Source organism: Athene noctua, chromosome 1 (assembly GCF_965140245.1).
Source record: "Athene noctua chromosome 1, bAthNoc1.hap1.1, whole genome shotgun sequence".
Classification (NCBI taxonomy): Eukaryota; Metazoa; Chordata; class Aves; order Strigiformes; family Strigidae; genus Athene; species Athene noctua.
The window spans coordinates 168,749,471-168,893,649 of record NC_134037.1 but is presented as its reverse complement, the minus strand read 5'-3'; the positions used below and the strand labels follow the sequence as shown (position 1 = coordinate 168,893,649).

The 144,179-nt window shown below is 41.7% G+C and overlaps 1 protein-coding gene across 2 annotated transcripts; it reads right to left on the bottom strand.

Annotated features, from left to right (window-relative positions):
- Nucleotides 1-59,285: 59,285 nt before the first annotated feature.
- Nucleotides 59,286-122,406, bottom strand: EFHC2 (EF-hand domain containing 2). Of its 2 annotated transcripts, XM_074904855.1 has the most exons (15): nucleotides 122,247-122,406; nucleotides 112,967-113,155; nucleotides 108,465-108,615; nucleotides 100,504-100,727; nucleotides 97,473-97,724; nucleotides 95,783-95,881; nucleotides 95,320-95,458; nucleotides 86,960-87,125; nucleotides 85,818-85,960; nucleotides 79,434-79,630; nucleotides 74,867-75,000; nucleotides 69,664-69,861; nucleotides 68,958-69,050; nucleotides 62,043-62,148; nucleotides 59,286-59,612 (listed from the first exon to the last, which is right to left on the bottom strand). In XM_074904855.1, the coding sequence occupies exons 1-15, from the start codon at nucleotides 122,286-122,288 to the stop codon at nucleotides 59,517-59,519; spliced, it is 2,229 nt and encodes a 742-aa protein (XP_074760956.1). In that variant the 5' UTR covers nucleotides 122,289-122,406; the 3' UTR covers nucleotides 59,286-59,516. The 2 variants fall into 2 exon arrangements, with proteins under 2 accessions (XP_074760956.1, XP_074760965.1); XM_074904864.1 differs by lacking the exon at nucleotides 68,958-69,050.
- Between the last annotated feature and the right edge of the window lie 21,773 nt (nucleotides 122,407-144,179).

The following is a 144,179-nucleotide window of genomic DNA, read 5'->3' as shown; positions in this document are numbered from 1 at the left end:
GTACTGAAACAGTGTGCATTTGGCATCCTCATTTCAGAGATGTCTGCCTCACTGGCTGATGAGGCCAGATGGAGGTGTTTCTCAGGAAAAGAAGCCTCTCAAGAAATCCACCTTTTGACTACATAAAGCCTCCTGGTCTCCATACATAATCTTGTTATCTAAAGGGAAGAAAATCTGCAGACCTGAGCTCAAGAAATGGCCCACCCTCCCGGGACTGCAGCAAAGCTAGCAACAACTGCCAACTCCATGCAACAGAAGTCCCATGCTTGGCAGGGGGAAGCGCACAGTGAGGGTGCAGGCAGATCCTAGTAGGGCTGAAATCATTACAGATTAATCTATCCCAACAGACAAGGAAAGGATGCAAAGTATCCTTGGTATGGTGACCTGTATGGGGAACCTACCCACAGCACCAGCAAGCTGACAAGGCTTGTGGGCAGCTCTAGCCAGAGCTCATGGTGTGTATTTTTTAATAAAGACTTTGTGAAAGAGGAAGAGACCTTTAAAGAACCCTTGACCCTGCACCACTGTGAGAGTAAGCTTAAAATTAAATTTCTCACAGACAGCTCCAAGCAGAGGATGAGTGAGTCCTCTGCCTGGAGACCAACATTTTGTACGCTGTGCGCAAGGTGCCTGTCAGCAGCCCCGAGAGCAAAGGAAAAGGCAAACGTGGATGCCATCTTACAGAATGGACTGTGATTGCCAAGGACTCTGTCCACACTCTCGCTCCACAGTTCAAGCTGTTGGCCAGGATGAACGGACCAGGTTTTCCCACTACTTAGTAAGCATTAAAGGGATAATTTTCAGTCCTCAAAGAAATCTTTGAAGGTTGAAGGACACAGGAAGGGCAGTATGGGTCTGGGCATGTTGTTAAGTAGAAGAGGCTGATGCAGCAACCTCAGGTGTGGTTTTCCGCTGGTCCGTGGCTCTCTTCTGGACCACCTTGGCTGGCTGCTGGTCACAACCCAGACTGGAAGCCCAGAGAATTGCAATGGTTCTGTGATCCCCTCAGGTTAATTTAAGGTGAAATGACACCAGATGACCACTTAAAATGCTTTACTTGCAGTAGAGAACAATTCAAACTGGGAAAAGGATAATAAGCAATGTGGTCTCTTATGAATCTGTAAGGAAGGAAAGGAAAGGAAAGGAAAGGAAAGGAAAGGAAAGGAAAGGAAAGGAAAGGAAAGGAAAGGAAAGGAAAGGAAAGGAAAGGAAAGGAAAGGAAAGGAAAGGAAAGGAAAGGAAAGGAAAGGAAAGGAAAGGAAAGGAAAGGAAAGGAAAGGAAAGGAAAGGAAAGGAAAGGAAAGGAAAGGAAAGGAAAGGAAAGGAAAGGAAGGCAAGGCAAGGCAAGGCAAAAGGAAGGAAAGGAAGGAAAGGAAGGAAAGGAAAAAGGAAGGAAAGGAAGGAAAGGAAGGAAAGGAAGGAAAGGAAAGAGAGTCAAAGAAATCTGGATCACCACCCCTGGATCCAGCGTTGTCTCAGGTTCCATAATCCTGGATGGCAGGTGCACACACAGCAAAGTTTCTGTTGCCCTTTTAAGTTCATGTTATTAGCTGATTAGCATACTAGATGATGAGGGGCAGGTATTCCACAAATTCATTTCCAGGACAGATGAGGAAAAAGGTGTAGCATGGGTTCCAGTTGAGTCGGTGGTAGTTGCCCAGCTTTGATTTTTCCTCTGTTCCCAGAGATCTTATCAGTCATCCCAGAAATGATCACCTCTTACCAGTTCTTGTTACTACTTCAATGTCAAAGGGCCGTTAGTCATTAGCAAGTCATTAGGCAAAGCAAGCATGGTGTCTGGCTTGCACAGTAGAGTCACAAATGGCTATGTGATGGAGCCAGTCATCCTATGAGGTTTATCTAAGGAGTTTGACAGTGCAGCTGCAAGGGAGTGGGGGATGCGTCCTTCAGTACACTCCCGCTTCCTTGGGTGACATTCCTTACACTAATCCAAAGGCCGCAGCTTGTCCTTGAGGTTTTCTGTGTTGATGAATGTTTGAGGCATTTCTTCCTTCAGTTCCTTACACTGCGTCCAAGACAAACCTCACAGAGATGGAAACAGGACTTAGGATGTTGCTGTGAGCCTGTGAACTTGCAGCTGGGACTCAGATACAGTAACTGAAAACCCTTGGAAAATAGGTGGAAAGATTTTGGGTTTTTGTCAGATATTCTTACCTGATGTAAGAATATCTGACAAGGGCACAGACTCATGGAGACAAGTCAGACCCAGAGGTATGGGTTTGGAAATGCACCCAGTCATCCTTGTAAGCCCCTACCAGTTTCTCCCATTGCAGCAGGCTGGGGCTGAGCTCCAGAGCTCAGGACAGCCAGTGAGTTTGCTGCTTCCTAACAGCACTGGTGCAGACATCTCAGGTAAAACCAGCATCTTCACTCGGCAGTGAAAGGCCCTTCAGAGGCTCAGCAAGAACCACTAATTAGTACATTGCCTATATAGCATTAACTTCTGTTTTGTTGATTCTTCCTTGTTATGTTTATTGTTTAACCTGGTAGGAAAGAAACAGGAAACTTGTTTGAGATGCTCTTCTAAGAGCTAGCAGAAATTATGGTTGTGAGTTGCATATTTCCTTGCTGGGCTATGCCAATCACTTACAACTCAGCTACTGTATGAAAAATTAAATGAATGAATGAACAAATTAATTACACAGGTCTTTGTCAAATTCCCTGGTTTCTGAGCTGCACAGACTTGGCTGTGACTGCTTAGAACTGGTCCAAAAATTGTAAAGGCTCCTGTTATTCACCCTCTCCTCAACTCTGCCTTCACAGTTCCCTTGGCTGCGCTGAGACCCTGGGTAGCTACCATCTCTGTAAGATTAGGTTGGGGTTGCAATATTCTACCAGCCTGTAACATCTATTTACAATGACTGTAAGAGATGCTTTGGAACTGGAGTGCCTCATGCGGCTAAGCTCACACCTTTAGTTTCAAAAGACTACTCTGAAAAGCAAAGTGGCAAGGCTGTAGCCCTAGTTTGCAAAATATGAGGGCTTGCATTAATTCCATCAGTGAGACTCCTAAATTTACACCAGCACTAAATTTACCCTTCCAATTACACAGAGATAGTATCTAATTTGGTATTCTCATACTTATTGATCTAATAAATCCAACAAATGGGATGGTGAAGTGGTATTGTTTCAATGCTTAAAGCATACTATTGTATGATGCTGATTTCTCATAATAAGTATGGGAAGGAATCATGGTTGTGCTCTAGGCTTTCTAAAAAACCTCTGGAGTTTGGGGACATCGTACTTGCAGTTTATTGCACTGTTGTTCAAAATAGAAAAGGGATGGTCGGTCTGTAGGAACTGTTGCCATTTTGTTCTTTTGTTGTTGTTGTTCAGGCTTAAAAAAGGAGGCCTTCAAAATTAGTTATCGAAAGAGAGATACACTCGTAACCAGCAAGACTGATCGTTTTAGTGATACTTAACACTGTATGACACAGTTTGATATCGATGCAGCAGTCACAGAACAGAGCGTTAATGCAATGAAGGCACTGTGAACTACAGACAGGGTAAGTGCACCTCAGCCTCTGCTACCACCGCTGCACTCCCTGTGTGTGCCCAGGCTGCCCAGCCCTGGATTTGTCATCTGCAAATAGTCAGGCAAACTCACCCTTCTGGTGTATCTGAGATGTCAGTTAATGCTGTAGGGCCACACTGGAAGTAGGTCAAGCCCATTCAACTATCTGGAGGACTAGGAGCTGTAGTGTAGATAAGACATCTGCATTTTTGGTACTATGTCTTCTAAAGCTGCTTAAAGCACAGTTAGATAACATGGCAGGAGAAATACCCATCCTCCTTTCTTCATCCAAGTCTCTACTCTGTTGACACTGGGGGCAAATTCCAGCTTCCATATTTCCCACAGGAGTGAAAAATCATGCTGACAATCCATCCAGGAAGTGCTGTAGTGCCAGAGCCCTTGGGCAGGAGGGCTTTACCACCACAGCAGGGAAACATGGACACCAGCCCCAGCTATGGAGGGCTCCAAACCACAAAACTGCTCCCAGGAACAGTCCTCCCAAGTTTGGCTGCTCCTCACCACCAGTGTCCACTGCTGGCCACTGTTGGAGAGAGGATGCTGACTGGGTGGACCTCTGCCTGGTGCAGCACAGCCATGCTTAGGGTTCTATGATTGCTGTAGTAAGATATGTGACACGGCATGGCATGATAATATACTAAATACTTGAATCAATTGATGAAGTCCAAATGAAATGGTTTTGCTTATTCAGAACAGAACTTCTCAAAATTATTAAAATCAAGCCTTCTGATAAAGGAAAGTAATATCATGGTTTGTTGATTTTGTTTGTCTGGGGATTTTGGTTGTGGGTTTTTTGTGAGGTTGTTACATTTTCACAGAACATTTAATTTCCACTTATGCTGTACTTTTCTGGAGAAAATTACGCTGTTAGAAAACACAAGTTATCTCTTCTGGAGCTTTATAATAACAAAATTACAATTCAGATTCTCTGTAGTAAATCAAATCCATTTATTTTAATGGCCTAGTCTACAGGGCTCAAGAGGCCAGCTCTATCTATCCAGTTTGTAATGGATTGAAGAACATCTTTGTTCAGCACAGCAGTCTCGGACTGCTTGTAACACTCAAGCATTGATGTCTCTATACAATAAGCAGTTTCTTTAATTACCATTGCCAATTCTGATTTTCCAGGTGAAAGCAGCCACCTTGCTGAAGTGCTGAAATCATTTATCACCTGTCATGAAGGAGGGAGTTTGTTGGCATCTTCCTGTGCAGGGAGATATGCTTTGATCCCAGAGTATTCCATCTATAGCATAGTAAGACAAAGCACCACCTGCTATGAAGTTTGAAAGACTATATAAAATTTAATTTATGTACATTACCATCTGACACAGAAGCATCACAGAAGAGAATAAGAAGCAAAAACATTTGTAACTTTTGTGGCAGACACAAATATATCTAATTTATGACAGAGAGCTAATAAGATAGTTTCTCTTCCAAATAAACAACTCCTCTCAGGAGCTGTGCAGTGATTTCATTTATATGTCCTTAAAATTAAAAGATTGTCTATAATTAAAAAGTCAACATAATGACACCAAATCAAAAATACAAAGATCCAGAAGATCTGATAAACCTGTCTGGTAATTCTGATGTGTGCAAAGGACCAGAAATATAAAAATAAGAACTAAACCCACTAGTCAACAGCTAAATTATTTGCAGATTTTCAGCTGGTAGAACTCCATCAGCAGCAATACCCCACGACCCGAGACACACAGGAACGAGAAGCGAGCATCATCTGGAGAGACAAGCTCTAGTGCTCGCTAACACATATCACCATGCCCAAGTCCCTCTGATACCTCCAGAGCTGCCATCCAACTGGTGGTGGGTGACAAAAGCAAACTGAAATCCTGCTGTTCATTAGCAGTTTCTAGATGGGCAGGGGTCATCTTAAAAAAGGGGCAAATAAAAAAAAAAGAGGTAGCTGGTGCCAGAGAAAGACCGTGAAATGGGCTTGGGTTTTGGAGCTGTGGTGGCAGGGATGGGGCCAGTCCCAGCACCACTTTGCAGCCATTGTGCTGTGTTGGTCCAGGTACAACCCTCATGGTACTCAGAGCATCAGGGTTCTGCACTTCCACTACTTTATATATGCAGTACTTCTGTAGAGCAGTGTTTTTCAGGCACAGCCAAAGACATATTAATTTCAATGACTTGGGGTGTTCCCTTGTCATCCTTGCTGTGTCCCTCAAATTGTTTGGCTATATATCTGGGGTTAGGGGGTGAAGATCTCTTATAAACAATATATCCCTGCTTGGCATATGCACACTGCAACACTCAAAGCTAAGATATAGCAGGGGCTTGTGAATCTCATTTGAAAGTTTTCGTTCTTGTCTTCACTCAGAGATGGGGGGATGAACAATGCCTCCCTTCAGCCTTCATGTGGGAAAATCTGGCTGAAGCACAGTCTGGCATCAGGCTTCACCTGTATGAAGAAGTGGGGGTCTGGCAGAGTCAGTTGGGAGCACCGGTCCCCCAAAACTTAACTCCCAGTTTCAGCCTTTGTGCCCAGTGCCCTCCCCAGGGTCATGCAGTGGTGCACTGCCACCCACAAAGCAATGGGACAATTTTGGCGTCTGGGAACTGAAACCATGTGTGAGAGAGGAAAACACAATAAAGTGGTTGGAGCAGCTCTGACTTCTGTTAGGCAGCAAGGGGCTTTCTTAGGGGGGCACTTGCCCTATATCCCAGGAAGGGAGGTGAGAAAAGGGCTTATGCCACCTCCCAACGTATCCGTGGGATGCTTGCACTGCCCAGCCAGCTGCCAGGCACCAAATGCCAGGGAGCAGAAAGTGACTGCCTCCGGGGAGCTATGTGGTCTTGCCATTTTGAAACAGCAGGTCATTTATATATATAAATCTGGAAAGGTGGGTGCAGGGTTGGAAGTTTTTGGGAGTCATTGCATGATATTTTTTTAATTTGGTCCATCTGTACTACCATATCAATCCTTTTCCCAAAACAAGCTAGAGCCTTTAGATCAAATACAGAGACGGCGTAACTTCTTTTTTTCCCTTCTTTCCAGCGTAACTGCAGAGGCTGTACACACAGATCAATGCAATGTACAGTTCTCCTTTAGCTTCAAGTACAGTGCCAGTAACTGTTAGCAAGGGTTACTCAACACTGCAAAGTCTACTTTTTTGTTTGCTTTCCAAATGAAGACTACGTTTCCATCCCTTTTTTGATAGGGAAAACCAACCTATCTATTGCTTTTTTCTCATTTTTTTCCTCCCCTCAATAGCGAACCCCAGACTTAATGCAAGGATTTCAAAGAAACCCAAAGTAATTTTTTCATGTTAAGAATTTGCCCAGACACCTAACATGTTTAATGTCATCTTCCATTTTCTGTTATGTCCTTATAAATTAAATTATTCAAATACTGTCCTGCAAATTTGCTCTCAAGGAAAAAAATTCCAACCTGGTGCATTCCCTTTACCCCATTTATTGCTTTCTATTAAAGCTTGAAATCTGTTGTTAGAACTTTCTGGAACAGGAACAAAAATGATCCAAGTTATTGCTGGGTCAGAGACCGAAGTGTTTGGTGGGAAAAGGGCAGAGAGATAGTAAGAGCAAACAAAGGAAAAAAGGCTTGTATTTACTGAATTTCTAACTTTCAAGTGTCCAACCTACAACTGGTATTGCCAGCCGAGCCCAACATTTCTACATTTTCTTTTGACATTTGAAGATTAAGTAAATCATGTTTACGTGCGATAGTACCAGCAGACACTCGACTCCAGTCTCTCCCCAGTTCTTCATGACTTGTCGCCAAAGTGATACCATGGAAACAGCATCACAGAGATGGCAGGGAATATGCACCCATACAGGAGACCACCGCTATTAACTAATCTCCTGATTTAAGGGGGCATTGACATAATCTCCAGCCCTGCTTCCCTTCTATATTGAGTGGTTGCTATAGGTCCGCATGCATGTGCAAACCTGCCTGATACACGTGTGCTTGTTATCTCTAGATTGTATTTTATTTGCCCCTTAAAATTTTAGTAAGGATACAATTAAGGATACCAGTTAATGGATGCTGTTTGTTTTATAAAGTAAACATGAAGCAATTGAGTGTAAGTATCAAGTCCACAGTAGTGCTTTATTGAGGTGTGATTAGGAAAACACTAAAAGTCTACTTAAAGGTACTCCACTTTCTAAAGGTTTCTGAAATTTATCTGTGATTGGCTTGCAAAAGCAGCGTATTGACATTGCCTTTATTTATCATTTACCTTTTGATCCTGCTTCTTGTGGCTAAAAGTCCATTTCAGCAACTTTGCTTGATGGTAGGTGAGAACAATCTCAAGGCTTTCTTTTTCCTGAGGATTCCCACTCTATACGGCAAATGAAAACAGATACATGTCAGACATGGGTGAAGGGAGGAACAGGAGGGAGGTAGTGATGCAGGGAGGAAGCAAAGAAGAAAGAGAAGGCAGAAAGAAAGGAAGAAAAAGAAGGAAAGAAGGAAAAGGAAGGAAGCAGAGGAATGGAAAGAAAGAAAATGAAGAAAAGAAAGCGCTAGCTTTTTTATAACCTTGATTTAACATCCAGTCTGAGCCAAACCTGTTTTACAGAATATGTTTCCTTGGGGGCTTATAATGCAACTACTACAGAGAAACCAGCATGATCTGACACAGCATGAACTATTCAGCAGCCTGCTAAAAATACAAATAGCTGCAGTGACAGGAGAATCAAACTATAAATGTCTGGAATGTGAGATTATAAAATGTGAGATTATAAAATATCACGATCCAGATTGAAATCCAATATATTTGTTGAAGTTGTCAGCAAAGGCACACAGACTATTGGAAAACAGTGCATTCCCTACAGTTGCTAACAGTGGCCTTTGGACAAGGCAAGAAATTGCAAGTTTAAAATGAAAATAAACAAAAAAAAGGGATTCTGATATTGATCCAGAGTATTCAAAAATGGAAAATGTCGTGGGAAGCCAGTAGTGCTGGAAGGGTGAACAAATGCGACTGCAGCCTGTAACCCTGATGTCTCAAAGGCAAAACACACATTACCCTTACCCAGGGGTCTTCAGAAGGTACTTTGCTGTAAGGCAATGCCCTTGCAAAGTCTGTGCTGCCTAAAGATTGCAGTATTTAAAGAAGTTTGCTATCAGAAACTCTCAGATTAGGTAATTTTACATGCACCAAGTTAAGTATCAAAGATACAGCTAGCCAGCCTGCCAGGCTAGCCACTAGGGTTATTGAAGGTAAGTAACAGCACTGAAGTATCCCTATTTGGGTAAGCAGTTAAACAAATGTTTAGACCGAGCACATGACTTAAGCATTTACTTAAGCAATATAATACACTGGGGCTAGATTAATGAAATTCAACTGCTATTCATCCCAACACACAAGAGTGTCCTCCATACCACAGATATAAAAGCGAATAAGATTAAAGGAAAGATGAAATAAGAAAAGAGGTGCTATTTACCTGTGCTATGCATTGTGTCTTTTTTATGGAGCCATTTGTAACCATTCCTAAGTATGGTTTGTATTAAGGCTGGATCACAAATGACACCTACCATGCAGCTGTTTACATCTGGCTCACAGGTGTTTGACTTGTGTTTGCCAGGAGCAGATGGATGCCTTAGAGGGACCTTTCAGGACTGAGATGCAGAGCCAGAGAGGAGGAAAGGGAGAGAGTCTTTACTTTCCCTACCTCTGTAACCTCCCTATTAAGCCTCCTGTTGTGAAATACAGGTCAACTTGAACAGAAATACTGGCTGGAAAACTCTCCTGATTTTCCTCTAAGGTAGTGAAAAGTGCAGTAGTGAATACACGCAAGAGTACATGGCAAGTTGACTAGAAAAAACAGTGAGCGTTAACAATATTGCATGGCAATTCAGGTGAAACCTCCAGCAACAAAAACTCAAGGTAAGGCCTTTGACTGTGCTGGGATTGCAGAGTCCCTTGTCCTGACGATGTGTCTTGCCCCAGGAGCCAGAAATGGGTCCATTAGACCAAAAAGCTGTCAAATGCTCCCAGGTGCCTGGCAGTGTAGTTTGTACAGATGCCAAGGAGCACTCCACACAGGTGCTAAAAACCCTCCTGTATGATGAGGAGTTTAGCACTTCCGCTCCCCACAGGCTGAGCAGCCAGGCCCATTCAACACCATTTGCTCAGAGACCTGATGCTGGGTCTGACACCAGGCAAACTTACCCAAACCTGTCTGGACAGCAGGACTTTTGCCCACCTGATAATGTGAAACCAGTGAAAAACATGGGCTGCGAGGAGGATGCAACCACCACTTCTTGCCTGCATTCTCTCACCCGTCCTAGCAGGAGAGAGAGGAATGTGTCAGAAGGATGCAGGAGGCAGTACGGAGGAACAAGCAGGAATTTGCCCCTTGCACTATCAGCCTGGCACTTTTCAGAGCCAAGTACACCCGGGCTTTGGCAGAGGAGTTTTGTTTGAGAGGAACAATGCAACAAAGAGACCTTTGTGAGCACGACTGGCCTGTAGCACAGGATGACTTCTTTTCAGGCTGGCTGCCTGGAATACTGAAGGAGGACAAACAGCTTCCCAAGTCAGGACAACATGACTGAAAATCCCAGTATATTCCTCCCAGCTCCCTGCCTGTGCAGCTCCTCAGCTGTGCAGCAACTTCTTTCTCCGTGGGAGGATTTGAGGAAAAAAAAGAGGGGGAGCTGTGGGAGGTCAGGCAGCAGAGGCAGAACACAGGCAGCTCTTTGCATGCGTGCACACGTAGCGCTGGCAGGCGGCAGCCGGGCCGCTGGCGGAGGCTGGTCAGCTGCCTGGCTGCAGAGTTTGGGAAGCCCTGCGGTGCACAAAGGTTGTACCGAGACAACAATTCTGAATTCAGTGCTTTTGCTCTCCTGAGCCAACAACACACAAAAAAACCCCCAACTTTGGCAGATCAACTGCTTCCAACTTTCCCAAAGAATTATCACAAGGCAGAGAAATGATCCTCAGCCCCTCCTTACATAGAAAGCTGAGGATTTTTTCCATGGGCTGGGTAAAATAAAGCACCCCAAATTAGCACCATTCATGCTACCACAGCCAAGCACCGCCTGCACAACAATATCCACAGTGAGAGCATTGCAGCCTCTCTTAAGAACCTATAAAATAAAATGTAGTCACAGATTCCCGACCCCAACACAGCACCAAACTCACCCTCTTCAATCCCTGACATCACCAATTATTTTTTTCAATAAATTCAGGTCATAAGCGCCCAAAATACACCAACTTCTTTCTAATCAACTTCACAGAAGATTTTTCTTTTTAAATAACTATGTCACCAAGCCTATGCCTTAACCAACATTGAGAAATCACATGTTCACCATCTGGATTGGAAGCTTGTACTTTGTTTTCAGTTCCCATCGCAAATTCAGTAATCAGCAATGCCATCAAGCTGTCTCTGAAATATTCTTACACCTCTACCAGCTGCATGGGCACTATCATTAGAGAAGTCTCACACTAAATCTTCCATGCACAAGCATGCCTGCAGATCAACACATGTACCTCCACTGAGCTTGCAACCATTCAAAACATATTACATTACTGTGCCTTAGAGCAGACTCTCAAGGACCATTAGTCATTTGGAGGCAAGCAATGATGGCACCTACTTCATTGGTGTAAGACTGTGTGTTGCTAATCAGAGAAAATACTCTTAACCTTACAGTGAATGAGGAACCAGAAACTTACTTCAACGCAGAAACCCAAATCAACCAACTGACTCTACCCCTCGGTTTTCACATACTAAACCCTAATGGGATCCACATGGAAAATCAGCAAGCAGCCACAACCAGCATTAGAAGACCATATGTTTTGAAAGAAATTTTCCCCAGTATCTAACTTCCTAACTTTTAAATAAACCGCCCTCTCAACAAACTCATAATCAGAAGCAAAACAAACTGAACCTGCCCTTGACAAAACAACAGCAACAAGCAGGAGAAAAATCTGTAAGCCCATCTCCACAGCCACTGACATGACTGCCCTCCGAGCAGCCCCACTGCAATCCAGGGAGCCTTCACATGCTCACCATGAAACGTGACACATGCTACACCCATGCACTGCAGGATTTATGGAAACTATGCAGCTGGACAACACATATGTGCTGGAGTGAACTCTGCTAGACAATTAATACAGGACCATAGCATCCACTTACCATACAGAGAATATTTTTCACTAAACATTCCCTCCCTCTAACCTCTCAGAGGGTCATCCTGAAGTGTGGCTTCTGATACAGCTCCAAAAGACAACCCTGAAAAGGAAAATGCTTAATTCTACTGGACTAAAAAAAAAGTTATGGACTCAACAAAGTATTTAAGGCACACTTTGATCTTCCTTCTGTCTAGCTGAATGATGCTCATTCCACATGGGCTGCCTGCTGGCCTGTTTCCCCATGCTTTGCTCTGAAGGAGTAAACTTGTTACCTCCTTCCCCTTGTTCAAACCCTATCTTGACCCCACAGGCTGTAACCGCCCTTTTCCTCTCAAGTTGACTGGTCAGCTAGCACAACTGAGTTGAACAAGTAGTTATTGTCTCTAACCTGTGTTTTGTCTGGAAGATAATGCTGCTGCTTTTTCAGTCCTGAGGAAAGAGCGGTGTGTCCACCAATTTCCCTGTTTTTTTCAAATGTCAGCTGGTCTAATGAAAGATATCGCGTCTGACCATAAGCCTGGTGAAACACATGTTATTGCACTAACATTGCACGCACTTCAGCCCTACATCCCACAACAGAATGTCCAGGGCTGCTGTGGGAAGAACATGCCACGTGTGTGCCATAGACCTGGTTCATTGGGCCACAGGAGACAAAGCTTAGGTGCTTCTCATACCCACAGGCCTGCGCTGAATGAGAAATGGAAAATATGCATAAGTCAGAAGGGGCTAGACATCCTGCTGAAAAAAATTCGGGATGGAAAGCAAACTGTGACTCAGAGAGATGGGGCAAAGTCCCTGCTCCCACCTCTTAGTTCTTAGGGAAGCTCTGCTCTTCTCCAGGAGCTTGGCTGCACTGACTGCGCTTTGTGGCACCCACAGTGGTGGCTGCTCTGCCACCGTGCCCATCTCCGTGTCAATGCTTCTCGTGCAGCGCTGAGCCCTGCCCACTCAACGGGCCAGCCATGGCCCTGAGCTTGCGCCAGGAGCGTGGCAACCTCAGGCGGCTGAGGCTGTGCACCCCGTTGGCATGGTCTGGGCTGCAGAACAGTTTCCATGAAATGCACATGAGAAGCAGTGCTCTAATTACTTTCAGAAGTGCGCCTCTACTAAGGAATAAATAAAACAAATGTTATCTGGTTTTGTATCTTTTTTCATGTTTGCATATGCATATCCACCTCTAGTCCTGTCCAATGCTTAGACCTCCCAACTGCTCCTAGTTATTAGAGAGTCTCGGTTTCACAGGGTCACCTTTCAAGAGCCTTTTCTTCAGAGGATGGCTACATCTGTCTGCTTGCATTCCCTCCCTAGACTCACAGATACCACATATAGAGTTACAGTTCCCTGCAGAGGAAATTCAGGCACCATCCTTGCATTGCAAAGAAGTAGCGCTAAAAAAAAGGAGGTCATATCTAAAGAGTAATAACTCCTGCAAGACTTCCTTGGGTCTGCTGTTGAGCTAAGGATGTCCAAACATTTTTCATGTGGGACTTAGATGAACTGTCCTCTTAGCCATTTCATTCATACTTTCTTTCAGCATATTTTCTCTCAGTCATAATAGCAAAGCTTCATTAAATATTGCTTTTCCAAGTCATTTGTGCTTCATTTCCAAGCTACTGCTTCATAAACTGGTCCAAATTTTCTGCTAATTCTCTCTGATGCTGCCAGTGGCACCTACAGAAAGGTACTGCCCCAGAGTTCAACTGTGATCTTTAGTGAGCCCAAGAGTCCTGATTTTTAGTGGACCATATTCTTCCTCTTCCTCCACCCAAAACTTGCAGCCATGACATTTCCTTGACTTCTTCATATGAGAAAATTACTGTTGGCCCTAAGGGAAGAGACCAGTTCTCACACTTGGGGGGATGGGGACCTGCAACATGGCTTCCTTGCCAGCCCATTTTGGCATGCTGCGTGGGAAGCACAGGGGGCTTGTGGGTCTAAAATGAGCAATCTTCCTCTTCAGTCTTGTCAGCAGAAAACCCTGAGCAGGTGGTGATACATACAACAGACTTCTCCTTACAACCAAGAGCAAAGATACACTTTAAGCTTGAAGGGGACAGCAGCATCCAGGAGAACAAAGTAAAATTAAATTTTGTCCAACTTTTACTGTGCAAAAGCAAGCTCATAACTGTCCTCAGTGGTACAGGTCCTTCCACCCACACAACTGGTTTTTGTTAACTGTGTCCTCGACACTCTCTTGGTTTATGCCAACAGAGAGTTTGGCCCAAAAAGTGCACATTATTGTAAAAGTCACAGGCAGTTCTTAAAAATGGCTGTGGATATGTTGTGTACCTCGGGCATTTCTGAGAAGGGTTCAGAGGCAGCTCCTCTGCAGTCACTGAAAGCTTCAGGGTGGCTGTACCACACAGGCAAGTAGACAAATTTGCACATCACAGTGTGTAGCTATGAGAAAGATCCCCAGATGCTTTTTGCACAGGAGGTGTTTGACAGTGCCTGGGGGAGGATGTTGTAGGCGATGAATGAAATTGTCTGCCATTGTTTCCCATGGAAAAAGGAGGCAGGGAGACACAAACTACCTCAGTTTGCAGTCTGGAGTAGCATCTACAGTTCATTACTGCCCAGACAACTTACTCATGCAAAAATGACTGTCACCTTTTGAATATTTATAAACTCTGGGTGTCAGGATCCAGATGAGAGCTATGTGGGGAGCTCTGCAAATACGAGACCTAGTGAGTGTGCAAAAGCATTTGCTGGCCCCATCACTCAGCTAGTAATCTTGCCAGCAGCCCAAGCAACTGTGCTTCAGGGTAGATTATTAACAAAACTGGTCCTGAACCTTTCAGCTGCACCTGCAGTATGGCACTTTCCAAATGAGTTGCAGGTGCAAATAAGACTGTTCGAGTTTCTCTTTGACTGCCTTGCATGAAATTCAGCAAGGTGGGCAGCCCTCAGAGATGCATGTGGCAGTTGCAGAGGGTGAGCAGTCCTCAGGGTCAGAGCAGAGTGTTTGCTCCCCTTTCCTTGCACTCCCTCCACCAGGATGTCTTCATTTCTGGGTCATGTATGTCAAGATCAGAACAAAACCCTTCCTTGCAAAAAAAGCTTGCTTAATGTGCTGTGAGTAGATTTGTACTTGCAAGGATTGCAAGGTGGGAAAAATATAAAATTAAAAAAAAAAAAAAGATATGTCATCCAGTGGATCTTGAGAGCTGTCACCACACCAGCAACATGTCACCAGAGCCGTGAGAAATATTTTCAACCCCAGGACATTGCAGGACATTGCCAGGCTGGGCCAGGCACACTGCTCTTCGGCCACACACTCAGAAAAGAAAGGATGCCAGTTTCTGACAAACAAGCCATGGGCAGGGTGCCAGCTGCCTGGTTTTTGAGCACTGAGAAGGGGGACATGCTGCTCCTCAGAGAAAGGCTGGACCCAGGGGTATGAGTTGGTCACTGGCGATGGAAAGATTTAATCCTTCCAGGGTTGCTCTTGCAGAGAGTCACAGGAACAGCGAGTGTGCCCAGGCAGGTACCAAAACTCACCAGAGTGACAAAACCTGGCTTGAATGAGCTGATGAAGCTCACTTTTGTCAGTCTTTGTCATCAAAGGCCTTTACACAGTAACTTCAGAGCAGACAGCCATCTATTTAAAAATTTGCAGTATGGTGCCAAATCAAAGACAACAGCAATTGTACTATCCCCAGACATTTGGACAAAGGCACTTACCAGATTTCACATGGTGGTGTTGCAGTCTCCATAACTCTTATGCAACAGTGCGGGCAATACTGCCCAACAGTGCTTTTTAACATTCCTTATTCCAAAAGCTATGCATCATACTGAAAAAAATTCAAAAGCCAGCTTGTGTAGTGCTGCCAATTTGCTTTTCCTCTGCAGCCAAATGCAATTGATGCTAAACTTCAAATGTTAATTTTTAAGTCTGTTCCCCCCCCCCCCAGTTTGTTTGTTTCTCAGATGTGTATGGGCGTGCTTTGATTTTCTTACTTCTTTTATCCATCCACAGACCACCCGTCTGCCGCCTTACAGACCGGCACTATGTGTGTACCACAGACCGAAAAGCACTTTCCCTTCAGAACCTTAGTATTACAAAATGCTAAAACTACAGCTTTTTTATTAAGAAAGAGTAACTGTAAAATCCTAGCAGGACACCTCTGACTGGTTATAAAGAAAAAATATTGCCTACTTCTTAAAATATGCAAAAGAAACTTTTTCTCAAGTTACACACACTTTGTAGCAATTTGCACACGCAGAATGGTACTGATGCAGTCTCATCATAAAAAGGGTATGGAAGGAAATGCGTAAGAAACAAGGAAAAACTGGTCAGTTTGTCGGGTCCTGCTAAGGGACACAAGTCAATGCTTGATCCCTTGTCGCATCCTACAATGAACATAGTCCCCTCAGGCTTGCCCAGGTTCCTGACCTTCATCTCTGCTGTTCCCTGATGCACTCACACCATCTTTTCAGCCTACAGAAAGTCTGATCAGGAGTAGTCCATACATTACAGATGATACATGCCTTCCTGCACTGTGTTTAAGAGTCTCAGTGTTCACCTGTCAGGAAAGCTCGCTACATGACACTGTGCCCTTCTGCAACTGCCCATTAAAACTCTTATCCTTCATGTGAAATTATAAACTTATGTGTCTCCAGAATAGGCAGTGTCATCTGGTTGAGAGCTGCAAACCTTAAAGCACTGGCTGAGTGAGCAGGGAAAAGACTGTGCTGCTCCATTAATATGAAAAAATAATTTCCAGGGTGGAAGCCTATGCAGAGTAACTTGATCTAGAGATGCCCATGCTCTACTTTTCTTCTAAAAGCAGATCACTCTGATTTGAGTGATTCCAATAAAGCAAATTGGGGAATAATTAAATACCAATGTGTCGTTTCACCCCCTTTTTAAGTATTTGATAGAACAAAATTTCAAATTACTATAGCAACAGGATTAAACAATACTCTGGAACTTGTCGATATTTAGCCCATGATCTAATAGTGCTTTGTTGACTGTGCTACTCTGCAAGGCTACAGCATTAAGTCAGAGCTTTATTCTTTTAACATATGGTCCCCAGGAAAGAAATTTTCTCTTGCACTTTGTACTCTGCACTACAGTTAAGTGCACCAACAGTAAGATTCATAAAGAAAGGTATTAGTGACCTGTGATTAAATCCCACAGTCTAGGTATGGATTTAAAATTTATGGAAATGAAATTATAGACATAAAAATGAGGTTGCATAGATCCAGATGAGTGTTAACAAGTGTGAAGGCCTGTGAGAGTAATGTGTTATTTTACTATTATTATAACATATGTTTATCTTTAAAGAAGGCATCTGTAAAAGGTATTGCACAGGGATTTAAGTCATGTGGGTAGGTGCAAGTAGCACAGGATTAGGTGGCTGGGGGACCAGGCTAAAATCAAGGAAATTATGTCATTCCCAAATTCAGAAAATACAGCATCTCAAGGGAACATGGGAGAACTCCACCAGAAAACATTTTAGGAGAGGTGAATGCAAGGATGTTGCACCTTTATTTTTTTTTTTTTTTTTTTTTTTTACTTTGGAGGACCTAACTCCCTGTGACACTTTCCAAAATACAGCAAAGGACAGCTGTTCTGTTGGTCAGCTCAGGTGTTACTCACAGACCTGTGTATGGAGACCTATCTCTCATGGGACAAATTCAGCTCCCAGAATTACACAGCAGATTTTGACTTGACTTATTTACATCAGACTTTCTTCCTATGGCACAATTTTTGCTATTAGAAAGCAGCAAACTGCTTTTTGGGAACACATGGCTCATTGAAAGCTGGCCAGTAAGTGTGTGTAGATCTACCTATGGGACTGGACTGGCCACGTACTCATTGCATACTACTGGTACTCCTGGCAATCCCAGGGAGAGTGCTCCCAATAAGCCAGGTGTGAATGAATTTTGAGATGTGGGATTCACTAACTGAGGGCAAAGCATGGTACCTGGCTTTAGAAAGGAAGAGAAAGGCCACCTGGGGAATGATAGAGCGGTCAGCCCAAATTTGACACCCTGAAAAATACTCAGCCAAACTATTAGATGATCAGTCTATGACTCTCAGAGGATAACAAGGGGAAGGGAAAGAGCCAACATTGATTTGTGAAGAGAAAATTATGTGAAACCAATCAAACTTCCTTCTCTGTCAGGGTCACAAGGCTGGTGGGTAGGGGCTTGTTGTGGATGTGGTGTATCTTGGCTTCAATAAGATTTTCAGCAGTGTGAGACTGGAGATGCCTGAGAAGCACTTTCACAGACAAAACTGGAATTCAAAGCAGTCTGAATAAAATAAAATAAAACGAATCTGAAATCAGCAGGGTGAAACTCAGCAAGATGGACGTGGAGGGTGGCGTTCAGGAAGGAAAACTTGGGTGCCCAGAAGAAGGACAAGCTGGTGAGATAGACTGGGCTGCTGTACAAAATGGTCTGGGCATCAGAGCAAAGTGGGGAATGAGCATGAATTGACAATGTGATACTGTTGGAAAAAAGGCAAATGTCATTCTGGGACATGCCAGCAAGCACTGTAAACAATTACTCTGCTCTGCTCTGCATTGAGGAGCCCTGAGCAGCAGCCCTGCACCCAGACCTTGGCACCAGGCTCTGCAGAGGATGCAGGCGGATGGGAGCCCATAGGAAAGAGGAGCCAGAGAAGCTGCAAGGGACTGAAATTCATGATTTATGAGGAAAAGATGAAGGATTAATTCATTTAGGCTAGAAAAAGGGTTCCACTGTAAATAATATTCAGAACAATATTAAATGCTGAAATTCACAGGCTTGCTGGCATGGGGTGGCTACACTGGGGATCTCTGAGACACTTCAGGCACAGAAGTGGGAAGCGGGTCCAAAATGCTTGGAAATGAGCAAGCTGCCAGGGCTAATGGGGCTTGCTTCAGAGCCGGGAATGGTCCCACTGACCTCTCTGGCCACCCACCTGCCCTCCCTGTCTACAGCTTCACAGTCCCACTCTCTTCTTGACCAAGATCCAAACCCACCAGAGCTACCAGCTTCCATGAAACCCCTGCTCTGAGCTGACATCGCTGGTGAAAGGAGCAAAGGGGACAGAGTCCTGTGCCCTACATTTCAACGTATGACTTTCTCAGGCAATGCTGAGTCCCAGAGGGTGCCATGATGGGCTTTGGGCACACAAGGTGGGAAGGACAGGACCTAGCTGACAGTCTGTCTGCCACACAGCACTTCAGGTGTTCTGGGCCTGCTTGGAGTAAGACTACTCTACTGAAAAAAAAAAAAAAAAAAAAAAAAGACAACATCAAATTCTTTCTGGCTGTGGAGCAAAAGACATCTGCGGATGGGTTAGCTCCATAAAAAGAGTGAATCGGTCAGCTAAGAAATGTTGAGTGTGGGGTTACTGCTGCTGCTTCAGGACTCTCTTCCTATGAACAGATGCCTGTCTGGAGGGTGAAGATGAGGTACCTTCCCCCCAGATTCACTGTCTGGGGTTGTCTCTGGCAAGTACCACTCATTTTGAGGTAGGAGGATGAGGAAGAGATCACTTGTCTTGCCATTGCTAAAATCATGCTTGTTTGCTTACCTTTGGAAAACCAAAAGCCCAATTACTTTCTTTGTGCTTCGCATAACATGCCTCTCTGCCTGGATCGTTTCTGAAAAATTGCAAAGCAACCATGAATTTTGCTTTGTTGTTCATGATAAAAAGTACATGGTATCACAGTTTGGCTGGGTGCTGCACTGTACAGACCGTGTCTGCTGATTTTCTTAATTGCACACTACACCTTGTCAGCTTTTATACTGTCCTTTGGTCTTCCCTCACCCATAGATTTCTTTCCCTTATTCTTCTTGTGGAAGAAGGTTTTTGATAAAGAATCCAAGGCTTCAGCCACCCTAAGTAGTGAGAGGCCCTGGTCCCCAGAGATCTCCAGTATAGCCATTGCAGTGCCATAGGAAGCCCAGCAGGGCTGTGTGGACTGTCAAAGTCCTGGTGACAGGCTCAGGTCCTCATCTTGCCCAATGGTACCCATGGGAGAAAAACCCAATCTTCACATGTCACATTGTCAGGCAGAGTCTTCCTCAGCCAGGGTGAAGACTGGAATATGACATGACAAATTTGTACCTTGAGCAATTTTATACTGTAGTATGTTATAGTGAAACAGCAAGAGCTTACCCTGCTAGCAACTGCCTTTAGCAGTGGTACCTTCTGCATGTTTTCTGTACGCTCTGCTCAACTGCTGGTCAGAAGGTCACTGAAACTAGTTCTACCACCAATGTGCTACGTTGGGCTTCTGGCATTTCAGTAAGACCTGCAGGCAGCAACACAATGCAAGTAAATAACAGGAACTGAGCTCCCTCAGGAACCTAGACTTCTCTGGAACTGAAAGATTATTTCTTTTTTTATATTAATCACTTTCTGTATTTTTCATCCACCTGCTGTTTCCAGGCCCATTTTCTGAGTAGCTGTCCTATATAGTCTCCAGAATTGGATCATGTCAGAGAGTTACAGTGCCCTCTGACACTGGTCCAGCCTGAGAAAGGTGTGAATCTTCCCCACCACTGCAACACAGCTCATACCAGAATACTCATGACTTTCCATGAGCCCCCCACGGCTGAGCAGTCAGTCTGCAGAACCATGATCTTACCCAGGGTAGAAATATCTTTTGCATCAATGGACATAATTTAATGCATGTCTGCTACATTTCTTAAGTAGTGCAAAGTGTTGTATTTTACCCATAGCACATACTTCTGGGACTGTGCATCCCTTCGGATTCCCTTAGAGGGTTCCCATTCCTATGTGGAGAAGGACAGAGAGAAGTCATTGCCTCAGTGAATTGAAAGATACTCCCCCCCTGAACTCCCCCCTACCAATTCTTCCTCATAGAAAACAAGCACAGTATACTACTACCAGGGTTTCTGAGAATGGAAGAGAAGCATGTGATAGTGCTTTTAATGTCTGCTGCTTTTCCATGCCCTCCTCTGTGTTTGTTTCCTGGGGCTGTACACAATCTCCAGCCAAGAAAAGATTTTGAATAACCCTCTGAAAAATCCTCCTCCACTGTGTCCAGGGAGCTAGTCCTGTGGGACAATACCAAGAAACAAAAAGCACTGTGGGCTTCCTAGTCAAAGGAATACTCCTCAGCTTGAGCACACGTATCCATGGACAATATAGGAATCAAAAGAAAAAAACAGACAAGCATCTCAGTTATTCTAATTAATACAAATGCTGACTCTCACAAAGTCCTTATCTCCATTGATTGAGGTGTAACGTCAAACTCGCCGGGGGTCAGGAATCTACACAGCTGCTTTGACAGTCCTGGCAACACCACTGTGTTCCTGTTCTGGGTTATGAAACACTGTGGTTGCTTCAGGCTTAGTGGGTTTGCTTTGTTGTTGCATTACAACCATGGGACTTCACAGTACGCTATACAGAGGAAACACAGGGGCCCAATATTCAGCAACTGAGGATCTCACCCTGTGATGTGCATTAATATGCCAGAAAGAAATATGAAGTTGACAGATATATTCATTCCCCATTATATGAGTCTTCTGTTCCCATATTGGCTCTCAAATACAAGGCTGACACAGATAGCAAAGCGCTGGCTCTTCAACAACCATCTATATTGTAAATAATAAAAAAAAAAAAAGGAAATATTACAAAGGTCAACATATGTTTTACCACAGGTCTTTGCAGAGAAAATAATTTAGAATATGTGCTGCACATAAAACATTATTATGTAAAATAATATGTCTTATGCATTTTCAATAGCTTTCTGCATAACCTCAGGATTGGAAGGTAAAAGTCTGTAAAAGTCTTGCATAATGTATTTTAGGTAACAGCCCATTGAGAAATGGAATATTTACCACCATTAAACATGCTAGTTGATTAAAACACTCAAGAACTTGCTCACTTGGGATCTACAAAACTATTCATGCCAAGCAGTTCTAGCAGATTCCACGATTCATGTACCTGCATGGGATGTAGAGTTGAAGCTTCAGAGAAAAGCCTTCCCCCAAAGAGGTAGCAGAGACCAATGTCATCTTTCTCTTTTTCAGTACAATATTTCCCTAAAAGGATGAAAAACTAGAATTTGCTGTAAGACTGAGAGTTCATGATAATTTCCTAACAGTTGCATGTCATTAGTGAGTCACTTGTACAAATTAGAAGCAGGTAACATCATAGTTTCTGGCTGGACAGATGGATGGCCTTTACGGCTATAGATTTTTCCTGGAAAATGCTGACACAGATTGACAAAAATAAGTTCTAATTTATGTCCGATGTTGCCTAGTTGGACTGGTCAGAAAAATAAGACCTTAAAAGACCCTGGCAAAGTGAAAAAACAACTGAATAGTCATATTTTTAGGATGAAATGCTATGCTTTCATGACTGAAAACAGGGTTACAGCTTCACTTTAATAATTGTAATGTTTGATTTAAGGCACAATAAGCCATTTTGTTCAGTCACAAATTATTTTTTTCACTCTTCTGCTCATCCAAAACACTTTGAATATTCTCATTTTGGGGCAACCTGAAACAAACTGAATTTTACTTCTTTCAATACTTCCAATGAACTGAAAAAAAACCCCAACGCCTTATTAGACAAGCTTTATTTGCAGGTCCCATGCTCTGTTTTAATCCTTCAAAGCCTCTCTGTGTTTTCGAGTAATTGTGGGTATTTAGGGCAGAGCATATGCGTACATTTGTCTTTAAAATAAATTCTGGCAAAAAGCTTTAGTATGATGGGAAAAGCTTTTTGATTTATGAGACTGAAAATCTGCTTTGCTTTGTTTTGCTTCTTCAGTACCTGACTGAAGAGGACTTAGGAAGGATATTTTATTTTAATTTAGGATTGTAGTCACTTTAGCTAATGACATATAAGAAGATCAAAGTTTAAAGATGCATTTTTTGTGTCTGTCTGAAATACAAAAAAAAAAAAAATTAAAATCTCTTCCTTGTTCTAGAAGTTTTACTGATGTTAGTGATTCTTTATTTGTCATTTCTTACACCTGCATGTGGAATGTCAGACAGTTTGAGTCTTTAATAGTTACTTCTATAAAGAAGCAGTCATTGGGTTATGTGGGTATTGACAGAAGCCAAAACCAAAACTGTCTGCCACCATAACAGGAGACACATTGAATTAATGCTGGGATAGCTCTTCAGGTGAGGAGAAATTCTGGCCCAGAGAAGAGCAAACCATTTGACTAAGCATCTCTTCCCTTCCAGCTGCCCCATGGTCACTCTCTGGTTTTTGTAATGTCACTACTTTCACAGCTGTCCCATGACTGAAGTATCTTCCAAAAAAGCAAAACATAGGTAATTTAATTCATCAACCCCAGAAGCCACATGAGAACTGAGATAGCACCAAAGCTTTAGGTCTGAAGAAGCTAATAAGCAGCAGGCCAAGGCTTTGCTCACCCAGGGGTTGCACACAGATAGGCTAAAGCTTGTCTTTGCATCTATGGTTGAGTGAAATAACAGCCCGTGTGTGCCCTGGCCTCCCCCTGTACACCAGCAGTATCACACTGTAGCTCTGAGGTTCAGCCTCTCTCAGTCACCCACATCTGAGCTGATGCTGCAAGGAGCAGAGAAGGAACAGAGCAATGTCAGTGCAGCGTGCTGTAAAACTTGGCCATGCCAAAAAAACACCTCTTATAAACCAGAGCAAGGCTGAGGTTAAAAGTAGAGACTTGGAGGATGGTTTTTGAGAGACAGGGAGGATAAAAGAGAAATTAGGTATGGTTATGTCTCACCCCTCCAGAGCGTGTACTTTTTGCAGAGTACACAAAAATGGAAGGTGAAAGATAAGCAGTTTTAAAGCACTGGTGTCTGGCAGTATCTGTGAGAAGGCTGTCTCTACGAGACGTCCATTCCACCCAGGCATCTCTGCTGGGAACATGGATTCATTCACTTATCTCTCTCACTAACAGATAAAAACAAATGCTGAAAATATCATTATCTGCTAAATGGTGATTCTGACATGGCAAATACCTGATGTGTGTGTCAGGTATTCCCAAACAGCTCCTATTCCCTGAAATAGCCAACAGAAATAAAGAAGCAGATTAAAATGTACGGCTGAACAAAAAAGCCACATATACCTTTTTTCTTTATCTTTTTACAAAGCTGCTTTCATAGAAGTTATTTCCTCTAACACCTTGCAAACTCATGTTTGTATGGATGCACATTGTGGACAAGCATTTTCCTTTCTCTCCATCATGTCTTCAGTGACTGTAAGGGAAGCGAGAGTGTATTTTCTTTAAATCTGGTTCTTCCTCCAGTTTGACTCCAAGGTTTACAGAGCTAAAACGTCTGCATTTGTCTTCCACATACTTCTGTCTTGGCAACATCAGCCGAGGTATGAGAGAGTAGGTTCCCCAGTGAAATAGGGCTGTGGCTCCGAGTTTATTATCTTTCAAACCCAAGATCCCATTTCAGCTACTAGTAAATTCAATGGGAAATATGTCAGATGCATTGGGTGCAAAATTTGCTTTGTGTTAGAAGTGGGTGAGTTTAATCCTGGTTTTATGAAGGTCTGTAGCAAAGCTCTTGCTGTCTTCTGAAGGGCCAAGTTTTCACTCACTGTGGTTTTTCCAATGAGCAGACAGGTAGTGTCACTCAAACAGGAATCTTTCTGTCCTTACTAACTCCCCTCCTAGGAAAAGTCCTACAAGCACCCTGAAGAGCCACACAGCTGGCCACAGAAAGGGAATTTATCTGTCATTTCTTTTGATGAGGCACAAAATAAAATAATCATTCATTTTACTGCCTCAAAATTATGCTGGCTGCTCAGGGGCGGCAGAAGAAAAAGCCATATTGCCACCCAACTCAGAAAGCCCGGCTTTGAACTGACACAGCAAGCAGCAAGCACATAGTAACTTCTTGGAGCAAAGCTGCACATTATCATTTAGCTGGATGAATGCATGAGACGGAAAAGTTGTTCTTGATTAAAAACAAATATCGAGCATGGCAAGAAAATGAGTAAGGATAAACAGATTAAGTGTGATATGTCTGAAGGCTTCCCACAGTATAAAAGCCATATGTGGGAGGCATGAGCCTAAAATTAAACTCCTAACAGTGTGAGTTAAGGTTTTTGAAAGAGGCACCTGACACAATCAGAGGGGGAAAGTCTGAGTAAGTGACTCATTGAGGGAGGTTCTCACCACTTTCCCATGATCTGCACCTTCTTTCTTCTGCTGTGCTCATCCAAGCAGGAAAACGCCATTCAGGGGTCAGACCAGACAAGCTGACTTACTCGTCCCTCCAGCCCCGCCCATCTGAAGGAGTCCCTGTGCAGAGCCCAAGCAAGGAAGCAGCTGTGAGCAGCCCCAGCTAAGCCACGGCCCATTCAACACTAACATAAGCCCAGGCAGGCTGTAACTGGTATGAATGCTAAAGTCAAGTCAAGCTAGTAGCGGCCTCTCCTTCCTATGCTCAGACAGCTAAAGACCCACACCACAAGCTCAGGTACGAGAGAAAGAGTTTATTTTAAAAACAGGCAAGAGATTTTTTTAATGATCAGTCACAGGCTAATTGCAACAAGCAGTTGCTTGGGACAACAAACAATTAACACAGGGCCTTTCTCGCAAACAATGAGCTACTGGTTGCTGTCTCTGTGGTCGTCATTGTGGGCTATAACCTCAACGCCTTCACAAGCAGAAAGGCAGAGTGGTATGTTTCTAAGCAACATAAGTCTATGACCAATTTCATTCAATCCACCAAATTGTTTTCATTTGAGGCTGCCACTTTTTGTTCACTCGGTGATGCTGCAGCCTTGGCTTCCACAGAGAGCCTGCATTTCCGAGAGGAATGCCGGCTGGCTTTCCCATCACCGAGCAGCCAGTGGGGCAGCCAGCATCCTCGGGGTCTACGTCATTTGCCACCCTTTGCCATGCAGCTGGCATTCCCGCACTTCCCCCCTGAGGCTCCCTGCTTGTCAGTGGATGCGAGGGAGCCTATGGCTTGCAGGAACCCAGCGTCTCTCAAGGCTTTATAACAAACCGCTTGCACTGCCACTCAGACCACATTTTCCAGTAACTGCACAATCAAGCAATCATTCACCCAGACCAAACTCAATAGCTCTGTGTTGCTTTAGCTTGCAAGCCACTCAGCTCTGCTGATTTCTTCCCCATTAGCCTTCTGTATAGTCCCAAATAACAACATCTTCTCTTTTCTTCATTGAGTAAGAAATAAACCAGATCCAGGCAAGGTACTTTTGTCAGTGATTAGGAAATTCTGAAGTTTCGGGCTCTCCCCATAACTCTGACAGCCCACCACCTCATCTCACCACCAAGGCCTTTGCAGAAGGAGCCCTGCACAGCAGGCCAGAGGTTTTTCCACTCCCTTTGGGCACATGCAAGGAATGAGACTACAGATTCTTTCGTGGCCACCCTTGCTCCTGCAGCCATCCTTGCTCTGGCAAAGACCTGTTGCGACCGCAGAAGAAATTCTGGCTCAAGTGGAGCATGCAGGGCCTGCACATAACATTTTTTGCAAAACGAAGGTCTAAATTAACTCCACTGAGAGAAAAACAGTGGGGAGACCAACACCAAGGGGCTACTTTTTTACACCGATTTTGGCTTCTTGTGTTTTAGCTATTTAAGATAACAGACTGAAATTTCTTAGTCATCCAAAGGCAAAACTGTCTTTAGCTCTTTGCTGGTGTTATGGCTTCTTTTTTTGCTTTAATTCATGCTCTGGGTGCAAGCATGTGGGTCAGCAAGACACAGTAGCTCCCAGAATACAAGCAAAACTTGCCAGCCTTCTGTCACTGAACGCTTTACCAGTTATACAGTTTTTCTCTTTTTGCGGAGAGACTCTCTACTTAGGTGGGATGCAGGATGCTTAGCCCATGCCTGGCTGCTGTTTTGGTAGCTCCAGGGTCCAAGCTGTGGTGCTTGGAAGGATGCTTGGATGGGATAGGCACGCAGCACCTTGGTCTATGCGCTGTGGCAAGATCAGCCACTGCAGTCAGCTCCCATAAGCAAATGCAATGAATGGATTTGTTATTTAAAGCTATCAGCCACCCCATGTCAGGCATGAAATTAATAAATGATTGGGAGGGAGAACTTTTCTTCTTCTCCCTCTGTGGAGGAGCTGTCTTCATCCAACTCTGCACCAGTCCAAGATGAAGTAATTTTGGCTGCCTGTGTTTTAGCTATTTGAGATAACAGACTGAAATTTCTTAGTCATCCAAGGGCAAAACTGTCTTTAGCTCTTTGCTGGTGTTATGGATTCTTTTTTGCTGTAATCCATGCTCTGGGTGCAAGCATGTGTGTCAGCAAGATACAGTAGCTGCTCCTACATGAGGCAAGTTTCCTAAGTGAGATGTTGTGGAAGGGCAAGAGGTGAAATTCAACCACTATCAGTAACATTTCCATGTAATGCCCACACAACTGTTCATAGGACAATGTAACTATTGTAAAGTATAACAAACAAACAAACAAGATAGAAAAGAGTGCTAGGTTTTGCATTGTTGCTCACAGGCTGCACATAAACAGGGCCTGAAACACCATGTTTCCTCCCAGGAGTTATAAAACAGTCCAACCTGAGGGTGCACCTGAAGGTTAATAGCACAGCCAGGAGATAGTCTTCTCATGAGTGCCCCAAGAATCACGCTGCAAGACCGTGTAGATGCAGCTTTGAATACTAAGAAGGGAACCCTGGTTGCCATTTTGGTTTTGTTTTGTTTTTTTTTTTCTTCTAACAAGGCAGGGCAAATCTTGCCATCAGAAGCACTAGGTAATCATAAGGTAGTTGGTGGGTATTTCTGACTGGAAACTGGGTAAACCACTAGCTGCATGCTACATCTGTGTAAAATGGCTGTGCTCAGCACCACCTGGATCTGGATACCTGTGGCTCTTTACAAGCATTTGAATTTGGGAGAACAATCAAATGTTAAGGATATGCAGACAGGTCATCATGGACACAAGAGTTATTTCACATGCCTCTCTTAGTTTTATCTGTTTACTGAGGCTGTTTACTGAGCTTCCAAAGATTTCACTGCTGCTAGAAACCAGGAGTCCCAGCATGCTCCAAAAGCCAGAGGGAGCATATCTTTTTTACCATCTATGTTGTATATACAATCTTCATATGCAGGTGAGTGTACCTTCCTCTATGCTACATCATAGATATAGCTGGGTAATAGACTTAGTTTCTAGAAACCCGATGGCTTAAGCTGCACTTCCTTGGGCAGATAGCAGAAGCATACTACACAGTGAAGCATGCAACCAAAGCATCGTAAATATCTATTACCGACCATGACCTGCTCTGGACCAAAAGAGTAAGAAATAATTTTCAAAAGTTATCCAGAAAGTATTGCTGATTAATGAATGCATTCAAAATAAAAAAGATCTCTTGGAAACACATTAAAAAGAAAAAAAGATATTAAATTCATCAGACTGATTTTTGCTGACAAATTATTAGCCCAGCTTTGTCAAGTAGCAGTCTAACCAAAAATGACTGTATGAGCTGCTTTCCTTTAATTGTCCTATTTTTGCCTCTTGGTTTCCCAATTGTATAGAGCATTTTTTCTCTTCATTCAAGCTTAAAAAAATCCTTCTCCATCAAAAAAATTGGTTTTAGTTTGGCTAGTGTGAGGATGACTAATTTCCGTCTACCTCACTCGACTTAATCACAGTGGTCAGCCAGAATTTGGAATCCAGCAGATTGTGTCAAATTAAGAAAATAATAAAGCCAGTTGATTTATTGATGACACCTGGGGGATTTTTTTGTCAAACTAGACAAAAAGAAAAACGAAACAGAAGTATAAAGACCTGTTCTCTCTGAAAACAGGAATAATCAGCATCAGGAAAGGAGTTGTAGCGGGATGACCTTGGCTGGATGTCAGGTGCCCACTAAGACACTCTATCACTCCCCTCCTCAGCAGGTCAGGGGGGGAGAAAATAAGATGGAAAAAAACTTGGTCAAGATAAAGGCAGTTTAATAAAACAAAAGCAAATGGATGAAAGTAAAGGAAAACAAAATATTTATTCTCTACTTCCCACCAGCATGTGACATCCAGCCACTTCCCAGGAAGTAGGGCTTTAGTACAAGTAGCAGTTGCTCTGGAAGGCAAATGTCATAATAACGAGTGCCCCCTCCCCCCCTCCTTTCTCAGCTTTTATTGCTGAGCAGACATCATATGGTCTGGAATATCCCTTTGGTGAGTTTGGGTCAGATGTCCTGGCTACGTCCCCTCACAAGATCTTGCACACCCTGGAGCCTACTGGTGAGGGGGGAATGTTGGAGAGTGAGCCTTGATGCTGTGCCAGCACTGCTCAGCAGTAGCCAAAACACTGGTGTGTTATCAACACCTTTCTAACTATCAATACAAAGCACGGCACTATGAGGGCTGCTGTGGGGAGAATTACTCTATCTCAACCAGACCCAATACCTTGCACACCTCACAATCTTTCTGGCCAGCAGTTGCTCCCAAAGCACTTGGTCAGAGCTGTGCTACTTTTCCGTCCTCTTCCTCATCATCATCACCATCATCATCATTAACTTGCATGGTGGTCTCTCTCATAAATCTCAGTTGCCCCCAAAAAGCCCATAAAGTTCAAATTCTTGAGCGAGCTGTGGATCCACCGATTGTCATAATTGATATATCTGTCATCTCATAAAGAAATGTTATCACCCAAAACATGCCTCCTGTTACACCAAAAAGTTGCCAGGATTATCTTATGGACATCTACCAAGTTACTTTTTTAAAGTACCAACAAAGGCAGCGGTATGTAGGTGTCAGTTCAGGCAAATTGAATTTAGCTGTATAAATACATGCCAAACTGCGTGTGCATGTGTGTATACACATATGCACATACACACACACGACTGCACAGAACCGATGTATTTACATATATATGAACACACAGAACACACTTTCCTACAGTTATACCCATATACATCAAACAATTGAGTTCATCACTTCTTTATTTACTGTTTTACTACCGGACAGAAGCTTGTAGACGTTAAGAATCTGCCAAAACCAGAAGAGAAGAAAGTGATGGGTGCTGGGCAGATTAAGATGACTATGGCTGGTGAGGAAGCTGAAGGTTTGTGGGGTTGCTGCTGCCAACTCAGTGTGTTTGGCAGGACAGGGAGGAGAGGAGATCATACACAGATGTGCCCCATCACAGGAACATTAACAAAAACTGAAAATTTATCCTTCCAACAGGCCAAGACCATCTCTTATCAATATCCTTTTAACCAAAACTGTCCTCTGGGGAAGGTCCTTCTTCTATTTCCCAGTCTGAGGTCTCCTCTTATGAGATAGCTATAAGAATTTATGACCAGCTAATGTAGTCCAGGATGGTAAATGCCCATATTCCTCACTTTCCCACCATTTCTTTTCTCTGTCCTAAGGAATCAGAGCATGGACAAATCCCATTGACGTAAATGCTGGGGGGTAGCAAGAATGTTTGCCACCAGGCCATGCTCTGGAATGACAAGTATGCAAGAATTAGCATCTATAACTCTCCATAAACATCGGGGTTAATCTCCAGGGTTTACAAGACTCTTTAAATGTGTTTTAATAGGACAATATGCTTTACACAGGACCCATCCGGCACTTCACATATCAGTAAAGTTTACAAGAAGGTAAACTGAGCTGGGGTAATAGTTCAGATGTACAGCCAGGGCTCTAATGAGAACGCCAAAGTCAAAGTAATAAATGGATTTGCAAGTATAATACTTCCCAAATGCCCAAAGAGCAGTCCAATCTGGCAGGACAGTCGGAAGAGAAGAGCTGCGAGAATTGCACTGTTCTCTTTAAAACTCAGATCTAAAGAAACTGATTAAATTACCACACTTTCAGTGCAAAAGGATGGGCTGGCTTAGACCTGCACTCTGCCAACCTCACCCAGGACTGCATAAGGGCTCTGAGGGGACCAGCATTTCCCACAGAGTTTGGGGCTGCTGAGAATGAGTAATGGTGGTTAATTAAAACTGAAAACTCTGTGGACACCTACTATAGGAAAGGAAGACTGAGGCCCTGAACAAACCTGCTCTTCTTCACTGCTAACAAAATCTTCCTTCCAGCTTCCTAAAGCCAAGGGAGATGAATACTACCCTGGTTTTATTTGAGCCTTGGGTGCCTACTTGCTTCAGGTAGACTACACCTCTGCAGTCAGAGCAAGCCATCAGCCTCAAGTACAATTTAGTTTCCTTTTAGAGAACAATTTTTAAGATGACTGGCCTCAGCCTTGCCATTGTCATTCAACAAACACATGTAAAAGGCAGAATAAGCCTTTTCTAATAGATGACCAGCTTGGTTTGAGTTAACTTATTCTTTCTGTGCTTTTCAGCCCAAACTGAATATCAACATGAAAATAAAGCTGGGAATTTCAAGAAGTGACACATTTCCATTAAATCAATATGAAAACCAGCCAGACTATCCTAATAAACATAATGAATGAATTAGGCATTCAGAGAAGAATGACCTCATGTTTCACTTCTTTATCCTCATCCTAATTACCACAGAACATTGGCCCAACCTAGACTCTCTTTCCATGCCTCTGTAAAGACCTGAGGGGACTTTCTGGAGGGAGACAGCCAATATCTTAGCTGCATTTGCTATTGTCTCTGTTTATCACTTGGCACAACCCCGTCAGAGTATGGGTAGATTGGCAGTAAAAGGATGATTGCTTCATTATAATAATTCAATCTGCACTGAGACAGGCTGTCTCCTGTGCTACGTGAGAAACAGCTAGAAACTTTATTTCATAAGCAAAATTACCACCAGCCATTTTAAAATGCCAAGAGCAGCTATCATTAGATTGTGGTTCAGCTGGCTCTATTCTCTGGTGCAGGGGCTGCAGTGGGCTGAGGAGTCTTCATCTCACAAAGGAACCGACCTTCCTGGCGCACTGGAGCAAAGGGGTGGTAAGCAAGAGAAGATCCAACCATCCTTTTAACACTAAATCAGAAAGTTTAGGAAAAAATATGTTTTTCCTAGACCAAGAGAAGACATTCTGTAATCACTTGTATAATGAGTTGTGAATAATTTTTGCTCCTTTAGAAACACAGTCTTGACCTGGTCACTATCACTGAAAACTGGTGGGAAGATTCCCATGGCTAGGATGTTTAAATCAATCTGTATTGCATATTTCAGGAGGATCAGCTGAGCAAAAGCTAAGGAGGACTTGCACTGCTTGTGCAAAGGGTTTTGGCCTGCTTCCAAGTTTTTAGCAACTGGGGGACAAATGTTCTCATATTGTTATAAATCAGCGTACTCAGAAATGGTGTCTGAGATGGGTACAACCAACATCAACTCCAAAGCCTACAGAGAAGAGTAAATTTAGATCCCTGGATTATGATGCACAGGGACAAAAAAATACATTCTCATGGGTGCTGCAGCCTGTGTAGTGCAAGTGAGAGACCTCCCATTGCATCTACCAACATGTTTATGGCACGTCCAGACATGCAGAAGACATAGCATAACTTAAATACATGTAGCGTATAACATGTAGTGTGTAAAATCTAGTGTGTGACATACGATCTGATAGGGTTTTTTCTTTACAGGCAACCAGCCGATCAAACAGTGTAAAGTAGTGGTTGCATAGATACAAGTCATCATGGTTGGATGATGTTTGTTGGGGTTATCATCATATAACCCCAGCCAGGATTGGGTATTTTGAAAAGCCTGCATTCAGAAAACTGAAAATATCACAAGAAAGATTTTAAAGAGAGAAATGTGGATTCACAATTGTTTAATGACAGCAGATCAGTGATGGCTAGGATTAATGAATCCTGGTTTGTGAGGGATGTCTTTCACCACTAAGTGGCTATTGGTGTCTGATAAAACTTGACTCAGTCAAAGCTTTGCTTATTGCTAGCTATTCATAAGGAGTCTCTCTGGGGGGCATCCTCTGATGTCTAGTAAATTGAGAACCTGTACTAAAGGCTTAAATCCAGAGAAGCCACTAATCAAAAAAAAAAGAATAAGTTGATGGTAATAAATATGAATTACAGGCTGTAAATTATAGCTTTATGGTAAGAAAAGGACACAAGTAGACACTGATGGTCAGCATGAGTTTTAAAAGTATATCAGCTACAAACAGGATCATCAGAAAGGTATCACATAGCTTCTGAATGGACATGCTAAGAACGCCAATTATAAACCCAAAGAAGTAAAAATGTTGAGTAAATATTTCCCATTTGTGTTTGGGGAAAAGCCAGATAATATGTTGCATCTTATGTAAGAAAAACAACCCTTTCTTTTATAACGATAATTTCTAAACTTAGAAATTTTTAATTGGCAGTTCCTGAATAATTTGCATCCAAGAGGCAAAGATGTTCACTGAACCCCTGCTGCTGATTTTGAGTAAGTCTTGGAACACTAGAGAAGTTAGAGATGTGAAGGAAAGATAATGTTGTGCCAGCACTTAAACAGAGTAACTAGATGACATGAATAAATATAGTCCTGTCAGCCTGACATCAATCTGAACAAAATAATAGAAGTGTTATTTGGGGACTCTATTAAGAACTAAAGGGGAAAAAATAGAATTACACTGAAATTATCATAAACTTATTAAAAACCTTATTAAAGACCCTATCCAAATAATTTTATAATGTTGGAGCATGTACAAGTTTAGTTGGTAAAGGTAGTAGTGTGGATGTAAATGATACTGTTGGACTACTTTACCAGCTGATAGATCCTCAAATAAAACTGCCTTTGGGGAATGGGTCAGTTTCATGAGCTGGGTTCTTGGCCATTGACTCTTTAACAACTGTTCCCTGCTGATGGAGCTGGCAAGTAAGACAAAGACTGTGAGGGATTGATGTAACAGCTGATCTGGGAGACCAATCCCATTTGCTCCATAACTGTGACACAGCACAAGAAAGGGACAGCAAAGGAGGCCAGACTTACCAAGTGAGGAGACTGGTGATCCTGAAGAAATTTCCAGATCCTGGTGGGAAGTCAGCCAAACTTGATCTCAGTGTCTAAAGAGGCCAACACAACCTTTGGCTGTGCAAAGCATAGTCCATTAAGAAGCAAAGTATCCTCTGTGTTTCACAATGGTATGATGGCTCCTACAATTCTTCTGGTGTTCAAAAAAAGGGTCCTGAAAAAAAATGGAGAGTCTTCCAAAAAAACCACACTAACTTGATTAAAGGATAGGAAAGCATGCATTATTCTGAGAGACTCAAGAGCTAAATCTATGTGACATGTCCAAAGTAAGGCTCAAGAATGACTTGATACTAATGAGTTACGGCTGCACAGACAGCAGAGCTTTTACAAAGATGGCTTCTTCACTTGTTGGACAAATGTTTAACAAACCTCATGGTCTGATGATGAAGTTAGATTCATCCTGACAGAAATAAGACACTGTTTTTTCTGAGGGGAGAATCATTAACTGTCAGAACTACTCACCAATAGGCTCCTTGTTATTGATCAGTTTCTAATAAAGCTTGGAGGGTTAAAAACAAATAAATACATTGGGTACAAAGTACATACAAAAATAGCACAAAATACCACACTGAAATTGGGAAATTTCAAACAGGAAGAAACTAAGGTAGGTCCCATGGGTTGTGTGACAATGAAGATCTATCTATAAGACCCTTAGGTCTCTTCTAACCTTAAAAAATCTGGGAGAAATAGATTGTCAGTGATAACATGCTTTCAGTGAGTCTTTCGTCCAACAGACTCTCACTCCTGAGACAACTAGGAAGACCTTTCTTTACACAACAGAGTGCTCAAACATTCCCAAAGTTACTGTTTACTTCTACCACCTAGATGCTTGTTGTGGTTTAAACCCAGTCAGCATCTAAGCACTATGCAGAGTTGCTCATTCCTCCACCCTCCCAGTAGGATGGGGAGGAGAATCAGAAAAAGACAAAACTTGTGGATTGAGATAAGAACAGTTTAATAACTAAACTAAAATATAATTATAACCATAATAAAATATAATAATCATAATTGTAATGAAAAGGAATATAATTTTAAAAGAGATAAAGAAACCCCAAGAAAAGACAAGTGATGTACAATGCAATTGTTCACCACCCACTGACCGATGCCTGAGTGGTAATCTGCCCCCCAGTCAACTCCACCCAGTTTATATTCTGAGCAATGCTCTTACAGATAGACAAAATAAGACGTCTTGTCTAGTGCAACTTGTTTAGCCAAGTTTTTCAGCAGCTGTTCTTTTAACTCTATCTTGAGAGTATGACCATTTCCCCGTGCTAATAGCACTTGCAGATCTTGCAAACTAGTGAACATTTAGTAGCAAGGAAGCTAGAGGTTCAAAATCATTTATCCCATTTCTTCATACTCCTCAGCTCCTTTTGTGGCCTCACAGAATTTTTTGTCCATTGATTTTATGAAGAAGCTGGATTCATCTCTTCCTGCTTATCAGCTAAAGAGCTGATCTGACTGGAAGCACCTCTGTGATCTACTGCACTCAGTGGGAAAGTTTCCACTTGCAGGACTTGTTCTTCTAGTTCACATGGCTTTGCAGCCCATCAGTTTGACCGAGCCTACAGTTTTAAATCACGGTTAAGCAAAATCACCATGGCTCCCCCCCTTTTCCCATTAAAAATCTGTGTAACTACCAAGTTTTCCATGGCCTTTGCCCAAAACCACAACCTGCAGCAAATTCATTGAAAAGTAATTCCAAACTTAACCTAGATTAATAATACTTTCAATTAGTATGGCCAAGTTTTGTAGTTTAACAGATTAAAAATTGTGAGGTTTCAAGTCTCTGTGAACATTTTGTTCCACTCAAACCACAATCCCACAACAAATTATTGCCGCCAAACTGAAGCTATATAAAAAAAAAATCTACCTTTGCATTTTGAAAACTCTAAATTTTGGTGGAGTTCAGATCTGCAGTTTAATTTTGTCCTGTTGCATAAAGATGGGAGGAACTTGCTTCTAGATCCAGAATGGTTTCCAAGTCATAGCCCTACCCAGATCAGAATATTTGGACCCATATGCTTTTGTTTGGATCCTTCTCTATTTTTTCCTTAAAATGGAGGGCGTGCTCAGATTATCTGTGAGTGTTTCAAGCTAACATGTTTTCAGTCATTAATTTCCCTTTAGCTGGAAATCATTGCCCCTTGATTGATGTGTAATATCTAGCCACAGTTCCCCACTAGTGCAACATGAAACAGGTTTGCTAGCCCACCCTCATGGAGAGGAAGGAGATGAGAGGAGTGAACACCTACAGAGATGCTAATTCGATTGTTTGTGAACATGCTGTCTACCTTCTACATTTTTCTGAGGTTGGTTTCTTCCCCCAGCTTCTGCATTCTTCTCCCTAGGTATGATATTTGGAGACAGAAACATGGACTGATGATGACTGAAACCACACTCCCCTGAACAGGATGGCCCTTGCACTTTCTAGACCAAAGTATTCTCTGGGACTGTGCTGAAAAAAAGATTTATAGTTTTTAATCTCCTCATAAGGTATGACTGTTAAGTATGTTATAATATATAGGACAGGAATTAATCCTGAATTTATTTAGTATTTTTTTCTTATTTCATCTGTCAGAAGATTGCCATTTCAATTATTTATTAAGAAAATTATGTTTTTCAAGGTAAATGCATTACTTTCGTTATCTGCTTTCAATTAGCTGGGAATTCACTATGTTCAGCCAAATGTCCATTCATCAACAAATTCCAGATTCCTGGCAGTCTGAACAAATTCCCAATTTTCTTCTTTTATGAGTAAAATAAGTGAAGATATTCATGCCTCATGCTAAATTATGGCTGGGGTTAGACTAGCCTAGAGGGAGGAGAAAACAACTATGGAAGGTCTTGAAATATATTAATAGATGTTTTGATAGAAGTAGAGTTAAAATATTTTACAATCTTTTTTCTTCAGGTGCTTTGTTACATTAATTAGATGCCCTCCTGCCCTCCTTCATGGGCAACTTAATGAACTGAGCTGGCTGTCCCCCAAAAGCTGTGCAAGAGGTTGATGAGCCAGTCTCTAGCTGTCTTCCACAGGGACATGCAGGAGCAAAAGTAAAATAAAATACATCCTCTACCACTGCAACTCTTCATGTCATGTCCAACCCTTCCAATTAGTGAGTTCACATTTTCAGTGCAAGGCTGTGCAAAGCAGCTCCAGCGGTGTCACAGGCTGCTCCGGGACGACCTGTACTCCCTGCAGCATTGAGGGAGCATTGGGCAAGGAAAAGCACAGTGGCCAGCCACGTGTCTGTGTAGAGTAGGGTCCAGGCTTCTACCTCAGAAAGACTTGGGTGCTGGCCCTCCTTTCTCCTCCTGCAGAACAGGGCTACCTAGCTGGGGGTCAGCCCATTGCTGACACAGCTACCTGGTTTGTAAGACCCTGAGCAGTTTCTCAGCCCAGCGCCATGCCATGCTGTGTAGCTGTGTCCATCGCAGCTGGTTCTCCCCTCAGCCAGCTGCTCGCTGGGAGGAGAAAACCCCATGTTCCAGCATGAGAGCTGAGCTTCTTGCAGAGAGGGTCTTTATCCTGAAAAGGGAGCACAAGCGCTTTCAAAAATGCAAACATGCTTTTTTAAATGCTTCATGCCCAAAGGCACTTTTGCTACCTGCTTGCAACTGAGCTTCATCCAGTGTTGAGACAAAGTCCTTTACAAGGAATCTCCTGGGCAAAGCCAGGAGAAGGGCTCTACTCCTGCCAGCCATGGGGATGGAGGGCAACCAGAAATGCTGCCCTGGCCTCTGTGCATGCTCACTACAGCTCTGAGCTGTTAGTCTCCCAGAACTGCTTGGAGTGGTACTTCTGTTCATGGTGTGACTGACCCCAAGCTGTGGGGGGAGCAGAGGAGCTGGATAGAGCAATCCCACTGTCCCGAATGGCTATATCAGCCTCCTTCATCTCTGTGGGGCATCAGGCTGCATGCCTGAGGAAGTCCCAGGCATATTACAGCTCCCTGCTGACCCCCATGGCCACGTTTCCTTTCCAGCAGGCAAGGAGTTGAGGAGGAGGGTAACCTCTCAGCAGGGAATTAGTTGGGATGCCTGCTTGGACTCAGGAGCTTTATTGTGAGATAGACTTAAAATACAAGCAGTATTTAAAGCTCAACTTTTTCCTTCCAAATGAGGAAGATTTTCAATCATTTTAGTAATTCATTTTATCTCCTCCTTCTTTTCTTAGTGAAGTTGCTGTCTCACCCTGCTTCCTCAGTTGTCAAAAATCCTCTGTCCTGGTCACCTCCTATGGTAGTACAAAGTCATCTTGGTTTTGTGCTGCTCTTCTGTTTCCCACCTCAGCCATCACTGTCTCTCTAATTATAATATATTTGCTTGGTCACCTCCTCTTTCCTCCTTTCCACTCACAGTGGGTACTTTCTGCTTCTTTTGTTTTCTCTTTTCAGTGATTTGTGGTCAGTAATTCTTCCCTTAAACTGTGGAGCAGGACTCTTCAGTCTTTCTCATCATGTTTAGGTGTTTGTAGGTCTCTCCCTCTCTGTGCATGTTCTGAGACAGTGTTCTCTTGTGCACTGTATTTTTCATCATGTGAATGAGGAAATAAAGTCACCGCTCTGCCTCTCATTTCCTAGGTTGTGCAGAAAGCTAACCATCCTCACTGCGCTGGTGCCTTTCCCACCAGACACAGGAGAGGCAGGAAGATGATTTCTTCCCTTACACGATTTGTGTTCATCTCAGCCAGACAGTGCTCTCCACATGGCAAGATGACAAGGCTGAGGTTTTGGGATAAAAGTTATACCACCTTCGCTTCTTGGTGACACAGAGCCCTGAGAGCCACCTCACCATCCAGTAGCTCTGCCAATGGTGGGTGCTCCTGCTGAGGGCTCTCCCAACAGGCAAAACCATCGCCATCTCTTCAACGTCTGTCTAATGTCCTACAGCCTAGGCAGTCGTGAACTCATGTGTTTATTTTACTGGTAGAATACACCTGCAAGTTAAATATTGTATGATAAGCAGATGTTCACTTCTATAAATTGAACAGCACACAAAGATTTATAGACCCCAGAGGTTCAGATTTAGCGAGTGGGAGCCAAGGTCACAACTGGACCTTCAAATTCAATAAATCTTGACATTACTGGAGCGTTGGGGGAGGGGAGGAAGGCGTTGTTATAGACATATAACAATTTTTAAAGCATGCCAGTGATGATCTGCAAAGCAGATGTAAGCCAGGCTGATTTTGATACGTTAAACTGACTCTGCCAGGCAAGAGATGAAATGACTCAGGATTTGATTTGGAGTCACATATGGAACATAGGAATGGAAAAGGTGATAATAGACCCCTGTTCATATGAGAAACAGAAAAAAAAAAGCTCCAATAAAAAGAATAAATGTTTTGGATTTATGTTATAAGAACACTCGATATCATCAGTGGTGAATTTATTCTAATTAAGGTACTTTAAATGACATATCTTTGCTGTGTTTTTCTTTCATGCAGTACACTAATGAAAGCCACTGGTTTAGTTACAAGAAAAACCAATCAGTCCTGAATGAGCAGAGTAGGCACCCGCTGCACCCCACTGGTGTCTCCCAGCTCAGGAGGCAGAGTCGGAGGCCTGGCAAAGAGAATAAGTTGTCGGAAGTAATTCAGTCTCTAGTGCCCCTTCAGACCCTAGTCTCTTTGCTGGAGTTTTAAACTGACTGGCAGCAAGGATGGAGGGGAAGGAGGGCAAGGCACTATGCACAACCTGCGCCAATGTCACTGTGGAAGAAAGAGGCTGGAAATACAGAGAGTTAGGGAGAGTAAGAAGTAAGGAGGAAGGTTTTAAATGGGCACCAAACCATCCTGACACATCTGTGTTGTAAGCACCTTCATAGGGGCAACTCAGTAGCTGTTGCCTTGTGATAAATGCAATAAGATAACTATTTAAGGGTGTAAATAGAAGTGGATAAACCAGAGTGAAATGTCAGAGACAGCCTGAACTGACCCCTGCCAGCCCAGAGCCCAGCCTGGGCTGTGAGCCCTCCAGAGAAGTAGTACAAGTTTGTCTATTCCAGACTCCACACCATACACAGTGTCTTTGTCCAAGTTAGTGCAGACAAAGTTAGCTTTCGTCAGCCAACACGCTGTCGCAGCCCGGGCTGGGCAGGGAAAGCCAGGGCTGTCACTGATGTACATGGGGTGTGCATGGCCGGCTCCTCCCGCACCCCCTCCACCCTACGGGCACCCACCCTGCTCCACACCTGCAGTTCTGCAACTACCCATGATGTTTTAAAATGAGCAGCTCAACCCGCCCATTGAGCAATTCATGGTTACAACAAAAACCTGAATGGAGGTTTCCAACGAGCAATTATAAATTACACTGGTGTTTTGGTGTTTCTGCCTTTCTTTTTAGAGCAACTCACAGCATTTTATGAGAATCATTTAACTACCAATTTTTAGGGACATCCAAAACATGTAGTTCAGCCAAAAACAAAGCAAAAAAAAAAAACATTACCAGTGAGGAATTCCCCAGTTACTGCATAATACTAATTACTGAATAATAACTAATAAATACCCATTACAGTAGAAGATGGAGGCATAGAAGAGAACACAAGAGGCAGACAAGAGAAAACAAAAATGAAAATGTTGTTACTGAGTTTCATCTCATTGAGGAAGGGAGGGAGGGAGGGAGGGAGGGAGGGAGGGAGGGAGGGAGGGAGATAGATAGATAGATAGATAGATAGATAGATAGATAGAAAGAATAGGTAGATAGAAACTCATGTATCTGAAAGAAGAGCTGTCTGAAGTGGAAACAGACAGGAAGATGTAGCATTTGATGGCTTCTGTGGCAACTGACATTAAAATTTTGGAGTCAAAGTGAAATTATCACTAGCTGCCAGATACAATCTTTGCAAATAAGAGTGCTCCCAAATAAGACTGGGATACACCTGGGCTGCCAGTAGTAATACTGATAAATAGTCAAACAATCCAAACAGCATGACAGTCTGAAGCACCAGCTCAAGATTTTCAAAGTGCTTGCACAAGGATGCTCTAGATGTCAATGCACAGCTACTTGTATGCCCCCCTGAAAGGAAATTCAGCAGAAAAAATTGGAGTCAGGCCGGGGTGGTAGAACACTACCCTTTCTTGCTCTCATTCTGGCTCCAATTTTTCACCTCTGGGCACAGGGCTTATTTTAACTCTCACACCCATGTATGCAAGATATAACATATTTTTCTTCAGAGGACGCAGTGAAGCTCATGGTACATACAGACTTGGAAAAGGCCACTGTAACAATCCAACATACAACAAACCTTCTGTCAGCTGGTCTTTCATGACTGACAGTGAGTTTTCTGCACCCAGCTCCCAAGTTACAGGATGAAGGCACAGGAAGTGATCACCTGCCCCAGTGACACCCAGCAGCCCCAGACAGCAGCACACTGCAGTGATCCCAGTAACCACATCCTCTTGTCTGGACATTTTTTCCTCATGAAGACAAGCTCCAGGACCATTAAGGAAAGGTATTTTTCAGTGGTTTCTCCACTGTTCCTTGTGATCATCCTTCATAACCAGGGCAATTGGGAAGTGTTTACACTATCTGGCCTTTGTTTCAGTATCTTTAAACACCAGCTCTAAAATAATTTTGATTTCCATACCAAGCAATCACATTGTGGCTTCTTTACTGGTGAGGCACAGGCTGTGAATATTCCTGTGTTGGAAGTTGCAAAAGACAGCTCTGGTATCTGCAACATCTTTTAAGGGAGCCCCTGGTGTCCTTAATGAAAAATTAATTTAGGGTAAACCACTATTCAGCTTCATTGTCATCCTATATCAGACCAGGCTGCAGGTGAAAATGAGTTTAGTGGTTACTATTTATTCCCAGTCGACTACTAATCCCATTTCCCACTGCTGAAATAAGGCGTTAAAAATCAAAGTAATCTCTCATTGAAAGGAAGGCATTCCTAGCAGCTGTATCCTTCAAAGGCTTCAGCCTTTTCTTTCCTCTTACCATCTCCCTAGGTAGCCCTCCAAGACACACGGTTATGGGGGATGCCAACTGTTCACTATTTATCATGGCCCTATTCTCCAAGGGCCCATCGACTTTCAATAATTTATCACTTGATGTTTTGTGTGTTGCTACAGAAATAAATCAGAACTTGGAGCACCAGATGCTCCCACGTCCCATCATACTGTGTTAATTTATTAAAAAGGGGTTTTCTCAGCCCAGTCATGGGGTGCAAGAATCTCTTTCACAAGGAGCAATGAGGATGTGGGTTAAGGTCCACTGAGCCAAGTGTGAAGAGCGTTGAGAGAAAGACTTCAACATGGAAGCACATGAGCTTGGAAACTCTCGCAGCGTGAGCAGGCAGTTGGCTTTCCAAGCAGAGCTAGTGGTGACAGCACTCCAAGAAAAATACATTTAGTCCTTAAGCGTGTAACTTTTGTTCTGGGCTCACAGTCTCTTTTTGCTTCTTGGACTAGGTCTCGCACCCGGATACAGCAAGTAAATATCAAGCCATAAATCACAAATTCGATGCTTGCTCTTCTTTCCTCAAGGTTGTATAATATAATGAAAAAGATCAAGCAAATGCAAAGCCATTTTACGCTGCACATGCAGAGTGCAAAAGGCCCTGGGTCTCTTCCAATGACCTCACAAGAATGATAGGCCTCCTGCTAACAAGAAGATATATTTTTTTGCAGCATCACACAAATCGTCTCATGGATTGAAGAGTTTCTCCTGTTCTTGTTTTCTTTAATGCTCTTGCAATACAGTTAATTTAACATATAATGACCCTTCATTCAAACCTGCTGCACATATATATTAAGGTTGTTTCATCAAATGTGCCTCTGGCAGAACAGGAAACGCAAATTTCCTATGTTCCTTCCCAGACTCCTGAATGCACGTCAACAGCTTTTTGGTACTTATCACCCTTGGTCATTTCTCATCTCCCCTTCAGAGGGGGAGAACCATGGCTGCTAACACACAATCTTGCCTCTGACGTTACTGCTGGAGCACCAGGTTGATCACACCTAAAAGATCAGAAGGTGCTCGGATTTCTCCTTGAAGTTCTGGGACCTTGTCCTTGAAGTCCAGCCTTGACAAAGTTGCACACTCAGTTCCAGCACTCCCTAATGCAGCAGGGCCTGAAGTAATATCACTGGTGCTCTTCTAAAATCAGCTTCTAGTTGCCTGCAAGGAGAAAAGTCAAACTGAGAATGCGTGATTCCTCCTACTCCCCAAAACACTGTTTAAGGTAATTCCTCTTCCCTAGGGTGGTGCCCACCAAACAGGAATTGCATAATGGGATAGGATGTGTTAGCAGCCTCTCTGCTCATCTATGAGCATGTAAAAATGGGTCTTTAGAGTGTCACATAACTAACTGGCAGCTAGTTTTTTTGGTGATAGCAAGAAAACACACTTTCTTGACACCAGCTCCTTTGGCAGGTTTCAAGTCTTTGCCGCACCTCCAGGGGGATTTAGCAACCTTTACAGGAATAAGCCGGCAGGTGGGTTGTAAGCCCTTATTTCTGTTTCCATTCTCTCCTCCTCCTCCAAAGTTTCCATTTGCATTGGCATTTTCCCAAACTTGTAAGCTAGGGAAAGATATCCGATGCTCATAATTCTAGCCTGAAGAGCTAAAGTTGCCAATGTTATGAGAAAGCATAAGCAAGAGCTTACAATGGGAAGTGTTGGGCAATCCTGTCTTTACTGAAGGCAAAATCCCCCACTGAGCCTGCCACCAAGATTAATTCCAGATTTCCTTAGGTTCTGTGACATGAACAGGGCCTGTCCCAGCAGCTGCTAAGCACTATCAAGTCTAATGCTCTCTTTCAAATCTCTCAGTCCTAGTATCAAGAGCATTATTCTGAAGACATTTTTCATGAGGCAACATTGGGAAATCCTGATTAGTCAGTAAACCCATTGTTTATCCTCCTAGTAAAACAGTTTCCGCTAAACCAGAATCATTCACTCCTTGCAGATAAGCAAATGTTAGCAAAATTACTGTAAATTGTGAGATTACTGGTTAAGGTTGCAGCAAAACGCAATTTGCATCTTAACTCTGTTTTCTCTCATTTACAGCCTTCTTCAAATGTCGTCTTTGGCACTGAAAACATTTGTCTCAACCTAAAAGTGAACTTTGGAGGGGGGGGTGTGGGGGGGTGTGAGTCTGAATAAAACCCCTACAGCTGTTTTTGAATTATCCAGGAAGAAAAAAATGCACATTTCCCAGTATAAACATTATCTTGGTTTTATTTTGGTTTTTTTATTGTTTTGTTTTGGGGTTTTTTTTAGTTCAAGGAGAACATTCAGTTTATTTAGAGTTAGATTATTTCATTTTATTTAGATGTCAGCACAGCACATCTGTATTTCTCAGTGAGACAGAGGAACATAAGAACTGCTCTGCGAGGTCAGACCAAGGGTCGGTCCAACCCCGTATCCTGCCTCTGATGGTGGCCAGTAGCAGATGCTTAGAGCAAAGCACAGAGGGAACTGGAACAGGGGTCTTTCCTAGTGTCCCCGCTGTGCTCCCAGCACTCAGTGGTCACAAGGCTTCCTGAGCCAGAGCTGCAGCTGGCCACTGCATTTGACAGTCTCCAACAGCCCAGTCCTCTCCGAATTTGTCTAAGCCCCTTTTGGGGCTCTCTACCCTCTTGGCCTTTGCAGCTTCCTGTGGCAAAGATACAGGCACGAGGCAGCTACACTGCATGTGAAATTAATACTTGCTTGCCCTCTTTTCAAAGCTCATAATGTCCTTGGAAGACTCTTAGTTCTTTTATTACAAGAAACACTGAATAGGCTCTTTCCCTGAATAGGCCTTTTTTCATAAGCTGTTTCATCACTCCTCTCATGCAACCTTGGTTATAGTCTTCCTCATTCTTGCTTTTCTTCTCTCTGTACCTCTAGCTCTCCTGTATCCATTTTCAGGGGGCTAAAATATGGCCTGGCTTGGACTTACAATTCAAACAACAGTTTCCCTTTCTGGTAGTATGTAATATTTAATTTGCTTCCATTGCTAAGTAGCAGACAATGCTATCCGAGAATTTTCCAACATTCCAACATTATTCCAAACTTCTTTCTAAACAGCAGCAGCTTGCTGAGAACCAACCGTTGGATAAGCAGTGGTCATTTTGCTGCTTTCCCTCTATTTCATTACTTTGCACTGACTCTCTCCTGACGTTTTATCTCCCAGTCACTCAGCAGTGTGAGGTCTTCCTGCAACTGTTTGCTGTCAGCTCTTCTGAAGAGTTCTGCATCATCTGCAAATGTGGTTAACTCGCTATGTATCCCCTCTTCCAGATCTTTGATTAATACATTGGAGTATACCACGTACATCTAGACTGATTTCTAGACTAGAGCAGCTCCGCAAGAGGACTTGGGCCTTCTTCCCTCCGCAGCTTGGCTTTCCAGTGTGCTTGGGGCAAAGTACCATTTCTGGAAAGCTGGATATATTTTATCAGCGATGCCTTGCTTAGCCACACTCTTACTGACCTCTGCAAAGACTACCAACAAATTCGTGAAACCTGACTCTCTCCACAGAAGCAACATTTCTTTCCATTCACCATCTACCTGACACACATGGGATCCATCCATGTCTATCAATTCTAATCTGTGATATCATTTTCAATACCTTGCCTGGTATAGAAAGCCAGCATGTTCATTTGCAGTTGTCAGGTTCATTCTTGACTTTTCTCTGGCTATAGTTAACATATATGCAACAAAAGGTTCAAATGTGAGGTTTTATCAATTATTAGAAGGACAACAAATATTCCCTACAGAAAAGTTCGGTTATCTGTGCTGGTTTCCCTGTTAAAAATGTAACTTCTTCCACAAACGGGGTCAAAGTATGTCCACAATGAAAATATCTGGAAAGTTGCCCTTGTTCCTTCAATAAAGTGTTAATTTAGTTTTTGCACAGGAAAATGCACTGGCAATTTCTTCCCCCATAAATTCCATTTTTGTATTCACGATTTTGCTCCTATAGTCTCTTGTGGGTCAAACATAATATAAGGCACCAACTGAACATCCAGAATTTGTCATATAATTTGTCATCTGCAATTAATGAGTCCTACAATACAAAATGCACTAGCATTACTTTGCCTCTATAATTTCATCTATATTGGTACAGTGGTCAGTGCTCCAAATCTGTTAGTATTTAAGGAGCATTTGGACAATGTCCTTAACAACATGTTTTAACTTGGTCAGCCCTGAAGTGGTCAGACAGTTGGACTAGATGATTGTTGTAGGTCCCTTCCAACTGAAATGGTCTAGTTTAGTCTATTCTAAATTAGAGCTTTCCCGGTGCACACTCCTTTCCTGAAATAATTGTGCATATTTATTGATGTTTTAGCATATTTGCCTTCAGCATGATTATCCCCAGTTTTACAAAGTAGAGATTTGCATACTATTAAAAGGTAGTCAAATGTACAACATAGGGTAAAAATATGCAAGTCTATATTTGACTTGTCTGTCCTATACCCCTGAGCACGTGCATGTGCTTTTGTGTGTATAATACTGCCTGATGACTCATGCAGACATTAGAGAAGGTAAATGTGTAAACAAAGGTATGTGTACAGTAACTGTGTTTTATTTCAAAAAAATGCTAAATAAAAGCCAAAGAGGTAGAAGTTACCTATAGCAGTGAAGGCATCAAGTATTTAGTCATGAACATAGTTACAAATATGAAAGCACTGTCTATGAAATTAATGCAACCCATCAGGTGCTTTAAAAATAGGCTCTCACTTAAAGTGGATAGTGTCATGGTACCATCTAGGTAAACAAATGCAGATTAATGGAGGGAGTGTGGGTGCTTTCACCTCTCTCCCTCGAAATTAGCAGCACCATCGCACTGTGCATTCCCAGATGATAATACATCAGGGCTGTGCAGCCTTGCCTCCACCCTTGAGTCAGTTCAGGGCTGTGTTTGCCTCTGGGTAATGTTAAATTTAGGGCTTGCATTTCAGGACTACTCATCTTCACTTTACAGATCTCTCAGCTGCAGTATATCACTCACAGACCAATAACCTTAAGCCATAGGGGGGTTATCCCATGTGGCATACACTAATTTATAAATGAGAATGATATCTGAATGCATCACATTTCACTGAAGAAAAACAAACCTTATGGACTCTTTTAAGGCTGTGATAAATTAGAATGTGCATGGTACAAATATTTATCTTGCACCCTTATTACAAGTATTTCCTTTTCACTGGTTAATTTAATTAAGAGGTGTCCCTTTGGATTAAAACTTTGTAAGATGGATATATTTTTCTCCAAAGCATAATTCATTTTGAATGAAGAAAGGAAAACTCATAGCTCCTGAACTTATTAATAATGATCTGAATTAAAATACATTCCTGGCTTCTTTGAACACTTACGTATGTTACAGGATAGCTGGGAGGGGAGGCAAGAAGGATTATTTTTGTTTTCATGAGAAGGGCCTGATCCCAGAAACATTGTCAAACACATATGATGAGGAGTTAGTCACAATGATTTCTTTGGCAAGGGAGAAAGAAGCAGAAACAAAAACAACACTGACCCAACTTTCTGTCAAAGCAGGGGACGAGGATGAGAGAGCTGGTATGGGATCATTCTTCTTCCTTTCCGACACCCAGGATCCCATCTCACTCCAAAAAAGCCTTCTTGTGCTTGGCAGCCTGTGGCTGTGAAGGAAACTGAGGACAGGAGCAGGAGAAGCAGTCAAGCCTGCTGGGAGTGGCTCATGGCCCAGGGCAGGTCAACATCCTGCATGGCCGCAGGGGCTGTGGGGGCCTTCCTTGTGTACCCTCTCTGCACGATGCAAATCATCACCCAGCGCAGGACACTGGGTCCCCAGGGAAGGCAAAACCCACAGAAGACCCCATTCTCATTCTGCTGGCAAGTTTTGGGCGAGAGCAGCCATTGTATGAAGATGTTGCCTGAGCTGTAGACCCAAAAAGAAAAAGGGAAAGATGAAGCCTGCTGGAGAAGGGGCTATTTAGGGGTTCAGAGGGCCAGGATTTTGCCTTGGGTGTGCTGTGCTAATCTTGGATATGCCACTCCATCTCACTTCTTGGCATCCCTTCCTGACTTTTATCTGATCTACTTCAAGGGTGATATCTCAGGATCACAAGCCAACTCCTGCTGTGTCTGTGCAATGAGACAACGAGGCCCTACGCACAACTTTGCTGACATACAGGCATTACAGAGAGATGATGACAAAACTGCAACTCTTCCCAAAATATCTACTTTGCCTCTGCTCACAGAGCAATTCCTAGAATTGTCCATTAGAAAATTAGTCCCCAGCTCAGTCCCTATAGAGTGGTGAGTGATTTTGTGTCTGACTATCTCTTCGAGGGAGGGTTTAGACATACAAATGTTTGAAAAATGCACCTATTTTGAAAGGCCTCTTACACAAAGTTTGGTGTTTACAACTTTCATCACTGCCTCTGTGGCATGCTGATGAGGAATGACTTTAATGATGTTCCAGGTTGAATAACAGAAAAAGGGTTGTCATTTCACTTCCGCTTTAGAGGAGAATTTTCTGATCAGTTTTGAGTACTGTGTCAATAACTCCTGTCATATTTTCTTTCATTACAGAGCCTACCAACACGCTGCTAGCAGACTCATTAACAGAACAAGGGGCATCACTGTCAGAAGAAAAGGCTACTCAAACATAAATACAAAGTCTAGCAAAACATCTCAAGCATATGAGCTTGAACTTGAATCATTGCTGTGACTGAATTGCTGCAATACTCAACACATTATTCAAATCCATGTAGATGCTGTTTTGCTTCCCACATCCCTTCAGCACCTGCAGAAACCTCTTTGCTGACCCTAACACCCTTGGTGAGATTCAAGCAAGAGCGTTGGGTCAACGCCAGCTCTCACATCAGTGACTGGCACCCCTTCATGGCTCACATGTCCCACTTTTAAAAGAACAATTACGGCCATGCTGTGAGTTGAATGACAAAACTCAAAGGAAAATGAACTTGAAGATGTTTCCCTAGCAACTGTGTGCAGCAGTGTTCCCACCAGTCCAACATTACAGCATCACACTTTGAATTGAAAAAAGTACAGATTAAAATCTTTACCACTTAAATGGCAAGTGCAGCCTGGCAGAGACACAGCCTTCCTTGGTCACACCAGCCAGTTCCCAACTCACAATGCTGGCTCTCACCTTATGTGGAAGACCACTCCAGATAAGGAACAGCAACAGCCATGAACAGAGGTTCAGGGAGCATAACAACTTCAGGAGCTGGCCCTGAAAGTAAAAAAACTTAATTTCAGTACTGTTAAAAGAAAATTAATGTTGATTACCTCTTTCTCCTTCCATTCCTGATCCTTCTCACTGCAACGCTGGTGTAATTTTAGTCACCTTCTGCCATCTGACACACATCGGTTTTCTTGAAACAAAAGCCATGAGTTCCCAGTGGGCAGAGAAAGGCTCACAGACCTAACTGTAACCATCTTTGTGCAGCAAGTCTTTCCCACTCCTTCTTGCTTATTCTTCTTAAAATGGCCTGACTCAGGAACATGTCCTAGTGCAACCCACTCTTTCTTTCCTGGCAGACTCAGAGGTCCGTATTTTCTCCCCACCATATCACCCAGAGCAGATACAGGGAGTGACACAAATAGGGGAAGGGAAGAGGCAGCAGTCTCATTACTATCCTAATAAACCCACCTATGTTTTGTTTATATTATCACCATTGTTTTAACTGATGTAGTCCAGTCTACTGCACGAGGCCAACTTTTTACACTCAATCATGCATTATTATCTTCCAGAAGGACAGTAACCATTTCCTTCAAGGATGCTATTCTGGTTTGAATATTAAGGCACACAGATGAAAAGCTGCTATGACATCATACTGTAAAATCTATTTGCACTGGTATATTATCTATTAGTTGTACTCCTGAGATAAATGCAACATTATAGCATATCACCCCGGGAATGATTTCCACTCACCTGTGCTGAAAACGTCCTGTTCCATAAACTTGGTTTTCACCTTTTAGACTTGAAAACACTCTGAATATTCTCCCCAGAGATAGTGAACTAATTGTTTTCCTTAGCTGATACATGCTTGGCATCACTAGCATGGATTAAATTAGCAATATTAAATCCAAAATATTGTATCTTGCACTGTGATTTATGGTTTACATCCTGCAATACGACAGGCCTTTGGCACACTGAGGCAGAGATGCCTCAAATGCCATCAATGGGACATTTTTATAAAAAGAATGTGAGGGGAGGGAAGCATTCATCGACATCCAGGCATTAGTTGTCCAGTTCTTTCTCCTGCTTGTCAGGTGTTAATACTCACGCCATTCATTCTTTCTATAGCTCTTCACACGCCATCAGTAGGAAAAGCTCAGCCAGGGGCTTTGCAGGGCAGGGTTAACAGTCTCAGAGTATCTGAAAGCCTCAGCTGATGAAGCAGGAGGAAGAATACACAATCACCCTGACCCACAAGAAAGTGAGTGCTGCTTCTTACCCAGGGAAAGTGGTAGGTCTGTGCAACTTAGCAGAGCAATCCAGGAGGGAAAAGAATGATCAAGAAGATGAAACCTCTTGTACTGGGTCTGCCTGAGCCAGAATGGGTTTTCTAGCAGCCCTCATGGTGCTTTGTTTTACGTTGGGAGCTGGAAGGATGAAGCACCCTGGTGTTGTGGCTACTGCTGAGCAGGGCTTATACAGCACCAAGGCTCGCTCCAACATTTCCCCCCCGTGGGACGGGGTGGGCAAGATCTTGTGAGGGGACACAGCCAGGACAGCTGACTCCAACTGACCAAAGGGATATTCCAGACCATGTGACGTCTGCTCAGTATAAAGCTGGGAGAAAGGAGGGAGGGGGTGGGGTCACCCTTGGTCCTCCAAGGCAACCACTACGCCCACGGGAGCCCTGCTCCTGAGAAGGCCCGACAGCGCCTCTTCATGGGAAGTAGAGAATAAATCTGTTTGCTTTTTTGCTTTCGCACGCAGACCTTTGCTTCACTTTGCTTATATTAAAACTGCTTTTGTTTTACCCATAAGGGTTGGAGTTTCTCTTTTCCTATCTTATTTACTTTCCCTTCTTTGCCCTGTTGAGAAAAAACGGGGAAGGGGGAGAAGTGATAGACCAACTTGGTGGGTACTTGGCATTTAGCCAAGGTCAAACCACCACACCTCTCCTCGGTGAGGATGCAATCCTGCAATTGCTGGTCCTGCTTTGGGAAAACTGGCCCTCATTGCCCCCTGAGCTACATGCAGGGCAACCCACAAGACCCACAGTCACCTGCAGATTTCCAACCTGAGAGAAGAGCCCAATCCTGCTCCCTCTAAATGACCAAGAACCTCTCAGGAGGCTTTGCAGCATGTGACAACAGCATACAATGAAGTCAAAGCTTGAGAAGTCCAGTTTTCTTCTCTATAATTCAATTAACATCCCACTCACATACTTAGATTAAGGTGCACTTTAGCATAATGAAAAGTCATTAATTCTCTTCTTAGAAGAGTTTCTTATGAAAATGTCTGTTACTCCATCAATCCTCTCCATTGGCACAGCATGATAGAGATGTAGTAGATCAGGCAGACAGTATTAGACATTTTTCTGTGATGAAGAATCTCAGATCCTGTCCTGCTCATCAACATACTTATATGGCATCAGGAACATTATCTCATACTTAGGAATTACTCCTTTTCCCATCCCTGTGCAGTCTTGCTAGCTTTACTTGCAAAACCTCCCTACTCACAGGTTGGAGCTGGCACTGGAGTCACCATCTGTCTTCCCTGTCTACACAAGGCTTTAATCCAGCCTCTCATTTTGCTAGGAGCCAGAGCACGGCTCCCCCTGGCTCTCCGTCCCACCAGGTACTGGGAGCCAGAGCCGCTAATGCGGTGGCTATGGAGGAGGCGGCGTGACCCTGTTGCAAATGAGTGATTTAGATTGCTTAAAGAACCACTGTCAAAGGTATCAGCAACGTGATTTTACTGAAATATGATGTTGTAAAAGTGCAAGGTTCACTCTATTAACTCTACCTCACAATTATTTGAACAATGATTCAAAACTACCAAGGCAAAGTTACCACGACAAAATCAAAGTTACCATATTACAAGGTTATGCATGATATCAGTCACTTAACAAAGATCTGCCATTGGTGAAAGGTCTCTCTGCCTTGAGGAGCAGCCTTGAGAGGTGTCCCAGTTCAAGGGGAGATCATCGCCATACATCCAGGCCGCTTAGCAGGGAGAGCTCAAAGAAGGCTCACTTAGGCTGTCATATTTATGGGATAAAGTGGTTGGCTTGTAGTCAAATTAAATGCGATGGAAAAGGTAAGCATGTGACTTCTTGTACCCACAACTTTCTTTGCTCCTTGATAAATTAGTCTTGGAAAAGTCACCTACTATTCATGTGTTTATCGCACGATCGATGTTCCAAGCTCATATGCATCAATGCTCACCGTGTCACTCTGCTCCTTCATGAGTTTTCAGAGAACAGGTTGGAACTACAGAAGCTCTTGGCCTGGTTACAGCTTAGGCCTTTACCTCCTTCGTAGCCTGTACCAAACTACTGCTAGTTTGGTGAAGGATTTGAGTGCATCTGTCACAGACCCCCATACCTGCGTATCTGTAACACTGCATTTTGAGCTGGGATCTGCCAGGATCTGACCCAGTCCTAGCACCTGGCTGCTGCTGCTGCAGCATGTGGACTATCCTGAGACAAGGTGAGGATTTTGTGTGCAAGGGTAGGAAAGCAGCAAAGCCATTGCCCTTTCCCAGAAAGTAAAGCCAAACCCTGTTCCAACGGAAATCAATGGTGAAACTGTTGGGACCTCAGCACCAACAGTTCAGTTCCTTCATGACTGTTTGCCTCCTAAATGGAATTTTGCTTCATTAAGATGCTGAGTCTTTTTAATTCGAATATTTGATTTGCTTCGGTTCTTGGGCTGTCTTCATTATGTGGTTGCCAACAGGGAATCAAAAGGGGCATCTCTGAACCTGCTGTGAGGCCATGAAACTTTACGGAGAGAGTGTTACGTGTGGGGCAAGAGCAAGTGGGCAGGCACATTCCCGAGGGAGTGCCTCCCAGTTTGATACCATTGTGATGGAAACTTAAAACTTCAGGGTAAACTGGGAAGGCCAGTGAAATGCAAATGGCACAAAGCCCAAGAGAGAGACTGTGTTTGCTCACTACTAACCGCACTTCCGCAGAACAAAATGTCTGAGTTTCTGCCTTTTGTGAAAATGAGCTTTCCTGGGGTCCTAAAGGCCAAACTCCTTCGTAGGCGTAAAGGTCAGGAATCCAGCAGCGTCGAGGTGATAGACATGAATCCCAACAGCCACTTGAGATGCTTACTCTGGAAACAAATTCTCACACAAAAGTGGCAAAAACAGAAGACATGATGCAACATCAAAACAAATGAAAACCGTGTGTTTTGTCCCAGAATGAGTTGCCTACTGGGAGAGGGAGGGCAAGAGCAGTGGCTCCGTTGTGGACCTTCAGCTTTTCACATCCATTTGAACCCAGCTGGCTAGCAATGACAAAAACTTTCTGCATTTTGATGAATTCAAACAATATGATTTTAACAACACAGCAAGAAATGTCCTTCAGCAGCAAAGTAAGTGACCAGATAGAGGTGGTTCTTTGTGCAATGATTTGCTAAGCAGAATGGCACCCTTCTACACAGCAAGATAAAGTTCTTTCGGACAAAGGAAAGAGTTCATTTTTTGTTGGAAATGGATTAATTAATCACTTCCCTCAGCTCCAAATGGAAAAAGGTTTGAGCTACAAAAGTTCTGCTTGTTTTAACCTCCAGGCAAGCAGACACTCTTTCCTAAAATTCATTTAGCTGTCAGAATGGGGAAAAAATGCCAGCAGCAGAGAGGTTCAAAAACTGTGAAGTCCAGGCAGTTTGATGAGGCTTTTTCTTTTTTAAAAAAAAAAAAAAAAAAAAAAAGTACAGTGAAACCCAACTCTAAAGAAGATTTTGTTCCCATTTATCCAGAAGGGAGAGGCAGGGTGAGGATACCACCAGCACTTTTACATGCAATCCTTTAATGTAAATGATTTCAAATGGGAGCTCTTGCTCTTGCCTGAAGACAAAAGCGAATGCATCACTGTTGCCAGACCACCTGGGACATGGGGAGGAGAGGAAATTTCCAGATGGATTTTAAGACAATTCATTTATATTTATATAGCCAGAATAAATGTTTTTTTTCTGAGATAGCATTTCCCTTTGCTCTGTCTAGACCACCAAGAAAAGAGCAAGGCACAGAATTTCTATTGCATTAATAGTCCTGGTGTTTACGGTTTTGGCTTTTATGAACTTGTGGGAGCTGTTTATTGAGTCATAAACTCTACTAATGGGGATATTATCTCTAAATTATATAAGTACTACAGTATTTGGGTTAGTTAAAAGAAAGTTTTAAAACAGTTACACACTTACAGTTTATCTCAATTACCAACATGATCCCATAATGGGAATTTAATTGCTAATTGCTAGCTTATATTGCAGAACTACAATAACAACACACAATATATAGCTTGTATAAAAATGTCCAGACAATTCTCTATTATCTCCTTACACTGCTACCTTCTCATATGGTGGGGGGTTTTATTACAATGATTTAATTCCTAAATGCCTCAAATGAGGAATTCCTCTTTGTCAGGAAAGCACTTCTACCAGTGCTTCATTTAATGGATTTTAGCAAGCCGCCTGCACGCACTTGAATGGCTTTGTGCAAAAGGGACAGCCTTATGCATATGCTTAAATACATTGCTAAATTAGATGCTCAGAGAGCTCTAGCAAGAAAAATCATAGTTCCATTTAAATCAAGCCAGGTTTTCCTGTTTACCTAGCTGGAGCAAAATTTGACCAAGACACACTGGCCAGAACCTGAATCAAGCTCACTGAGGACAGTCAAGTCTACCTGCTAAGCATGGCACCGAGTCTCTGCTCAGCCTAAGCTCCAGAATACCCCATGAGAGGGATCACATACACATTCAGCACATTGCGTGGACTCACACTCTCCTCTGCCCCGTCTGCCCAGCTCAACCTAGACTATCCACAGCTGGCTGAAGCTCAGCCCTTCCTGAACTCACTCCAGTGTGGCTGCAACCTGTAGCAAGGGTGGGAAGCAGCCAAGTGGTCACTGCACTTGACCTCAGCGCTTCTCTAGTGATGCTGATGGACCCCAATGGTGGGATTCATCTCACCTGGCAGCAATGCAAACAACTACATTTAGCTGCTTGTTTTAAATCCCTTCAGTGCAGAGCAAGGAGCAGTGTACAGATAACAGGCCTCCCTGTAGGGCATATTCCCGTAGACTAGTCACTTCTCACAAGTGCCCATCGCCCTTCCATCATCAAGTAAGGGATCCAAAGAGCTAGTGCAGGTGCAGACATCTGCGGTGTAGACATCTGAAGGCAAGGGACATGCACCTTACCTATAAACCCCATGCTAGTTTAGAGGAGGCTGGGTCCCACCCTGCACCACAGCAGCTCTGCAAAAGGTTTTCCTCTTGTCTTTCAAGACAATGCCATTCTTCTGACAGATTTGCCTTTGAAAGTGGGAGCTCTCTCAAGTACTGTTAGGTGATACAATGAATTTTTACTGTTACAGATCATCCCACCATGCTGCTTGCCAGGTATCTGCATCAGATTTCGGAGAAGTTTGTGAATCAGCTTCATTACTTCTCTTTGTTCATAGTTCTTAATATGAAACTAGCCTGACGAAAGAGGAGAGTAGCGGACAGATGGCTATGGTGAAGGGCAGATGAGGATAGCTAGTTTATTTGTGTGTAATGCATACCAGAAGTTTCCAGATGATTCAGAAATGACCAACTGTGCAGAGAAAGAGTTTATATAATCAATCTATAACCTTAATATATTTTATCTATATTAACTTCCTCACCTTGGTTATGCTCCCTCACTGGTTTTAAAACTTTACATTGAAAACTGGTAGGGACATGGACTTCCCCACACACCCCTATCTGGCTTGTTTGACCACTGCCTAAAACATGAGTGCTGCTTCTGACTGGGTGTGAGTCACCATCTTAAACAAACAACAACAAGAAATTAATTCATACCAAACAGTTAACTTTTAAAAGTCTTTTGAGAGAGTTTTCTCTCATATGTTATCTATACTGCCCTCCAAAACCTAAAAAATTATTTTAAAAATCTGACTGAGCTAGATTGTGGTATTTTTTCCTCCTGACATTGCAACTTCTTCACAAACATGCTGCTGTTTTGTCTTTCTCATTGTAGTGGGGCTTTCTGGCTAAGCCACCTCGAAGAGGAAGAAATGCTACAAAGAAATATGCAACAGAAAAGTTACTGACAGTACAGGACATTAAAGAACTAATGTTTTCCCCCATGTCACTGAATAACCTACATTTGACTACAAAGTGTTAAAAACTGGAAAATTCTTCTAATGATTAGTTCCATGTCTCAAACCACAGGAACACACAGAAGGGTCCAACAAGCAAGAGACCAGTTTATTACTATTAGTGATATACGGGCTGCTGTTCTCTGAACTCTATCACGTAACTGAAAGCATTCAATATTTTGTTTATTGTGGAATTAGGATCTCTGCAGTTTTCCCACAGAAAGTTTGTCTTTGGGAGGCAGAAATGTCTCCTGGGCTAAAAGGACAAGGCAAAGAGAGCAAGCATAGGAGTCAACCGAGCCCAAACTTTTTCTGTGAAGAGCTTTCCTGCCATGAAGTAGGATCAACTGACATCATCACAAGGGACACAAATGCAGAAGGAGGACTTCAACATCTTTTCATTTATGTAGATGAAATTCTGTCTGCTGCTGGTACAAAAGGCTCTGTCTAGAAAAATCACAGTAGATGCCTGTATGATGGGCAGGACACAGGAAAATACTGCCTGGTGAAGAACTTTATTTTTGTCCACAGATTGTCTATGGCTGCTCGTGGCTACCATGTCTGAGGGGGCCCACCTGCAGGTGATGAGAGCAGGTGCTCTGAACTGGACAAGAGGAGAAGCTGATGCAAGGCCATGAGCTAGCCAGTGTACCACCTGCACACGGTCCTCTGCCGTCTGCAGCCTACCATTTGCTTGCAGCAGCAGCTACTCTAGAGAACTTGAAGCCTCTTATTTTCAAATGCCAAGTTGAGGAAATAAAAATTAACACTGAACACGCAGCAGACCCCAGCAGTGAGATGGGGAGCTGGTATTGTAATGTGAATCTCTTTGCTCCTGCCGTGAACAGCACAGATACTTGTGGAAAGAAGATATCTTTGGCTCCCCTACAGAGATCGAGAGCTGAGATTAATGGCAACTGTGAGGGCTGCCTTCCCCTTTATGCGATGCATGCTTTAAAGCTGTGGCCTCCTGCCATCTTGAAACATAATCTTGTGGTATTGTCTTCATTCAGGCCCCTCATCAGCAATGTGAAAGAGAGAAGAAGCTGGTGGCAGGATTAGAGGAGAGGTTGAAATATTCTGGGCAGCATATGCTGTAAGTCACATTATACAAAGAGTATTATTGGACTGCTCATTGGCTAGGGCTTTCCCTTCTAGAAACACTGCTGCTTGTAAAAAAGAAAACCTGGTGAAAAGTGTTTATAACACATCAGGCCACAGCATATGACACACTGCGAACACAGTGACAAGCACTGAAAATATTTTTCAGGCCCTGTCTACCCTGCTCCTAGGAGATCCTTTTGTGCTCATCAGGGTTATGTAAGATGCATGGGAAAAGAGGAAAAAGAGAAGTGAGAATAATAATTCAGCAGGGTATTAATAAACGTCTTAAAATTACTGTCATCAGACGACCCATCTCAACCTTAAAACTAACTGATACTTCAGTCTTGGAAGGCTGTTTGAGACCCTCATTGTTTTAGAAGTGAGAAACCACCTTTCGTTGTCCAGTTTAAATTTATTTGTGGAAAATTGTACCCATTTGTTCTTAGACTACCAAAGTTCTTTTCCTCACCAGGCCATAATGTATTTACAGACAGCAGGCATATTATCTCTGAGACTTCATTATATTTCACCAAATAAGCTAAGCTCCTTTATTCTCCTTTCTTATCTCCATTCTCTTGGTCACCTTTCTAGTTCTTCTCTGCAATGGTTCCAGTTTGCAGGCACCTTTCTTGACCGTGACCAGACCATGATTTACCAGACCTATACACAGGGTTCCACATGAAAGCATAAGAAATTATATTTTTTGCACTATTTTTTTTTTCTGAAAAGAGGCTCCTCTTTGTCCTATACACATAAAGGGAAACAAATTGAAGTGAATTTCCCATCTCTAAAAGCTACTTGGGAAGTTCTAAATGTTTAGAGTCAATCTTTCTTGGAAACCCTTAGCTGTACAAGATTTCCACAACAAACATATGCTTCTGAAGTCTGGGGAACACTGAAAATTTACAAGGGCAACTACATTCATTTAAAGTGTCAAGCTCAACCTTGGTGGCATGTTTTAAAAATCTTCACCTTCAGCAAACTGGCATCAAATGCAACAATACTGTTGGTTTGGCTCCTGATGCTGTCCCCCCAGCCACATATTCTTCTTGTCATGTAAGAAACCATTTTCCTCTTTTGGATCAAAAAGCAGTACAAGGTCTTGTCTACAACTTGGAGCACTTTAACAAGTTTTCAGTTTTATTTTTGACCCCCTGGACACAGACCATCACTTACCCATTTTATTGCAAACACCTTCCTAAGTAGCAGCAACACACATAATTATGCCTTGCCTCAAGCCCTTTTTTTCTGACAAAAAAAGATAAAAAGCTGCCAAAAGCTTCATATTTCGCCATATGGAGTGAAAAGAATTTCTTCTCATTAGCTGGGGGGGCTAGAAAGAAGACATACAATTAAAAATTTCATTTACGCTATCATGCAAAAGTCCAGCGAGTTACTTCTAAATGGAATAATAATTCTAAAAGGGATCTCCAAGTTTCAAAAAAACCAGATCTACTGAATTAAGATATTCTTTGAACGATTGTCTTTCCTCAGTCAGAGGATTTAAATATTTTGAATTCTCATCCTTCTAAATTAAACATTTCCTCCCCAAATTGTCATTTCAGATTACAGAAAGCACAGGGTTCTCAGCCTAATGAATGTGTGAGTTTCCCAGCCACCAGCAGAGGTGTGCTGACTCACACCTCTTCCCCTTCCCCTCTGGAATTGCTGTGGATGAATCAGCTCCCTGCTTCACTGCTTCACCTCAGGTCTTCCATTCTTTAAACTGGGGTAATTACTTCTCTCAAAAAACCCTGCAGTAAATTCAGATCCAATCATGGCTTTGAGCAGGCATAAAAAGATACAAAAATGCTAACAGGAATTCCATTTAGTCATCGTGATTTTGAGCAAAGAGAAGGGCATCCATTAATTTTCAAAGGGCAAGTACAGCACTACTGCAAGAAAGCTGCACGCTAGAACTGTTCTGAAACACCTTCTCTTCATACATGTCTCACACAAGTAAACTTGGGTGGCTACTAATCTGAGTCACTTTTAAAACAAAAAGCAAGAACTCATTGCTTCCATAACGTGTCTTCAAAATACTTCTACATTGAGAGGCTATCATTATCTCTGATACCAGAACAACTGTATATTGTGCTAAAACCTTGCTAGCATTTCCTCCATAAAATAAGAAACTTTGACACAAACAGTACTTAAACTATCACCACAGAGATATAGCAAAACCAGGTATAAGCTAAAGAGCAAGAGAGGAAATTTGAATGGAATTACCTTATTGTGCGAATATAGTCCAATCTAGTATTTTAAGAGGTCATCCAACAACCTTTGTTTGCAGAACAAAGCAGTATCAGTCAGCTTCTACTCTATTTGACTCAAAGATTTCTCAATATTTGTAACCTCTCCATATAACCAGACACAAAGATTAGAGGATACAGCTTTAATTATGCTTGTAGAAGTATGAAAGAGTACTGTTGATTCAGAAAGAGTTAGAAAAACACACAAAGTATACATCTGTGTTGGAATAAGAAATTAAAGGCAATAAAACCTGTATCTTTGTTTGTTTGTTTGTTTTACAAGGAATGTTTTCAGTATCTGTCTAAGTAAGCCTTGGCGCTGAAACAGTAATCTAAAAGCAGTGCCTTGCAGAAATCAGATTATTCTTCCTTGCCAAACAGATCATCCAGAAGAGGTAAGTATTTGATCCCTTTCACAGCAAAGGATGGTGGTTGTCCTCTCCAGTCATCTTCAGTCTGAAATGAGTAACCCAGAGAATGTCTTAGAATATAATATTAAAAAGAAGAATAATTAAAAGCTGGTCAACGTAAGATACAATGAGCTGCTTCATTTCCACATACAAATCTGTAAAAAGGTGGACCTTTATACATCACATCCTCTTAAAAGATTACATGCACATTTTTATCAATCTTGAAGAATATTTTATTTAAAATATTTTCTATCATTAGCCCTTTTGCAGATATTTTCGAATCAAACAATGCTATATTTTCTTCATCAAGACGATTATACTTGCAAGTCTTGCAAGTCATCTATGTCTCAACACCAAAAATCATACAAAATAATGAGATGGAAGAAAAAAGTCAGCTAAACAAGCACAACTCTGTTGATGAAATCTATCTGTCAAATAGAGGTACTGTAGCCCCAAAATATTGCTGTTAATTCATGGTAAGTCATGAACAGAATGACAATTAGATTCTAAAGTTGAACAAGATTTAAATCCCTTCCTTTCTCTGATTTTTTTCCATTTTGTATTGATCTCTTCTTTAAAATATTCTTATATTGTACCAAAGATAGCCTAGGTATTGCAGCTAACTAACAAAATAATAGTGTCAATAAAACTCAGTAAACTATACTGGCACCAATTCAGGTGCAGTTCATTGAAAATAGTGCTATATGTCAGTGTGACAGTTACAGCAAAGCTTTGGAGCTGATGAGGAACAGATTATTGCAGCATGATGATGACTGATAATAATTTCTATTGATGCTCTTTCTTCCTTTTTGATTCCAGCTGTAACCTTCCTCCCATAACTCCATGTACCATTCTCAACTGGGACTCTTAGGCATCAACCACTCCTGGAAAGCCCATCCACTGGCTGTCCTCCAAGCAAAGATAAGGTCTTCTTCATACCCAAACAAAACCTCATCTCTTAGCTGAACATACATTTCACAACAAATGTCCACTTTAACCTCCTGCTTGTTTAACAAGAACCTTTTCCTTCATGCCTGCAGCTTGGCTCCACCACCACTTGCACTCTACCTTCACCTCATAGGAGCCATCTCCTTTCCTCACCTGCCCAAAATCAGGTCATCCTCAATGGCTAGATAAGCCATCCTGTGAGGGGAAAAAAAAGGTCAAACACATTCAACACCAAGTGTATCTTTGCCTCCGCTTCTTTCACTCTTGCTTTTTGGTACTAAGCTTAGCACCATCTTCAAGGCAAAAATCCACCAGGCGCAGGCTCTGACCTTCTTTTTGTTTCTGTAGTACTGGGGCTTAGGAGGCCCTTTATGCTGACACAATCTCCTGTGAGCAATCACTGTTTAAATATTGACTTATAACTTAAGCACAGAATTCTTCTGTAAAAACAAAGAATATCCACTGAACAAAACCTAATGCACACTTTGGACCACAGGACAGCTGTATAAAATATGTGGAAGGGCTTTGATTTTATCAAGATGGAAAAAAATCTTCTCAATGACAATGTGAAAAATAAACCACCATGGAAAGCAGAGCAAACCAGGAACACTGGGCCCTCATTAGATGCCAGTGACAGTTTGAGATGCTGCAGAAGAAAGAGCTGGTAAGCCAGGTAAGAGAGGAGTCAGGTTAATAGCACAGTAATTGAGGAATATTGGTTTAAACTATGTCACCACTGAACTTGAATTTAAAGGAATGCTATGTTTCTAAATGGTCTGGATACAATCAAATACATTCTGTACAAGCATGGTAACACACTGGCTAGGCCAGACCAGCAAAACTACATGTTGGCAGAAGGGCTTCAGATTTATCTGTTACAAAGTTTTTAAAAATCAGCATAATTGCCTTATGCACCATCTATTTTAAAATGTTCCGTTCAGCACAACATGGCAAGATCAGATTAATCTCTGCAGTTTGTTGATACCACACTTTTATTTACCCCAAGTAGCAGGATGGTGGAGATATACAAAGTTGATCTATCAATACTGTTCTTGCTGGACGCCTACCAGTGATGTAGTGTATTATATACAAGTTTCTATGGAGTTATAAAAAATACATAGCTATTTTCTGCAGCGTCAGTGGAGTTTAAAGTATTTCCTGACCATCTCAGCAAGCTAACAGATCATTTGACATATGACAACGATATTTGTGGGTGAAGCGGTATTCACGCCCATTGTTCATGGACAAATACACCTGTTTCCCCTTCTCTTTTTTTTAATTCTAGAAAACTGTCACAGAGATATGACACCTATTAGGCATGGGGGTGTTAAAGGCCTCCTCATCCCTGTTTGACTTCTCTGCTTTATTCTAAAACTCCCAGAAAAAAATAATGACTTGAAGAAAACAGGCACAAAAACACAAATATGAAAACTGTTGTAGTCTCCATTGGACAAAGCATTCATGTTAAAGTTAGACAAATTATATCAAAGTACTCTACTGTTTCTTTGCTCAGATACACTGGTTTTACCTTGAGAGGATCCTTTCTCATCTGGAAAGCAGGAATTTGATTCTTTCTCCAGTTCAGCCCATCTACAAGCTTTTTATATTCCACTTGCTTACGGTCATCTTCAAACCTGAACAGAATATCCATAAGATAAAGGAAATTTTTAACAAAGTTGTATCATGTTATCTACAGCATACTACAACATTATCTTCTGGATAATAATTTTTTACTCCTTTACTAGCAATCACTGTCAAGAGTACAGAAAAACACTACCAAACTGTCAGGACATCTATATCATACATTCTAGTCCATATTCTTACAGGTTTATTGCATTTCAACTAATATAATTTTACTTTTGAAGCATTGCTCAACCTTTTACAACACTAGGATCTCATAACTGGTGACAAACAGTTGGGATGATCAGTGTGTGATTCCTTTGTGTAGAAAGGAAACAGGTAGAATGATACGAGAGAGCTGTGCTATAACACAACTGACCTGCTTTATACGGCTTCTACAATCATTTCCTGAAAATAAGCAATCTTCAAAAATGTTGTTTGGACACATCTTGGGATCAATTTACAATTGCAAACACACAGCTCTCTAACCTATCAAATAATAGCCAGATTTAGCAGTCACAAGTCTTGTCATTTGGTAGTTGGTTTATGACATTGTTCTTTATTTCTACGGAATAAATATGTATTTGTTCAGATAAAATGTCACCTGAATGCTTGAAGATATATATGCTGCCAGCTAAAGTTTACAGATACATGTGGAACACACTATCTCCCTCGCTTAAATTTCTAAAATCATTACCCTGCGCTAATAAACCCCATGGGAGCGAATCTGTAAGCCACATCATCTTTCTGCCATTGATGTGGATGAAGCAACTTCAGAAAAAAAAATCTACAATTCAGCAAAACACTTAGGTGATTAAGGCACTTGGGAACCACTGTTATTTCTGTGGAACTAGTCAAATGCTTAAAAGATAACTTCAGGCCAAAGCTACCATGCATATCATTCTTGAAATGAACAGCTTAACTGCGCCTCTATAAATACTAGCAGCTTTTGTGAATGACATCTGCCTCACCTAACACTACCTACATATAAGAGAGACCTGGTTTAGACATATAAGCACACCCTGGAAGTGTCTGTGCTTCACTCCATGGAGAGACATATAACTAGCAAGACTCAATACCTAGTGCTTGGTGGGAAACACCATGTTCAACAATTCCATCCTGTAATCTGTAACCTAAACAAACAACTACTGCACAGGAGCAAGATCATCTCTAGGAAACAAGTATTTTAGAAAATAATTTTATCTTGTTCTTAAAGAAATACCACCACACAAAACATTAGCCTCAAAACCGTTCAACCACTGCAGAAGGTTCTGGTAAAAATTAAGCATGAAGGTACTTTAAGGGAGAATTTACAACACAAACTGGGAAAACAATATTGGAGAAGCAAAGAAATAAATCTAGTGACAAAAATAAACTGCAATAAACCGCAACTCATCCTCTCCTTCTCCTCCCCCCACACCTTTCATTTAATAGTCAGCAGGAGAGATAATAAAACAATATACTGAAAGCCATAAACAGAGATGCTAGCGATAAACTGGAATGTTAAGTACATTGAATTATGCTGAAGATGAAAGCAAGTCAGAAAAGAATGCTACTGTTACTAGTATTAAAGAGGAGCCTGAAACATTGCCCTGAGAAAACCTCCTATGCTAGCTTGATTCTTTATAACAGCTCACATGCAAGTTAACATTTTCATAAAGCCTTACTTTTGGGGAATATATTCAATACACAAGAAAATTATCATTCTCACTTCTACAGGGTTCTTGTTTGCTTCAGGTTTTTTTGCAGATAGCAATTGAGAAAAGAAAGTTTTGCCTTAGAAATAACAGGACAATAACAAAAACTTTACCTCTTGGAAAAAAATATGGTACGGAGATTTTGAATTTCAAAACTATCATGACAATTTTTTTTCTTTTACTATATATGTATTTATCTTTTGCTCATTGTGAAAAGTCAAAAGATTGTCTACTGCCAAGATGCAGAGCTGTATAAGCAGCATTTTTAAATAAAGAACAAGTGAAGGCATGTAACTACTTAAACTTTATGTTGAGGCAATGAATTCAAGGAAAGCATTGCTTCTGCTTTCAACAAACATTAACAAGGAGAAAAGTTCTTTGATGTGACAGCACTAGCAAACAGATTACAACATGGGCATGAAGTTAACTCTAACCAAAGATTTTAACATGGGCAGAGGAAATGGGATTCTTAAATTTCATATTTAAATAGCTACAAAAAGCAACTTAAAATATTACTTTGGAATAATACAGAAAGAAAAAACAAAAAGTCTACTCTTTAGATCTCTTTCCTGTTGTGACTTATCATATCAATCTACTAAAAGCACACACTTGCAATTTGGCACAGAGTACCCAGATGGACTGAGAAGATGTTATCAATTTGTGCATTATTAGGACAGAGATGTATACATTTCAGTGGCTGGAGTTAATATGGCTGAAACTGACAGTGCTCTTCAGGAAAGGAAATTAGGTTTGTTTTATCAAGATGCAACAAAGATCTCTTCAAACCATGCTTCTCTTCAGTTTTGCCCTATGACTTCACCAATGAATGTGATTTTAGACTATGAACATCACTCCCCCATCCCTCTCAGTTTGCAGAGCTTTTTTTTTCTTTGACATTACAGAAATAATCACACATTTCTGCTTCTAAAAATATATTCATAATGAATTACTTCAGATATGAGAAAAATCTGGATAAATCACATTATGACCATTCCAGAGGATGAGTAAAGGCTACTTAAAAATATTTTTTCTTTCCCATCAAGAAATCTGTAACCCAAACATTCATGTACATGCAGAATTTAATTCCTTAGTTTTGCATAACATTTATTAAGAAGTTAATCTGAATAATAGAGGAGAAGCATCATGCTGCTTTAACCTTAGAGAAAATATTGGGATTCTTCAGCCTATTTGATAGTCTCTGTGTAACACAGGTATATACCTAAATTGTCATAAACTGATCATATGAAAAGATTTAAAACTGCAAGAACAAACAAGTCTATGCAGCTGACCCGTACGAATTAAGTAATGGCTACCATCTTGTGTACACATTTACTCATGTCTTGAAGAACTCTAAATCGAACTATCAGTTACTCAGCATACTGAATAACAGAAATAATTTCTTTTAAGAGATCCAAATATTAATGCTAAAGACTCCTTTCATCACAAATGGCATAGGGAGTCTCAGGCATCAAAATTAATGAGCAGAAGACAGAGTGCAGGAGAACGATTTTGTGACCATTTCCAGTCCTGCTCCTGCTACCAGGACTCCTTGCTTTCCTGTAGCAGGAAAAGAGGTTTTAGTTCCTGAAATAAATACGTCAGCCCTAAAATAACCTTACAGGTAGACAACTAGGTAAAAAATTATTACCCAGCCACAAACCAGGGAAAAGCTGAACAGGCAGTAGTGGCCTGGCCTAGCCTATTAGTGACTTGAGAACCAGGATGATCACGTAGGAGTCCCACTGTTATCAGACACTGCTAACTGAGACACTAGGCATTAACTTTTTCAAAAAAACGAGCCCTCCTCCAGAGACCTATAGTCTCACACTGTGGAGAGGTGAAGAACTACACAGCCATTTTTAAGAGAAATTAAAAGACATATTTTTAAAAATAGAGACCTACACTTAACAACTAATCTAATCCAGAACAATCAACGTGTAATACTTGTAAACTTGTCATCCATTCTTTCTTCCCTCCATTTTTTCTTTCCTTATCTGCTAGCTGTTTAGATATCCTCTGAGGAAGGACTGCATCTTTTAAAGTCCTTGTTAGCATACATTTAGCATTGTAGTAAATAAATACAACAGAAAAAAACTTAAATTCATTACTTAAGCACTTCAGTAACATTTATTTATTAAACAAACTATAATTGTTCATTATTCCTGCATAAATTTAAAGAAATGTTTATAATTACTACTGTAGTTTTCTGGCAGGAACAATTGTGTACCATCTGCATTGCTTAATACATTGTGATTAGAAGTCTGTACTGTCCTGTGATTAAAAAATTGAGAAAATGCTGATGGAGAAAGGAAATACTTTTTAATAAACCAGCTCAGGTGAATTGGAAAAATGGACACATTGTTGGGTACCTAAATCCTCCTATTTCACCATCCCACAATTAAAAAAAAAAAATTTACCCTAGACAGACAATATGAAAGAGTCTTATGAAACCTCAGTCTTCGTGCTAATTCTCCCTGCACTCTGTGGAAACTGAATGGCCTTTGGGTACAATAAACAACATCTTCGGTCATCGGGAGGTGACCACAAAATTAGACAGTAACTTCTAGCCCCATCCTATGCTTTTAATAAGTGACAGAACATCACAGAATAATTTATAAATGTAAATAATACTTTAAGAATATTACCTCTCAAAACAGAAAAATAGAACCATTAAGCCCTACAGAAAGTCTTTGCCACCTAATCTCAGATAGCAAATCTGAATAAACACATAGCTCCAGTCTTCGACTATTATCTGATCACATTGTCTAGCATCACTTTATAGCTGAATAGGGTCCAGCTAGTGCATTAACTATATATACTGATTTTGTGGGAATCAGTCCAACAACTTTTATTGTACCGCTTTCTTCCTTCATAAATACAGATACACGCAGTAGGAACACCACCATCACTTGCTTCAGAAACATCAATGGACACAAAACTACATGCTTCCTCATTCAGAAAAAAAAAAACCATGAATGAATTTTGTTGACAAACTTTGCCCACACTGAATTGCATACTCCCCCAGAGTGAGACTGTTCATGATTCTTCAGTCAAAGAAAACTACAGGAAGCAAGAGGAAAGGAAAAGTTTGAAAGTCATTCAGCCAACTCTTCGATTTCTGGATTACTGGAAACTGACTCCTATTAAATATACATTAAAAACAAAAAAATCTTTCCCTGACTCTGCACCCTCATGAAACAATAAATTTACCAAGCAGTGCAAACTGCACACTGCAGTACAGTGACTCATCACATAAACTGCCATCTTTCGAAGCATATGATATTGTAACTTAGAACCGGCATTACACATAGCACTCTATCATACGAAGTACTTCTCACACTAATTTCTGAGGCCCAGCCCCACACCATGCACCTTTCTCATACAGAAATCTGCAATACAGGTTGGTCACAGCCCCTTTCGAAACAAAGGAAAATGGATGGTAATTTAGAAATCCGGCTCTTATATAGGCTGAGATAACTCTCTCCTTCTCCATTGCATACAGAAAGAACCTAGAGCGTCCTATTCAGCTGTCATGGGTACCTGGCTAAACCTGGGTGAAATCCAGCTTACTCTCCTCCTTGTCTTCTAAGTTTATCTGCAATTTTTATCAGTGTACTGTTTTTTTTTCTTTTTAACCACCTGCACTGATACTCTTCAGGAGAGAAGAGGTTCATCTCACAAAGCTTTCCCTGGTATAAATTCATAAACAATAAACACATTTCTAGAGCCTATGATGTGTCAGGCTTGCCTGTTTTTCATCAGCATTGTGTTAGTACATAAAGGAAAACCTCTAGTCCCTCATCTGTGCATCTATTCAATTTCAGCCCTTATGAAGCGGAAACTATGAGAACCCCTTGTCTAGTTCAGGATGTCAATTGTCCTCCAACGCTTTTTGTATTGGGCATCTTAGTGGGAGTTCTAAAAAATGAGTTTTAGATTAATGCTAAAATTCAGACATGCTTCTGATGACTAATAGTTGTACCCTAACTGTCAGATGTGATGAATGGCAAACAAACTGCCAAAGTCATCTTTTTGGCTACTGCAGGGAACTATTCTGAAAGTTTTTGGTCTGGAAACAGGAGCTTTGTGAAAAATAGCCCTTTAGGCTTCTTAAAACAGTCTTGTTGATACTGATTTAAGTAGGAAGTCTTGTTTGCAGTATGAAGATGTTTTATTAAAATGGATTCCACATTTCTGCCTGACGACTCTTTTCATTATTTAATAAATCCAGATGCTTAGTTTGCAATTCCTCCTGAAATCAAAAAGCATATCTACCTGAAAGCACCTAAACATGACAGAAGACAAGACCTGCTCCTGCTTTTAACACAGTATAAAGGTACAGACAAGACATTTAAGGATGTTCCACAAGGGAAAGAAGAGACCAATGAGCAGGCATTTAAACCTATTACCAGAAAATTTGGCCATGAAAACCAAATTCAACATGAGTGTTCAAAACACCACAAGTTACTCTGAACATTAGCCTTTTACACAAGTGCACTGGATACTAGTTCTTTTCACTTCTATTCCCATTAATACATCTAGCCAAGCAATTTGTCTCAAAAAAAATTAAATGTGCTATGGAAAAAGACCAAACCATACCAACACTCCTTTTCCTCTTTAAAAACTGCAATGAGATATGTTTCGGGTGAGAGTAATAGGAGTAGCAAACATCTTTTATTCACTACTGATGCCATCTACTTGATTGAAGGACATTTCATTGTATTCAACCTGGTATGTTTTTTAAAACTCACAAAATGTGCTTTCATAAGATTATTGTTTTTACCTTACACATACACTGGAATAACCAATGCGAAAAAAGTTAAACTCATTGATAATTATAAGTATCAGTAGCTGATTCCCATAAGACTAATTCTATAGAATTCTGGCAAAACCAGATGATCTTCTGTGCCAGACAAAATGAAGAGACATTTCTAAGATGGATGCACCTCAGCTGATTATTGATATTCTATAAACAGCAAAATCTGCATGTGTATAGGGAGAAAATCAGCACCATGAAACAATTAATATTATATGAATGACACATTCTTAAGAACTGTGTCTGCAGTAGATATTTAGCATTGATTTGTGCCCATGCATGCAGGTTAAGTTAATTGCCCCTAACTTACATGGTCAGTAAAGCTTGCAGATCATCACCAGCCAGTGGCAACTTAAAGGACTTGCAAATAGTCCTGCACCTCTCATGGGGCAGCACTCCACATCTATACAAACAGAAAGAGACGGGGAGGAGTGTACATTAGGTATTTTCCACATTTACTTCAAGTGAGTGCTGCTGTGAATAGGAAAACATGTAAGGAATATCAGGGTAGATAGGAAGAGGTAAAGAAAACAAGGTTTTATGAAATTTCACTATTACAAAGCCAAGAAACTTAGTACACATTGTGGCCTGTCTCCCCCATGCTGAGGTCCTTAGTGATTCTCTGTGATTCTTTATCTGTGACCTCAGAGAAAAAAAAAGGGCAAATGAGTCATATAAAGAATTAGCTACAACTCCTTTCTTTTTTCCCTTAAATCATTATTTTCCCTCTTTGATTTAAAATACTGTGTTTCTCCTGTGAATGTGCATCTGATTATGTCACAGAATGTTCAGTTGAGCAGCTATAATAAACAGTCCACAAACAAAATGAAATAAAATGAAAAAGAGACGAACAGGCTATCCTTTTCTTGTCTACTGTGAAGTGCTAACATAAGCTTAAAATTACAGATAATATTCTTTGGCCACAATATCATCTGCACAGCAACAAACAGAAAAGTAGGTAGGTTTACAAGCAGAGCTTCCCAAATAACAACTTAAGATAAATAGAGGAAACTTACTTTTCACGGTCATTGTATATAAGCACTGCAGACAGTTGTTCAAAATTCTCAAAGTTATTTTTCTTCAGTTGTTCTTGAGCCATTGCAAGGAGGCGGTGGAGGTCCATTTCATATTCCTCTCTCACGCTGTAATAGCGCGCAAGAGTCCTAATTTCATGTTCTGGAAACACTCCATCAGTGATACTGATTATCAAATCTCTGTTCACAAAAACAACAGTCTACATTAGTTTTAAGCAAAGGATTTAAAAACAGTTAATAATCCTAAATTCCGGGGAGGGAGGGGGGGGGGGGAAGGATTAAAAGGCACTCATCATAAAATTATGTATTTAGATCTTTAAAGACTGTATCTACTTAAATTTTCAAATCCATGTCTATTCAGGGAGGCACAATGGATATTACCCGAACTCTGAAACTTTTGCAGGATGTCCACATTTCCTCAGTAGTCAGCTATACATATAAAAATACATAATAATCATGACTTAAGTCTTTTACCCAAGATGCCATACTGGCATGGAATATTAGCAGAGATTAATGTTGTCATTGCATTTGTCCAACAAGATAATGAATTAACGAGGTATTACCCTGTTTTGTTCCTAATCATATTTTGCATTCTGCAGCACCATGATTAATTATCTGTAAACAGAGAGCATGCACAACAGTTGCATAACACAGAGAGAGAGAATTAACAAAGGCAGAGGAGAAGTGGGGCAGAAGATCCCAACAGAGAACAGAATATTAATCAAACATCAAGCCACACTTCACAAAGCACTGTGAAAGCTGGCCCTCATGGTAGCTTTCAGAGGAAAGCTGAGAGAAGGGAAACAGAAATTGGTCACAGAGAGAGATCAGAAAATTATACCCAACTTGAGATCACAAGTCCTCCTGGCAAGAATAGAAGACAGAATGCAAAAGCAAGACAAGTTTATGCTTGGACACTGTCAGTGGAGAATCAGGTCCCATGCAGGGAAGAGCCTGAGATGTGCTCTCCCGACTGCTTGTGCTGCTCAGACATATCAGTCTAATCCAAGGAAGAGAGATGTTCCTGAGATCCACTCAATGGGCCAGTGCTGGGACTGAATGACTAGTCATTCCTGTTATGTCAATAATTTGTTGATGATAATAGAACTGGAGTGACCTCTGGGTAAACTCCTGAAGGCACATCAACAAATGGACACAAGCTTTGAAGCTTAAGAATCTGAACTAGTAATTACAGTTCAGAACAATCTTCTGATTTGTAATGTTGGTGGAGGGGAGGAGAAGGACTAATTTGAAAGACTACATTGTCTTTGCAGTAGGGGTTTTGTTGTCTTCAGTGATTACAGAGTTCTTCCTATGTCCTGGGTGTTGACACAACATAAGGGAAGAAAAATACCAGCAGTGAGGTATGCAAGGAAACCTAAGAGGCTTCCTGCTCTCCTGGAAAAAACTGGCCTGAACTGTAGGTTACCTCAGCTGTTACAAGGCCTCTTGTCAAACCCGGCTTAGAGCAACTACATTGGCATTATGATCTCAGATGTCTGCCTCTGGTGAACTCATGTTCAACAGGACTTCTTTTTAATAGCAAGCATCTACATAGGTCTATGTGCCTCAGTCAAAATTAGATTAATTATATATAATATTTCTGGATAAACTGCACTAAGAATAAACAGCATAATTGTGATTGAAAACAAATGGAAGAAATTATTAGTGATGAACAAAGTTCTGACACAAGGCTCAAACTGCTGGCTGGAGAACAGTTAAATTCTTGAATCAATCTGATAATGGGTCTCTTAACATTCACATTTGAACTAAAAGCACAGAAACATAGTATCCTTCCAAACTGCAAAATTTTATCAACAAACATAATTTTTCACTTGCTTTGTCTCAGAGGCTTGTGTGGGCCTGTTCAAATGAAGATATCTCTTCACAGAATATGATTGCACTTACACAGCTATTCAAAAAAGGATGCTAAACACTGTACAGTGTCTACTTTGATTCAGTTATGGCTTTCTTCATACTAAATAAACCTAAAAGATCCTTTATTTACAGTGGCAAGAGATAAATATAAGGAGAAGCCAAGGTGTTGACAGTAGCAAACCTTATTTGAGATTATGCAAATTCAATGACCAAACTTGGTTCATCTATTAATATTATCATTATTTTGTCAGTATTATTATCCCACTTACTGAATATTACTATTTATATTGTAGCAGCATTCAGAGATCCAGTTGAAACTGGAGCCTCTTTCCTGGAGCCTGCAGTAATACTACTGCAAACACAAAGAAGAGGACAATACTGCCTGATAAGCCTGGCACCCTGAATGCTTGGGCTGGTGAAGCTGAAAGCATGTAGATAACATCACCCATCTGAATATTTCCACAGTCTGGATTTCCATACATAGCACAGATCTTTCCAATGTCAGGATTTTAAAGGTCTTTTCTTTTCTCAAGCCAGTCAGTGACAAGCAAGTTGCCAAAACCGCCAGATAAAAGAATTGTCTCCTTTGGGAATTAAGGAATATTTTAGTGACTGATAGAGCCTAATGAGTGAGACCCAAGATTTGCAAACTGAATTACATCTAAACTCTTCCTGACAAAAAGAAACAAGCTGCAACAATTGTTCCCACAGTTTAGTTATCTTTTGTTTTACTTGGGGTTTTTTTGTTCTAGAAGAATAAAACAGATTGCAATCTGAATTTGGTAGAGAAAGAAGAAATAATAATTAACTGTTTAAGAGAGCTGTTTCTGAAGCTGAATTGAAGATAAGCATCTTTGTTAAACCCACACGGTTCTTTGTCTCCAACAGGGAAAATTCTTGCCAGTAGCTTATGAGAAAAAGCAGTCTATATAGGACCATGAGATGCACTGGTATCTAAGTTTTAGTTATTTTTTTCTTCTGTTTTTAACAAAGCTTTCAGTGGTTTTAACAGTAACTCAGGGAATAGCTTCAGTGTACGCCATGTATTTATTTCCTGGATGATATGCTGTAGATTTGGGTTCTGAAAGTAGTAAAAGTAAATTGTATAATTACAATTCTGCTTCAATACATCATACTTGTAGGTGCATTTTTTAATGCAGTTCATATCAATTTACACAGGTAGAAAGGAAGAAATCTTAACAGCCAAATCTAGAGCACAGTAAAGCTTTAGCTGTATTTAAGATAAGAGGATTATCATGCTAGTTGAGGCTGTCACACAGATAATTGCCTGTACTAAAAATAATCATTTGTAGTCAATTATAATCATGAAATGCCATGACAGAATAAAAATAAACAGTGATGTAAACAAGAAAATATAAAACTGAAAGAAAAATACATATTCTATTCACAGGAAAATATCTTAAGAGTTTTCATAGATGCAAAGAAGTGCTCTCATCTTTGTCATTACAAATGTTTTGTTCTAAAACAAGATACATGGATAATAATTAGAAGAAAGCCTTTAAATTACTGGATATAATATGAATGAACAAAACCAAAATCTACAATCACTATAAAAGTTAAATATTCCTTCAAGGCAAATTCTTCCTCTGGTAGAGCGAATGCTTCCTGTTAGACCTCAGACAGTCCTACCACAGGAGGGATTGTAGACCGTTAGCACGCGCTCAAGACTAGCCCAGGTGAGCACTGAGGCCAAGAAAACATTTCTTTCATGGGTTCCCCATGCTTCCTCTCTTGCTCATGGAGAGGACTACTTCATTCTTTGTGCTGAAATCAAGTGCCTCAATACCATATAACTAGACATGTCTTACTCCACCCCACAGAACAGCACTACCCTAGATTAAACAGGTGGGCTGTTCACAACTGCACAGAATATGACCATGACTAAATTTACACTCAACTGAGCCTCTTCTTGATAAAATAAAAATCTTTCCCTGCTGTTTGAAATCACAATCATCTCTTCTAAAAGAGTGCTCCACCAATTTCATTATGAAAATGTTCTAAAACCTTGACCTGCTCTTAGTGCATGCAAGAAAAAGTTGTGCATATGATTATTTCATAATTTGAATTAAAACCATAATTATTTGATTTTAAAGTTATTGTGTATATAAAGTAAAACCCTCTTCCAAGTGCTATAATATTTTTCCACATATATGCTAACTCAATTTTCTCCCCTTCTTTCCCTGGTAATAACATTTTCCCTCTTAATGCAATTAACAACTCAAAATCTTGCTTTTGTTGAGTAAAATATCTGAGTCTAGAAATATTTTGACCAAAAGTTGCCAATAACTGGGGCCTCTCTTAGTTTAAATCCTACCTTTTAATCACTTATTTTTCATTTCTGAGTATCAGCTTGTTTTTGTATCTCATTACTTCCAATTTGAATTTCTGGAAGAACCTACCAGCAATCTATATTCTGAGATATTTCAGAAGCAATTCCTGCCTTGGTTAACATTCCTATAGGGATGGCATTCCACGCAATATACATCTACTTATATGCTTTCGTTATTATGACAGTTGCTAAATATGTAGTCATATGAAAACTAAATCCTTCTAGGTAAAATCTCCTCCTCTGTTCCACATCATTAATTTTACCAGTACCCAACACAGTTCATATGCTCAAGTATTCTAGCTGTGGGATAAACTGAAATCAGCCTGCATTTCAGCATGATTTCCTCTGTCAAGTATCTATACATTTGCCCATTGCTTTGTCTGGATCATTGCCAGAATCCAGATTTCTGTTCTCCCTATCTATGCTGAAATTAGTATCCAAGCATTAATTAGTGCTCTCCCTACTGCCTTCCAGTCTTTATTTTTAAAGTTGCTTACCACTGCATTCTATAATTTCAACGCACCTTTGTTCTGTGAAGACTTTCTTCTATATTAATGATTCAAAACCCAAAAAGCACCATTTTCAGGAGGCAACTCAAACATTCCTTCTTGAATTTCAAAACTACTAATTAATTTGTTTGAATCTTAGGATGGACTTTTCTTTATCTTTCACTATATATATTACTGCTGACTTGTCCTTCACAACACCCTGTGACAGCTCTATAAAAAGTAGACAGATCTTAGTTGTGCTTTACAGCTTACTTGAAACTATCACATTTCTCTTTTTTTCTGGGGCATGGATTCACTTTCTTTCTCACACACAGTCTCCAAGTAAATGCAAGACAAATGCCATTTGCCAGTTAACATTTGCAGAAAGCATCACAAAACAGTCATGCTCTGTACATTTTTGGGAACGTGCCTTCGTTAAATACTAAAAAAACAAAATCCACCGTCTTACCTGAAAGGCTCATACTTGATCACCTTGGTATGCTCAGGGTCAGTGGCTGCAAACACCTGTCTGATTTCTCGGGAGCGAAGTTCAGTTATGTCTTTCAGTTTCTTGAGGATGACATCAATATCAGCCACAGGGAACTTAACAGAGGAAAGCAAGACATAGATCAGAGAGAAAAGCTCTATGCAACCAGCTATGCATGTACCAGCAAGAGTTGTCAAGATGCAGGGCAGTGCTGAACTGCTAAGTAGTATTAGTTTCTCCACTGTCTCACTTCAAATGCTTAAATCAGCATGTAACTGTGTTATTAAACATTAAACTGTGTTAAGTTTAGAAGGAAGCTTGCTACTGAAAAAAATTGCTTCCTATCAAGAATATAAAAAAAAAAAATCCAAAATCATCAGATCATGCACTCTCAGCTTATTCCAACTACATAAATGGACTTCCACTTTTGCTTCAAACATTATATTGCTAAAGTAGAAGTAGTAAAACACTTAAAGTACTGTTTTAATAACTTGGTCCTCACTTTATGTTGGTGCACCTCATTTAATTCTCAATTACTAAATTTCACCAAGTTAAAACTATTTTTTTCATCACTGGCTCCAATGAACTGTTCCAACAGATATTCAAATGAGACCTTGTTGTCTTGCATACTCAGTAGATTGGAAACCTTTTAGGAACCAATTTTTCCTGTCATGTAAGAAGAATGCTTATTTCTTCCTAAATAGGTCATAAAAATAAATTTGAGTTTAGATAAACAGAACTGGAGCACTAAGACTTCTACCCTCTATTCAGCTTGTTGTGTTAGGGCTCTACCAAAATTTATTTGCTATACTAATTTTTAACATAAAATATCTATGTATTTAGTCATTAAATTGGGGTTGAGTCCAAGTATGAGTATCTGATATGCCCTTATATCTGTAATGCTACACCTAACTTATAAAGCATAATGAACTGTCTGGAAATAATTTTCTCCCATTTCTTCCAGTAAGCAACGTTGTTTTAACTAACTTATTTGAAATTTGAAATTATGACTGGTATTAAGGCTCTAATCGTAACAGAGAATGGACCTCCCTGCTGAAGCCTGTCTACAGCTTTGTATCAGTTCAAAGGGATCTAGAAAAGGGTATTTAAAGTCCCTATGACACTGCCAGAGCAGTACAAATTCATTCAAATTTAATTAATACATCAGTGGTTAGAGGTAACATGCTCAGATTTAGAGAAGACAATTGGTGCCAATGCCAAAACTCCAGGTACCACCCTGGCATGTATTGTCATACAGAGTAATGGTGTGAAGCAGCTGGACCAGCAATCAAAAAATTTTAGAGGCAGCCAACAAACAGAGATTGAGAAAAGACTGGGCAGAAGGAATCAATGCGCAGAGTATTTAGAGATGGACAAAGTGTTCTGTCTATTTAAGAACCTGTCTTCTCTATATTATCAAAGTAGTTATTTTTACATCTTTTTTCTAAACTACGTATTCTAAACACCTACGTAGACACCGAATAGAGAAGCATGGCAATCTTTACCCACCTTCCCCCCTTCTCATGTAATTGCTGACATGCTAGCAGTAACAATCTAGTTTTGTTTGACTGTCTTGCTTAAGTCAAGTTTATTATGCTGAATTCAATGGAAGTAAAATCAACCTCGTGTTGTGCTGCAGAAGACTACAAAGTTTGAACAAACGAGACTGTTTCAGAGATGACGAATTCATTTCCAAGGAGGCACAGTGATGCCTTGTTTGAAACACTCCTCCTCAAACCTGGATAATACCAGTAGGACTGCGCATAACACACATGTTCTGTTTTGCAAGCAAATTCACACTTTCTAAATACATCTTTTTTTTCCTCAAATGGGAAAAGAAACTAAAAGTGTTGGAAAGTTTTGAGAATTAGATCCTTAAAGTTACTTTTAGTACAGGTGGCAATCAAAATGACAAGACTCAATGATTTTTTCTCTCCCCATAACTTAAAAGCAATATAAATAAAGAAAATTTTGAAACCAAAAATTAAAACTTTCCAAATATCTCATATGGTGTCAACAAATGTTTCAATGATAGCAAAATCAGTTCCCACCTGAACTATGATTACCAATAAAACTTTCATCTAAATCATCATATGCCTATAGAAATGTGGTCAAAATGGCACTTCCAGAAGAAAAACATTCCACCTGGATTTCTTTCACCAGTTTTCAGAAAACGTACTGTTGTGCTCTGCAAAAAGGAAAACTTCTTTCTATTCAGAAGGAAAATTATTTTTCTCATTTTAGAAATAGCTGATAAACAGTAATCTTAAAATTCTTCTTCAAACCATCTTTCAGCTCTACTCTTCTCTAATAATTGCTGAAGTCCCTGTGATTTGAGTATGCAATCCCCTGATGAACTGAGGCAAACAAGGTGTGTCCTTACTTTTGGAGCTCTGTTCAAAGGATGTGAGTAAAGCATCTATCATTGGGAGAATAAACCTTTTTTTCTGCCAGCTGTTTTCAAATCTTAACCATGCAAAGAACATTTCAAAACTCACTTTAAAGAAGTATTTTTAGTGCTGCTTCTTCCCATTTTGCAGATTTTATTTTGATAATGTACAGTCATTCCATCTGGAAAACTAGGATCTCACCTGTCTGACCCAGGATAATCGGTGCAAACCAAAGAACACTTACTATTTAATGATGTGCTCTGCATTTTGGAGAATAGCGTTGGTTTTGATTCTACTAGGACAAGAAACATTCCAGCAGTAAGAAAACATAATGTATACAGCTTTGTGTTTTACTGCTTAAAGCATTTAGCAGTCATAACATTTTACATCAACATGCAATTTGCAGACCTTCCTCATTATTCCAGGGAAGGCAGGTGGTGCTAACTCCACGCTAATTTACAAAGAAATTATGCTGTTCTGCTATTTTTGTTTGAGTGAGAACAGAATGTGTGGCCCAAAGGCAGCACAAGGTCAGGCTGCATCTACCTCTGCCTCAGCAGCACAATGGCATCAAGACTTGCAGTCATCAAGACTGCACTAGGCCTACTGGTGTCTGGGAGTCCTGCAGGTTCACAAAATTTGGTGAGGCAGCAGACAGGGACCAGTTAAAACTTGCAGTAAGAACCTTCTCCCTTCTTCATCCACAGAAGGTCTGGACAAATAGGCAGAGGACCATAGCTTGATAAACCCTCCTGGCTATTTTCCCTAGGCAATCCCTTATCATACTTTAATAGCCTAAGCAAAAGGGCAGCTCTGGAGAAGGTCTGTTGAAGGCACAATTCATGCTTCCACCCCACCACGAACTATGAAGTATTCACCTCACAGCACAGTCTAGTCCAAAGGCTGATGTTCAAGATCACACTGTGATGAAGCAACACTGCGTAAGAGGGATTAGGATGCAGATGTGCCTTGGCTCCTGAGCTGGCTCAGGGCAATGGGGTCAGAGCTGCACATAACAGGAATTTTCAAGTGTACCAGGGTACATTTATTCAAATATTGCAGCAGAAACCATAATCTACATTTCTTACTAAACCAATATAAAATCCCACAAAATGCTCTGTGACTCTACTGTGGTTGTCCATCCCTGTATCCTTTCTTTTTTGACCTCTGTGACAATTGCTACAGGACAATCAACTTTCTCCTATTGGATACATTTCTGGCTTTAGTGGATGAGAGCTTCTTTACCAGCCATTTGTGTAGTGACTGGTAGCATAGAATATACATCAGCAGAGGCACCCCAGCGCTCTATTTATTGCTCCTCTCCCCGCTGAAGGCAACACCAAACTATAGTGAAAATCAGTACAAGCCGTAATCTTGAATTCCTGGCTGTGATATGACTTTCTAATATTACAAGGGAAACAATTTGGCAGATAAATATGTATGAACCCAAACAATCAAACCAGGGAATAAAACAGCCTCATTGGCAAGACTATAAATTGGATGTGCCCACATCCTGAGTACTGTGCACTGTTCCAGTCTCCATATTTCATAATGTCCTTGCAAGGACAGACTAAAATAGGGTGAGACTCTTAACTGGGGAGAATCACGCTGAGGGAGAAGAATGTCTGTGATTTACAAAACTGTAACAGTTGTGCATAAGGTGAATGGGGATCTTCATCAAACCCCAGGATGCTAGAACTGGCATTGAAACTAGTGGGAGGTTGGTTTAAAACAGATAAAAGAAACTTACTTCTTTTATCATATATTTATATTTATATTGCATAGCAGGCAGCAAACTTTTCAACTTGCTGCCATAGAAGGCTGTGGAAGCAGACAGTCTCTGTAGGTTCAACAAGGGTTAGATCCAATTCAGGGACAAGAGGTCCATAAACATTCTCAAGAAAGAACAGGCAGGGATATATCTTCTAACAACCCCTGATACAGTAAGAGTGGATTCTGAGAAAGTAGAAGTGGAATGGACAGTAAAGAGTGGCTAGGCTTGCCTGCACTCCCTAGTTAGCATCTCCTAAATCCATTGCTAGACAGAGAGCACTGGGATGTGAACTTTGGGTGAAGAAACTACGTACAAGTAGTTCTGAAAATATATAGATAAGGTACAGCCCTCAAAGATTATAGAAAATAACAAGACCCTGCTTCACCTCATTTGCATGCTTCTCCATGTAGTTGAACGTGTACTCATCAGCATCCACCAGAAGGAAGTTGTGACCATGGAAACAAACTCTGGCTCCAACAAACAGATTCTGAGCACTGAAGTATTCAGATGGCTCACTCTTAAAGAGCTCCTGTCCAGGCTTCTTAATGCGACCTCTCTCCAAGAACTTCCCACCAAGTATCCCTATGGGAATAGAATTGTAAATAATTAATTGTGGCTTTACTTGGGAAAATAAAACCACAAATGAAAACCCAAACCAACTGGTTTGTATTTAAATATCAGTTTTCATTCTTGAGTGTCTTATACTCTCCCCCTCCTTCTCATTGCTAGAAGAACTGTCTCTGCCAGCGTCCACAGCAACAGTTACATTGTGCATATTCTGTGACATGTCTCATTTGAATGCCTGCCAAACACCTTCCTTTTTTCGCTTTTCTTTAAAATGGGACAGAAATGTGCCTCTTCAAATCGTTCCCATAACCCTGTTGCCATCCTTGGGACTGACCCCTGAGAAATGTAAGATGGAAAATGTAAGATGCAGGCAATTATCCTTGAACTGTTAAAACAAAAAAGAAAAAAACAATTCACAACTTAGGATAGCACAGTCCTACAAAGATCATGAATTCTAGTGCTCTGTAATTCTAACTTGTTTTCAAGGGCTTTTGAATGTAAAAAAAAAAAAAAAAAGTAGGAGCGACACTAACTTCTACATACTATTCTGCCAATGCAATTTAATTACGATGTTATTTCTTTCGTGAGCTGGGTATGTGACATTATATCTTTTCACATTATAATTATTTTATTCATGCCACTGGAAACTGCACACAGTGCTCAAGTAATATTTCAGTATATTTCCAGTAATATCTTCTGGTGCACCAGAAGACTGCATTGCATGCTACCAAGCTTTCTAGCAAGCATTCTGTTATGTTTAGTTTCATCAGGATATGTGCCCTACAACAACTCTGGAGTGCCTGGGGTTTGCTTCCTGTTTATATTTGAGTTTCCAAGCCAAAAAGACAAAAAGTATACTTCAGTAACATTTAATGACGCCTTACATATTAGGTAGTGATGCAAGTCCAATAAAAGGCTGATGAAGAGTGCAATAAAATGCCTTTTATAGTCAAAATTATAAATGAATGTGAAACCCAAACTACTTAGTAAACCAGAGTTTGGAGCAGATGTCTGTCTTAATTGCTTTATCAGCACCATAAAAGCAAAAGACAAAAAAACCACAGTGGCAATGGTCAGATCTAGCTTGAATCAAAAAACAATTTAAATCTCTAATGTAACTCTAATCTTAACACATTTCTTTTCACCTAACTTATTAAAACAAATATGCAGTTTTTAGGTTATATAATCCTGGCAACTGTTTGTAATATTTAAACAAAACTGGTCTCTGTAAGATTGGAACTTCACTCGTCTCTCTATTTCCCTGCAACTGTGTGCTTAGATTGGAAATTTAATACCTCTCTCCCATAATTGTTTTTTAAACATTGTGTGTTAGTACATTTCAAGAGGTATAAAGGAAAACAACTGAAAATATCTCATTAGGTAAGAGATTTTACACTGAAACCTGATGAGAAATTTTGATGGAAATCTACAAGAGCCAGGCTCAAGGCACAAAATGAACACCGCAACCAAAGACCCTCTTCCATTAAGATCAGATTGGACTTTGCAGGTGTTTGTACAGCTGTTGGCTTGGTCTTACACTGAGTAAAAAAGAGCTTGTGATCTTCTGCATGGGGAGCCAAAGTTCTCATGCTTTGACCCCCATCTCAACAAGTGCTTCAAGATGTCCAGCCCTGTGCATTTCAAATACAGCTTCACAGTGCACTAATAGTGTGAAGTACTTCTCTGCACCTTCAGGACTGAGAAAAGTAAGAGCAATTTATTAGTTCCATTTTAGGACTGAGATTTGAAACATTTTTACTTGACAATTTGTATCAAACATGCAAATAAAAAGGCAAAAATAGCCCATTGAACCTGTGCACAAAAGGGACCTTCAGGTTGTTATTCTGGGAGTCATTTACTGTTTTAACTCATCCCCTCTCTGAGATGTGCTCAAATTTGCTCTTCTCCCACCCCATCCACTTCAACACTTTTCCTTCTCACACACACATGTTCTTCTCACTCCCATTTTGCATGTTTTACTCCTTTTTTTCTATCTGCTTTTACCAGACCACTCAGAATCACAGAACCACAGAATCATTCAGGTTGGAAAAGACCCTTGGGATCATCGAGTCCAACCATCAGCCCTACTCTACACAGTTCTCCCCTACACCATATCCCCCAACATCTCATCTAAACGACCCTTAAACACATCCAGGGATGGTGACTCCACCACCTCCCTGGGCAGCCTACTCCACTGTCTGACCACTCTTTCTGTGAAAATTTTTTTCCTAATGTCCAGTCTGAACCTCCCCTGTTGCAGTTTAAAGCCATTCCCTCTTGTTCTATCGCTAATTACCTGTGAGAAGAGACCAGCACCAACCTCTCTACAATGTCCTTTCAGGTAGCTGTAGAGAATGATGAGGTCTCCCCTCAGCCTTCTCTTCCTCAAACTAAACAGTCCCAGCTCCTTCAATTGCTCCTCATAAGATTTATTCTCCAGGTCCTTCACCAGATCCGTTGCCCTCCTCTGCACTCGCTCCAGCAGATACCTCTCTCGTATTGAGGTGCCCAAAACTGGACACAATACTCAAGTTGTGGCCTCAGCAGTTGCAGAGCACAGGGTGACTATCACATCCCTACTTCTGCTGGTCATACTATTTCTAATACAAGCCAGGATGCCGTTGGCTTTCTTGGCCACCTGGGCACACTGCTGACTCATGTTCGGCTGCTTGTCAATTAGAACACCAGATCCTTTTCTTCCAGACAGTGCTCCAGCCACACCTCCCCAAGCCTGTAGTGATTGAGTTGTTGTAGCATGGGGTTTTTGTGGCCCAAGTGCAGGACCTGGCACTTGGCCTTGTTGAAGCCCATGCTGGTAACATTGGCCCACCGATCCAATCTATCCAAGTCTCTGTCTAGTGCCTCCCTATCTTTGCGCAGATCGACACTCCCGCTTAACTTGGTGTCATCTGCAAACTTACTGATGACACACTCTATGTCCTTATCAAGGTCATCAATAAAGATGTTGAACAGAAATGGTCCCAACACCAAGCCCTGAGGAACACCACTTGTAACTGGCCACCAGCTGGATTTAGCTCCATTGACCACCACTCTCTGGGACCGTCCATCCAGCCAGTGCTTGACCCAGCAGACTGTTCACTCTTCTGGCCATGAGCAGCCAATTTTTCTATGAGAATTCTATGGGGAACTGTGTATTCGAAGATAATTCTCTGTCTCCAAAGCCTTCTCATCCTTAACCATGAAGAAACCCACTTTTCTTCCAGACATGACTAAAACGAGGGAGGGATAGAGAGAGAGAAGAGAGAGGTGTAAGATAGGAAAGAAGGAAAGTGGAAACAAAGAAACTTCTGCAGTCCTAGAGCTCTTTCCAACTGCTGCTCTACCTCCCCTCCATCCTACGTCTTATCCTCCTCTTCAAGGCTGTTCTCACTAAATTCTCCCAGCTCTTCACCACATCCTTCTACTTCACCTTTCTACCACCTCTGAAAGTCAGCTACTCCGTCCACTTTAACATCCCAGGGAAGTTAAAAACCCATTTACAGATACTTGCCTTTCACAGGGGTCTTAAAGCATTTGCTTTATTTGGTATGCAAACTCACCATTTATCATTCCACATCTTGTTTGACTAGCAATGTTCAGAGTGGGCTCCCAGCTGCAATCTCAGCATATATTCTCATCCCAAAATAAAAGGAATGCAGGAAGCAATCTCTGGCCTAGCACCCATGCTGTTGAGAGCCTGACCAACTGACCACATCTGCACTGCAGTGTGTGGCTCTGGACCTGCTCTGGGTGCTACATGATAAATCTAGGGTCTTAAGAAACAGCTGTTATTTGTGTGTGTTCAAACTGTTTGAAGGTATATGAGAGCTGTGCTGCAGAGTCCAACAGATTGGTGTTTTTCAGCATAAAACTGAGGGTATGTGTTGCAGACTCTGGGTGTGGCAGAAGGACCTGAATTTCTGAGTGTACGAAACCTCCTGGGATAGTGTTAGATGACTGATAAGGGTGGAGCAAGCCAAATCTGGTGCAGCCTTGTTCTTACTGCCTTGCCTGAGAGTTTTCTAGAGGTAGGCATTCTCCAAGAGGGGCCCCAGGCTCTCTGGGGCCTTGCCTAGTTGGAGTGGTGCAAAGGAGAACCAGGAGTGACTGAACAGGCAACGGATATGATTGGGGTCCAAGATTCAAACTGTTCCCCGGACTTCTTTAATTTAACAGTGCAGCTGTACCCTTAGCATCCTTTATGTCTCTGGATATAAAGAATGCCAACCAAACATGTCATTCACTATTGGAGAACTGACCTGCTCTTGAGCTTCACAGTAGCATTACATAATAAATATATACATATGTGTATGTATGTTTAACTGTAATAAAAGAAGTTGCATGAATTACAAGCCACTGGATGGCAGGAAACTAGTGACATAATGATGACGGGACACTGGTGCTAAATCTTGATGTTGCAGTGCAGCAGGGCTAACTGGGAATGCTCATTGAAGCCTAGGGAGGTACTCTACACATTTTCATAACATTCCTCAGAGAACTGTTTGTATTTTAGTTGGGTGTAAGGTCCCTATTTACGCATTTGTAACAGTTGGAGGCAAGCAGAGATGCCATTAGAAGTTCTTTTCACTCAGAAGGCTCAGGTCTTCCAAAAACCTACCCGTATGCAGGGCACTCAAAATGACTCAGTAGCACCACTGGCACAGAAAGAGTTCTCTAGGAATACAGAAAGGTCTAGATATTCACAACACCTCCATTTTTTATGGATGTCATGTTCATCATAGATCTGAAAAGAACTAACATCAGAAATCATTTACAGTAAAGGCTTAAGCGTAGGGTCACAAGAATACTTATATCTTAACTGTAAGCTGAATAACTGGACCTCAGAAAAGTCAACTGGTGGCACTAGAGCCCGAAGCAAAGGGGACTGAACAATCCTCCCTAGGACAGTCTTTGCTCTAGACAAGAAGCTGGGAGTACCAAACAGGTCAGTACGGAGCACAGTGAGCTGGTCTCCATTGCAGGGTGTACTTGAAATACCATACAAAGGTGGTCTGTGTCAAGATGCTGATACCGGGCAATTCAAGCAGTACCAAAAGAGCTAATCACAAGGTTCCACAAAAGCCTAACATGGTAACTAAGGAAACCATCTATTACTCTTTTTCTCTTGTCTTTGAGAGAATGTGATTTCCTGAGTTTATTCTCTGTACGGTTTTATCAGAGGCTGACAGCAACTTTTAAGAGTCACCCCTTCAACTGCACATGTTGAGAGGTGCCAGAACACTTCGGGATGTTAACTGCTCTGATACTCTTGCTGCAGATGTTTTGTGGGCTTCACAGAAATACACTAATCTCTCCAACAGGGTCATGGTTAGCCAAGGCTTCCCCATCTCTCCGAGTTACAAAATGACTTCCTGACATCCTTCCCAGTGCTGTGTCCTTCCTCCCATACACAGGACACTCCAAGCAAATAAAAGGATGCGTGAAAATCACAAAACCTCCTCAGTTGGAGGCTGCCTACAAGAGGCAACAGTGGTCAAAAGAATTTAACCATGACAACACTGGGTGACCGTGCTTCAGCAGTAGTATAAAAGTGATCAAGCAACTGAGAAGTAACAAGGCATTTGTCACTTAAACACTGTTAGCCTGGCTCTTGAAATTCAGTTCAGTATTATACACACACATACACACGTACCAACGCTAGCATAGGGCAATCTTCACTTTTTATATGCTCAACACTACATGATTAATGATAAAGTATGTTAAGCAATATCACAGCTGTTTTGGTTTCATGAGGTGCCTCTATACAATGGATGCTACATAGGTTTCATAACACCATAATACAGTCTTGCAAAACAAAAGGATTTAATCTTTCATTCTTTATTTCTTACATTTCCTGTCCCTATTTATCATCAGTTACAACACAATTCCTGTATGTTATCCGCAACAAAAGCAAATGCTTAAAGGCCAAATTTGCAAATTAAAATGTAATAAACATTCTAATGCATTAAACTTCCAGTTCCCAAAGGATATTGTAAAGTACTGTCATACAATGAACGGTATTATTCTGAGTGATGAGACTATAAATTACTATGACAAATAGCTATGCAAGATAATACAGTAGACCTGCTTATGTAATTCCCATTTAGAACTCTATCCCTGCTTCTGCTGGTGAGTTTACTGTGAACTCAAATCAAATGAGCAGGGCAACTGGGACTGATTGCAAGACATTGTTACATCTTACCTGTGTTTTGCTGCATATGTTCAAAAACTGAAATGGTGTCATCACTCAGGAAGTAGGAAATAATGAATTTTCGATCCTTGTCAATAGGACTCTCTGTGACAAGTTTTGCAAGAAAGCGCAGTATGTTACTTTCCATGCCACTTCTGAAAAGCAAAATAAGAGATAAGAAATCAGAAACAGAGTATGAGAAAAGTTTTCATCACTAAGAGATGTATTCTTCTGAGTTTTGCAACCACATTGTGTTATTCCTGGACCAAGAAGGGAAATGACGTAAGATTCCCTACTTTGTCAGAAAACATTTTCAGCTTAAATTTACAGAACCAGCTAGAGTCAGACAGATAGAAAGCAATCATTTTCAGGGGAAAATTACTTCTCTGCCACGGGCCTGGAATGAATTTGTATTCAAATTCAGTTGCAAATCAAGCACCATTCCAGAAAATTTATAAAGGAAGGACACATTTAGGTATGTATATTTTCAGATCAAATTCTGAATAGCAATACACACTAGGATTATCTCCACAAAATCAGGCCCGCTAGTTGGATATTTGCTAAGTGATCGTTTTTTAAAGGATTTACAGTACCACTATATGCACTATCAATACGTTCCCAAGCTTTTTTCTAATAGCTTTCTTCTTTCACAGAGGTTCTACAGGTGAAATTCTAGCATGTGACTTTGCTTTCCACTTGAGCTTCAATAACCACTGCCTGACAAACCATTTCACAATGGAAAGTAAAGGGTTAATACTTTAATATAGCTATAGTAAACTACATTAAATTCAGCAGACAAAAAAAGTAAATGCCAGAAAGTCAAACAGAAAAACAAATCAGTGTTGGACTGCTGAAGCATACAAAATTCCTCACTAATTCCTGGACTAAGACTTCCATCAAACTCCCACTGAAGACAGCAGAAGGGAAGAAGTTAGGGGATGGGAGGATCATAATATTTGCCTTTTCAAAGGAGAAATTTTGTTGAGTTCAGAGAAAACTGGAATACAATGTCACTAAACCAGTCCTCATGCACCTGTTCCTTAGAAGTCTGATGAGCTGAGTATTTTGTTAAAAATTGACACCTCTACTTAACATTTATCTTCCTCACAAAAAGATATAATTTACAAAGTTGGAGTTATTTTTCACTGAAATACCTGTCTTTCTCCATGAATTTCTTAAAATCTTTTTGGGGAGGCTTGGGAAGCAGACCCATACAGGAGCACAGAGAATCCTCTTCAGAACCAAATCCAGTATAAGGAGGAAACATTTTTTCTGGTTTTGGCGGTGTTGGGGCCTTAAACGGAACTGGAGTGAAATCCTCTACAACAAAGACAGCAAGACTTATTTATTACTGTTCTGATGAAGCCATTCCACTAAGGATTTAAATTTTCAGTATCAATACTTATTAGCCTATTTCTGTAACAGAACACTGATCAAAGTCAAACCAGGATCCCTCCTACTGTTACAGGGTAGAAAAAGACTCCTTAAAAGCCAACAGCGAAATTATTGTTTCTTCAAGGGTTTCAGGATTTAATCCATAATCCTAAAATGTTTGACAAATATCATTAAATTACACATGCAAAAGGAAAGACAAGTATCGTTTCAAAATGGGATAAAATAATAAATTAACAATTCTAAATTAATTTTTTAGTTTTATCCTTTCAGGAAATATGATTAAGTAAATACTTGGCTTATGAGTTTCCTGCCCTCTGCTTTTTGCCAGAGGAAAATAAATACATAACTAAATAAGATTTTATTCATTATTTAAATCATACATATGTGATAAGACTTTGGTACACTGAAGCCAATAGCTTCAGTCCACATCTCACTTTATCCAGTGTCAGAAGCTTTGTTTTTCCTCATCTTTCCCAGTCTTAAGTATTTCCTTGCAGTGATGAATGGTCCTCACTGACCCAGATACACAGCAGGAGCTCTCCTGACTCAGCTGACATGTCTGATCAGAGACCTGCACTCACTTCCCATAGGGGTTGCTCCCAAAAGCCCTGCTGCCCTATGGTCCCTCCTTACTCCTCTCTTGGTGACAATGTCGCTGTACCATTGTTGTTTCCCTGCACTGCTCTTTCACCACAGCACAGCTTCCAGCTGCCAGTGGGGTTCACATGAAACTTCAACAGAGTAATGCAGTCTGCTGGTTAGATAAGGTTAATGGAAAACGGAAAGGGTGAGAGGAAGAAAGTAACTTGTATATGGGAGAAAGGAAATGGGCAGACCTGAGGCAAAGGAAGACATAAATATAGGAACACAGAATAATTCAGGTTGGATGGGGAGGTCTCTGGTGTGGTGTCCTGCTCAGGACAGGGTCAGCCCCAGGCCAGACCAGGCTGCTCAGGGCTGTGTCCAGCTGGGGCTCAATACCTCCCAGGACAGAGCCTGCACAGCCTGCTCTGGCAGCCTGCCCCGGGGAGGAAAGTTTTTCCTGATAGCCTCTTGCTTCCACTCATGCATGTTGCCTCATGCCTTCCCACTGTGTCACAGATGAAGAGCCAGGCTGCCTGGTCTCAGCAACTTCCCCATGGGTGGGTACAGGTGGCCACCTGGGGCCCTCCTGGGGCTGAGCAAGCCCTGCTCCCGAGTGTTCCTCAGCCCTGACTGTCCTGGGGCCTCCCCTGAACTTGCCCTGGCTGGTCCATGTCTTTCCTGTCACAGCAGACCCAAAAGGGGACACAGTACCTTGAAGAGATCTAATGAACAGTGAACAGAGGGTGATAGTCACTTTCCTCAATTTTTAGGCAGCCCAGGCTGCAGCTGGCCCTCTTTGCTGTGGCCCCAAGCCCAGCTTGCTGCCACCTACAACCGTCAGAGTGCTGCCCACACCAACAGAGGTACAGTAAGAAGGTCAGAGCCAACTGGCGCAGTACTGCCCACATGGAGTGGCTCCACACCTGGGTGGGCTGGAGATGCTGCCCTGAAGAAGGGGTGGCTGGCTGGGCTAGTAAGTGAAAGACAAACATGAGGCAAACTGGAAGAAGAGGGATCACAAACCACAGCCCAGGGGGCAGAGTGATATAAGTGACCAGCAAATAGAAGTGGATCCCATGAAATAAAGGTTTTTCCTTTAAAATTTACCGTTTCTACCCAGAACTGAAGATAAATTAATAACCTAAACTTGTAGCACGGGTTTCAGCGCATATGACGAAACTGTTGTCATTTGGGACTTTTTCTGAATCGATTTGTGATTAAGATGTTTTAAACATGGTTATATTAGAAGATCAAGGCAACATACCGTGACTTGCCTAACAGCAGTATAAAGTTGAAAAACATAGAATGCATTCAGATGTCAAAGTTTTTCTTTAACCTTAAAACACAATGAGATTTCCTTTGGCCTTCATCTCTTAGAAGAATATGGCCTGACTTGAAAAACTAATACCTTCACCTTAATCAGTCAAAAGAGGGTTTTGCAAAACCATGCCAACATTTTTCTCCACAAAAGCTGCATGTGCCCTTTCTGCGCTGCAGAAGTACAAAGGCCAAGCCCATTCAGGAGTTTTCAAAGCGACCTTCCCCACGGAAGAGCACGTGTGCACGCACACACGCCCCCAGACACCGCTTTCTAAATGCTGTCTGCGGCAAAACCGCCTCGCGAGACACTGCCGGGGCGCCACGTTCCCCAACCTACAGACGCAATCCCTGTCGCGACGCTCACGGAGCACAGACGACAGAACACACACACACAGACGCACACACACAGACACACACAGAGATAGAGACACAGACACAGACACACACACACAGATACACAGACACAGACACACACACACAGACACACAGACACACAGACACAGACACACACAGAGATAGAGACACACACACAGACACACACAGACACACACACACAGACACACAGAGACACAGACACACAGAGACACAAACACAGACACACGCAGACACACACACACACAGACACACACACACACAGACACACACACAGACACACACACACACAGACACAGACAGACACAGAGACACACACACAGACTCACAGACACACACAGAGAGACACACACACACAGAGACACACACACAGCCACACACAGCCACACACACACAGAGACACAGACACACGCAGACACACACACACAGGCACACAGACTCACAGACACACACACAGACACACACAGACACACACACACCCAGAGACACACGCACACTCACGCACAGTGTGCCCGCTCCGGCCGGCCGTTCCCGCGCTCCCACAGCGCCACCTAGTGGCCGTGCGTCGGGGCCGGCGGCCGCCCTCGCGCCGCTTCCCGCGGCCTCCCCTCAGCGCCCAGTTCGGGGGCTGCGGCTCTTCTCGTGAGGGTCGTCCTGCTGGTTACAAACCGTAACTTTTTTTTTTTTTTTTTTTAAATTGGGCAATATGTAAATCTGCACTAGTGTTTTCTCCCGGAGGTTTGTAACAGAAACAAGCCCCTTCCCTTTGCACGGTTGCAAATAACACGCTTCCTGCCAAAAGCGCCGGGGGAGCCGGGACACCCCCTGAACTGATAAACTCTACAGCCAAGCTGCTGTGCTTACATGCGGGTCACAGCGTACCCACATTGACACTCACGCATAAGGCATTCATTAAGAAATGCTAAAGCATTTCCCTTTGTATGCACTTTAGGACACGTGGATCAAAATTAGATTTATAAACCAGAAGGGAACTAAAGAGGAATATATTGTTAGCCCCAGAGACTATGTTAAATCCCTCACAACCCAAGTTTGGAGTAAACAAAGACCAAACAGAAGTTCAGTACTTTGGTTCCCATCCTCTCCCCGAAGTAAAAAGACCTTTCTTCATTCAGATTCACTAAAGAAAACAATGCAAACATCCAGCCTTGTGCCACCTACAGTTTCCAGGATTTTAAAGGATTACATATTCAGATTCTCTCCCGTGAATCAAAATTCAGACAGAAATTACCATGGAAAAACACAGTTTACAAAATTAGTTATAAACTAATTTCTGCAACTTTTGAACAGCCAGCTAGGTGCAGTAGACTAATAGCCATAACCGAGCTCAAAACTACTATCGTCTCTGCTCTGCCACACACCATTAGGGTAGAATCAGACAGACAGCTTGCACTTACACACCTAACGCACTCCTCTCCAGGATATCACTGTTTCTTAAGAAAATTACCTCTGTCCAGCCTGGAAAAAGGAATCAATGCTCTCTTCTTCCAGGCCCTAACATTCTCAGTGCGAATTTACTGTGGGTAGAGCATAAATTGAAAGTCCAGGATTACAAATTTCTACTTCCAGACAGAATAGCGCAGATATTTTCCCCGTGGACAGTTTCACCCCTGTTACTTCATCAGTTGATGCTCAGCAAGAGATAGGCTGGCACTAGGGGCTTTATCTCACCCACCATATCAAACATGCACCACATACTAGCAACTTTTTCTCACAACATCAAAACCTGAGTGAGATTTTAACAAGCACTGGGAACAGCAAGAAACAAAACAGCTCCAGCCACATTTTTAGCATATAAACAATTTGAAGATAGAAAGTCTTCTTAGTAAGAAAAACTAAATTCCTCAAGAATTTGTTGCCACAGAGGCCGCATTAAACCAGCTTGAATGACCTTGTCTGCTTTCAGTTTCAATAGACACTATATGATTTTGGTGTACATTGTAAAATACCTTCCGCCCTCAATCAAAGAACTGTAGGAAAACCCTCATGTGTGAGATAAAATTGTATTTCAAGGAAGAGTCAAGTGCTACATATTTTGGATTAGAGTGATAACCGTACTGAATATCAGTATATAGCAGGCAGGCAAGAAATTCTACCTTCAGAGGAAGACAGACACCTCTGAGCATTATGGACAAGGACAGGGGAGAGAAACCTCACTAGCCTTGGACAATATGGAGGGATGACATTGATAACATGATGTTTCTATACATAATAAGAGATGTATAACAAACAGCTGAGACCTGGTTTTTGTGAGACTCTGTTTCACAGTTTAGGTAAGCAGTAAAATAAGAAGACAATACCACCATCTTCACAACTTTTACAAGCAGCATTAAAGAAAATCTAATGCTCACAGAACCATCCATGCAGCTAAAACATGACTGTGTACTCTGATTTAAAGAAAATCTCCTTTTTCAGTGTCTTACTTCTTGATTATTCCAGTTACCTGAGGAAAAAAGGCATCTGTAAATGCACAAGTATATTTAGAAGCCACTGCTCAGTCTCCACTGCATGTAGCAGAGAGGTTAGACGCCAGAGAGATTCTGATCTCTGACAAGTCTAGTGAAAATTGGCAGCAGGCTTTAATGCCCCCACTGAGGGAAAAGCAAGAAGTCAGCTGTTATCCAGCAGCAGCTGCCTGGCCAAAAGCACACATATACTGGCCAGCCGATCACCCCGCACGCTGCTCTGCCCAGGTCAGAGAGGGAGCCTGAGAAATGAGGGGGTGGGAGGGCGAGGAGAGCTGGGACAGGAGAGGGATTGCAGGGTGCTATGAAAAGGCATAACAGACAGGCTTGGGAAGTGCTGGGACACTGAATAAAAATCAGTAGGAAACCAGATTTTACTGGTTTTGTTCCTTCAGGAACAATCTGATATTTAAGAAAGAACACTTTATACTCAACTCTGTGCTAAGATACTGTATTTAGTGAGAACGGGTAGCAGCTTCCCCCATCTGCACATCAGTATATTTCATGTTTCACCTGGGTGACCACAACACCTACATGGCTATAGAGTATTTTTTTCCTCCTCTGAGGCCGCACTAGCAAGTCTGGACAGATAATATTACACATTAAGGCATTTTCTCTTGCATTCATAGCACTGCTAGATGACAGTAATGTCATTAGCTTCCTATTGAAGGGCATTAGCTATTGTTTACCCATGGAAAAGCTCTCCTTTGCTTTTCACAAACAGTATAAAGAGTAAAACAAGCAAAACTAACATTGGAAATAGATCAAATATCATAATCATGCACCTCAAGGGAAATCTAAACTGCCCTTCATTCTCCTAAATGGCAAATTCCATTGGCAAGTAACTTATGCTGAAACTGCAGAGTCAAAAATAAATGTCAGCCTCTTTAATGGCTTTGGCAGAAGAGTATAAATTGGAGTAATCTGAAAACACAATAACAAACAGCTGGATTGATGCCATCAGGTGCTGAGCACTGTGCCTTGATGTAAGAACTAATTTATCCACTTGCTTACTCTTACTCAAGTAAATGGTCTCCCTGGACTCAAACTGCAATTAAGCACGTTTCAGTGTTTAATTGGATGGGAGCAGAATGCCAGGCACTTTGTGGGACTGAGCCCACTGAGAGTACCTTGCACGTCCACCAGACACAAACAAAATTTCTAACTCACTAAGAATAAAAGGTGAACCCTCACCCTTTCTCTCTCAAAACCTGCTTCTAAGCCAAAAACTACCTTGATTGTACTCCTAGACCCTTCTAGTTAAAAAGTCATACCTACATCTTTTTAATCCTGATGGGGAAAGCAGGAAAGAATTTCACAGCAAATTGTGAGAATCTCTTAGCTCTAAGAAACCATGTATTTTCTGTAAACAAGACAAGTTGCATCAACATGGATGGGGTTTCTTCGTGTTAGACAGAGTCTCTGCCATCATGTATCCTTAAAGGGCTGTGCAAAACCTTCCCAGTTTCCCAAGGATCTCAGCTAGAGCACTTCTTTGTGTGCTCTTTGTTAAGGAGACAGAGAAACTGGAGAGAGCATTGAGAAAAAACCAAAAATGATCACAGATATAAAAGAATGGACTATGGAGAAAGACTGAAGGGTTTCACCTCACAGCAAATGGCCGGGTTGGTTGGTAAGATGCTGTATTGGAATAGCGTTCAAATATGTACAAGTTTGTTACAAAAAGAGGGTACTGAGCAGTTGTTCTCCAAGTCCAACAAAGGTAGGACAAAAAAGTTAACTCTCTCAGTGTACACAAACCAGTTTCAGAGCAGCTATTCAGCGGCATTTGTAACTATAAGATTAGGACAAGATACCTCAGGAAGCAAAGAAATCTCCTCTACTGGAGGATGCTGATAAAAGGCTGTACAAACACCACTCAGTGACAATCTATATATATACACTGTTCTGCCTCAGAACAGTGGGAATGGACTAGATCACCTATGGTCCAAATTTTCTAGAATTTTGCACATCAGCACCTTCTGAGTTCTCCTAACTTGCAAACCGCCTAACTGTAACAGACATGACCAGTAATTACTGAGCCAGCATTACAGGAGGAGAAGAGCCTCTGCATTTGTGTAATGCTTTGTTGCGTAGCTTGGTTGATACGGAATGGTCAGCTGCATTTCATTTATTGCCTGCTGTGAGTAAGAAATCCCCATTCACTGTTACAGGATATTTTGCTCAGACAGAGGATATTGCTGCCAAATAGCGGCAGCAGTCTTGGCTGAAGAAATTCTCAGGGAAGAACCCCCTATTTTGCATCTCTGGAGTTAAACTCACTATTATTATAGATAATACTATGGTTATTGAATATGACTTCCTCACACACTGGCTAGTATAAGAAAATATTTATTTTGGTACAGACATGCCAAGCTATTATTAAAAAAGTTCTAATGAGATATGTTTTGACAATTAAGAAATCTAGTGTTTTAATGGCAGTGCTGCATCATTTAATTTTCCCCCAATGCAGCAGACAAACTTTGATCCCAACACTACACTCTATCTGGTCACAAGTCAAGCTGAAAGAAATAGTCTACTCGGGTGTTTTGTTTCACAGTGTCAGAGAGAGGCCATGGTAGGATTCTTCCAGCCATCTCTGAACAGTCAGACACTCAGCTATATTTACAGAATGAATAAACTGCCAGAAATTAACGAAGTCGTTTCTGCAGGAAGATGTCCATAATAGAACCATTAGCAAGTCTGACTGAGGGAATTCAAAGACAGATAAACGAAAGCCCCTATTAGACATCTTCAAAATGCTTTTCCATTCTGGGCATAGTTGCTAAATGTTTCCAGAATTCAGTGCTGAAACTTCCCAGGATACATACTCTAATGGTCTAGAATACACAAAACTGCATTGTAAAAACCAATAGTGTGATAGACTGCTACTGTCGTGTCAGAAAATCTTATTAAATGAGGATTCTGACATCCACATAAAATGAAACATAGTATAATGGGGAATAATTGAACTCATTCTACCTACCCACTCACTACATGCTCTTTATTATCTTCTGACTGCAAACACAGCTATTGGAATGGGAGGAGGAAGGAGAGAAGAAGAACTGAGAGAAAAGAAGATACTATCCATATGACTATTTTGTCATTCTAGTTTTATAACAGATGCAGTTAGGAACAGAACATGTACATTATGTGTTAGTTTTCAATAGAGTAACATATAAGAAAGCCCTTCTGGATCACCTGCAAAATTACTGCTTTGCTGTTAACAGCCTACGACAGATTGTTATTGCTAAAAGTTTTAATGAACATGTTTTGTCAGTAATAAAATTTGAAGACAGCTCTGTCAAACTCAGAAGTATAAAAATGCTCGTAAGGAAAGGATAATTATCACTACTTACCGATTCCATACCGTGTCCTGTAATATTCTTTAGTGAATTCATCACAATCACAGAGTATTATCTTCCTTCCCCAAACATTAATTACTGCCCCTATTTTCAGGTCACTGTCTCTGTAAAATTCCTGATGCACTGCTCCTGTCTAATAAAAGAGGGAACATTTATACAGCAGCTTTATAAATCTCAGAATCCCAAAACGTTTCTTAAAATCTAGGTCATTTAGTGCATGTGATTTCGAATATAACCTTCATAGTCCATTTACAAGTATTTTTCACCCCAAGCTACTTCACTTCCACAAATGTGGAATTTACATAGAGTCAATCTCAGTAGTTTTCATTTGAGCTATTCTCCAGTGGCAACACAATTTTATAAATAACTCTCTTTGTTGTAGAGGATAACAACCACAGAAATTACAAAAACTACTATAAAGACATTCAACAGCTGGAGGCATTCAGTAATATCTGACCTTACGATTGTCCAGAATGTAATGGCCAAACTTTCCCAACACATTGAGAACAGTGCGACTGGTGATTGTGCCTGGCTGATACAGCCCGGTGGGAGCGTACTGCAAGAAAAGAGACCAACTCTTAAGAAATACAGTCAACAGTGAAGAAAGAGAACACAGTTACCTTAGAACTAGCAGGTTTTTACAGACTGACTGATATTGTATTTTCTTGGGAGAATTTTTCATAAATTCTAAGGTAAGATTACACCACCAAACATAAAAGCCAGTGTATATGTCAAAAGCCAGTACGTATACCAGAGGAAGCATTCAGAATCTGACTGTGTATCCAAGTAAAGTTTGTTTTTTCTTGGAAGCAAACAGAAAGCAAAGGGTAGCACACCCAATGTAGCACATGGTTGTCAACATCTGCGCTACAGGCTATTATTTTGATTGGTAATAATTATAAAAACATGCAAAAGAACTCAGGGCTTGTCCTACAGTGCTAACAACTGCACAAATACAGGGTATTCAAGTCAGCATGATTCTCTTGGCAAAAATTTCAGTATTTTTTCTTACTATTCTGAGTTTCAAAATTACAATAGTAATTTATCCCAGTAATATCTAACTTAATACACAAACACATTACATTTTAAAAAATTATGAACAAACTGCTGATGCAGGGTAACCAAAGTGGGTTATTTTGTCTTACCACCTTCCCTGACACCCCAACTTTTGACTGATCTCTTCTGCTGGTCTTTCTCAACATTTCCACTGAATTCAAGGGCAGAAGCCAGCCCTTAAAATTGCAACATGCTCTTCAGTGGTAGAAGGGGTCTGTTAACATAGAGCCACTGCTAAATCGGCATCTCAGAACACAGGATGCACAAGGCGAGAAAAGTTTACTCTTTTTGCTGTTATTTTTTTAGTATAAAATCTCATGTACATCTATGGCATCACAAATATATTACCAGTCTTAGAAGGAAAGTAGGGAAGAGATTCCCCAGTATTTCACTTCTGCTGTGGGCTGATGTTATTCTGTCATCAGGATCAGAATCAGAAGTGTATCCAGCTCATTAATTTTATAATCATAATAAATTATTATAGGTTACAGAGGACTCAAACCCCTTGAAGATTTCTCTGAGAGAAGCCTTCTCATATAAGCACCTGATTAATGCCTGACAAAGCGTATTCATGGATTCCTCTTGATTTTAACTAGCTTTGCATAAGGTCCCAAATCTAGGTACTCAGTTTTATGAAATCACTCTAGATTTGCTACAAAGAAGTAATGTTACGGAATACTAAACCTGGACTTTTCCAAAGGTTCCAAATATAAGTTATATGGATCAAATCTGAATTCACCTCAGTTTATCTATCAATATTAATTAATTTTCTGGACTTCCATTACTGTAGAGCTTTATTAATACATTTATCTTAATATACTAATATGGGAGAAAGGAAATCACAGGGTATCTTTCTGCCTAAATTCTCTCCTTTTAATTTAAGAACAACAAGCCTAAACTTATTTTATTCCATCACTTATTAAGCTATTATATCAATGTGTGCAAAACCTAAATCATGCATTTATGATTAATACTCTGATAACACTTTCTAAGTACTACTACAATACTAATACAGGATTTTCAAAAGAAGGCATTTAATACTTCTTCATTAGCTGAAGAATTTGAAATAAGCTGAAATTTTCCTTCCTCACCTTTGGAAGCTTATCTCTTCTGAGGAAAAGTGGAACTGCATCCCGGCCTGAGTTTACTGGTATAATTTCTTTTATATCAATAGTATCATCAGACAAATAATAGTGCAGAACAAGTTCCCGTGGGTCATGAAACATGGATTGTGGGTCATCCCACACACAGAAAAAACGTAAAACACGTCCATCGTGGTCCAGAAATTGTTTCAAAGCGTCAATGCGCTCATAAGGGCGCAATGGCTTCATACTGTCCAGAATCTGCAGATAAAGCAGAAATTAAAAGAAACACCTTTTTAGTTATTTGCTCTTAAAAACAGGACACCAACCTGCAGAGTAACATCTAATCTTACGACATGCCTTTAGGATTTTCAAATAACACCACACAATTACAATACATGAAACACTATTTATGCCATTAACAAAGAACTACTTACAGGGTTGCTGTGCCCTCAGAAAATACATGAAAACAATTTTGGATTGGTTTTGATCCTTGTTTTTCTTGCAATAAGGTCCTTCAGATCAGAGAATTGTTAAATTATTTATAGCACAGCTCAGTTTTCAAGAAATTGCCCATGGTAATCAGATCACTACAACTCCAAATAGCATCACCCTTCCTGATTTACTTCCATAAAAATTATTTTTTATAAATGATGTGTTATGAAGAATTAATTGTTCTTTTCCCTTTGGTGTTTTCTTTCTTTTATCTTTAAATCATAGTTTATTAACTTTTGATTTATGCTATACAGTTAGCAGGTACTGGGCATGTATGTTCTCCTCTCAATATACACCCATAGGTCTGAAAAGGAATAGGACATCTCCAACTAAAGATACATTCCAGCTGGTGTGATCTATGACAAGATGTTATCCACAGTTACAGCTGCTGCAAAACCAGTAGCACTGCATTAAATCGGATCCCAGGACGATGATCCAATCCAAGGGCTGCATTTACATACTGTTAGTTACAGTCACATATATAAACAGTGTCCAAAGTGGGCTAAAGGGACAAGACAGTCCTTCTAATCTACAAAAATCTCCAAAATTGCTTCCAAAGAGGAATGGTGACAGACATCAGTCAGACAATGTAAACCAAACCATCTGAACAGAAAGAACTGTTGACTATGGGCAGTTTATATCATTGTCTAAATTTATCCATCGATACATCTGGCCTTAAAAATCTGAGAGGGAAAAGGCTTGTTCTTCCAGAGCATCAGATCAAAAAAAGGAGGGCAGAACCAAGTTTTGCCTGCAAATGTCCCTGCTGATCTGCAGCACTCTTTGCATTTCAGGCATCATCATGCTCATGCAACTTGGGTATTCACCATCTCAGTACCATCTTTCCTTCCCGACCCTTGAAGATACAATGAGACCAAATACAGCCACAGAGACAGATAACATCATCATCCGTGGGATATCATCTCCAGCAATACAGAAATATGAATCTAAGGGCTTTGCTACATTTTTCATTGGTCTCATTTTCTATCATCACATTCCTTACTTTCCTTTGTACCTTCATTTTCTGGCCTTCTATTAGGAGTCTGGTGCAAACCGATTTAATTTTGCTCAAAACGGCACAGAGAAATCCACCCTTAATAAATAAAAAAAAAATTACCTTCCACAAATTAGTCACAGGGAAGTGAACGCATAAAGCAGCCAGAATTTGCTAGATAACTTTTCTGTAATTTCTCAACAACTGAGAAAGTAAGACATAGATTTCAGTAATTTTTGGTCTCTTGATGCTCTTATTTCTCAAACCATTTCCCCTTCTCCATTCTCTTTAGGCACACATATGCACAACACTTGAAAGTTTTGCTTGTTTAAAAAAAAAATCTAAGCAGGTTATGCAGTACCTTATATAATGTTTACACAGTCTGCCAATATCAAGACAACTCCACATGTGTTAATATATACCCGTTACCTACAAGGCCTGATTAAGGGAAAAGCAACACATAGCCAGCCTAAATCACCACTACACTGAACCAGGAGATGTATTACAAATACTACTTTTCACTGGGGAACTGCAAAAAGCCTGAAAGCATGAATGAAGTGAAACCAACACGTTGGCCTGAGAGTGCCTCAGATACATGCAAATTGTCCTGCACATCTCAGTCATAATTACCTTCCATTTTTGCTGCTGAGACCTGCAGCAGTTTTCTCAGTAGGAGGATTAAGTTGAATGCACAGACACAGGAGTATTTGTGGCTTTCAGGGTACTACTAGGCTGGATCTATCATAACATGATGCATATCATGGGCCAGCAGTCCACGTCAAGAGAAAAATACAGTGCCATCTACACTCATATTAATCAAGGAAAACAGAACTGAAAGAAACTGTCATTATACCCTACAGAAAATATCACTCCCACTACTATTCCCAGAGAAAAAACCCCAAATACTGCAGAGGGGAATCCACATGGCATCTAGGAGGTGTGAGTGAGATTTTAGGAGGAGGTGTGTATGTGTTCCCATATACTTATAAAAGAGGGAAGTGCGTTCAAATAAAACCCTAAAACTGCAGTGTGCTGGGTTCTGTGTGGCAGAAGAATTTGCTTTACACATGCAAAGAGCTGTTAATAACATAGAGATGAAGGATGACATATGAATAGACCAAGTAAGTCTGCAGAAAGCCATGGATGTGCTTGAATCACAATTCCAATTAGATCTTCCTTTAAACACTTTAAAAGTGTTTATTATCATTAAATTAGCTAAAGCAAAAACGTTTGTAGAACATATCATACGTCTGTTTTTTTCTTTTCTATTTAATACTGAAAGCTTTATTTTATTTTTACCAATTAATCTTGTTCTGTTTCAAAAGGTGTGTGAACACAGCAGGATAAAATCAGTTATATTTGAGACTTCACTATGTTAGTACTGTGAGTCATATAATAAAACTTTTAAGAGCAAGTTTTCTCTTGGGATTTATTATGTTGAAATAGCTACTTTCTATTTGCTCTTAATGAAATACTTTAGACAGTGCATGTTACTGATAGCAATGGCACTTCTATTAAAATCAAGTTTTCACTATTACTGTGTCATCTGACCTTTTGTCGCTCTTTGGTGTACGGGTCATCCGGACGACCTGTGGGAGGATTTAATCTAACTCCCATCTTCCTCAGGAAATTTTTTGTAAACTGGTCACAATCTATAATCTTATATTTTCGGGCATAAAGGATTACTTCTATGTTGATATTGAAGTGATCTATAGTATAGAACTGATCTTCATGAGGAGGTGGAAGTGGAATCCGGTGCCGTCGAACAATAGTTCCTGTAAAAGAATTAGAATAAATTCATCATTATCCTTTGCTCTAAGAATCACTTCACAGAGTTGCTAATTTGCTATGCTGATATGACCAAAACAGATGAAGCCACATGGGATAAACAAAATCATCCTTCATTCAGCAAAAGAACTATTAGGTAAGAGGATCCTTTTTATTAGCAACAAAACTTTACACGGACTGTCTTCTGGAACCTCAAGTTCTAGTATTTGACTGAAGTTAATACAGAAAATTACCACCTTCTGAAGCAAACAGGAAACCACTGGAATAAATTCCCATTTGTCGGTGCAAACATAAAAGGTTAGTATTTTTTCAAAGTCTTCTTTCTCATTATGAAGAGATAAGTCTTTTTTACTTTTTTTGAAAAGCAACAGAAGTCTCCAGTACTCAGTAGTATAATTGATTTTTCTTTAAAAAATAAAACACACAAAAAGTTGTGCAAAATACAGGGCGGGGGGGGGGGCATGGGAGGGACAAAATTTTTCTGTACTCTCTGCAGGGTGAGGAGAACCATATGTAACTAAGGTTAGAGAAAAAAAAAACTCCCCTACAAAGGAACTAAGTGTGACCTATCAAGTATGGAGGCAGGCACATTCAACTGAGCTTCCTTAAGGAGCACACTGAAAGTAGAAACAACAGAGATGAGTTGGGCTGATTGCTGGGCTGCAGTAAAGAATCCATCTCAAAAATACAGAGCCAAGAACTCATAACCCATAATCTAACAGGAACACTGTCCAAAAGGAAGAGAAAGGTTGGGAGGGTAAAGGAGCAGAAAAAAGAGAGATATTTTAACTTTGTTAAAAAAAGAACACACATTTGCTTATTGATAGTCTTTAAATGAAAGGACTGCTATTCTGAGAGTACTGTATTTGTTTACATTTACCACATTAAAAGAGAAGGAATCTGCTATTGGTCTATCACCTGAAAACTCACAAATACACTGATGAATTGGGTAATGCTTCAGAAGTACTTACTGCTGATGATTAAGAGACTGGAGCACCTCTCACATGAGGAAAGGTGGAGAGAGCTGGGTTGGTTCAGCCTGGAACACAGATGGCTTGGGAGGAAAACTTATCAATGTTTATAAAAACCTGATGGTAGGGATTGAAGAAGATGAAGCCAGGCTTTTCTCCATGGTACCCACTTACAGGACGAGAGGCACAAATTAAAAGATATACAATTCCATCTGAACACAAGAAAACACTTTTTTACTGTGAGGGCAATCAAACACTGGAACAGGCTGCTCAAAAAGGTTGTGAAGCCTCCATTACAGAGATACTTAACACCCAACTGTACATGGCCTTGGGCATCTGGTTCTAGCTGATCCTGCTTGGAGCAGGGAAGTTGGACTAGACAGTCTTAAGATATCTCTTCCAACTTCAACAATTTTGTGATACCACAAATATTTCAGAAACAACTTATAAGCTACAGCCTCAGTAGGTTAAACAAATATGTAACACATACTTTCAAGAAAGGTATGCAGCTGCAGATATGACAAGCTATGATTTATTCCGACTGAAGTTAGAGTTCACAAAGAATGGCAGATCAGCATAGGTGGGAGTAAACTCTTTTTTTTCAACATTATGAAAGAACAAAAAGGACAACTGTGAAAGTTTTGCCACATCAATACTTCAATATAGTTGTGTGAAAATACCCTGCAGAGTAACAAGATGGTCCAGTCTTCAACCTCAGGCTCTTTGCTGTGTTTACCAACCCCAACACCTCTAACAGCAACTTCATATGTGGATACCCACAGGCTAAGACCAGACAGGAACCACCAACCCATGCTATTATAATAATTCCTTGACACCATAGGTTCCCAACAACTTTAGAATTACAGTAATTATAAAAGGTGCAACTTCAAGACAACTGCAGTAAACACACAAAAATCTGAAACCTAAAAATAATTCCAGTACTAACCTACTACTGCAGTAATAGTTTATTAGACACAATTATCTAAAAGGTCTACCTCATTATCTCTCACTACAGAACTGCATCTCTTTCCAGTGCCCTTCAGCTGTGCATCTGGTAGTGTTTCCCACTGAGTCCCATTTGATGATTTTCCAGCACTGCTATTTTGTTTTGGAGGTAGGTGGGGATGGAGGGGGCCCTGGGGGGAGAGGGGATAAAGAGAGGCAGAGGAAGAGGGAGAAAGATATTGCTGTGTGGTTTTGTTCGGTGTTTGAAGGGCCTTATTCCTAAATTAGTCCATGGAAATTCTTTATTGTTAGCTTTATTTCCCTAAGGACTAATCTGTATGAAATACCTTCCACTACTACATTATCAGAGTTGTTTGTGAAATTCTAACTCCTACAATGAAAACATACCCTTAATTTTTCATGGGAATAAAGCAACAAAGCAGATTTATTTTATGTTCCCATTAAAATAATTATTTAAGACCCGTTCAGCACCCCGGTGTTTCACGTATACCAAATCCGACATTCTGGTTACTGACCTTTGTAAAATAAATTTGAACCTCTATCTGCTTAAACATGCTTATACATGTATTTAAGATGCGTCCTCATGGAAATATTAGTTAGAAGACATGGTAATTAGCACATTTCAGCATGATGCAAAACTGCATCACATTACCCTTAACAAACCCACATAGTTTAAAATATGTTACCTGATTTTGACTAATCCTTGGGTCACTCCCACAAAAGTCAGCAGATAATGTGCTAAATCAGAACAGTCCTCCACATAAATGCAAATCCAGTTGAACCATCATTTTAGCGAAAATATAATGGTTTACAATTTCCTAATATGAGGCGTTTTCTGAGGGTATAGTCACTTCAGAACTGGTGAATAAGCCTTCAGCTAGCTTTTCATATCACTTTTCAAAGTATAATACACATGCCTATTTTGTTCTGAGGGATAAGAATTTCTTTCCTAATGGAAAATGTCTTATAAAGATAATATCTGTAGCAATCCTTTGCTTTTATTAGGTATCACTGTGCTTGATCTACACATGTAGAGGACACATTTTATACTGTTGAATTTGAAATTTAATAAAACCTGATCAGTTGAGGTTAGGTCTCAGCATTTTTTAAATTGTCTTTCCTTTTGGAAAATAATTACATTTTTACTTCTAGAAATTTGCTACAAGTTGTTAAAGGAGGATCTGGGCATGTGCAACACTCAGGGCTGTTCTTGATGGTTTTTTTGTCTTTTGTCAGTTTATTGAGCAGGCTATCCTGCTGCACCACCAAGCATTATTTTAAATATCTAAAGCTCTCCTCCTGTAAAGGGAGCTGGAGTACTGTTTTTCTCTGACAGTGGTGGTGGCATCGAGTTCACACGCCATAATGTGTAGTGTATCTTCTTTTCTCTCAGGGTTTCTGATTACTTGGCAACTACAGCAGCAGCTTAAGAAGACCTTAACAGTAGTGAAGGCCTTTTGACTATGGGGCAGCTCATGAAGCTGGACAGCAAATTATTTGGTCTCTACTGCTACACTGCTCTGCAGAAGAAATACAGTGGTATCAAGAATTTCCTCAGCACAGCTTTCTGACTCCCTCTGCACTACTCAAGAGTGCATTAGAGAGAGGAGAGGAATGGGCAACACCTGGAGTTCATAAACTCTTTGACTTCTTGCACTGAAAGGAGGAGAAGCAACCACTACTATTCCTGCAACACACAGAGTTCACCCCAATAAACAACGGGCTTCCTACATTCACTTATTCACCCGTGTCAGAACATAGCAAGGTCATGATTTGGCCACCATCAAGTATGGCAAAATCACAATTATTTCAAGGCCTCGGGGGAGGTCTTAAACTCTTAGATAATCGGTCATATTGGAGCAGCTGACTGCAACTTCACTTTCCCGCTTGTACTTTCCTCTTCAGCCAGCCGGCCTTGGGAACCCAGCCAGCAGGCAGCTCCGCTCTCTTTTTCAGCTGGCTGACCTTGGGGAAACCAGCCAGCTGCTCCACTCTGCTCTGGCTTGCAGGGCCTAGATTGCACTGGAAGCTACAGTCAACCCCATGGGATAGAAACGACCTTCTGATAAGACAGTATCAGCCAGCCACAATCCTGTTAACTGGGAATTAGATCTACAAAACACTTGCACTGCCATATCTAGCCTGGCTCTCTATGGGAGAATTTATTTTTATATGGGAAGAATAATTAGCGTTCTGGCTCTGGAAGAACATAGTGGAGTTTGTGATGTGGTCAAGTTTACTGTCCTTTTTACTCTGTACTCCCTTATTTTTAGTTAGTTCTCGTGTACTGTGATTGTCCTGACATTTTTTGCTTTGATTCTGGTTTCTCAAGTTCAGGTTGGCCTCTGCATTCCTCTGTTTTTTGCACTGAATTGCTCTGTTTGTGTAGATTTCTTCTAATATTTTCCAAAGTTCAAACTATAGCAAGGCAGTTTCCAAAATGAAATTAAGTTTAAATTGCAGTTATTTAGTAGCAACCTTATCTGTCCAAATTCGTGTCCAAGTACAGCAGCCAATTCCACAAAGCAGTTTTTAAAGTCACTGAAATCCATTTCCCACAGATCATTTACTTTGTCACTTGGAGATTTTGATCAATGGTAAAAGCACATTTTCTGGCTTTTTTTTTTTTTTTTTCCTGAGCCAATTTGTTTAGTTTTGTAAAATTATAACCAAAGTTAGAAATTCTTCTGACTTCTTTGACAGCTGTTCCTTCACCAAATCATCCTGCAGGACATAAGCCTCTCAAAGTTTTTTCCTGCAAAGCCACAAGTACTAACCACAATGGGGAATACAGTGGGAAACTGCTACATTTCTCTGATCCCACCATGCCCAGGGACACCCATTCAAACCATCAAGCTCTCATTTGTGGGTTATGGCATAAGCATGGGTAATCCCATGGCCTCAAGGCATTAACCAGCTAAACTAAGAAGATCTACCTTTGATCTACCCCACCACCTGCCTTTGATCTACCCCACCACTGCTGTATCTATTCTTCAAGAAGACTCCTGAGAACAGCCATTTCAGCTGTCTCTTTTCCATGGGGGTAGGCATCCAAGTTAAGGTCACCACCACCTTCTGCCTTCAACAGTTCAATTCCACTTTTTCCATCCCTGTTTTTTGCTGTTCCTCCTTTACACAACCCCTTTCCTGGCACTGCAGCTCTCCAACTGTTCACACAGACTGGGCTCATCGTGTTCTTGATGCTCCCACACTTCTTTCTTCATCCACATCCCCATGACTGTGCTCTCTTGTGCAGTGCGGTTCGGTTTTCAGCAACCCAAGCTCTGCTGCAGTTGAACTCACTCTCCCCTACAAACCTCTGGCATTTTAATTAACTAAAACATTGTATTTTAGCAGATGTGCAGAGGACAGCGTGTGGTTAAGATCCTGAACTTCAGTTCACTTCAGTTCCTCATCCCGTTATGACCTTTACTGCCTGATTACAGGCAAGGTTTTCATTCCTTTGTGCTTCAGTTTACCAGCTTCACAATGCAGACAGTTACACTGCTGTTGTTCTCAGGCTTACAAATACACAGTAAAGGACGGGGAATTTGAATAATATAAGAGAGATATATAATTGTAATAAAAGAAGGAATGGGCCAATTTTTTATTGAAAATAGAATAAGACTAGCAGCTAATTGTCTGGGATTTCTTTTTAAGACACACTGCTTTTTCATATATTCAACAACAAATATTTAGTGCCTTTAACGTAACAACTTTATGTTTGTTCTTTAGTCATTGAAGCATGAAGTCAACACCCAAGTGCATGTAAAAAGAATCCTCTGATAGGCATCTTCACCACCTTTTTCCCTCCACATCATATTAACCTCTAGGATAATAATATTTATGTAGATGTTTATGATAAAGTATAGGACCCAGATCTTCTCATCAACTATGAAGCCTAAACACATCCCAAATAGTCCTTGGGCCTTTCAATCTACAGTATCTCTTCCTTCCTAAACACCATCAATATAGAGAGCTTCCTTACCAGCCCAGGTACCAGTAACAAATAAATTAAGTGCACTTTTGAGATCCCAGAACATTTCTTTTTAATCTATCAGTTTAATACATTGTGTGTACACATTCATGCCACCTGAAGTACTCATACAAAGTTGTAGAGGCCTTCAAAACATCCTTGCATGGAAGACTGAGAGAATTCTTGTTTCTCTCTAATACTATTCAGTTAATTTTAGATCCCATACTGAAGGTGAATCCAACAACACAAGATACAACCAAGGAAATAGGGGGAAACTGTAGCCTTCCTGTCACCACAGGAATGTGACTAGACTGCCAGGAACATCAAGCCTGAAGGGGCAGCCTACACAACCCATACTACAAAGACAATGAAAATCATTCATTCCTATAGCTAGATTCAAAGGAATCAGCTTTATCCTGCTCTAATGAACCTGGCTTCTACCTTCCCTCTCAAAGACATCACCTTTGCCTCCCAGGTTAACTGCACTTCTTTGGTCGTTGGTCATTTGTTCTAAGCCACAAAATCCAGAAATAGCCACTCCCACTCCTGTGACACACCAGTCAAGGAAAACCTAAACCAGATAATACCCCCTCCTTGCACTCATATGTGTGAGGTGGGAAACAAGTAACTTCTAAGTTCCCAGGGAAAGAGATCCAACATTCTTTTCTTCGGGTCTTGAAAAAGCACTTGCTCAAGGTAGGAGTAGGACAAAGTTTCTCTGAATTCAAAATCAGTTCCTGCTGAAGAGCCAACAAGATTTCTGGCAAGAAGAACTATTCACACAGGAAGAGCAGGGCCTGAAGTACTGGTTTAAGAAAAGATTCGCAGGTAATTTTATCCCGGGTCTAACAGTAATAATGCATGTAACACCATTAAATATTATCCTACTCTGTAGACAGAAATGAATGGCATCTGCTCATTTTGAAAAAGAATAAAGAATACAGTAGTTAAATGGTTAACTTATTTTCAAAAATTGCTGTGCTAAGACCCACCAGAATGTACAAAATATATTTGGGGATTGGGAGGCACAGTCATCCCAAGATACTCATCCCAAGACATCCTGCTTGTCTGGACTATATCCCTTGAAAACTTTTTTAATTCTGGCAGTGACCCATAAACACCAAGAAGCAGCAGCTGTGTTCCCCTTCTGCAACAGGATGTTGACCGCTAGATCACAGTTTCTTAATGTAAACCAAGTCCTTTAATACTCCAGTAAATCAGCTCAGTAAACCCTCCTCCAAAAGTCCTCAGCTGGCCAACATGCAGCAATGTGACACTGAGGCAAGGCAGCTTCTGAGAGGCATCAGGGAAAAATTACTGTGCCAAGGGCAGTTTAATCATAAAAGAGCCAACGGCCAGAGGCACAAAAGGCACTCTCCTTCAATACGGGCAGAGATACTGCAGCAGCTAACGAACAATTACAGAGCTGCCGCTGGAGAACTTGCTGTCAGTGCCAAGATGAGAGGAGCCAGGCCCAGGAATGGAGATCTAGAACACAAATTGCTTTTGCAAAAGTGACACAAGACTGACAAAAGACCTACTATCATATGATTTCAAACAACTATATTAGAGAAAAAAGGATATGTTTGAATATGGGAAAGGATTCTGCCTTACAAAACCTACATCTTCAGAAACTAAGACAATAAAAAAGTTCACATTATGACCTATAACAAGAAAAGGCAGTTACAGCTGTTCACTTACATCCTATTTTAACTATAAGAAGTCACATTACGTATCCTTTGGAATGGACCAAAACCATACTGAAGAAGGACATAAAGGGCAAAAAGAAGAGTTCTATTAAAAATAGATACCTTGAGTTATGCCACTATTTTTCACTTGGGGTTCAATCACTTGAATTGTATCATCTTCAAGGTAGAAGTATATTTTACAGTGTCTGATTCTATATAGCTCTTGATTTTTGTCAGGCACTTCTTCCTCAAAATAGGCATCAAAAGACAATACCTATTAAAAACAATAAATAAGTATAAAGCAACAAAATCTCCAGTGCTTTTGCAAAACATGTCAATAAAATAAACTTGTATAGATTACAAGTAACTAAATGTATGGATTTCGGGAGGTAGATTTATTTCTCAGAAATGTAAGAACAGAAATCCACATTAAATCACATAAATTCAAAATTCTTTGCTTGGCATTTTTATTATCACAACATCTAAGCAGAGATAGAACTCTAAAGTAAAGAAATAAATCAAATATAAAACTATCAGCAGGCTGCTTGGAAAAGCTTCTGAACAAAGCACTTTTGATAACACAATGAGCTACCTAGGTCCTGAAGCAAATTTTAGACTGCTATTCAATGAATTGCTGGAAAATAAAGTGCATTATGACAGTAATAGCTTTACCATTGAAGTAAGTGGAAAGGAGAGTTCTTTTTAAGCAGATCCTGCAAGCTGTCTAATGAATGGTACTGAAAAGTATCAGAGAGAAATGACATTTTTCAGGAGTCATTTAGAGCTGTGAAATACTGGCATTTTAAAACTTACCTGGTTCTGCGATTCAGTGAGTGGGGAAATCTCCAGGAGTGTGCCAGCTCATCTTCATGGCCTCTTGCAATAGCAATAATGCAAGAAAAAACCCCTTCATAGGTGAGGTGCTCAGTGGTTTACTAGTGGCCTTTATGTCTGGAGATCTCAGCTCAGACTCTGCAAACTGTTATACAAGTTTTGCACTTCTTGGTATCGCTTATAGTCTTTAATCACCAAGACCGGTTTTAAGGGAATGTGCAAGAAGTATCTACATAGTAGAGAATTATCTACCAGAACGCTTGCTGTGGTAGGTATGTGCAGGAAGGCATTAATTAAAGCAGGTTTCCATTCGACCCCTCCAACAAATTTGGGTCAAATCAGTGCCAATTCATACTTCATTTTTCACAATGATTCTATTTAATAAATTCAATTACCTTTATTTCTGATCCATTAGACAAACCAAAGCGCTGAAAAAAAAGACAACTTAGCTGTTCCCTATGTTTCAGTGAGCATCTGGCAGACCATGGCTTGAAAATGTTTGAAATCTAGTAAGGTGGCCAAGATCCCTATAGGACAGAACAGCCTGGTTAATAGTCTTTATTCCTTTACCATGTGCCTTTGAGAACCTTAAAGTACTTCCATGAATGCTAACAACAGAGATTTTAAAACACCCTAATAGACAAACACAACCTCTTTTTCTACAACTGGGGACAGAGACCTAGCGGCTTGCTCAGGAGCACACAAGAACAGCCACCCTGTGTCCTAGTCAGGCTTCTCAATAGGCCACTCTCCCTTCTCTCAGGCAGGTTAATTGCAGGATGAGGAAAACTCTGTTTCCACAAACTGTTTCAAAGGCTAAAATCCCACTGATTTTCAGCATGCATCAAACAATACGACAGACATAGTTTTAGCATCAAATCTCCTGCACTGTGACACGCCATCATTAGAGACATAATATTTAAATTATAATCAAATTACATGACTGTTACGTGTTAAACCTGATGTCATTAATCCTCAAAAGAATCTTGACACTCTCAGTTATGGTTTAAGTAGTACAATAGATTCTGAACAACCTATGGTGAAATAGTTGAAAATAAATAAAAAGTCGTTCTGGCCACATGTAATTTTTAACTGTGCATTTCACTGTTTCATGTATCAAACACAAAAACACTGGATACAGCATCTCACATCCAACAGAGCCAACACAAACTCTATCATCTTTTAACATCTCTTCTTTCTCCCATTTGTCTAAACATTGGTGTATAGTGCTGGTTTTGGTGACCTAAGTATCCTTCCCCCAGTTACTATTCTGGAACAACCAGAAGCCTTGTGTAAGTCTCTTGAATACTTCAGGGGACTTAAAAGGAATTATGGTGGAACCACTGAATCCTGGTCTGAACATCCTGGGGTTCAGCTGACAAGGAGCAGAATTTCTTTCCTTGCCCAGCTGCTGATAAGCCATGCAACCACTTAAAGCTTCCTTAGGGGCTATACCCTCTCCTCCCTGTTCTGCTAGTCCCACTATGGTCATTTGAAAAACATATTGTTCAAGTGCCCTATTTGATTACTAATTGTTCTTAATTTGGTCTTTTTGGAGAATGGTTGTCTCGTGAGACACCAGTCAAGCAAAGTGGTATGTTTGCACAGATTTCCAAGCACAATCAGGTCCTAAATACACTGTATTTATTTCCTTTACTTAAGCATACACCTATGTCCTGGTTTACTCCATTCAAGGAGTTCGTGCAAGTTTTTTGCACTTAATTCTTTATTCTCTTTAGACCCTTATCAACATTCTAGTGTATGACTGAAATATATGCAGCAGCCAACTGCAATTTTGCAGATCAAAACAGATGACTCAGGAAGGGTGAGGAGGGGAAGGAACAGAAAAGAAGATAACTTCTTTTCATTTTAAAGCAAAGTTAATTTTAAAAATATTTGAAATGTAACACTTCCTAACTCATGTCTCATCTGTAGTACCTTGCTGTGTGCAAAGTTCCCATTCCACGCTTAAAAAATTAAATGTTACCAATGAAAACCAAAAGTAACAACTATTGAATAAACTCTGTGGCATTTTGTAAAGTTGGCTCAAGGCCCTGGCACCTGTGGTAGTCAAATTATAAACATAGTTTAAAGCTCAGGAGGCCTTGTGTGTGTACTTAATGGTAAAAGAAATTAAATTTACACCTGCTTCCTATTAGGCATATGAAATTGCAAAAAGTGTTTGTCAACCTACTTAATAATGAAGTTTGATGCCTGTCCTTCCTCCAATTACTATGGTACTGCTGAAAGTTAGAAACCAAATAAAAATTATGAGAAAGCGGACTGCATTTAAAAAGATAAACACCTACTCAAACCATTTTTCATGTAGTCAATTCTGCTGAGTCACAAACTGCAGCACTGGAGGACATAGCTGCATTCTTGGCTTTTAACTGGGGAAGCTAAATTAGTTGGGTAGTACCCTTTAACAGTCTGTAATGAATACAAACACATGAGCCCTCCAGAGGCCAATTCTGAACCTGCAAACTCCTGTCCCGTATTGCCCTGTGGAGGAAAACACTGACTAGAGAAGGAATGTCAGAAGGCCAGCTGGCTCATCTCACCAGCCAGGTTCAGTGCCTGACGCTGAGCGGCAGGTCCCCACTGCCGCCTACCCAACCCCTCTCCTTCATCAACTTGGGTCCCATTCCTGCTAACTTATATATGGTTCTGAGAAGCCAATGCACACCCCCTCGCTGAAAGAAGGGTGCAGATAAAGCAAGTGCAGGACTGGCTGAAAGCTTAACACTTTGGCACCTTAGACCAACTCATATGTGAGCACACTACTGAAAACCATGGGAGCAATGCTTCAGGATTTCAGGGGCAATGCTAACCAAAGTCACGTGTATCTGTTCAAGCCTTACATTTTCTTGTAGTAGTTCTGGTCTGCCAAAGAGACGAATATGTAATTGTGCTGTAATTACCTGCATGGCTTTGTTTTTAAAGAAAAAATGATGAGATTAGCCATTCTTCCCAATATTTAAATACCATAATAATTTAGTCATGCAACATTTCTGCGATCTGCTGAATGATTTCTTTTGCTGGATCATTTTCCCTCTCTGATTGTAGGCTTTTTGCTTTAGAAATAAAACATCGCTAAGTAGAATTCAATGTAAATTTAAACATGGAAAGTAATGACAGTGTGCTACAAAATCTGTATCATCACAGATTACAGTTATTTGATAACTAACTTTAAAGGTGTCACTACAGTCTTGCAAATAAAAAAAATATTAATTTTAAATTCCAGTGTCTATAATGGACAAAATCTACCTATATTACACATGAACAGATCACACAAAAGTCAGGAGCACTTTGAGCATGCAGGCATGATGGTATAACAGAATTCCAAGCCTATAGCACTCCACTGAGGTCAATGGTTCCCAAATGCCCATGCACATTTTCTCCTGGACTGGGCCTGCCTTACATTCATTCTTCCCAGGTTGCCAAATAAATCCTTTACTGTCACCATTTTTACTAAAAAAGAAATGTGTCAACCACTCCTTTATTTTTATTATATCCTATAGAATATGTACCCCAATATACAATACCCCAATATACAATACCCAATACAGAAATATTTTTATATGTTGCTGTATGGCATTATATATGTTTATATTAATTGTCCAATATACAATATGAAGGAAAAATAGATGTTACCACTCTTTTTTTCTATCTAGGAGCTTTTTTTGCATGCACAAATTAATCTAAAATATCTGACTAAGTGAATTTCACCTGTATACTATCTTTGTCATATTGTAGCCATTCATAAAAAACAGATACAAATTTCCACATACCTGCTTGTCAAATGCTACCCAAGCAGGAAAGTTGCTTCTCATCCCTTCAGGAAACACGCTGTATGTAGATTTCAGCTTCTGACCAGGTAATGGTTCACCTCCTATTCCAGGTTTACCTTCTCCAACCAGCATAGCAACATTATTGCAGTAACCCCAGTGCTGTGACTTGTGAAACTTTTCTTTCCCTATCTGTCAAAAGTTTGGAAGAAAAAGAGAAAAAAAATCTGTGTGTTTGTTTTTAAATCCATAAGAATTAACTGTCCAAGCAAGGGGGATTAATCATGTCAAAGTTTCTCTATAATTACTTTTAATACAGAGTCTAAAAACCTGTAACAACTGGAATGCTGCAAGTGAAGTGACATATTCAGTGGTCAATTTGCCAACCTTATAGATGAAAATGGAAAAATATTCCAGTAATTTACCAAGGCTGAGAGATAGGATGATACCGGCTGTTTTCCCCCCACCTCCTTCCTTGCAACAAGGATTGAGGCATGTGGTGGAAAGAAGCAAGCCACCCCTGAGAACTGCTGCAAAAGGTAGAAGGGAAAAACCTTTCCTATAAATCTCCGGAGGACAAATGGAAACAGTTCAGGAGTACCCAGAGAACAGCCTGCTCTCATTACTTATGTCAAAGATCTTATTTACACTTGCATCCCCAAGTGCAAAATAAATAGCTCTATACTAGGGAATAAACTTGAATTTTAGGAGGTTGGATCTGAATCAAAAGACAAAATATTCATTCTGTCTGGGCTTATTCCAAAGCAACGTCTCTGTAGAGATTTTTTTATATTATTACTATTTTTTCAGGTAATTAAGGATGGAGTGTTTAAAAAAATATGCACAACCAACTGCAAAGGAACCCGTCTTGCCTAGTCGCATTTCTTGGCTGGGGCTGAAGCTGGTCTTAAACCAATGCCGAAAAGCCTCTGGCCTCACATGAGTGTCAGTCCTGCCTGCGGGAATGTCCCTCCTCAGAGCTGCCCGCTTTGCTGGCCACTTCCCTCGAACGGAGGCAGCCGGTGTGAGCTGCGCTCAGGCAGCAATCCCCTAACGACCCCACACATCAGTCTCACACGAGAGGACAGGGAAATAGGAAAAGCCAACAGAAAGCTCCACTAACCCTTCCTCCCAAGAGCAGCAATCCTGACTCGTCAGCTCCTCTCGCTCTGCTATTCCTCCCTTCCTTGCCCTCTCAAATCCTGGAAACACTTTGTCTGGGAAGGGAGGGGGGGGGAGCCCTGGGTAGCTGCACCCCAGCACACCTAGTAAGGGGAGACAGAGACTACCACAGCTGTGCCTTTCCTCGGCCTGGGGCTGGGTGAACATGAGGGAAGATGAGGCTGAAGGGGGAGGAACTGATGTTATGGGTGAGCACGGAGGCGGCCCTGAGTAAAGGAAAAGGCTGGACAGCAAAATTTTTCATCGCAGCACCAGAGCAGGTATGTCAGTAAAGTAGCAGAGGGACAAAACTGCCTCCCCCACTACACCTGAAATTCTGGGCATCGCTAAATATCACATGCATATATTTAAAACATTACACCCCACAAAGGTGTAGACAACTCTAAGTTACTATCATAAATCAAAAAAACAGTAAAAATAATAGTTTTTAATCATGGCAACATTCAAGTGCTCCAAGATAATGTAACACACGCTCAGCACAGTAGTTGTGGAATCAAGCACAAGCAGTGAAGCAGCAAAACCTGAAAGTAATCAAGTAGTTACTTCATTCTGCCAACAGGAAAGAGTGAGGACTTTGAAAGGCAGCAGCTAACCAGCATCATGGCTCATAACATTCAACGCTTGTATATACGAACTACTGCACGCTGCAGGTTACAATCTGAACTGTTCACGTGCCTTGCGGTGCTCTAAATCCAGTGAGACAGGATGGAGAGCTGCCCATGATACTAACAGCTCAATCACTGCTTTAGCTTAACCTTGGCTTAAAATCCGTTTGCATACCACCTTTGCAAGGATGGTGGTATGCAAAATAATAAATGACTTACTACTTTTACAAATTATTATTTTTAATACTGTAATAAACAATGCTTAGGTTAACAAAAGCTGGGCTAGGCAGCACCCTTTGAAGCAGTCATTCCAAAACGAGGTAAGGTTTGCATCCTGGGGACAGTAATGATCGAGAGTAGGGAAGCACTTCCCCAAAGAAGATATTTCAAAGGTAAGCAATGTTTTGAATAGAGGTGAACAAAACGGGCACATGACAAGTATCATAGTTTAAAGAATAATACAAAGGAAAAAGGAAAAAAAGAAGTACTCCTGAATCATATGTTTATAACTCAAGAATAAGGGTTACTGAATAAAAGAGAAAATCAATAAAAAGAAATACTTGTTTGTGTAATGACTAGTTAGTCCACAGGCCACCCTGACACACAGCATTGTTCAAGTCAGGAATTTAACAAGGTTAAAGGAGAGATGCATATGTGCAGGACTAAATGCCCAAAATAAAGTATTTCATATCAGCACATATTTTTGAGCTCTGATATAAAATACAATGCACAGTGCACAGTGTAAGCACTGCCATCTCAGCATTAGGAGCAGATCTTCACGTGTCATCCCACCCCTCCCTCGAGAAGTGAGCACAGATGCTCTCCTGGTACAAGCCTCTGGAACAGACAGGAACTCAAGGGGTCTGGCACCCACTTTGTAACACATCTGCACTTGGGATGGTTTCCACCCTCTTCTTTGGGCGCTACTGAGCCACCCTCTCTTCTCTTTCTTTTTTTTTTTTTTTAATTTTGTTCCTCAGATGATAAAGAGTTGGGGAGAGGTCAGAATGGAAGGGAGCTTTCTGCATTTATCAGTCCAAATGTGGAATAACTATAGTCAAGCTGAGTTTTAAAAAGGAAATTTCTAGGCAGAAACATCTGACTTACACTGAAGGTGCTATATAGAACAGATCCACTTTTTGGCACAGCAAGTATTTAATTATTTTCTCGCTATTACCAAAGCATGGGTTAGGGAGAAAGACATAGTTATCAAAGCACAGTGAAGGTGGCAGTTTTCTTGAGCAAAGGAAAGCTTTTCATGTCCTCAAAGCTTCTTCTAGAGCATCTGCTGTTCATCTGTTTCTGGGGTTTGGTGAGCTACAGTGTGGTAAAGTGTTCATCAAAGTAATCCAGGTTTGCTCCTGCTGGAAATTTTCCAGAATTTACAGATGAATTTGCAACATCATTCAGTTTGATGTGAAAAACACAGCCCAACAGCTGCAATTCTGTAAAGAATCTTTTGTGGCATTCTTGTAACTTTTTAGGGTTCAACAGAAAGACAGAAAGACTATTTTAGATTCTTAATCAAGTAATTACTTAATAGCACCTTCTCCATGAAAAGCACCTAAATCCATATGCAAAATAATCTCATCTAGAAGTCTGTACAGCTATTTCTTAAAAAAAAAAAAAAACAAAACAAACAAAACCAACAATTGAAGATCACAAAAGAAAAAAAATGACATTTGGGAAACTTCAGCTAATGAACTCAAGAGCGCATCCAGCCTAAAATAGTGACAGAACATCATGTTACCTCCACAGTGATATTAAATGACTTCTAAAAGAATCTGTATCAGTGCAGGGAAAGAGCTTTACAGTGTCTGCTGTGCTAATGCAGCTAAACTGAACAGGCTGTAGATCTGCTGAACAAAGCTGGTCATTTTCTGTGTGGTGAGCCTGAAATAAATATTGAGGATACATTCAATAGTGACTAATGCAAAGGTCAGGATTCTCTGACTGCAGCTATCGGCTTTGCAAACTCAGCCACTGCAGTCCTTGGGGAACACTGCCTCATACTCCCTCCATCTTGCTCTTTAATACTCTGGTACAGAGACACAGCAAACTCATCAGGGAGCCGCACGTTTCAGCTGAGCCAAACACAACTGGAAATCTCTCACTGCGGCGGCTGGAGTGATGAGGGAGCCCTGTGACACACACTGTCTCAGGAGCTATGTGTTTTTAAGCAAGTCTCACAGAGAGTTAAGGCAGAGGCTGCTGGTAGCAGTCTGGTTTTCTTCTCCGTATCCATTTTTAATTCCTACCTTGAGAACAGCAACTGCACTGTGGAGGTCCTGCTCAAATCCTGTATCAGGATGAACTGTGGCGTTTCTGAACTGCTCTAGGCTGCTGATAGTCTCCTGGTTGCTTCAGCAATGAAAATAAATGCAAATGCTGCACAGGGTGCCAGTCAAATTCATGTGACCAATTTTCCACTCTTCTATCATCCCTAGCTTGCTGCAGAGGTTTCAGTATGTTCAGAGGTGAAGTGGTACCATAAAAGGAGGAATATCATGTAAGGCATTGTTCCCAGTAACTCTGGTGCCCCTCTAACACAATCCAGAACAAGGTACATCAACACAAACAGCCTGGATCAGTACAAGAAAGACATGGACCTGCTGGAGCAGGTCTCAGAGGAGGCCACAAAAACGATCAGGGGGCTGGAGAACCTCCCCCGTGAGGACAGTCTGAGAGAGTTGGGGTTGTTCAGCCTGGAGAAGAGAAGGCTGCAGGAAGACCTTAACTCTGGCCTTTCAATACTTCAAAGGGTCTTATAAGAAAGACAAGGACAGACTTTTTAGTACGGCTTGTTGCCATAGGACAAGGGCTAATGGTTTTAAACTAAAAGAGGGTTGTTTCAGGCTAGATATAAGGAAGAAATTCTTTACAATGAAGGTGGTGAAGCATTGGAACAGCTTGCCCAGAGAGGTGGTAGATGCCCCACCCCTGGAAACATTCAAGGCCAGGCTGGATGGGGCTCTGAGCAACCTGATCTAGATGAAAATGTCCCTGCTCTTTGCAGGGAGGTTGGAACCAGATGACCCATAAAGGTCCCTTCCAACCCAAACCATTCTATGGTTCTATGACTCTCTTAGTTTGCTCTTACTGCCTGAGCTGACATCACCTGAAAGAAGACAACAGATGGATATAAAGGGTCCACAATGCAACCCTGATGGGCAGCTACAGGAAGATTTGGGTTTGGGGCTTGTGAACAGAGAGAAATCTGGGCAAGCAGGGCTAAGTAACAGTAGGCAGTGAAAGGGATTCAGGAAAGAAGGACAGTGAAAGAAGACGGGAAAGCACAGCAGGCAGGCTTACAAAGAGGTTGGCAAGCACTCTGTCAAGAAAAACTAATGTCCCGTTTTGGCACCAATGATTACAGAGCAGCAGCAAATACTCGAGCCAGGAAACACAGAGACAATAACAGTAGCACAGTTGAGGGCAATTCCAAGCACCTGCAATAAACAAGGAAAATGAGGAATTTCTGCTGCACCCCTTAAGTTTGTAACAGCAACTGATATTCTCAAGGATGCATTTTCCCTCTGAGATCTATAAACTTATTGTCCATATCTCTGAGAAATGCAATGCAGAATTGTTGCACAGAATTCTCTCTTTTTGAAGGATTTCAAACCTCAGGCAAGAAAATACACTTGCTATATCTGACCCATGTGAATATGTGGTCCTCTCCATTATCTGCTGATATAAGGCAAGAACATCAATCTGGTACCAAAAGGGGCCTTTGAGAACAGGAGGTAGACCAGTAACACTAACAAAGGAAGTAATGATGCTGTTGCATTGCAACCAGTGTCATCCCTGACACAGTCCAGGCTCCAAATGCACAAATTTTCTTGCAGTAACAGAGAAAACCTGTTATATGCTATGTTTCCACCACATGCAGGAATAAACATGGTCATCAAGATCTGTGATTTTCTGTCCTGACAAACAGGCAATATGCATAGAACTTGTATGGACAAACCTGAAAACTTCATTATTGCACAATTTCAGTATCAGTGGGGGTCTGCAGGCAGAAGCCACAGTACCCAGGTCTCCCTGTGGCTCTCAAACATTGGTTTCACTGGCAGAAACAAAAGAATTAAGAAATTCCCCTTTTCAAGGGTATGCAACAGGTAGCAAAATTTTTGAAGGGGTAACCCACAAGTTACTATCTGTTTATGAGAATAAAAAAATGAATAAACTCTCCAATGCAACAGGACAATAAATGATGTGTGAGTATCACATCCTGCCACTGCCGGGCAGGAAGGGCACTTCTCCAAAGCTGCCAGGACAGAGGAGCACCAGCCTTGCTGAGGGGCAGCAGCACTCCCAGCACAAGCTCTGGCCTCCCCAGCCTCAGCAAAGGGGCAAGGCCTGACTTCTGCCCATTAGCCAGCCCCCTGAAGAGCAAGACCACGCAGGCAGGCAGGAGGTGGGCTAATCTGTGCTCAAAATACCAGCCCGCTCTGTCATTAGATTGCCTCATCACCCACAGGAAAACGTGACAGGCACTGCTGATCAGCAGCTTATCTTCAGACTTCTGTTCAAGGAACAGGAGTCCTAGAGGAGGAGAAGAGGGTACACAAACTACTATAATTTTGATTTTTAAAAGATTTGAAAAAATAGGAGTGGTTCCTTTTACTCTCTTTGTAGACAGCAAATATTTTATGTTGCTGATGCCTTCTGCCCAGAGGAAACATTACCTTATGTTACCACAGGAACCACTCCAGCTGTTTTAAAAGTGTCTATCACCTTTCCTATGTTTCCCTTCAGTCTCATGAGCTGCGATGCCCAAGCAGCAAGATTTTGTCCCAGCTACGCAGGACCACAGTGGCAGCATCGCTCACAGTGATGTTGCTGAATTGGGCATGAGTCAGTTGCAGTGAAGGGAAGGAAAAATAGTAAAAACCCGCCAGCAGCTGCTGCCTTCCGCAGTGCCGGCACCAGGGGTGGCTGCGAGCTTGCCCAGCCTCGCTGCCATTGCTCCCGGCTGGAGATGAAGCGTTTCTGCTTCTGGCTGGAGAGGAAGTAAGCATTCCTGGTAAAGCAGGCTAGAAGTAATAACAATCGTAACGGTGGGGTAATACAAGGGCCAGTGGCTCTTGGATCCAGAGACCTAAGCACTGCAAAAAGATTTCTTACTTCCCATTTGCCAACACTGTCCCTGCTGCCCTGAAGTTAGACTCCATGTCCCTAACTACCTTAAAGCTCTGATTTTCTGGAAACAGCCCAGCCACCTTATAAAACACATCCAAGGTAGACAAAATGCATATGAACTCCTCTTCCGCACTGCCTTTCGTGGTTTTGTATATGAGGCAGGTGGAAGCATTAGGGGCAGAGAAAAGAGGATTGCAGCAGTAGCTTGAACAGTGATAAGAGTGGAATTAATACCCCATAATTATAAACCAAGGGCTGACAGGAACAGCAATCTCCTGTCCTCTGCTTGTCCTTCTTTAGGGGAGGCTTTGCTACTGTTGTTTCCGTGCAATAAGAGGTGTCGATAACAACGCTTAGAGTACTAACGCGTGAAAATACTTTGTTCCTTTTCATTTTATCTATAGCAGTGACTTTTTTTTTTTTCCCTTTAAATATGCTCCTATTAGCCTCTCATTTGTGAAACTATATGAAAATAAAATTAAATCTAATAGTCAATAACTAAGTGAAGGTCAGAAATGCTTTTTAAGAAAGGCAAGTAGTATTAACTCCACTATCTCAAGGACTGTCAAAAAGAGAATTTGGGGCCCTAACAAGGGTATAACCATCATGTTACAATGCTGTCTTGTGGCAAATGTGACTCCATTTTCACACCTTTAGTTCTCATAACACACCTAAGCGCTCTGTGTACTACAGCACGGGGTGTGCAGCACTCTCCATATGTAACTCATCAAGCACGTGAAGTCAAACACTGTGCCTTTTCTCTGAAAAAGGAGGCATCGTGTCTATCACAAAGCCTCTTCACTGCTCCTGTGGAGCTCTGGAAACAACTTCATCATACTCCAAAACCAATAACCGCTATCAAGTTAAATTGAAATTTGGAGAACAACAAAGCCATGGATAACACTGAGCTGAGCTATTCTGCTTCCACTCAGCAGATACCAATGGTACACACCTATTTCAATGTCACCACTCAGCAGCTACCTCAAGTGTTGTATACACAACCAACTCTTTACAATACAAATTTTAATTTGGCAAGAGACACTGAGTATTCACCACTAGACCCTTTCTTTTTTTTTTCCTTCTAAAACAATGGCACCCAGCCTGCTGCTTGTGGGGAAGAAGTTGTCTGAAAGATCCTCGCTGCTTGTAAACTGGGCTCATGCCGCAAGAGGTCCTGTGTGTGTGGACACACCTGTGCAACGCTGACACACCAAGTGAGGCTGGGGAAGTCATATATTTCTGTGCAATTTCATGCTCCCTCTACCAGCACCTGGGCAGCTACAATTGCATCTGCCAGTCTTGTTTTTTTAGAGAACTGCCAGAGATTTTACACTGGACTGCACTTAATGCAGACTGATTTATAGCTCATGAAGTGGGCTCCAGATATGCTAATAGCACGGAGAAGTCTCATATTGAAAGGGTACTGATGCTCACGGTACCAATGGCATTAATACTTGTGTCTTGACAATCATTTGCAAATTGTCCCTGCACTACATTAACACCTCCCTCATACAGTGGGCCATACTCAGGAACCGCCAAAGCACCCCAGCAGTCAGGATGCAGAAACAAGGGCTATAACGGCCACAACGTGTTCGTAGTGTGAAAATGGCAGATTCCTTCCCGGGTATTTTAACATTATTAAGAAAGTCTGCACTGCTTCCTCCGCCTCCTGAAGGCACCAGCTCCAGTGCCATGCCCCATCCTTCCTTACCTCCCGCACCATTTCACAGTACAGATTGTATTCAGGAAATTTCTAGCGATCCTTGCTGAACAAGTCTGAAGTAGTGATGGCAGCCTTTTCTTTTGTTTGCTATTGTAGCTCACGATAAAAATACCATCTTATATATCCACAGACTGCCATCGGTATTTAACGGTACCGGCAGCTCTGAGAGAACAACTAGCACCCCTAGCATTCCCCCCCACCCCACAAAGACTTTTTGGCTTATCTCGAGGGGATCTGCCTCTCCCTGTCTGCCTTTGCCAGATGCAACCAGAGCTCCAGCTGCCCCTCAGCAGCCGCCAGATCCCCGTGTCCCGGATCAGCTGCGAAGTATTCCCACTGCCGGGGAAAGCCGGGGGAGCTCTCCACACCGAACACCATCCCGCCTTCCACCTGCCGGGGAAGGAGAGGGGAGGAAAGGCCTGGCCGTCGGCTCGCCACCCGCGGGGCTGACTCCGCGGGGAGCGCCAGCGCCCCGCTGGCTCCGGCCGGCCCCACCGACAGCCAAAAGCGCCTCTTGTTCCGCCCTCGACCCCCCTCAGGCCGGCGGAGCCTGAGGGGGCGGCCGGGCGGAGACGCCGCGGCAGCCCCGGCACAGGGGCAGGGGGTGGGAGGGGGCGCTATCACTCACGTTCCGGTGGCGGGAGGCCCCGGGCAGCAGCGGCAGCGCCATGGCCGCCCCGAGCCGCTGGGGGCGCCGTTGCCTGGAGACCGGCCGATGGCGTCACGGGGGCGGGGCGAAGGGGCGGCGGGGCCGGGCGGGGCCCCTGGGCCCGGGACCCCCAGGCAGCGCAGGCTCGGCCCGGGCCCGCTCCCCACGGCCCCGCCGCCGGTGCCTCCGGCGTTACAGCCCGGCCAGGCGGTACCGGAGGGAGGCGGCCCCGGGCCTTCGTCCTTGGGAGCCCCGGTCCCCGGGAGTGCGGGGGGTGTGGCGGGGCGGGCCCGGAAGGGGGGCGGGGGCGGTGCGGGGGGTGGCCAGTCCGGGTTTGCGTCCTTTGGGACCGAAATAGAACTAAATACGAGTCCGTTTATCCCATGTTTCGAAATTCATTCCCGTCTTCTTCACAAATCTTTCAAAATTTTCCTCAGGCCCAAAGGCTTGTGTAGCCCCCTGCCTCCCACCTGCCGGAGTGCGGTAACCTCTGCCCGAACATCCCCCCCCCCCCAATAACTCTGGAACCGGGGTCATGGACAGGGCAAATCCCACCACATTTGCCGTTTTCCACATGCATTAATTTTTAATGTGTTCCTTTTTGTGACTTCTATACATCACATTTTACTTCGGGGGCTTTGGGGAGTGGGGGGTGGGTGGGATGCTTTTACATCTTTTTGTTTGTTTTGTTTGCATTTTAGTCCACCGGGATGGTGAAACTAGGTCAGTGGGTTTCCACTTTCTGATTTCCCAGTGCTGTATTATGCACCTGCATTTGCATTTAGTGCGGAAAGGTAAACATTTAAAATGTATTTTAATTGAAAATAGACAGAACCATCATTTTAATCACATTCCTTTCATACAGTGGGTGGTATTATGCTCAAATTTAAATTTCAAACAGAAAATACACCGACAGTTTCTCACGGATGGCTGGGGGGGGGGGGGGGGGGGAGGGTTGTTTCTTTCTTTAATGCAAGTAACATTTTCCTTGTTAATAAGGGAGGATGCATTCCAGATCGCCTCCAAAGAACAGCAACCATGCTACGTTATGTTCCTCCATTTTACATAAAGCTATTCGTGAATATATGCTTTTAATTAGAACTGCCTTTTACAGAAAGATGGGTTTATGGATAAAATAGTTAGTTGAAACCCAAATATTTCAATTCTGATATGCCGTCACACTGTCTCAGAGGAGCTGTACTTCAGTTGCTTAATGTCCTTGTTCTCATAGATGGAATGGATCTCCCCTGACATATTTCATACTCTATAATGCATCAGACCATGAAATTCCCATAACATATCATCTCTCCTCTGCGAAACAGAGGCTCGTGGAACAGCATGGACGATGTGTTCAGTCTGAATGAATCTAGGAGGTGCTCCCCGTACAGCTCCCGTGGAGCGCTTCTGCAGCATTTGCTGCCTGAATTGGTATTTGACCAAAAGGTTCTGATTTCAAAAACTGTAATTTCAGTGAAAATTCTTCCATTTTTTATTTTTTGTTTGAAGTTTGAAATGGGGAAAGGAGAAGGGAAGAAGGAAAGCAAGCTGTGAAAATTCCAGAAAGGTTATTGCAGGGCACACAGCACTGCCGTACTTCAGCAGTGGAGGTCTTCAGCATCGCCCGTTGTTCTTCGCACGTTCTCATGATCCCCCAATACCCTTTCAGTATGTCTTTATGTACCTGACAAACATTGCCCAGGAGACAGCGGGCATACTCGTAAAACATACCTTTCAGTTCTGGCAGCTCTTATTAGAGAGCAAGGATCTTCAGAAAGTGGATCCAATGCATTTTGTAACGTGTGTGTTTGCCAACGTGTCTCTCTGAGATTAGTGAATCAGCCTAGATGTGGCTTCCTGCAGCAACCCCATAGGCCCCTTGCAACTAATGGCACAACTTCTCATTTGGGGTAGTAACCATCTTCAAAACACAGTAGTGAAGAGTTATTGTCTCTTCTCACTTCATTTATCCTCCAGAATTGGTATCTGTTTTGTTCTTGTGGCTCCTTACATAGCAGGGCAGTTGAAATGTCTTAATACTCTTCTGACATCAATAATAAACTGTCGCTCCAAGGTTTTAGGCAGTATAGGCAGAGGCTGTATGTGAAAAACATGCAAGGGAAATGGCAGCACTTCTTTAGGAAGGTTAGGGAAGTACATGGCCTCAGTAGAGAGTCCAGTGCATTTCCAGCAGAAAATCTCATGAACCTTCAGATCAAATCTTTCTGCATAGGTTTTCCGTCTGCCTCACCCAGTAAAGAAGCCACAGGGAGCTGTGGAGAAGGGGAGCTTCTGCCTTGTACACCAAATGCATGGCTGCAATGTGTTGTTTTCTACCAGTCTTCAATCATTTCTTTGCTTTCAAAAGTGGAAAAAAAAAGTATATTCTACTTCAGAACAGAATTGTTTCTTTCTACATTACCTTCTCTTTGGGGTTTCTCTCACATGTTTTATCTTTTTTATTCCTTGCTATATTCACTCAAGAATACAGACCAAGTGAAAACAAATTAATTTTAATGCCTTTTCTGGGAAAAATAAAAGTACTAGAGGAAACCCATTTTTGATAAAAGCTTTTCATTAAATGAAGATTGTTAATGACAACAAAGGCAAGCAGTTGGCAGTAGTAAATTAACTATGTTCTGACAGTACTCTATGGATAATAGTGGTGAATGTACGTAAGACTGCATTAGTTGTACAGTTCAAAGGAGGAAGAAAGCAGGAGAGAAGCTAAAACCGGGTAAAACATCAAAAATACTGGTTTTGTGATAAAAGACAGAGATTCTAGTCTCTTTGTATTGGGATTGAGTTTTACTAGCAGGCTGGAAATCAGTAAAAGTATTCAAACTGTAAACTTCTTTGCAACCCAAAACTTTCCAGAAAAGGCTTATTTTAAAAAAAAATACTGGTTTTTACTCTGACCAAATGCCATTGGCTCCAGGCTCTTGTTAGTCCATTTGTCTGAGTGGAAGACCTGGAAACCATTTCTGAAAAAAGCTTTTTATTAAATGAAAACAACAAAGGCAAGCAGTTGGCAGGAGCAGGCCAGGTCTTGCACTTCCAAGTTGTGTCAGTTTAGAATAAGAAAGTTTGAAAAGAAGAGGAGAGCAGGAAAGTTTGACTAAAATCAGCATAATTCAGTGTCTCTTCACCGTGAAAACATCTCTGCTTCCGTTATATGCATTACTTCATCCTCTTCCTAGGACTGGTTTTATAAGCCATGTTAAGGCTGGGCTGTCCAAAATTAGATTGTTCCCAGGCTGCCTAGTTTAAAGTGAATTATGGCTCTATGTGGATCATCACGCAGGCACACTAAAACTTGAGTTGCACTCTGACATATGCTTAATTATGTACCAAAAACTAAGAATGGAAAATTATTACCTATTAATACCTTCTTCCTTAGGCCTGTCTTAGAAAAATATGAAATGCTGTGATAGTCATCACAGAAATCACATAGAGATGGGATTAGTGGAATCAAATCAAACTGACATACACAGAGAGAAAGAGCTACAGCCCTACCTGTAGCTAGCTAGCATAGGGGGAAAAGGGGCAAATCCTGACGTTGCTGTTCATTGCGGTGCAGTGTGGGTCAACTGATGCCATCAGTGATCAATCCTTAGAAATATCGATCCCTTATGTTTTCCCATGTCTTTTATTACCTCATTCATTTTGTTTTCACCGGTCAATGAACATGTAGCACATGAAGATACTTCTTTGGTGGCCAGAAAACAGTGCTCAGACCATCATTTTCAGCTGCAGCTGTGGAGTGCTCCAGACAACCCACCCAGGGTAAAGCGAGCATTTCTGTGGCCAGGGGTCTGTGCTGGCCCTGGACCATATGGGCACTTGGCACATTATTGCTGCAGCTGCCTGCTGCCCCAAGAAGACAAGGTATTAAGCATGAATTTCCACACTGGGAAAAGGCCCATAACCTTTTTGTCCTGCTGATGCTGTGGGGGATAGGAGAACAGAAAAGCAGTTACATCTGGCCTTGTCTCAATGGAAAGTTTCCTTAACCGGAATGACCTTTCCACAGCTAATTGCTCCAATTCATTATGTCCTAATAAGGCGTGTTTGCACATGAGTCACCTCACTCAGATCTGCTGTGCCCTTCAGGGAAGTGAGGTGTTGGGCAGGGAGAAGGGTGGGTGCCATAGTACCCCCTTTGGTGCCACCTCCCTGGTGCAGGCTGTGTGCTAGAGACCATGAAGTAGGCTGGTTCTCCTCCCCTTCTGTCCCCACCCCATCACACCATCACACACAAATTCATCAGCCTCTGGAAACTTGATGGAAGAAGTTTGCTGTCTCACAGAACAAGCTCAGTGGGCGTGTTTCACTTTGCCTGTTTGAAGCATTTTGAAGTTCCTACTCATCTAATACCCAACTCTTTTACATAAGGTGTGAGCTTTTCAGGGATGTTTGCAATCAGCCTGGCTTCCCTGTCATTGAAGTTGTGGAGACTATGAGGGGCTACTTTCCTAAGTCCCCCACGCTTTTGGAAGTACATGAAAAAGAAATATTCTGGGCCTGGTAGTTACCTTTGAGCTGCCCCCGCTGCATATATTCAGTGAGATCTGCAGTATGGAGTAACTGTTCAGTTCCTCTTCACCCTCCTTATGTGGGCTCGTTTGAGATGCAGCCACGCTAGTAAAATGAACCTGACAGAAAAGCCTCTAATTTAATTCAGAAATGGTACGCAGATTTTTTTGTAATTAAACCACAGACATGCATTTAATACAGCACGCAGTAGTTGCTGGGAAAAGTAGGAAAACCCCAAGATAAGTAACACACCTAAAAAACCGACAGGAGGAAAGTACAAATACAGCACTCGACAAGCAACGCAACCTTTCGTCAAGATACAGTCAAGGCCTCCAAGTTACATCATCACCTGCGCAAAGAGCGAAGCAGGTGTTCCTCCCTCCAGATAACGTCTGTTTCAGAGTGAAGACAAACCACCTGGGAACACAAAGCCCCCGTGGCAGGGGGGCATGATGACTTTCTAACAGGAGCAGCCTAAAAGGGCAACCACCCCCAGACAGCCCCATGAAAGTCAGGGAAATGCTGCTATCGCCTCAGCTGCAGCATCCAGACAACTGATGACAGTGTCAGACACTGCAGAACGGTGGGTCGCACTCATGGCCAACTAGACAGCTATTTCCCTCCTGACTGTATTTGGTTTTCCTTCCTTTACTCCTGACCTGTTTGTGATGTCAATGGGACTGAACCCATCCATGTCATTAACATTTCCTGGCTTTCCTCTCTTTGCTCTCACACTGCCTTGCTCACAAAAGCAAGGGGTTTGGCTCGGAAGAAGTGTCAATACACATCTTTCCTCCTTCCCACCAGTGGTGTAACTTGCCTGTAGCCTGGATCTCTGTGCCCATTGTCAAAGCTCTCCCATCCAGCCAACGAGGCACCACAAGACACTCAAAAAACCCAACCCTGGTTCTGTTCAACTAGACTTACCAGTCTGTTTCCTTCCGCCTAGGAAAATTTTGTCGGCATTTCTCCAAGTCTTGCAAGTTGCCTCGAGGGTACGCCATCAGTTGAGGCTGCATGACTGATCAATTCCTCCCTCTCCTTCCATCCTCCATTTTCCAGATTAATCTTTTCAGCTGATGGACAAAACAACAAAAAAAACCCCAACAACCCAACAATTTTAAAAATTCCCATGGCAATAAATAGATAGATAGATTACAGTCAATTACAAGAAACTGCTATTGATCAAGGCTGGTTTAGAAGCATACTTGCTTTCTGCACTCAGGCTTACAATACAATTTGCCCTGCATTCAGCATCTATTTCAATTAAAATGAGAAGGGAGGAAATGCCACTTATTTTAAATAAAAAGCTTTCAAGCTATCCTTGCAGGCTGCTTTGAGGATCTAGGACAGATCAAAGCTGCTTCGAGAATTCATCCATTCTGCTTCAAATGTGATAGTGCATTGTCCATAGAAAAAATTAAGGCAGTGTAAGATATCAAAGCAGTAAGTACATTTTAGGTTTCCAAGCAGTGGTCTCAAAACTGGTGAAGTCTGACAGAATAATAGAACAGGAGTGACAGTAATCCCCTCCATCACAGAAACCAAGATATTGGCAACTGCAGGCACCGCACCAGAAATTGTTTCTTAAATTAATCAAGCTCTGTCTTAATGATAGTGAGGTCATCTGTGTGGATCAAAAGTCTTGGTCAATACCAGCTTCTCAAAACTGACTGAAAGCAGTCAATTATGAGTAAATTAGGAATTGAGGTTTGCCCCAAACCTAATCCCTTTGCTGGTTAGGACTTTATTCTAACTTCCAGCCTAAAGGCGTTCATGGGAAACGTATCCTTTTCATCCTTGTTTTGACATTGTCCTTTGAATAATGTGTCTCCTTTTTGCCATTTGATGCCTGCTTCTTGCATAATGGCAGATAGCAATCACATCTCCTCTCAGCTTTTCGCCAAGTTTAGTGAACCAGACATTTTGGCACTGTGCTTGTGTGGTAACTCATCTTTCTTCTGAACACCCAGGTCTGTTTTCCCTCTGCCTGTTCCAGTCTGAGTGCATCTTCCTCGAATAAAGGTAGCTATTCACAACAACCTAAAAGAAGTCTGGCCAAGGTGCTGCACTGTTGCAGTCAGTCTCACCTCTGGTGTCACTCTGCTGTGTCTTCTCAATATTTCTTTCTCCTATCTTTTTGCCTTCTTGGGTTTGCGCTTCCTCCTACTCCTTCTCATTCCCACTTGTACTGCTTTTGGTTCTGCTTCTTCACTGCTGCTTTTCTCACTGAAGGCCAAAATAAGTGAGAAAAGTGTCAGGTCCCCCTTTCCAGACCTGTTGATTGAATGTGCTGAAGAATAAGTGGCCTGTGGGGATCAGGATTTATTGGGCTGTTAGCTTGAATGGAACCGTCTGGTTCAGCCTGTTGAGTCTCTGAGCACAATTTCTTACTGCACAGCTCCACTGATGCTCTTCCTCTCTCTAAATGTACTTTGAAGGGCTTTTGGATTGGTGTGTGAGGAGTATGGGTAAAACCTGATTTAGGGGATGGGAGAAGCAGACTTCACTATCTGTCAGTCAGAGGTGGTTTCATGCCCTTCAAATATATTTTTCAAAGGAACTGGTCCTGATGCTGCATGGCTAACTTGTCTGTCATCTGTTGAAATTAGAGCTGCTGTCCTGATGGGGTTTTGTCTGTTTGTTTGGAGGTAACCTGCATTAGCACAGAAAGAAATGTCTTAACTTGAAGTTCAGTTTGAACTTGTGATTAAACTCAGTTCTTTTTATGAAGGAGGTACCTATTCTTATTTGCTATGGTTCTGCCTTTAAGATGGGATAAACTCCAGATCTTGTCAATTAAAAGGATAAAGAAAGTTTAAATGAGAGATTAAACCCTTCTGTCATGCTAGGGATGTGGAACATTAGCTGTTCGCCAGCCTGTTCCACACCACAGTGAAACCATATTTATTTTTGTGTGCTAAATACTGTATCAAGGATAGTTAACAAGTAAATAGATGAGTTGAGGTTGAATCCTTAAGGGAATTTCAAGTGGAACAAAAACTAATGTGGAAGTTGAGACTGTAACAACCTCGACAATGTCCCTTTAAATTACACTTAATAAATACCATGGAGCTGAAGTGTTCCGTGGTTATGCATATATTTGTAACAAATGGTTGCACAAATATTTGGCTCCTAATGATGAACTAAATGGTATGACATTTGCCTGAGAAAATTAATTACTTTAACGTGTGTTGTATAAAATATGAGATAATCATGTAATGTATGTGTATACTGTAGAGAGTTGCTGAGTGAGTAAGTTATTACCAAAGGAAATTTATGAGAAATAAACAAGAAATACTCAGAGATGCTGTAAATGTCATGTTATGCTCAAGGGCCTTTTGCGGCTGAATAGTTTTTATGTGGTTGAGGAGAACAGGATCATGCAGCAAAAAGTCAAGTTAGAATGAGTTAATCTTTGTATTTGCACATAATTTTATTGGTATTTAATGTAACTATAATGTTTCTGTTTCAGATTGTAGGGTCAGCTCATAATGAAGATGACAAGATCAAATCAGACTAAACTGAGTGATCCAGCATGGTCTCAGCACCAAACTTTAAACTGCCTGATAAAGAAATGGGGAATAAAGTGGTCCTTATAGTCAAACCATGGATGCTGGTTTGGGCAAAATCTTACTGCCTAATTAATGTGACTTTTTGGAAGGGTGAAATAACCTTCACAAGGTCTTGCCCATGAAGAGGCGCTTCTCTGTGAAACTCTCACATCTCACAAGCAGGGAAGGTTCAGTGACTGTCATAGCTCTGCCTTCCCCTCCCATTAGGATGCTCCACAGAGTCTACCTGAAACTGCATACATGAGGAAGAAATGGAAAGCAGTGAACTGGGGAAATATGAGCTGGAGAGGGAAAAGCAGATGTGTACATTTCTTAGACAAAAAATGTAGAATGTGATGGACCTGACATCTCTAAATAGTAGCAGGAAATAGTATGATAAAAAAATCACGTCATTTACACTCATCTTCTTTCCCTTAACTAAGAAACTCAGATAGATGAGGCTCTTTCTAGAGCAGTTAGCAGATTAATTTTAGAAAAAAGCAGGGCTGATTGGTTTTGGGGGGTCTTTACTCTGATAGTTATGAAGGGCGTGATAAACTGGGGCATAGCCTGTTCGGTGAGTGTGTCACCGGCGTTTCATCATGCAGAAAGAAAGCAGCTTCCCAGGTGGCAATCCTGGAGTCAGTTCTTACCACGGGAGAGGAACAGCTGGGGAGGGTGAAGGTGGAGGACAGTGTTTGTGAGAGAGTTACAGGATTTGTAAGCCTCGGGAAATGAAGGAAGGACAACATAAACCTGAAGGCAAAGGACTTCAGGGCAGCAGACTTTAATGAACTCGGAGGATATTAGCAGGTAAATTCCTCTGGGAATCAAATCTGTGGAAAAAAAAAGAGCTGCAGAAAGCGTTGGTCGTTCATTAAAAAAAAAATAAAAATAAACAAAAGACAGTAGGAGCAGAATCACAAAATATCCCAGCTTGTAGAAAGAATAGAAACCGCAGTAGGAGATATCTGTGAAATCACAAGCTCTTCAATGATCTCAAGTGCAAGAAGGGAGTGTACAGAACATAGAAACTAGGTCAAATATCTAAAAATGAATGTTAAAAAAAACTCAGCGTGAGCATACAGAGACAAAAATCAGAAAGTTTAAGGCACAAAATAAAATACTTCTCCTATTCTTTGCTTATACTAATAAGGCATTTTAAGGGCATTTTTGATAGTAACAAAAAGGAAAACCAAGGGAAGAATTACTTTATGGGTAGAAAAATTGACAGATGATGCTGAGAAGCTCAGAGGGCTTAACGCCTTTTCTGAAGAAGACTAGAAGAGGGCAAACATAGTGCTTCTGTTAAAAGTAAGGGCAGAGAAATGTGGAGCCAGGGAATTAGAAATAATCACCATCCCTGTAACTCCTGAGAAAAGACCAAAACAAATAATCAGGTGATTTATAATTCCATTAATTTTAAAAATGAGGTGTAACTTGATATGATCCGTCTTTTTCCATATCCACCAAATTTCCTTTTATGACAAGCAGACAGGCATTGTAGGTACAAGAGAAATAATATGGGCCACACACAAAGTTGTGTGTGTGTGTTCTGCATGGAACCAGACAGGCCTACCATAAATACGCTTGGAGGGGGCTTTCAAACAGAGGCAAAATGTAAGATCCCCTCTGGTTCCTGCTACCAGTGCTTACACAGCTGCCCACGCTGAAGACTGTGCGGTCTGTACAATGCAGGGAGCACCAGAGCTCAAAGGAGCTGGGAGAGAGAGACGCAAGCAGTAGGTGTGCTCTCACAGTGCTCTTGCAGCTGAGAGAGCAGTTGTGGCCCTTTTGGAAAAAGAGGATGAACAGTGAGGAGGGGAGGACACGGGGAGTGCTTGGAGGCTGGTGGGGCCATTTGCTGCGTGGCTTTGAGCACCCTGTGCTTCTGAGTCAGGAAAGGGTTAGGCCAGGGAGAAGGCCCCCAAAGCCTTGCCGGTAAGAAGGAGCCAACCTTCCCAGTGCTGACAGAATCTTGCTGTGCTTCTGCATCCTGGACGCTTGGGCCAATGCCTTAAGGAGAGCACCAAATGTGGGGAAAGGTGCTGCATGTAAGAAAACCCAGTGTCAAAATATCTCACTGGACCTATGATTCTTTATCTGTGTTTGATATCCATGGTGGGCAAGACAACATAGAAAGTAATCTAATTACTACAGAAAAATGCTCTAGCAATGAAGATGGTGAAGTGTCATGCCTATGCTGAGGCAGAGCATCCTCATCTTCCAGTGCTTGTAACAATAGATTAGACAGATTTCTGCTAGGTATGGCTTGGTACCGCTGACCCACCCTAGGGTCAGTGGGATGTTGTAAATGAGTTTGTGCAGTCTCTTTCAGCACTGTTTTTCACCCAGGGTGTGATGATGTGTATCCTTCTGCAGTAATGGCCTGGCAGGAACCCCTCTGGAAAGGTGAGGGAATGGGTGGCCTTTCGCTCACGGCAATCTGGCTCATCGTTTGCTCTGAGGTTCACATTCAGGCTTGTCCCTGTGGGCTCTTTTCCTTCTGCACAGCTAGCAACTGTATACTCACTCAGAAATGTCTGAGGAGATCATAAGACCAATCCAGCGGGTGGGATATTTTATCTCCAGGGGTAGCTGTGCCAGATGCCTCAGGGAGAAATGCAGAAGCCGTGTAAGTGAGTAACCAGAGAATAAACTGCTTGTTGGTGGAAGAACAGTAAATATGAGAATCCATCTTCTACATTAAGAAGTTAAATTGTAATGTGAAGCACAGCTACCCAAGCCCTGAGACTGCTAACGTTTTAACCCTTGCTAGCATAACTGTTGGTAGTCTTGTCACCTGTGGAGTGGATGACATTTTTTTAATCCTGCAAGGCTCTCAAGGCAACAAAGCTTCATCCCCTTACGGGGTGGGTGGAACAGCCTTCCTCTCTCATTCTCTGCCTCTCAGTGTCACTGGTGGGTTTTGTTGTCTTATTATGAAAAAGTTGGGAGAAGTGCCAGGTCTATCTGCTCTTGACTGCCTGAGCTTGTATACTTCTGATTGCTCCCTATATAAATCAAGCAGCTTCCTCAATCGTAATGTTTTTTCCCACTTCCCCAACAATTTTCATTAACTGTGCCTTACATTTCTGTGTGCCTTGATAGAGAAAGGGCTAACATTAGCCTTTGTTTTAATGGAGAAAAACAGGTTATTCTGAAGGATGATGGAGAGATGCTTGAAATACCTCCTAGGAGAGAGCCCAAAGCTTGCTCTTGTCTGCAGAGGGATCTCAGGGAGAGTAAGCTCCTTAAGCTAAATTAACTCTTCTGAGTATGTCTCTGTAGAGCATTAGGCTGTCCCGAACCAAATGCAATATTCCAGGTGAATCACTAAACCTTAATGGCACTGCAATATCTTAATATTCTGTATATTTTCCATCCCATTCTTTATGTACGCCAACATCTTCTTTGTGATTTGACTACAGGTTTACGCTGAGCTTCCAGGTGAATGTCCCAGTCTTTCCCTGATTTCATTGTCTGTGGTTTAGTACCAAACATTGTGCAGAGCACTTCAGGTGAGTCCATCTGCTGGACATGATTTTGCATTAATGAGCACCACCAGCTTTATCAGCCAACTGCCCACATTCTCAGGCTGGACAAAACTTTTGGGAATTATTTTCTGTCCATTGGCTCAGTCTAACCTAAATACCTTTGTGTCACCTTCAAATTATGCTCCCTCACCTCTTTTCTAGATCACAGAGAGATACTGCAAATACCATTTATTATGTTATACAATTCATTGGAATATTAATATTAATACAAGATCTAAAAAAAAAACCCTGAAAAAACATTCCAGTTACAAAAATAGGAGATGCCAGGATTAAGGCATCTTATGTAGTTGTGATCTAAATCCCTCTGTACAGCAGTATAGGTTTTAGTCATGGGTATATAGATGATTATTTAGAGGACCCCTTCTCATTTAGAAGGCAGTATAGATTCTGGACTAGATGGACTATTTTTCTCACCAAGGGTGCAGTCTGGCTAAATGTACTATCACTACGCGGGCATAGAGAAATTGCAGCACCATTTCTGATCCATGCTGACGGGACAGACAATGTAAAAGGGACCTCGAGGTGCAGTAGAAGATTCTCTCCTGGACTTTTTTTTTTGTTTTCTATTTGATTTGAAGAAGAGCAGAGAGAGGCTATCTTTCTGAGACCTGTACATTTAGGGCATGTTTAGATGAGTGAAACTGCCTGATTCTTTAATAAAGTAGGAACAAATTAATTGTGTTCAGTGCCTGCTTCATCATAGTCATATATTTGGAAATGTAAAAAATTGTGGTGCTTGGTAGCCATCACAGCTAAGCTATGATGATCAGCCTGGATACTGGACAGTTTTGAGTAATTTAGAAGAACACAGAACATACAGATTAGTAAATTAAAATATGTGCTCTGTGTGAAGCAAAATACTTCATAAATGTATAGATTTTTAGGAATGGATCCTTATTTTTTGATCATCTGATGGTCAGGGAAAACAAGGTGTGAAAACACTGTCAATGTGAGATTAATGTTATGTATTCCTAAACGGCATTCAGACTCTGTCATTGCCACTGTGAAGTAAAGAAGCAATATCCCTAATCAAAGGCATTTTTGTGAATAGTCGATTCTGTTATTTTTGTGAAAGCAGTTCCACTATATGTTCAGTAGTGCAGCTGCACTGACAATGAAGGAATTGCCTCCACAAATGACTTGCAAAAGGTGCTCAACAATGTGGCACGTAACACAGAAGGAGAAGCACATTTGTATGTTTTACCAAAGGGGGAAATTACAATGTTGAAGTTACAAGGCTCATATTTAGCCTACTACATGCTTTTCCCCTTTTTCCCTTTCATGTCTTGTCCCATATCTTATTCTAGGTATGTTACTGCTTACCTAGAACCCACAAGCAACCTTGCAGCAGACAACCATTGTGACACAACACCAAGTACCCTTGTCCAGAGGATAACTTGTTTTCTCTGGGGGCAAGATAGCAGCAGAAAGAGGGGTTGGGGGCAAAGATCCAGTCAGACTGATCCCACCAGTGGGAGATGCATTGCCAACAGCGATTGTTAAACTAATCATAGGATCACAGGATAATTTGGGTCAAAAGGGGCCTTGGGGTCCTCAGAGCAGGATCACCTCTGAGGCCAGCCCGTGCTGGTCATGGCTTGAGAGAGACAGGACTTGGAAACCTCCAATGATGGAACCTGCAGAACCTATCTGGCAACCTGCTCTGCTTTGGGCTTGTCCTCATAGGGAACAGGTTCCTCCTTATGTCCAGTCTGAACCTCTCTTGTTTCAGCATATGCCCATTGTCGCTCTCCATCCTGCCATAAACTGCTGTGAAGAGCCCATCTCCTCCATCTCAGGGATCTCCCTGTAGGTGTGGGAAGATGACAGATCTCTCCAAAGCCTTCTCTCTTCATCAGTTGTCTCAAGTGGGACAGGCAAATGTCAAGAAGCAGTATATCTGTATACTGTATATACTGGCACTTTCCATTTTATTCAGATAGTTGGACTTTATTGATGCGAGTCAGTGAGACTCCTATGCCAAGGATATAAACAAATTCATGATTAACTAAGCAGTCTTTTTTGTAGATTGCCATATAGGAGTAAAGTAATGGCCAGTTGGGTGTATGCATGGATGGGACCTCATGGTTGCTAGCAAGGGGGTTGTTTGTGCAGTGCCCTTGTTATTCCAGGTGTGGATATGTCTACCACTGCCCATTGGTCTTCTCCCAGCTGTGTGGTGGGCAGGGGATGGAGTGGTGAAGATGATAGCAGTCTTTTTCTCTCAGCCCACAGACCTCCATAGCTAAACACAACTGAGAGACCCATTCCTCTGCACGTACCTTTGCTGCTGAGGTACCTACCAGGCTTCTGACAAAATTCTGTGTTCAGGCTACTGCAATCTCATGCATTTCCCCTGCGCTGGGAGCCTCCCAAGAAGCGGCAAGTATGCAACTGGGGCAGAAGCAGCTTGGGCTGGTTTGTGCTACCCAGCTAGGGTGATGGATTGACATCTATACATAGAAGATCCCAGCCACAATCCCCCTTTACCTCCTATCTTCCTCCACCAGGACTCCTTCACCCTAGCAGGATCTCAAAACCAGTGAAAGGAGAGGCTGGTTTCTCCGTAATCTTTATCAGGAAAGTAAGCACTCTCACTTTCTTGTTGCCTGTGGAGAGAGAAGGAGGCCTAAATTCTCTTCCGCATCTGTAAACAGCTGGGAAAGTCTGACCCTTAATCTGTGTCCATACCGCTTTTCTTCCAGATTCTTCACCCAGCAATTGGACAGATTTAATGAATTTTGCTCTGGGACAAAATCAGATTCACTGAAATGGTTAGCAACTTTATTAAGTGTTAAACATGCAGCTGTATTAAATAGGTAAAGTCAATTTAGCTTTAAATAAGAGCCAAAATTCAGCATAATCAGATTAATATAATGAACTATAATACATCCATTGAAATAGAATGATGCAGTATCAACTGCATTTGTGGTTTGTGCTGATCTGGAAAGAAAAAAAAAAAAGTATGTGTCTGGAAAGACTGTCACCAGAGTATTACTGCGAGTTTTTTCTGTTGTGTAATTTTTTAAGAACCAGAACTATTTACTTGTCAATCGGAAATTAAACCAGTGAGACTCAATTAATGCATGACACTGTTCCCTTTGAGTACAAACAGAACTCAGAAGCTGTTCATAAAGAAGACAAGCTCTTGCTTAGTTTAGCAACGTGACCTGCTTAGTTCTCAAAGGGACCCATCAAACTGAAATTAGGCAGTTAAAAAAAAAATCATTCTAAATAAATTCAGGAGCTAATCCTGGGATCCCTCGCTAATTTATATAGCTTTCCAATCACATTTTCCATTTTTTTGGTCAAGTTTCTCTCTTAGGTGAGAATATGAAGGTGAAAGGAGGTTGTCAAATCACAATTTTACAGTCTGCACATCAAGTGACAGGTCACACATAGCATGATGTCAGGCCATTACGAATAAAAACAGGTCATATTCTGTCCTGTGCTATGGCTGATCGTGGTTTTCTATGTTTTCAGTGTTTGGGCAGTGATGGTGAGGATTGCTAGGATGGCATGAAGATTTTTGCAGGGCCAAGCCGCTAGCAAGAGCTGAGCACAGAAAGGATATGCCTTTCAGATCATATCATGTCAATTCAAGGTCCTGGAAGAGGGAAGGGACATCATTCCATGTGGAGTGCGGTCATTCTGGCCATGACTCCTCTCAGCTGAGAGACTCCTCGGGGTGCAACTTTTGCTCTATTTTGCTGCAGAAAATATCCAGGAGGTTTGAGTAACTATGACGATATTTGGAAAAATAACCCAGCCCCCTTTTCAGAAAACATTTCAGGCTCAGCAGTTTTGCATTTGGGAAGAAGACAGTTTGGGAGTTGGCTGCATGTTTTCAAACAGAAGATGTATAGAGGTGAGGGTGAGACTCTCAGCTGTAGAGACAAGCTGGATCTCTCAAGGCTGTGATTCAGTTGTCTAAACAGAGGCACCCTGTCTCATGTGAAACACCCTACAGTATCCATGTCATCCATGTATAGCTGGTAGAAATGACAAAACCCCCATATGAATGGCTTGGATATCCTGAGGTGTCCCAAGGTCGCCGGACCGCCCTGTTCAGACATCTGAATCCTGTCCCCTCTGTTGCCCCTCCAGAGATGAGATAGCACCCAGATGTACAACATCCTGGGCAAACAATTCCATGCATGCAGGGATGACACTTTTTACTAAAGAGGTCCATCAGGTGAAATTTTGAATGCTTAAGAGGGCAAAATGCCTGAAGGACTTCATTATGCCTCTATGAATCCCTCAGCAACACTAGACTACCTGAAAAGCCTCTCACTGCATTAGATTAGCACATCCTAAAGTCACGGGAATTCACAGCTGGAAAGGACTCCCTCCCAACCCTTACTGCCTCATGCACTGAGACAGGGCTGAGCATTTCTGAACCATCAGTGCTGGATGTTTTCTTAGTCTTTTCTTTGAAAAGTTGAACAAAACACCACTGGGTTATGTCTTCCAGTGCTGCATGATTCACGCCATTAGGAAGTTTCCTCTGTTGTCTGGCCTAAATCTTCTTTACTTCGGTTTAAGCTGATTTCTTCTTGTCCTTGTTTTGATGGACATGATGAACAGTTGATCATAATCCTCTTTATAACAACCTTGTACATACTGGAAGACTGGGAGACAGATTTTCTGAGAACTTGGTTTTGGCCTTAAGTCTTCCAAATTATTTTGCTTTTGTACCACTTGGCCACAAAATAGGCAGTTTTCATAAAAGAAAGAGACAAGAGTGATCATTTGATAACCATCTCTATCCCTCTGCAAATGCAGGTTTTAGTCCTCTGAGAGGCGACCTGTCAGACATTAAACTGATACTCTTATTTATCTGTGTCATGTGTAATCTGTAAATCCTTCTAGTGAGATAAAGGTTTGCAATTTTGTTCCAACAAAAATGTTTGAAGACATTAACTGACTGGTGCCTCTGATCCCTTATTGAACTTGCAGTGGCCTAAGTGACTAGTTGCTGAGCCAAGGAAAGCTCTATTAGGTAATCTGGATAGTAGCACAATAGACTTCCCCCTTGTTACAAAGATAGAGATTAAGAAAAGAAGTGCAGATAATCAACAAAACCAAAATATACTGATTTTAGAAATCGCTCAGGAGCATTTTCTCAGCTGTGTAGGACCGATGCTGCCACTTCAGATGTGTGTGTTCGGCTCCTGGTGCGAACCTCAGACTGCACGTGTGCGCATCTCCTCCTCTCTTCAGAACAGTACCTCTTGCACAAAACTCGATTTGCCTTTCTGAAAAATGAGACCTGTTTGTCAAGGAACCAGAACCCTATCTGAAATCCAGAATCCATTGGCACTGCTGCAGTTCATCTGTGAGAAGTGCTGACAGCCTTTGAAAAGCAATGCAAAACCTGTGGGTGCCTCACACTACTGTTCGTTTAGATTATGGAGCTGGGGAAATTAAGTCCCTCACTGCTCACTATCTTGAAGAGGATTGGTTTGAGGAAGAAGCAAGGAGCAAACAAGACTATGTGTCTCCCAATGTTGAGCAGGCTGGAAGAAACTCAAACCCAAAATTGGGAATAATACATATTGCATAGGAATGGTATCTCTTTTAGCTATTTGTGGAAATACTTGTGCTCAAGTTTCACTCAGAAAACACCAGTTTTGCATGTTATATAGCTCCTTGGTGGTGTGACGTGATAGCAAGGAGGAGCAAATGTGATGGGTGACAGCATCGGTCACTGCCATGTCACCCCCAGATCAACAGGAACTGAAGCAGCCATCTGTTATGTGACCTGAGGAGTTAAGCATGGTTTTGAAGGCTTAGTCGTCATTCCTGAAATACCCATACTGTAACACGGACAGTGCAGTGCTGCACCCCCTTATCTCTGCAACCTGCCCCCAGGGAGCTTGGCTGTCTGTGTATCCGAGATTCCAAAGCCCAGCTGTGATATGGCACAGCTGTGTAACCTTGAGTCTGGCTGCTAAAAAAGGAACCATGAGAAAGTCAACATACAGATAAGACAGGTAAAATTAGTCAGAGGCGAGGATGCTGAGACAGGCTTGTTGTAGAGCTCAAGAATTCAAGAGGGAAAACACCTGAAGGGAAAAGTATTGAATCCTTTTTTTTTTTTTTTAAAAAAAAGAGAAAAATGTGAGACTGTTTGGGGGCTGGTTAGAAATTAGGGGTTGGTTGTGTCGCGTTGGTGTTACATCCCACTGCACAGGGATAACCAGCATTTTGAAATGCCTGTAATCCCTTGTAGTAAAGGGGCATGAGCCTCCTCTGAGCCCCAGATGTCCCCCCTAGCCTCAGGGGTTCTGGTCCACTCATGGAGACATGCTGCTGCCACAGCAGCAGGGGTATGGCCACATGCTATCTTAGCAGCACTGTGTGGAAAACAAGGAATTAATTTTGACACCTCGAGGTGAAGCAAGGACACAGGTGGGCCACACTTGCTAGACCAGTGCATAAATACCAGGAACACGGTGACTGCCTAGATGCACACACACATGCATACACTGGGTAGCTACCAGATTTTCTGGCCCTCAGCAGGCTAATTCCAGCTGGACTCAGTTGTGCCTTTATTTTACCCCAAGTCCTGAAATTCAGCCAAAGATGAGTCTGGACATCCAAACCCACACAGCAGCTGCCAAGCAGAGCAGAGGCCATGTTGGAGGATGAACTAGTGTCCATGGGGAGCTGAGGAGGAGGGAGCTCCTCCTCAGCTGAGAGCAGTACACGGGGACTGCCCAAGGTCCCAGCCCTGGGTGGCCATGGCTCTGGGTGTCCTGGCAGGGTTGATCTTGGCGGTTCTTCTGCCTCTGCAGAGCAGCTGCACAGTGGTCCCATGAGGTCTCCCAGCTTTGGGCACATGCCTGAACCACACAAGGACTGCAGGTATCTAATGGGTGTCTGTCAGCCCCCCTCTGGTGGTGACCATGTCCCACTAACATCTGTTTAGGATTTAGGCCTGCACAACCCCTCATGGCAGGTGCTGTACTGGGCAGGGTGGTTGCTGTAGATGGGGAGGACCTGAAGGATGCCTTTGTGTCCCTGAGCACTCTTCTCACTTTCCCAGTGGTGATTATTCTAACACAGAATGTTGCTCCAACAGCTCTTGCTCACTGGTTGTATTCAGCCACCCCTGTCAGAGCAGTGCTGCTGGTGCTGGGCAGCGTGAAAACACTCCACAAAGCATCTTTGCCACACATCGGATGGCATCTTCTGGCAGATGAGTCCTCCTGCCATCTGGAGATAGACTGGTTTATTCAACCACTCTCTGCAGAGGCTGCTCCCCTCAAGAGGTTCAGATTTTTCCAGCCCATTTCCTTATTCCCCTTTTATTCCCCTCGAGCAGAGATCTACCTGGTGCTTCCTGAGGAAGGTACTACCTGCAGCTCTAGGAGAAGGTAAATGAAACACTCTCCAGAGTTTGTGACCTTCCTCCTACCTGGGTTCACTCCTTCAGCCCCTCTTCATCTCTGGAGATGCAGGCTGATGGTCAGGGCCCCAAGGACAGCCCACACCTAACCCTGGCACTGGGAAAAGGCAGCCTCTTTGGGGAGCTACTGCCTTGTGCAGACCGTCATCCTGGTCCCCACCTGATAGCGCTATGTGCAGTCCTGCCCGGCCTCAGACCCTGCTCGTCCTGACCCCCACCCGTGGGCCCACAGCCCTGACCCAGGGAGCTGCCCGATGCCCGGGGCTGCCCCAGTACCCCTGGCTGCTCTGGGCTGGAGCGGTGGGATGGGCCCGGCCTGCTGCCCTTCCATGGGGACCCCCCACCACCCCAGTCCCTGGGGATGGATGTGGGTAATGGGGTCTTGCTCCCCTGGGAAACACAGGATTTAATCAGCCCACAATACCAAGTGGAGAATTTTGCCTGTTATTTTTATTTTATTTTTATCAGCAGCAGTTAAACTATTTCATAATGGAATCACGTTCCTATCTAAAATAGATCAAGCAATAAAAAGGTGTGAAGACCAGATGAAGGAAGGTATATGGAGGTATAGCATATTATGGAGAATTTGTATTCCTTTCCCTTATTCACTCTGCAGATAATAAACTGCGTAGTTCACATATTTACAGAGCTTTGCAAAAGGTTAACAGTTACCTCCTCTATAATACATTAATGTAGGGAAAAACAACATATGAAACTGTAGAAATATCAAAAACCCATTGGAAAGGTAAATCATGAGCATAACATTGCCAAGACCTCTTCTCATATTGACAAGAAAGGATTTGCACTGAGAAATCCTATTAATAGAGATTATTTGCATAAATCTTTTGTGCAGCAGATTCCAAACCATTGGTACTACATGTACTTCTCCTGTGGCATGTATGTTAAAACAACGTATATTTAAGAATATATTCATTTTGTCACTTATAAACGTACACAGCCATGACTCACCAGTAGTTAGTTTCTCTTGCAGAAGTGAAGTCAAGCTTACAGATCTGTAAATGATGGGATTGCAGTTCTCCCTCTCATTTTTTGGTGTAAACTTCATTAAACACCCACCAGTTCTCAATAATTCCCCTTCCAGTAAGTTTTAACAATCGCTCCATAAAAGCTTTCCAGCATCTCCCTCTCCTGTTACAATCCTAGGAAGTGATTTATCACTCCAGTCTGGGTGCACTGACAACTTTTAATAGTACTAATTGCCTTATTATCCACTCCAGTGCAAGGGTAAAACCTTTTGACATTTTCCTTCCTTCCCTGAGGAAAACAAATCCCGGTTCCTGGGATGTTGCCTTCTGCTGCCTCTGTGATTACTGGGGCGAGGAATTCCTTTAGGCCCTTTGCCTTATCAACCTCATCTGTCACCAACTTTTTGTTTCTGTCTCTCTCTCGGTGTCCCTAATCACTTTGCATCTTCTGTTATTTTGTGTTATTTTTTTCTCTCTTTATTTTTCATTTGCAATGTCAATCTTCATCACATATGCTATTCCTTATTTTCTATCAATGTACTTTTTCACATCAGGCTCTGTGATACTTACCTTGCTCCAGTTTACTATTTTTAAATTAGTGTAGGAGTGCCTATTAAAAAAAAAAAAAAAAAGACATTTTTCTGGCTGTTCCATATTTGAGAATTTGCTGCAACAATTCCAAGCAAATCACACACATACACAAATTCCTGTATGTCACCTACCAGGGGATCTTAATTTTCTCAAAGCAAATCTAATATCAGAAAAACATTTGGCAGGTCTCTTAACCTTTCTAATACTGATAGAATAAATAAATTTGCCTTTTTTTTTTTTTTTTTTAAGCAAAAACCTGCTATTAATTGCAGTACCACATACCCCCCTCAGCATCTATTTTTTTCTGCTCAGTGTGAATAGTAAGAAGAGACCAGCCATAGAGCTTTTATGATATATGTTCAGATGTGCAGGAACACAAGTCTAAAACCAGGAGAAAGACTGAGGGGCTGAGTGGGATAGCACCTCCTTTCACGGTCTGATAGATGTGCTGCTTGGATGGGACCACGGGAGCCTTCTGCTCACAGCAGGATGGTTGGTCATCAGGTTGATGATGACGATGAGGTTGATCTGTTTATCAGGTCAGCTCTGGCTTTGTTCAGCCAAATCTTGTAACCCCTGAGGAGGTAGAACACACACTTACCCCAGCTGACTTGTCCCGGTGCTGCACCACCCTCGTGCTGGAACAGCTTTTCCTGATGTCCAGCATGACCATCCCAACCCAAAACTTGTGGCTGTTGCCCCTCGTTGAGGAAGAATTGGCTCCATCATCTTTGTAACTCCCCTTCAAGTAGTTGCAGGCGGCCTTATATTGCCTCTCAGCCTCCTCTTCCTGAGGCTGAACAACCTCATGTCCCCTTGCACATCCTATGCTTTAGGCCCCTAATCAGTTTAGGTGTTTTTCTCTGGACCCTTTTCTATTTCTCCACATCCCTCTTGAACTGAAGGGCCCCAAAATGGCCACAGTATTCCATGTGTGGCCTCACCAGTGCTGCGTACAGACAGGCAGATCAAACTTTCCATAACTGCTGACCATGCTCCTCCTAAAGTACCTCAGTATCTGATTTCCTTCATTTGCAATGACAGTGTGGGGTTCATTCAAATTAAGTCTGTGGTCCACCATAGCACCCATGCCTTTTCCAACATAGCTGCTACTCAGCCAGTGCCTGTCTACGGGGTTAACCTGCCCCAGACACTTTCCGCTTCTCCTTGCTGAACTCTTCCAGATTGCTTTTTGTGCAATGCTCAACTTCCCCAGCTTTGCCTTCGAATCAAAACTCTACAGTTCAGTGTGCAAAATGCCTCTCCTGATTTGGTGT

What these genes read in the sequence shown, in the direction of transcription:
- EFHC2 (XM_074904855.1), bottom strand. Translation starts at nt 122,288, where the DNA reads ATGGCGCTGCCGCTGCTGCCCGGGGCCTCCCGCCACCGGAAC. An exon ending in ATCAAGTATGAGCCTTTCAG is followed by an intron (nt 69,862 to 74,866) that starts GTAAGACGGTGG and finishes TTTTGTGAACAG; the next exon opens with AGATTTGATAATCAGTATCA. An exon ending in TGAGAAAGGATCCTCTCAAG is followed by an intron (nt 59,613 to 62,042) that starts GTAAAACCAGTG and finishes TACTCATTTCAG; the next exon opens with ACTGAAGATGACTGGAGAGG.